The sequence below is a fragment of the Rhinatrema bivittatum genome, unplaced genomic scaffold, assembly GCF_901001135.1.
Source record: "Rhinatrema bivittatum unplaced genomic scaffold, aRhiBiv1.1, whole genome shotgun sequence".
Classification (NCBI taxonomy): Eukaryota; Metazoa; Chordata; class Amphibia; order Gymnophiona; family Rhinatrematidae; genus Rhinatrema; species Rhinatrema bivittatum.
Window position 1 is genome coordinate 37009 of NW_021820835.1, and position 125785 is coordinate 162793.

General features: G+C 51.0%; 4 protein-coding genes and 1 long non-coding RNA gene across 6 annotated transcripts; 1 reads left to right on the forward strand and 4 right to left on the reverse strand.

Moving 5' to 3' along the window:
• Positions 1–1494: 1494 nt before the first annotated feature.
• Positions 1495–16260, reverse strand: LOC115082198 (brain-specific angiogenesis inhibitor 1-associated protein 2-like). Its single transcript, XM_029586449.1, has 6 exons — positions 16040–16260; positions 14466–14541; positions 14292–14378; positions 3908–3969; positions 2277–2348; positions 1495–1759 (listed from the first exon to the last, which is right to left on the reverse strand). Exons 1-6 carry the CDS (start codon positions 16085–16087, stop codon positions 1496–1498), a joined length of 609 nt encoding a protein of 202 aa, XP_029442309.1. The 5' UTR covers positions 16088–16260; the 3' UTR covers position 1495.
• Positions 16261–22164: 5904 nt separating this feature from the next.
• On the forward strand, positions 22165–35338 carry LOC115082196 (toll-like receptor 13). The gene is made up of 3 exons (XM_029586446.1): positions 22165–22290; positions 28036–30854; positions 34479–35338. The coding sequence occupies exons 2-3, from the start codon at positions 28156–28158 to the stop codon at positions 34642–34644; spliced, it is 2865 nt and encodes a 954-aa protein (XP_029442306.1). The 5' UTR covers positions 22165–22290; positions 28036–28155; the 3' UTR covers positions 34645–35338.
• Positions 35339–47930: 12592 nt separating this feature from the next.
• Positions 47931–94185, reverse strand: LOC115082193 (cytohesin-2). Of its 2 annotated transcripts, none has more exons than XM_029586444.1 (12): positions 94104–94185; positions 73045–73192; positions 65291–65357; positions 64837–64955; positions 64121–64201; positions 59162–59274; positions 58835–58983; positions 58432–58544; positions 57314–57392; positions 55820–55891; positions 53533–53687; positions 47931–52478 (listed from the first exon to the last, which is right to left on the reverse strand). In XM_029586444.1, exons 2-12 carry the CDS (start codon positions 73080–73082, stop codon positions 52361–52363), a joined length of 1104 nt encoding a protein of 367 aa, XP_029442304.1. In that variant the 5' UTR covers positions 73083–73192; positions 94104–94185; the 3' UTR covers positions 47931–52360. The 2 variants fall into 2 exon arrangements, with proteins under 2 accessions (XP_029442304.1, XP_029442303.1); XM_029586443.1 differs by lacking the exon at positions 94104–94185 and adding an exon at positions 85541–85799 and having other exon boundaries at positions 57314–57390; positions 58433–58544.
• Positions 94186–99211: 5026 nt separating this feature from the next.
• Positions 99212–107220, reverse strand: LOC115082197 (ATP-sensitive inward rectifier potassium channel 14-like). The gene is made up of 3 exons (XM_029586448.1): positions 106877–107220; positions 101177–102042; positions 99212–100699 (listed from the first exon to the last, which is right to left on the reverse strand). Exons 2-3 carry the CDS (start codon positions 101912–101914, stop codon positions 100199–100201), a joined length of 1239 nt encoding a protein of 412 aa, XP_029442308.1. The 5' UTR covers positions 101915–102042; positions 106877–107220; the 3' UTR covers positions 99212–100198.
• A 2471-nt stretch (positions 107221–109691) lies between these two features.
• LOC115082199 lies at positions 109692–110347 on the reverse strand. The gene is made up of 2 exons (XR_003854104.1): positions 110310–110347; positions 109692–110254 (listed from the first exon to the last, which is right to left on the reverse strand). It is a non-coding gene; the product is annotated as an uncharacterized LOC115082199 (long non-coding RNA).
• Positions 110348–125785: the final 15438 nt, after the last annotated feature.

Genomic DNA, 125785 nt, shown 5'->3' on the forward strand with positions numbered 1-125785 from the left:
CAGCCCCTCACTGCCGCTCCTCTCTTATCCCTCTCTACCCCCTCCTCATGCACTCTGCAGCCCCTCACTGCCTCTCCTCTCCTATCTCTCTCTACCCCCTCCTCATGCACTCTGCAGCCCTCACTGCCTCTCCTCTCTTATCCCTCTCTACCCCCTCACTACCTCTCCTCTCATCTCTCTCTACCCCTCCTCATGCACTCTGCAGCCCCTCACTACCTCTCCTCTCTTATCCCTCTTCTACCCCCTCACTGCCTCGCCTCTCTTATCTCTCTCTACCCCCTCCTCATGCACTCTGCAGCCCCTCACTACCTCTCCTCTCTTATCCCTCTCTACCCCCCTCCTCATTGCACTCTGCAGCCCCTCACTGCCTCTCCTCTCTTATCTCTCTCTACCCCCTCCTCATGCACTCTGCAGCCCCTCACTGCCACTCCTCTCTTATCCCTCTCTTATCCTCATGCACTCTGCAGCCCCTCACTGCCTCTCCTCTCTTATCCCTCTCTACCCCCTCCTCATGCACTCTGCAGCCCCTCACTACCTCTCCTCTCTTATCTCTCTCTACCCCCTCCTCATGCACTCTGCAGCCCCTCACTGCCTCTCCTCTCTTATCCCTCTCTACCCCCTCACTACCTCTCCTCTCTTATCCCTCTCTACCCCCTCCTCATGCTCTCTGCAGCCCCTCACTGCCTCTCCTCTCTTATCCCTCTCTACCCCCTCCTCATGCACTCTGCAGCCCCTCACTGCCTCTCCTCTCTTATCCCTCTCTACCCCCTCCTCATGCACTCTGCAGCCCCTCACTGCCTCTCCTCTCTTATCCCTCTCTACCCCCTCCTCATGCACTTTGCAGCCCCTCACTGCCTCTCCTCTCTTATCCCTCTACACCCCTCCTCATGCACTCTGCAGCCCCTCACTACCTCTCCTCTCTTATCCCTCTCTACCCCCTCCTCATGCACTCTGCAGCCCCTCACTACCTCTCCTCTCTTATCCCTCTCTACCCCCTCCTCATGCACTCTGCAGCCCTCTCACTGCCTCTCCTCTCTTATCCCTCTCTACCCCCTCCTCATGCACTCTGCAGCCCCTCACTACCTCTCCTCTCTTATCTCTCTACCCCTCCTCATGCACTCTGCAGCCCCTAACTACCTCTCCTCTCTTATCCCTCTCTACCCCCCTCCTCATGCACTCTGCAGCCCCTCACTGCCTCTCCTCTCTTATCCCTCTCTACCCCCTCCTCATGCACTCTGCAGCCCCTCACTACCTCTCCTCTCTTATCCCTCTCTTATCCTCATGCACTCTGCAGCCCCTCACTGCCTCTCCTCTCTTATCCCTCTCTACCCCCTCCTCATGCACTCTGCAGCCCCTCATTACCTCTCCTCTCTTATCTCTCTCTACCCCTCCTCATGCACTCTGCAGCCCCTCACTGCCTCTCCTCTCTTATCCCTCTCTACCCCCTCCTCATGCTCTCTGCAGCCCCTCACTGCCTCTCCTCTCTTATCTCTCTCTACCCCTCCTCATGCACTCTGCAGCCCCTCACTGCCTCTCCTCTCTTATCCCTCTCTACCCCCTCCTCATGCACTCTGCATGGACAAGAGGGGGGGGGGTGCCATGTCGCCTCCACCGTTCCCACCTGCACCTCCTTGTCGCCATACTTCTGGGGGTTCTTGCTGCTCTGGACCTTTTTCCGCAGCTTCCGCAGCTCGGCCTGACACTTGTCGACGGACTCGTGCCTCGAGCGGTGCTCCGTCTGGTACTTCTTCAGGGTCGCCTTTGGCGGTCGGGGTGGTGGGGGGAGAAAGGAGGGAGGACAATGATCAAAGCTAAGCAAAACCCAGCCCTGGAGCATCCTGAAGCAGAGGGATGGCAGGCACGTCCCCGGCTTCCCCCAGCCCCATCACACCAGATCAGGGGGCCCTTAACAAGTCCCACGCGAACAGGATTTACATCTCGCCAACGGGATACTGAAGCATGGGATCCCCTTTATCTTACTACCCATTCTGTTTAATATCATTGATTTGGTTATCTTATTTTTATTTATTTTTATTTATTTATTTATTTTACGGTATTTTGCCCACCTGCTTTTAACCCATGGCACCCTTTGCAGTCCATGGGGTCCCTAGGAAGATATCCTGTGGGTAATCTAGCCCTGCTCACGAGACCGCTGCAGCGGAGAAAGGGCGCGTGCGCGCGTTCTGGGCTGCGGCGCTGTGTGGTCTCTGCAGCCCCGAAGAGAACAGCGGCGCACTTGGCCAGCAGAGACGGAAGAATGAGAGGCCATTGCTCACCGTTAGGTATTTGATGTCCAATTCCAGTTTGTGTTCCAGCTGGGCCAGGAGCTCTGAATGGAAGAGCTTCAGCTGTAAACCACCAAGGAAAAAAACAAAAGGAAGTGTGAAATATTTCACTGGGTGGAAAAGCACCTCGCTCGATCTTTCTTCTAAGCAGTCTGACCCTCTTCAGTGCCGTCTCTCGTCTAGGTTTCCCCACTATCGTTAATGTGCCAGACATTGTTCTCTTTTCTGAGCCGCTGCTGTTGCCAGCACTCCAGTTACCTTTTCTGTTTCCACCACTAGATCTCATGACCTATTATCACCCTCATCTCCAACACCCTACTCACTAATATCGTTATCCTGATAAATCACACCCAACTATCACCTCCACCAACCCCAACCGTCAACATTATCACCAATTCCAGTCCCCCCAATGTCATCATTTATAATACCCCAGCCACCATCATAAGCAGCTGGCGTACCATCATTCTCTTCAGCACCCAACCACCACCACCATCTCCAGTACTCCAACCATGATTGTCATCAACAGCCCCACAATCAGCATCATCTCCAACACTCAACCAACATCATCATAAATACCTTCACCCTGAGCATCATCTTAAGACCCCCATCACCACCCTGATCATCCACATCTTCTGCACCATCAACCTAATCTCTAATACTCTAATCATCTTCAATACACTAATCACCTCCCTCATCTTCATCTCCAGTACCCCAACCATCATAAACAACATGAATATCTTCATTCTCTCCAGCAACCAACCACCATTCCAATCAAGATCATCGTCAACACCCCAATCACCATAAACAACATGAATACCTTCATTCTCTCCAGCACCCAACCACCATTCCAATCAAGATCATCGTCAACACCCCAATCACCATAAACAACATGAATACCTTCATTCTCTCCAGCACCCAACCACCATTCCAATCAAGATCATCGTCAACACCCCAATCACCATAAACAACATGAATATCTTAATTCTCTTCAGCACCCAACCACCATTCCAATCAAGATCATCGTCAACACCCCAATCACCATAAACAACATGAATACCTTCATTCTCTTCAGCACCCAACCACCATTCCAATCAAGATCATCGTCAACACCCCAATCACCATAAACAACATGAATACCTTCATTCTCTCCAGCACCCAACCACCATTCCAATCAAGATCATCGTCAACACCCCAATCACCATAAACAACATGAATACCTTCATTCTCTCCAGCACCCAACCACCATTCCAATCAAGATCATCGTCAACACCCCAATCACCATAAACAACATGAATATCTTAATTCTCTTCAGCACCAAACCACCATTCCAATCAAGATCATCGTCAACACCCCAATCATCATAAACAACATGAAAATCTTCATTCTCTCCAGTACGGGTGGGGGGCAGATATTCAAGGGGTAACTAAATGAGAAAATGCCATGTTGTCTTATATAGTAAAAAATAAGGCTGTATCCACTCTTCCTTCATACCATCATCATGAGCAATTTTGTAAAAGAGAGCTACTACATTGAGAAAAAATAATAATCTTCCTCATCCACTCCTGATCACTACCTCTGTGCCAACCATGCCCTCCCAACTGTCACGGCATTCAGGCACTCACCACCTCTTCCAGCTGCACCTGGACCTGCCGGTGGACCTCGGCCATTTGGAACAAAGTGTCACCTGCAGCGAGACGAGAGAGGGAGGAGGCAGGACAGAAAAGGGTGGAGTGGGGTGGAGGATATGGAAGCGAGGAGGAGAGAGAGACATATGAAAGCCATTGGAGAAAAAGGGAAAAACCATCTGTCTATTGAAGCAAAGGTCTTCATGATCTTAATTCAGGTCTGACCCGGGCCCAACAGTGGGGTCTGTGCAGAGGCCCTGTCCGGCAGGGCCGGCTCCAGAACCCTGCTCCCCCCACCCATCACCGCCTCGGTAATGTGTCTGAGGCCACTGCCGCCAAGGATTAACTCTCTCCAGTAACCAAACTGGGCTGGGGGAGGGAGGGTTGTCAGGTAAATTATACAAAAGATTCAAGTTACTGTAAGGATCGGCCCCACAGAGACAGAGACTGCCAAGCTTCTCCTGGGTCCGCTATGGTTGGAAGGACGTTTCGGCCAGCATCGTCGAAGACTGGCCAGCGGCTCCACAGGCTGGGAGGGGAAGACAGAGACTTAAGGACACGGAAATTGATCGGGGTCATTTAGCCTCCTGTCCCGGCGAGGGCCCGGTGTAATAAGGTGCGTACGCACCTAAGGCATGGAAATTGTGCTAATGAGGCATTAGCCTCATTAGCACAAAATGGCACTCCATTTTTCAATGAAGGAATAAATGGACTCTGAGTCATTAAGGTTAAAACACCATCTAAGTTTTTAACTTGTACTTTCTATGGTAAAATTTCTTTTACCGGCCTATCTTCCTTCCAGCTTGTTGCAAGCTTCCAAGTTCTCTCCCCTTGTTGATTGTAATTTTTGACTTATTCCTACTTATTGTTATCTTTCGTTTACGTGGATTTGTTACTCTTGTTGTTTTTCCCTTTTGTTAATCTGTAAACCGATCCGATATGGTAATTTACTATGAAGGTCGGTATAAAAAACTGTTAAATAAATAAATAAATAAATTAGCAATCCCTCCCTCCACGCCCCCTCCCCCCATGCTGAGAGGTTGGTTAGCACTCAAAATGTAACTCTCGGTCAGTTTCTGGGGGGGTGGCTCTCGTACTGAGTATTTAGGAGCGTACATCACGGTTTGGGCATACAAACATGATGTATGTACATCAACATTGGGCTTGATTCATCAAGGTATTTTCCCATAGGCACAGAATGGGAGAACAGCTTTAGTGAATCAGACAGGTTGGTTTCTGCGCATAAACCTTTGTTTTATCTGCGTTAAGCACTTTTCTTACGCACATTCTCAGGTTAGTGCACTTTTTCTAAGCTCCCGACACGCTCGCCGACTGCAGGGAGAATTGAATGACTCTTTTTCCAGCGCCCGCGTTGAGAAACCGCGCTGAATTTCAGCTCGCCATTTTAACTCGCAGCTTATTACCTCAGGCCCAAGGTTTGCAAGAGAACCGCCACCTACTGAAAGACCCTGGCAACAAGCCTTGAGGCCTACAGATCAATCAGCAAAAGACCAACATGAAGGGGGGGGAAACGCCCACAAATCTCTGAGGGAAACTGAAGAAGCAGAGCTCGCCCTGGACCAGGCATGACACCAGGGTGGGTCTGGGAGTGTTAAACTGGGTATAAAGACAGTACAAGAAAAAGCTGTAGGAGCCCTATATGCATGTAATAAGAAAACCACTGCAGAAATTCAACCCTCCCCAGAAAAACTGCTATTCCAGCATCATTCAACCAAGTCTCCAGCATCAGGGGGTAGTGTGGAGGCAGTACAGAGGGGGAGAGAAACCCTGCACCCCTAGTTCTGCAAGCAGATCCTCCGTGTTCAAAGGAACTCCCCCAACTAATAACGGGTACAGAGCAGAACCAAGACCTTCCCCTTACTATTCACCATGCAAAGACGAATATTCACATTCTGGGGTCACCTCAATAACAGCAACACAAACTCCCTCCACTACAGACACAAAACCCTGCAAAATACACCCTCAGCACCTGCAGAGCAAACCTGCCCCACCATAACAGCACTAACTGCCACACTCACCCAGCAACACAAACTCTCTCCACTACACACACTCTGTGACCCAACACAAAACCCTGCAAAATACACCCTCAGCACCTGCACAGCAAACCTGCCCCACCATAACAGCACTAACTGCCAGCACTCACCCAGCAACACAAACTCTCTGCACTACACACACTCTGTGACCCAACACAAACCCTGCAAAATACACCCTCAGCACCCACACAGCAAACCTGCCCCACCATAACAGCACTAACTGCCAGCACTCACCCAGCAACACAAACTCTCTCCACTACCAGACACTCTGTGACCCAACACAAAACCCTGCAAAATACACCCTCAGCACCTGCAGAGCAAACCTGCCCCACCATAACAGCACTAACTGCCTGCACTCACCCAGCAACACAAACTCTCTCCACTACCAGACACTCTGTGACCCAACACAAAACCCTGCAAAATACACCCCCAGCACCTGCACAGCAAACCTGCCCCACCATAACAGCACTAACTGCCAGCACTCACCCAGCAACACAAACTCTCTCCACTACCAGACACTCTGTGACCCAACACAAAACCCTGCAAAATACACCCCCAGCACCTGCACAGCAAACCTGCCCCACCATAACAGCACTAACTGCCAGCACTCACCCAGCAACACAAACTCTCTCCACTACCAGACACTCTGTGACCCAACACAAAACCCTGCAAAATACACCCCCAGCACCTGCACAGCAAACCTGCCCCACCATAACAGCACTAACTGCCAGCACTCACCCAGCAACACAAACTCTCTCCACTACAGACACTCTGTGACCCAACACAAAACCCTGCAAAATACACCCCCAGCACCTGCACAGCAAACCTGCCCCACCATAACAGCACTAACTGCCAGCACTCACCCAGCAACACAAACTCTCTCCACTACCAGACACTCTGTGACCCAACACAAAACCCTGCAAAATACACCCCCAGCACCTGCACAGCAAACCTGCCCCACCATAACAGCACTAACTGCCTGCACTCACCCAGCAACACAAACTCTCTCCACTACACACACTCTGTGACCCAACACAAAACCCTGCAAAATACACCCTCAGCACCTGCACAGCAAACCTGCCCCACCATAACAGCACTAACTGCCAGCACTCACCCAGCAACACAAACTCTCTCCACTACAGACACTCTGTGACCCAACACAAAACCCTGCAAAATACACCCTCAGCACCCGCACAGCAAACCTGCCCCACCATAACAGCACTAACTGCCTGCACTCACCCAGCAACACAAACTCTCTCCACTACAGACACTCTGTGACCCAACACAAAACCCTGCAAAATACACCCTCAGCACCTGCACAGCAAACCTGCCCCACCATAACAGCACTAACTGCCTGCACTCACCCAGCAACACAAACTCTCTCCACTACACACACTCTGTGACCCAACACAAAACCCTGCAAAATACACCCTCAGCACCTGCACAGCAAACCTGCCCCACCATAACAGCACTAACTGCCAGCACTCACCCAGCAACACAAACTCTCTCCACTACACACACTCTGTGACCCAACACAAACCCCTGCAAAATACACCCTCAGCACCTGCAGAGCAAACCTGCCCCACCATAACAGCACTAACTGCCAGCACTCACCCAGCAACACAAACTCTCTCCACTACAGACACTCTGTGACCCAACACAAAACCCTGCAAAATACACCCTCAGCACCTGCACAGCAAACCTGCCCCACCATAACAGCACTAACTGCCAGCACTCACCCAGCAACACAAACTCTCTCCACTACCAGACACTCTGTGACCCATCACAAAACCCTGCAAAACACCCTCAGCACCTGCAGAGGAAACCTGCCCCACCATAACAGCACTAACTGCAGAACTCACCCAGCAACACAAACTCCCTCCACTACCAGACACTCTGTGACCCCACAAACCCTGCAAAATACACCCTCAGCACCCGCACAGCAAACCTGCCCCACCATAACAGCACTAACTGCCAGCACTCACCCAGCAACACAAACTCTATCCACTACAGACACTCTGTGACCTATCCACTACAGACACTCTGTGACCCAACACAAAACCCTGCAAAATACACCCTCAGCACCTGCACAGCAAACCTGCCCCACCATAACAGCACTAACTGCCTGCACTCACCCAGCAACACAAACTCTCTCCACTACACACACTCTGTGACCCAACACAAAACCCTGCAAAATACACCCTCAGCACCTGCACAGCAAACCTGCCCCACCATAACAGCACTAACTGCCAGCACTCACCCAGCAACACAAACTCTCTCCACTACAGACACTCTGTGACCCAACACAAACCCTGCAAAATACACCCTCAGCACCTGCAGAGCAAACCTGCCCCACCATAACAGCACTAACTGCCAGCACTCACCCAGCAACACAAACTCTCTCCACTACAGACACTCTGTGACCCAACACAAAACCATGCAAAATACACCCCCAGCACCTGCACAGCAAACCTGCCCCACCATAACAGCACTAACTGCCAGCACTCACCCAGCAACACAAACTCTCTCCACTACAGACACTCTGTGACCCAACACAAAACCATGCAAAATACACCCCCAGCACCTGCACAGCAAACCTGCCCCACCATAACAGCACTAACTGCTAGCACTCACCCAGCAACACAAACTCTCTCCACTACAGACACTCTGTGACCCAACACAAAACCCTGCAAAATACACCCTCAGCACCTGCACAGCAAACCTGCCCCACCATAACAGCACTAACTGCCTGCACTCACCCAGCAACACAAACTCTCTCCACTACCAGATACTCTGTGACCCAACACAAAACCCTGCAAAATACACCCTCAGCACCTGCACAGCAAACCTGGGCTCTAGAACCCCAATACACCTCCTACAGGGAAGCAGAACCAGCCGGACTGTGACAGATCCCTACACAGAACCTCCACACTAGCAGCCTCCCTCACCTCCCTCACCCACGCAGGACATGGACAGACCCTCACCCAACACAGAATAAGAATGAGAACGGTGCAGATAGAAAGTGAGCAGGAAACCCCCAGAAGCCCAACTCTGCCTGCAGTGCAGCACTGGGGAAAGAGAAGCAGAAATGCATTTCCTCCTGCGCTGAGAAAAGAGAGAGAAAATCCAGGACTTCCCAGCCAGGAAGGAGCAGGAAAAACTGCGTCTGATCCTGGGGGAAAGAGGAGAAACAGCAGCCAGAGCCACAGGATCCGTGGGGTCAGAACTGGGATCTGAGCAGGGGCAATGCGGACCAGCACCAGAACCTGGGGATGGTCCTCCGTGCTTTCCTCTCTGTACCCTGTAATCTTATTTCATTGTATTATTGGGATAAGAGGTTTTATCTCTTATTTTTTAAGCACCCAATAAATGATTTTGCCAACACATGGAAAAACTGCCAGGCCAGGGAAGTTTCCTGAATGGGAGGGGCGAGGAGAGGGAGGAAGCGATGGAAGAAGAATATAGGATACAGAGGGAGGGGGTGAGGGGGCAAGAGGCTTTAGATCTGGGAAAAGCAACAGGAAGTGCTGAGCGCTGTTGAGCAGGCGGCTGTGTGAGGAGAATACAGAGAGTCCGGGGCGGGATTGGGGCCATGAGGCGGTCTCCATGGCAGCCGAGACAGTCATGCAGCTAATTCCTGGGAGGCAGCCGCTCCGCTACCTTGCACTCTCCCACCGGGACCCCGCCAGGAGCAGGGGACGGCCGGGGTGGGAGCAAAGGAGCAGATGAAAAGGCCTGGGTCCTTATCACCCAAGAAGACAGAGCTTCCCCTGGACTGAGAATGCTTGACGGCAGTAGTGGTGGGGAGCTGGCGTGCATGTAAGGAAGTAGGCCTCACATCTTGAGAAGGGACTAGAGGGCAGCAGCCCTCCTCCTGCGGCAGCACACTCTGTTCTCTCATTCAAGTCAGGTGACACACGAGGACTTGAGTTCAAATTCTCCCCATCGCCGACGCTGAGTGTGTACGTGACCCTAGAGAAGTCACTTTATCTCCCTGTGCCTCAGCTCTAATCCCCTGCTCTGTCACTGACTCTCTGTGTGTGACCCTAGAGAAGTCACTTTATCTCCCTGTGCCTCAGCTCTAATCCCCTGCTCTGTCACTGACTCTCTGTGTGTGACCCTGGGGGAGTCACTTTATCTCCCTGTGCCTCAGCTCTAATCCCCGGCTCTGTCACTGACTCTCTGTGTGTGACCCTAGAGAAGTCACTTTATCTCCCTGTGCCTCAGCTCTAATCCCCGGCTCTGTCACTGACTCTCTGTGTGTGACCCTGGGGGGAGTCACTTTATCTCCCTGTGCCTCAGCTCTAATCCCCGGCTCTGTCACGACTCTCTGTGTGTGACCCTAGAGAAGTCACTTTATCTCCCTGTGCCTCAGCTCTAATCCCCGGCTCTGTCACTGACTCTCTGTGTGTGACCCTGGGGGAGTCACTTTATCTCCCTGTGCCTCAGCTCTAATCCCCGGCTCTGTCACTGACTCTCTGTGTGTGACCCTAGAGAAGTCACTTTATCTCCCTGTGCCTCAGCTCTAATCCCCGGCTCTGTCACTGACTCTCTGTGTGTGACCCTAGAGAAGTCACTTTATCTCCCTGTGCCTCAGCTCTAATCCTCGGCTCTGTCACTGACTCTCTGTGTGTGACCCTAGAGAAGTCACTTTATCTCCCTGTGCCTCAGCTCTAATCCCCGGCTCTGTCACTGACTCTCTGTGTGTGACCCTAGAGAAGTCACTTTATCTCCCTGTGCCTCAGCTCTAATCCCCGGCTCTGTCACTGACTCTCTGTGTGTGACCCTGGGGGAGTCACTTTATCTCCCTGTGCCTCAGCTCTAATCCCCGGCTCTGTCACTGACTCTCTGTGTGTGACCCTTGGGGGAGTCACTTTATCTCCCTGTGCCTCAGCTCTAATCCCTGGCTCTGTCACTGACTCTCTGTGTGTGACCCTGGGGGGAGTCACTTTATCTCCCTGTGCCTCAGCTCTAATCCCAGGCTCTGTCACTGACTCTCTATGTGACCCTGGGGGGAGTCACTTTATCTCCCTGTGCCTCAGCTCTAATCCCCGGCTCTGTCACTGACTCTCTGTGTGTGACCCTGGGGGGAGTCACTTTATCTCCCTGTGCCTCAGCTCTAATCCCCGGCTCTGTCACTGACTCTCTGTGTGTGTGTGACCCTAGAGAAGTCACTTTATCTCCCTGTGCCTCAGCTCTAATCCCCGGCTCTGTCACTGACTCTCTGTGTGTGACCCTTGGGGGAGTCACTTTATCTCCCTGTGCCTCAGCTCTAATCCCTGGCTCTGTCACTGACTCTCTGTGTGTGTGACCCTGGGGGAGTCACTTTATCTCCCTGTGCCTCAGCTCTAATCCCAGGCTCTGTCACTGACTCTCTATGTGACCCTGGGGGGAGTCACTTTATCTCCCTGTGCCTCAGCTCTAATCCCCGGCTCTGTCACTGACTCTCTGTGTGTGACCCTGGGGGGAGTCACTTTATCTCCCTGTGCCTCAGCTCTAATCCCCGGCTCTGTCACTGACTCTCTGTGTGTGTGTGACCCTAGAGAAGTCACTTTATCTCCCTGTGCCTCAGCTCTAATCCCCGGCTCTGTCACTGACTCTCTGTGTGTGACCCTAGAGAAGTCGCTTTATCTCCCTGTACCTCAGCTCTAATCCCCGGCTCTGTCACTGACTCTCTGTGTGACCCTGGGGGAGTCACTTTATCTCCCTGTGCCTCAGCTCTAATCCCCGGCTCTGTCACTGACTCTCTATGTATGACCCTGGGGGAGTCACTTTATCTCCCTGTGCCTCAGCTCTAATCCCTGGCTCTGTCACTGACTCTCTGTGTGACCCTGGGGGAGTCACTTTATCTCCCTGTGCCTCAGCTCTAATCCCCAGCTCTGTCACTGACTCTGTGTGTGTGACCCTGGGGGGAGTCACTTTATCTCCCTGTGCCTCAGCTCTAATCCCCGGCTCTGTCACTGACTCTCTGTGTGTGACCCTGGGGGGAGTCACTTTATCTCCCTGTGCCTCAGCTCTAATCCCCTGCTCTGTCACTGACTCTCTGTGTGTGACCCTGGGGGAGTCACTTTATCTCCCTGTGCCTCAGCTCTAATCCCCGGCTCTGTCACTGACTCTCTGTGTGTGACCCTAGAGAAGTCACTTTATCTCCCTGTGCCTCAGCTCTAATCCCCGGCTCTGTCACTGACTCTGTGTGTGAGACCTTGGGGGAGTCATTTAATATCCCTGTATCTCAGCTCTAATCCCCGGCTCTGTCCCTGACTCTCTGTGTGTGACCCTGGGAGGAGTCACTTTATCTCCCTGTGCCTCAGCTCTAATCCCCGGCTCTGTCACTGACTCTGTGTGTGTGACCCTGGGGGAGACACTTTATCTCCCTGTGCCTCAGCTCGAATCCCCGGCTCTGTCACTGACTCTCTGTGTGTGTGACCCTAGAGAAGTCACTTTATCTCCCTGTGCCTCAGCTCTAATCCCCGGCTCTGTCACTGACTCTCTGTGTGTGACCCTAGAGAAGTCGCTTTATCTCCCTGTACCTCAGCTCTAATCCCCGGCTCTGTCACTGACTCTCTGTGTGACCCTGGGGGAGTCACTTTATCTCCCTGTGCCTCAGCTCTAATCCCCGGCTCTGTCACTGACTCTGTGTAATTCACTTTATCTCCCTGTGCCTCAGCTCTAATCCCCAGCTCTTTCACTGACTCTCTGTGTGACCCTGGGGGAGTCACTTTATCTCCCTGTGCCTCAGCTCTAATCCCCGGCTCTGTCACTGACTCTCTGTGTGTGTGACCCTGGGAGAAGTCACTTTATCTCCCTGTGCCTCAGCTCTAATCCCCGGCTCTGTCACTGAATCTCTGTGTGTGACCCTGGGGGAGTCACTTTATCTCCCTGTGCCTCAGCTCTAATCCCCGGCTCTGTCACTGACTCTCTGTGTGTGACCCTGGGGGAGTCACTTTATCTCCCTGTGCCTCAGCTCTAATCCCCGGCTCTGCCACTGACTCTCTCTGTGTGACCCTAGGGGAGTCACTTTATCTCCCTGTGCCTCAGCTCTAATCCCCGGCTCTGTCACTGACTCTCTGTGTGTGTGACCCTGGGAGAAGTCACTTTATCTCCCTGTGCCTCAGCTCTAATCCCCGGCTCTGTCACTGAATCTCTGTGTGTGACCCTGGGGGAGTCACTTTATCTCCCTGTGCCTCAGCTCTAATCCCCGGCTCTGTCACTGACTCTCTGTGTGTGACCCTGGGGGAGTCACTTTATCTCCCTGTGCCTCAGCTCTAATCCCCGGCTCTGTCACTGAATCTCTGTGTGTGACCCTGGGGGAGTCACTTTATCTCCCTGTGCCTCAGCTCTAATCCCCGGCTCTGTCAGTGACTCTCTCTGTGACCCTGGGGGAGTCACTTTATCTCCCTGTGCCTCAGCTCTAATCCCCGGCTCTGCCACTGACTCTCTCTGTGTGACCCTAGGGGAGTCACTTTATCTCCCTGTGCCTCAGCTCTAATCCCCGGCTCTGTCTCTGACTCTCTAGGGCCAATACAAAACAGTGCACTCAGCCGAGCGCACTGTTTAACCTGCGGCTGGATGTGCGTTTTGGAGGCTGGAAGGGATTAGCACGTCCAACGCGCTGTGAAACTAGTAGCGCTCATCACATGCAAATGATTGCTGATGAGTCTATTAGTTATTCCCTCCACATGCAAAACCAAAAAATGTGGCCCGGACCCGCACATTTTTATGCTCAGAAACTAATGCCTGCCCATAGCAGGCGTTAGTTTCTGAGCACCCCAAAAAAAAAACTGGACAGAAAGTACTGCTTGTCTGTACATCCTCCAACTTACTATCGTGGCCAGTAGGAAGTCGGAGGAAGCAAAAGGTTAAAGTGCGGGTGATCAAGTTAGGGAAATGGACCCTCAGTTAACCAGCGTTCATTTTCCTCACCCATGGACGTCCGCTGCCAAGGAGGTGCTAGGGGCGGGCAGCTGTCCCTAGCACCTCCTTGGCAGCGCGACCCCCTCATTTACATACTGCCTCGTGCACCCCGGAGAGGTGCCCGGGCGCGCGTTAGGAAAGCTTTCGGCGCCCTTTTATTGCATCGGCCCCCTCTGGGTGTAATCCTGAGGGGGGGGTCGCTTTTCTCTCCTCAGCTCTTAAGAGCAGGAGTAGTTTTAATGCTTCCAGCTACGGGTTCAAATCCTACGAGCCCCACCAATATTCCTAGAGAGCTCAGGTAAGTCCTATGGCCTCTGATACACGCCCTAGATTCTAAGCGCCGTCCCAATTTTTGCCACGGTATCATCTTTATATATTTTTGCCTCGGAAGAGGATGCTTCTCAGGCACCTACCCAGCTCCTTGGACCCTTGGCTGTCGCTGGCCAGCTCTCCGAGCTTCACCAAGGCATCGAAATAGCCTTTTGCTGCAACGGTGACCCCTGTGTGATTAGAGAGGAGGGCGTCAGCATGATGCGGAAGCCACCATCATCAGCTCATGGCACGGGCGGGTGCCACAGGTCAATTACCTGAGAGCGCCTTCTGGTAGTGCTTTCCCATGCTGACAAAGCTCTTCAGACTGGGGTTGAACTGATCTAGGATGACCTGGAAGGAAGAAGAGAGAGGTTAACCCCGTGATCTGTCTATGGTGCTACCCCTGAGAGCGTGAAGGTTTCCTACAGAGCAAATCGACCTTGCCCGTGCAGAGCCCGCCACCTCCCAAGCCGACCACCACGACATCCCGCTCAACCGCAAGAGAGAGTTACGGGCGAGAGGACGTGCAGGTGGGGTTCTGAGTTCAAGTTGGGTCCCCAGATTCCCAGCCTCCACCAGGGTGCACACCTCAGTCGCCAGCCGCCTGCAAAGACGCCTCACGATAGCATTTCATGGAGGCACTTTAGGAAAGACGCCTGTCACAGGAGCTGTGTTCCCAATGAGCTTTCGGGGATGCAGGGATGACCTTTTCCTGTCTGGGGGTGAGCTGGTGGCTGTTGGCAGAGAGGCAGGGTCACTTTTGTAACCCAGCACGGTCAGGGGTCTGTGACCAGTGGCTGGGTTGAGTCTCAGCGGATTCTGCTCTCCTCTCTCTGCCTGTCTCTCTCCTGGCCTGAAGTCTATCATAAAGTAGCCATCAGGGCCAGATGCAGTTCTCTTGCATTTTGCATTTGTGGGGAAAATACTTAGAGCTAAGGCCCCATAATGTGATAAAAGGAAAGAATTCTCCCACCCCCCTGCAGACCAGACAGTAAGGGGTATTGTCCCCAGGGTTCTGGTGTTGGTCGGGGTTGTCCCGGTTCTGGCCCGGTGGCAGGACCCCCGCAGATCCTGCGGCTCCGGCTGCTGTTTCTCCTCTTTCCCCCAGGATCAGACGCAGGTTTTCCTGCTCCTTCCTGGCTGGGAAGTCCTGGATTTTCTCTCCCTTTTCTCAGTGCAGGAGGAAATGCATTTCTGCTTCTCTTTCCCCGGGGCTGCACTGCAGGCAGAGTTGGGCTTCTGGGGGGGTTCCCAGAGCTCAGTGCTGGGGGTCGGGGATGTTTTCGTAGGGTTTTTGTGTTACTTCAGTAATGTCTCTCCACACCCCCCCCCCTCACTCTCTCTGTCCCTTGCTTTTTTGGGGGGGGGGGGGAGGGGGAGGTGAACTGGACAAAAAGCAGTTGAGTAAAATAAAAAAAAAAAAGAGAGAAAGACAGATCTGAGGGGGGAAGAGAAGGGAGGAAGACCAGATTTCCAGTTAAAGAAGGAGCGGAAATGGAGACGGGGAAAGAGAGAGAGAGAGAGCGAGGGGAGGACCAGACTGGAAAGCAACAGGCAGGTTGGGGCCTGGAGGAGGAAGAGACAGAAAAGCAACAGAGCTCAGAAAGAAGGGAAAAGAGGAGAGTGGAGGGATGAAGGGAAGGGGGGCGAGAGATAAGGGAGGGAGAGAAAGGAGGGACACTAATAGGGAAGGGAGAAGGGCACAGAGAAAGAGAGAAATAGGGAAAGAGTTTAAGGAAGGGATAGAGAGAGCAGTGGATGGAGAGGGGAGAGGGAGAGAGGAGGAAAGGCTAGAGCTGGGGGTCGGGCAGGAGGCCTGGCGGCGCCTCCTCGGGCGGTCTCCACTTACCCTATACACGTTCTCCGTTAGCCGGGTCACCTCCTCCGACCTGGGCATCTTGACCCTGCCGGTCTTTGCAGGGGACCCCGAGGGAAGGCAGAAGGTAGCCAGGGCTGGGGGAGGGGAGGGAGAAGGGGGCCCCGAAGGCTTCTCTGGGAGGCTGGCCACAGGACCAGTGACAGAGGCAACCCAGAGAGGACTGCGGGAAGGGAGGGGAGGGGGGGGATGCACTACAGAGAAACAAAAGTTGCTGGGGTTTTTTTTTTATTATTTCTGTGTTTGGCTCGGGGTGTGAATAACTTCCAACCAATGGCAGTCGCCTCCCCCTCCCTCCCTCCTCGCCAAACGCTCTGCATCCAGGGGGCGGGGCCTCTGGCCAGCTGCAGGAGGAAAGGGCCCGTGCTGGGGGAGTCCTGGGCCCGTCCCCAGGCCCCTTTCCCTCCCCCCACTCGCAGGGCACCCCCCCGCGCCTCTTGATTCCGATTGGGCCGGCCCAGCTCTCCCCCCCCCCCCCCCCCGCTGGAACGCTTCGGGGGGGGGGGGGGTATTAAGGGGCCCCCATGGACTCAGCATCTTCCTCCCTTTAGTCCTTCGGGTCCCAGATGACCGCCTGAAGGTCAAGCCATGGCGGGTGAGGAGTGGTCCCAGGCAGGAGAGGTGCGGGGGGAGCTTTCAGCTTCTCTTCCGGGGATCTTGGCTCATCCCAGCTCCCTTTGAAGGGGGGGAAGGAACCGAACGCCATCTGCAGCCTGCACTGGGCAAGCCGGGGCTGGATTGCAGATTTTGGCAGGGCGAGGGCGGCCCAGCCTTTGAAGCCGCGCCGGCACACGGCGCTCAAGCAAGCAGAAGCAGGCGTCGCTATTTGGCACCTTCAGAATTCGGCACCCTAGGCAGTTGTCTGTGCAGCCTTTGCCAAGATCCAGGCTTATTGCAAGATTCCTGCCTGCCCTCTCACCTCTGCCAGTGAACCTCACTCCTGCCCTGCAGCACCTCCTGCTATTCCAGTACTGAGACCCTCACACACAGCTCTGCCAATGCACCTCACTCCTGCCCTGCAGCACCTCCTGCTATTCCAGCACTGAGAGCCTCACACACAGCTCTGCCAATGCACCTCACTCCTGCCCTGCAGCACCTCCTGCTATTCCAGTACTGAGACCCTCACACACAGCTCTGCCAATGCACCTCACTCCTGCCCTGCAGCACCTCCTGCTATTCCAGCACTGAGAGCCTCACACACAGCTCTGCCAATGCACCTCACTCCTGGCCTGCAGCACCCCCTGCTATTCCAATACTGAGACCCTCACACACAGCTCTGCCAATGCACCTCACTCCTGCCCTGCAGCACCTCCTGCTATTCCAGTACTGAGACCCTCACACACAGCTCTGCCAATGCACCTCACTCCTGGCCTGCAGCACCCCCTGCTATTCCAATACTGAGACCCTCACACACAGCTCTGCCAATGCACCTCACTCCTGCCCTGCACCACCTCCTGCTATTCCAGCACTGAGACCCTCACACACAGCTCTGCCAATGCTCCTCACTCCTGCCCTGCAGCACCCCCTGCTATTCCAGTACTGAGACCCTCACACACAGCTCTGCCAATGCACCTCACTCCTGTACTGTGTACAATTCTGGTCGCCACATCTCAAAAAAGATATAGTTGCGATGGAGAAGGTACAGAGAAGGGCAACCAAAATGATAAAGGGGATGGAACAGCTTCCCTATGAGGAAAGGCTGAAGAGGTTAGGGCTGTCCAGCTTGGAGAAGAGACGGCTGAGGGGGGATATCATAGAGGTCTTTAAGATCATGAGAGGTCTTGAACGAGTAGATGTGACTCAGTTATTTTCACTTTCGAATAATAGAAGGACTAGGGGGCATTCCATGAAGTTAGCAAGTAGCACATTTAAGACTAATCGGAGAAAATTCTTTTTCACTCAACGCACAATAAAGCTTTGGAATTTGTTGTCAGAGGATGTGGTTAGTGCAGTTAGTGTAGCTGGGTTCAAGAAAGGTTTGGATAAGTTCTTGGAGGAGAAGTCCATTAATGGCTATTAATCAATTTTACCAGTAGTATGGGATCTTCTTAGTGTTTGGGTAATTGCCAGGTTCTTATGGCCTGGTTTTGGCCTCTGTTGGAAACAGGATGCTGGGCTTGATGGACCCTTGGTCTGACCCAGCATGGCATGTTCTTATGTTCTTATGTTCTTATCTTCTGCTATTCCAGTACTGAGACCCTCACACACAGCTCTGCCAGTGCCCCTCACTACTGCCCCGCAGTACCCCGTGCTTTTCTATTCCAATACTGAGATTCATAGATATTGGTAGCAGTGGGCCTGACATGGGAGTACCAGGTAGCTCCATATCACCTGGGACAGGCGAAACCAGTCCTGGGAGTCTCCTGTTGCAGGCAGGGGAGATGCAGTTCAGGGCTTCTTCTACACTGGGTGCAAAAATTCCTGGCCTGAATCCATCTGTTCTTAGTGACCTGGGTGCCTTCTGATAACCCTTAAATGGCTTGTGCTAACCTAGAGGGATCCACTGCAAAAAAAAAGCAGATATGTCTTGATGGAAATCATTCTTTGGTCTTTGTCACTGCCTATGTGATCTACCTTTGTGCTTAGAGATAAAACAAAATCTCAATAAAGGTAAAACATTTGCAGAGCCCTGGGTTTTCTTGCTATAGATTTGTGATTTATGGAGTTCTACTGCCATCTGCTGGACCTTTGTGGCTCTTGCACCCAGAGCCCCCTCCACACTCTCCCCTCTCCTCTCCCCAGTCCATGCTGTCCTGGGCATGTGAACGTTGATGCATCTCCACACACTGCAGATGCTGCAGCAGGTACTGAAATTGTGCCCAAGGAGGGGGGAAGGAAGGGAAGATATCCATCCCCCACCCTTCGGATAATTGCTCCTGTGCAGAATTATTTCTTTTTTCATGCCTCTGGATTTTGTGAAACAGAAGCATGGGAGTGGACAAAATGTGTTTGTCTTGTGGTCAAAGCAAGATAGCGGCTGAGACCAGTGGGATCTAATTCCCGGTTCTGACACTGAATCTGTAACCCTGAATGGAGTCACTTTATCTCCCTGTGCCTCAGCTCTAATCCTCGGCTCTATCACTGACTCTGTGTGTGACCCTGGGGGAGTCACTTTATCTCCCTGTGCCTCAGCTCTAATCCCCTGCTCTGTCACTGACTCTCTGTGTGTGACCCTGGGGGAGTCACTTTATCTCCCTGTGCCTCAGCTCTAATCCCCTGCTCTGTCACTGACTCTCTGTGACCCTGGGGGAGTCACTTTATCTCCCTGTGCCTCAGCTCTAATCCCCGGCTCTGTCACTGACTCTCTGTGTGTGACCCTGGGGGAGTCACTTTATCTCCCTGTGCCTCAGCTCTAATCCCCTGCTCTGTCACTGACTCTCTGTGTGTGACCCTGGGGGAGTCACTTTATCTCCCTGTGCCTCAGCTCTAATCCTCGGCTCTATCACTGACTCTGTGTAGGACCCTGGGGGAGTCACTTTATCTCCCTGTGACTCAGCTCTAATCCCCAGCTCTGTCACTGACTCTCTGTGTAGGACCCTGGGGGAGTCACTTTATCTCCCTGTGACTCAGCTCTAATCCCCAGCTCTGTCACTGACTCTCTGTGTGACCCTGGGGGAGTCACTTTATCTCCCTGTGCCTCAGCTCTAATCCCCAGCTCTGTCACTGACTCTCTGTGTGTGACTCTGGGGGGAGTCACTTTATCTCCCTGTGCCTCAGCTCTAATCCTCGGCTCTATCACTGACTCTGTGTAGGACCCTGGGGGAGTCACTTTATCTCCCTGTGACTCAGCTCTAATCCCCAGCTCTGTCACTGACTCTCTGTGTGACCCTGGGGGAGTCACTTTATCTCCCTGTGCCTCAGCTCTAATCCCCAGCTCTGTCACTGACTCTCTGTGTGTGACTCTGGGGGGAGTCACTTTATCTCCCTGTGCCTCAGCTCTAATCCTCGGCTCTATCACTGACTCTGTGTGTGACCCTGGGGGAGTCACTTTATCTCCCTGTGCCTCAGCTCTAATCCCCAGCTCTGTCACTGACTCTCTGTGTGTGACTCTGGGGGGAGTCACTTTATCTCCCTGTGCCTCAGCTCTAATCCCCGGCTCTGTCACTGACTCTCTGTGTGTGATCCTGGGGGAGTCACTTTATCTCCCTGTGCCTCAGCTCTAATCCCCTGCTCTGTCACTGACTCTCTGTGACCCTGGGGGAGTCACTTTATCTCCCTGTGCCTCAGCTCTAATCCCCGGCTCTGTCACTGACTCTCTGTGTGTGACCCTGGGGGAGTCACTTTATCTCCCTGTGCCTCAGCTCTAATCCTCGGCTCAATCACTGACTCTGTGTGTGACCCTGGGGGAGTCACTTTATCTCCCTGTGCCTCAGCTCTAATCCCCAGCTCTGTCACTGACTCTCTGTGTGTGACTCTGGGGGGAGTCACTTTATCTCCCTGTGCCTCAGCTCTAATCCTCGGCTCTATCACTGACTCTGTGTGTGACCCTGGGGGAGTCACTTTATCTCCCTGTGACTCAGCTCTAATCCCCAGCTCTGTCACTGACTCTCTGTGTGTGACCCTGGGGGAGTCACTTTATCTCCCTGTACCTCAGCTCTAATCCCCGACTCTGTCACTGACTCTCTGTGACCCTGGGGGAGTCACTTTATCTCCCTGTGCCTCAGCTCTAATCCCCAGCTCTGTCACTGACTCTCTGTGTGACCCTGGGGGAGTCACTTTATCTCCCTGTGCCTCAGCTCTAATCCCCGGCTCTGTCACTGACTCTCTGTTGACCCTGGGGGAGTCACTTTATCCCCCTGTACCTCAGCTCTAATCCCCGGCTCTGTCACTGACTCTCTGTGTGACCCTGGGGGAGTCACTTTATCCCCCTGTACCTCAGCTCTAATCCCCGGCTCTGTCACTGACTCTCTGTGTGACCCTGGGGGAGTCACTTTATCTCCCTGTGCCTCAGCTCTAATCCCCGGCTCTGTCACTGACTCTCTGTTGACCCTGGGGGAGTCACTTTATCCCCCTGTACCTCAGCTCTAATCCCCGGCTCTGTCACTGACTCTCTGTGTGTCCCTGGGCGGAGTCACTTTATCTCCCTGTGCCTCAGCTCTAATCCCCAGCTCTGTCACTGAGTCTCTGTGTGGGACCCTGGGGGGAGTCACTTTATCTCCCTGTACCTCAGCTCTAATCCCCAGCTCTGTCACTGACTCTCTGTGTGTGACACTGGGGGGAGTTACTTTATCTCCCTGTGCCTCAGCTCTAATCCCCGGCTCTGTCACTGACTCTCTGTGTGTGACCCTGGGGGGAGTCACTTTATCTCCCTGTGCCTCAGCTCTAATCCCCGGCTCTGTCACTGACTCTCTGTGTGTGACCCTGGGGGAGTCACTTTATCCCCCTGTGCCTCAGCTCTAATCCCCGGCTCTGTCACTGACTCTCTGTGTGTGACCCTGGGGGAGTCACTTTATCTCCCTGTGCCTCAGCTCTAATCCCCGGCTCTGTCACTGACTCTCTGTGTGACCCTGGGGGGAGTCACTTTATCTCCCTGTGCCTCAGCTCTAATCCCCAGCTCTGTCACTGACTCTCTGTGTGTGACCCTGGGGGAGTCACTTTATCTCCCTGTGCCTCAGCTCTAATCCCCAGCTCTGTCACTGACTCTGTATGATTCCCTGGGGGGAGTCACTTTATCTCCCTGTGCCTCAGCTCTAATCCCCAGCTCTGTCACTGACTCTCTGTGTGTGTCCCTGGGGGTGTCACTTTATCTCCCTGTGCCTCAGTTCCAATCCCCGGCTCTGTCACTGATTGCCTGCATGTGACTGTGGGGTGATTTGCTTTATCTCACTCCCTCCCCCACACACAGTTCTCCAGACTTTCAGTGTACAGAGAATGACTGAGGATGAAGCCAGGGCCCTATCCCATACAATCTGGAGGTATTTGTTTGGCTACCCTAAACTTGGGGTGTTTGTCCCAGGCTTTTACCTGCTTTCGTTTCTAATCTGTGCCCAGACGTCAGTCAGGCCAGCAGCTGGGTGTGCCTGGGGCCCTGCGGTCAGTGTCTCACTTGCAACAGAGCTCGGGCTCAGGTTCCTCTCTGCCTTTAGAGGAAATGCTGTGAATGAGTTCCCCGGCAAGCTTCCCTCTGCCCTCCTGTTTGAGGAAGTCAGGAGGTGTATGAGCTTGCCAGGGCACAGACGTTCTCCTCGGAGAGCGGGGTAGAGAGAGAGCTCTGCTGGCTGAAGGTAAGAAGGCAGACCCGGGGAGGGGTGCTCAGCAGAGCACTGCCATACGGTGAGGGGGGGGGGGGGGGGGGGAGATTGCAGCTCTTTGTGTAGTTACTGCAGTAGGTGGCGATATCGCAGGTTGTGGAGTGGGTATTGAGAGTGAAGGTCCTGGCAGTGTTTATAGACACTCAAGTCCAGCTCCAGACTGGGGTAAAACATACAATTATATGTAAACCGTGTAGGCTCCCCAGGCAGACTGTATGTGTCATTGAAGCTCTGAGCAAAATCTCTACCGGGCACAAAGTCAAGCAGGACAGCTTGCTGCCGTCTCTTTAATGCAAAACTATTTGCTCCTGTTAACGGACTGAAAATATGAAAAGAGGGAATAGGGCCCGGTCTGGGCTTCCTAACACGGCCCCTGGCAGAAGCGGGCGCTGCCGCACCTATCCTGCAGCCCGCTCAGAGGCGCCCTGTTCTTCCTTTTGCGCTGATCCTCCCCCACTTTTCTTTTGCAGAGCTCGTCCGGCTCAGACAATAGTCGGAGGTCCTCCTTGTGTGCGTTTGAGATCTCTCCCTCCCCAGATTTTCTATAATACTCAAGTCTGGGGAGTGCGAAGGCCCTTCCGCAACTTTCCGTATCCTCTTTCCCGTACGGGCTTCCCGGTTGGCGTCCTAAGCCAGGGATCGCGGGTTCCAGGCCCACAGTGGAGGGAGCCAAAATGTGGGCTAGGAATAAATACTTTAACCCCAGCAGCTTGACGAAAAAAAAAAAAAAGCCTTTTTTCTTTTATTCAGAACAGGTTACCATGCAGTGAAACAGGACCAGATCTCAGAGCAGTGAAGTGGCCGAGAGGCAGTGCAAACGCAAGCCACTGTATTAGGTCATTATTCTTAAACATTGTATTATATTATTGATTAACATTGAACGTGTGAAAGAATGTCTTGGGAAAGCCCAAGATATACAGAAATATACCAAAGGTTAGAGCCTGCATTCCATCTTAGCCCCCAGTTTTTGCACATCGCACTGATTAAGGCTGCTGAAGTGCTCAAAAGTATGCCAAAAGTCAAAACGTACGTCAACGTATGTAATCCTTTCGTGGATTACAAACTGGTTAAAAGACAGGGAACAGAGAGTAGGTTGCGGTCCCGGTCCCTTACCTCTTCCCTGCTTGGGCCTACATCGCGGCGTTCCCACGAGGGAGACGCCGCCGAACGCCATGATAACCCCGCCCCTTAGGCTCTCGCGCGCGCAGAGGGGACCCTTTTAAAGGGCCTCTGGCGCGAAAGACAGAGCCAGCCCCCTCGCTGACGTCAGACGCCGAGGGGGGATTTAAACTCGGTGTCTGATCCCTGTTCTTCGCCTTGCAACGCGGTTGACTCACTTGAGTGAAGAGTTGCTGATCCTGAGCCTGCCTGCCTGATCCCGATCCTGCCTGCCTGCTTGATCTTGCCTGCCTGATCCTGCCTACCTGATCCTGACCCAGCCTGATACTGATCCTGAGCCTGTTTCGCCCTGCCTGTTCCTGCCTGCCTAGTCCGCCTTCCTGGTCCAGTCCGTGGTGAGGAACCAATCTTCGGAGTGTCTTCTGGTCTTGATCCTGGTCTGTTCTCTCGTCTACGTCTTCAGCTGCCTGCCTTGATCCTGGTCTGTTCCCTCGTCCACGTCTTCAGCTGCCTGCCCTGAACCTGGTCTGTCCTCTCGTTGCCGCCTCTAGCCGCTCTCCTAAGTCCCAGCGGCCTGGGTCCCTACGGGCTCCTCCTGGGGGGACTGTAGGCTTCCAAGGCGAAGCCACCTGTCCCAGCGGTCCGGGCCTCCACAGGACCCGCCTGGAGGGGTCATGGACTTCCAGGGTGAAGATCGTCAGCCTTCTGCAACGACACCGCCTTCCGACCTATTCCATCTGCGGAGAACTACTTCTTCCCTTCTTCGCCGGTCGGACCAAGGATCCACTTCCTGACTCACAACAGAGTAGGATTAAATGGACAATTTTCTCAGTGGAAAAGGGTAAACAGTGGAGTGCCTCAGGAACCTGTACTTAGACCAGTGCTTTTCAATATATTTATAAATGATCTGGAAAGGAATACGACGAGTGAGGTTATCAAATTTGCAGATGATACAAAATTATTCAGAGTAGTTAAATCACAGGCAGACTGTGATACATTACAGGAGGACCTTGCAAGACTGGAAGATTGGGCATCCAAATGGCAGATGAAATTTAATGTGGATAAGTGCAAGGTGATGCATATAGGGAAAAATAACCCATGCTATAGTTACACAATGTTAGGTTCCATATTAGGAGCTACCACCCAGGAAAAAGATCTGGGTGTCATAGTGGATAACACTGTTGGAAACAGGATGCTGGGCTTGATGGACCCTTAGTCTGACCCAGCATGACAATTTCTTAGGTTCTTATGTTCTAAGGGTCAGCCTTGTGTTTCACTGCTGCCTTGTAGGCTCAGTTTACAAGCAATCACATGACTTACAAGAATGCACTCTCATTAGCATACATGAGATTTATTTATTTATTTTTATTTTATTTAAATTCTTTTACTATACCGATACTCAAGACGCTGTCTTATCGTACCGGTTTACAATAGAACAGGGGAAACCAATTAACAACTATATAGAAGGTAAAAGTTACATCAAACAGGGAGCGAAAAACATGGGAGCTGGAGGACAGGAAAGATATTTTAAAACAATAACAACTGAAGAGTGGTTGTTATCGTTTATTGTTATATTGAAGAGAAAATATTGTTATATTGAAGAGATAACATTTATAATGCCAACCAATTAGGAAAGGTTATGCAAACAAACTCAATTCTTGGTGTATAGATTGGCGGCGTTGACCTATGTAACCCTTTGTGTCAGCAAAGGATCTCTAAGAGACCTGCTGCCGTTTCACTGCATGGTAAATTGTAGCGCACACAAAACAAGCCCCAAACACTAAATGTATTCCAGAACCCTCAAACCTTGTAAACACACAGCAAACCAAGTGCTTAACAACTCAGATGAGTATTCGTTTAGTATCTGAGCCATTTGATGTACCAATGCGACTTTAAGAGGACGGAGGACAGACTGTTTTTTTTTGCGTATTTTCGTTTTGGTGCAACACACTTTAAGGATTTTCAAGGATATCAAATGTGCATGTGTGTTTGGGTCAGCTTCAGTCTATTGATACCGCATTTTATTTAAAATGAACTCCTTGTGAGTCTGCAAAAAAACTAAAAAAAAAACCGTAATTATTGATTTTTGGAAATCAAGCAAATTGGACCTATTCACCCATACATGAGTTGGACTGATTGCCAGACTCATTGAGTCATAGGTCCTACAGATTGTGTTAGATTGCATATGTGGTTCATGATTCTATTGTGTATGAATTTTGACCAGTGATACCCCCCTTCGTTTAAATTGTAGCGCACGCCATAAGAGCTTATTATTTGCTATTCGGCATTCTCTTCCAGCTGCTGGTGTTAAAACATATATCTGTAGCCTAGAACAGGATTTTCTGGGCTTATCCCACACTAGTTACAAAAAATAATAATAATAATAATTCCATTACTCCACTTCCATCTCCGGGAGTCCATTCCATGCACCCACCACCCATTCCATGAAGAACTATTTTTTTGGATGCTGCTCCTGGACCTGGACCTACCCCTTCCTCATGACCTCGTGTTCTAGAACATTCTGTACTCTGAAAACCGGTGTGCTTCTTGTGCCTGATAGAGACATGGAGCCCACGGCAACTGGCTGCCATTTCCCTCACGGGCCAAGACCTGAGCGGCAGGGCCAGAGATAGCAGAAAACTCCGGGAGGGAGGGAGGGAGGAGGAGGCCAGAGATAGAGAGAGCAGGAGCAGAGACACACCCGAGCGATCAACGTCCCTTGTGGGGGGCCGCAGCCGGAGGGCTCAGCCGGGATCTTCGCAGGGAGGGAAAAGAGAGACTGGCAGAAGCTGGCTGGGGGGTGGGGGTGTCTGACTGGCAGGAGGGATAGAGACACTGGTGGTTGGGGGCGGAAGGAGGGCAGGGTGACTGGCTTGGGGAGGGGGGATGGAGGAGATGACTGCTGACTCCTGCTCTTCAAACTCAAGGGGACCCTCCCTCCCAACTCCTCAATAATCGGGGGTCCACGTCATTTTTAGGAAAATAGCTGGTTCCTGAGAAACCCTGGTCTAGGGTATACATCTGCTTAGAATAGATAAATCTTGTATAATCAGAATACAAAAGCTTTTAAACAGAGAAAAGACCATTGGTTCTTGCCTGCTCATTTTCGTTCCTGTAGTACCAACGGATCAGTCCAGACGCCTGGAGTTATTCATCCCTGCCAGCAGATGGAGACAGAGAACGTTTAACTGACTCTGCCTTATAAACCCCAGTGCCACCTGCATTTCCCCAATATAGATCTGTACTAAAGCATAAAGTAGAAAATCCAATGCCCTAAACAACGAGGGAAAAATTATTGAAAAAAACTTGGAAAACCGCTTCAAACAAATCTGTCATCATCTGTATTTATAAGACAACATCAGTCTCCTGCCTGATGCGCACTCCGCCGACCATGGCAGGAAAATGCTCTGTCACCTCGCTCTACCTATTTGGCAAGCTTTTTCTTCCACTGCCACTTTTGCCGTCCTGACTCCTTTCCTCATCTCTTTCGGCCTTCCCAGATATTCCTCCCGGTGCTCTCGCTCATCTCTTTGGCCCTTACTTTGATTCAGGCACCTGCTTTGAAAACAATCATCAGTCTCCATGTCCTCTACACAACGCTATACTGCTCATTCTGTAGCTCTCTTTAGATTAGTCCACTGTTCTTCACCTTTATCACTTCCCATCCATAGAAATGAAACATAGAAATGAGGGCAGAAGAAGACCAAACGGCCCATCCAGTCTGCCCAGCAAGCTTTCGCACTTTTTTTTTCCCCTCTCATACTTATCTGTTACTCTTGGCCCTTAGTAACCTTTTGGTTCTATTTCCCTTCCACCCCCACCATTAATGTAGAGAGCAGTGTTGGACCTGCATCTAAGTGAAATAGCTTAATTAATTAGGGGTATTAACCACCGCAATAAGCAAGCTACACCCATGCTTATCTGTTTATCCAGACTATGCAATTCAGTCCTTGTTGGTTTCTTTCACACTCGGTGTTTTTTGAAATCCAGGACTTTGAGCTTTGTGTGACTCATCTACACCTTGGCTGTTACATCACAGCATGCAGTCCCCAGTGATTGCTAGGGATCAGGTGGGTGCCTGCTGGGCTATTAGAGAGGCTTTGTATAGGTAGGTGCTGTAGCCCGCTGGAGAGTTTAGGTGCTGCAGGTAAGGGAATGAGATGGAATTACCTCCCCTGTGCTGTTACCTAGCTGTGCACTTCCCGAGTGAAGGGACAGGGTCCAGGAGTCCAGAGGCGCGTCCCGGCCTGTAAGCGCTGGTTTTGTGCCGAGCAGACACAACGGATCCCCTTCTCCCCCCCCCCAGGGAGGCTTCATAATTTCGAGGGACAGTCTGGATCAGTTGCCATCCTGCCATGGGAAATGGAATAGATGCTTTTTTTTTTTTTTTCCAATTTCACAAGATTGTCACCTTTCCCGGCGCTGGCTCTGGTTCTGGTTCGCTGCACTTGACGCCCTGGGCCAGATAAGCTCATCCTCCCGAGCTCTGCTGCTGCTTCAGGCAAGGCGCAAAAAAAAAAAACCAGACAAAACTGCAGACTAAATGTGTCTTTAGAAATCTCTTGTGCTTAACAGCATCTACGTCTTCTCTCTTTGCAGTCACCTGACCCCCCAGGAACAAGGCTCAGCAGGTTCCAGAAATTGCGCTTCCTGACATCTCTTCCCTAATCATGGATTGAATCTTGATTGGAGCTTCGGACTGAGAGGGCAGAGGACGGCATGAAGTGGTCCCACATCAGGTGCTACCTTGTCGCCCCCTGGGCTCTCCTAGTGACTCTCTGGGCCCCGCTTCTGGATGCCTATGGCTTCTCCAAGTGCCTGCTCGCTGACAAGAATCCGGATTATGCCGACTGCGCAGGACATGGGGTTGCCAACTTGACGACAGCCATCTGGAACCTCCCAAATGGGACCCGGTGGTTGAACGCGTCCCAGAACAGGGTGGCCTCTCTGGAAGCTGGGGTCTTTACCCACCTGCCAGATCTGCAGGAGCTGAAGCTCAGTAACAACTGGATCGAGAGTCTGACAGGTGGGGCATTCAGAGGCCTGGGAAACCTGAGCTTCCTGGACCTCAGCTTTAACCGCCTTTCGTCTCTGGCCCCATCTGCCTTTGTGGAGCTGAGCAGCCTACGTGTCCTGGATGTCAGCAACAACAAAATTGTCTACTTGCTGGCAGGGCCCTGGAGAACGTTTCTGTGGCTCAGGAAGATTGACCTTTCCTACAACGGCCTCTCAGATTTTGGAGTGGTGGCCCAGGCCTTCCGGGACTTGCCATCGCTCAGTGAGCTGGATCTGAGCTCCAACAGGATCTCCCACCTGTGTCCTGCAGAGCATCCAGTCTCCCTTCAGGCCCTTCAGAGCCTGAATCTGCGTGGTAATGTCCTCTCTGTGCTGGACTTGACCCATTGCTCCCTGCCTGGCCTACGGACTTTGAACCTCACCAGGAATAACATGTCAGAGGTGAATGTTACTTCCTTCCTGAGCACCCCCAGCCTGATGGACATAGCCTTTGATGAAAACTCGCTGAACATCTCCCAGCTACTTGGGAGCCCTCTCCCCAACCTCACCGCACTCCACTGGTCCAGCATGAGGCCTGCCCTGCACAAGGATGCTTCTGTGGCCTGCCAACTTTTTCAGACTTTGCCCAGGCTGACGTTGCTGGACATCAAGCACTCCAAGTTCTCCGGCTCTGGCCTGGAAGCCATTGGCAATTGCACCAACCTGACCACCCTCTACCTCTCCACTAGCCCTCTGCAAAGGTTGACACAGAATGAATTTTGGTCCTTCAGATCCCTCCAGACCCTCTTTCTGAACAAGTGCAAACTGAAGGAGGTATACAACAGTACTTGGAGCAGGCTACGGTCCCTCCAGACCTTGGTCCTGGAAAGAAACAAGCTCTCCTACCTGAAGAATGACCTTTTCCGGCCCTTGAGAAGCCTACGCTATCTTGACCTCTCAAAGAACTATCTGACCTTCTTCAACCAGGATGCATTCCGTGGCCAGAGCAACCTACGTTATCTGCTGCTCAGGGGCTGCAAGATCGTCACTCTGAATAGGGACAGTTTTACATACATCAAGCACCTCCAGCTCCTGGACATACAGGACAATAGCTTGTCCTTCATCAAGACCAACACATTTCAAAAGCTAAAGCAACTGAAGACGCTCCTGCTGTCTGGGAACAGGATCTTGACCATCCAGAAGCATGGGTTCAAGGGTCTTTCGTCCCTCCGCCACCTCGCTCTCGCCAGAAATTGCATCTATAAATTAACCAATGACACATTCAGATATTTGAAATTACTTATGTTGCTGGACTTGAGCGGGAACCAGCTGATGACTCATAACAAGTTCCAGGCTCCCACCCCTTTCCTCCACCTCCAGTCCCTGAATGAGTTGGATATGAGCTCTCAGACACAGATGAATCCCATGAGTGCCCCCAGCAGACTATTTGAGGGTCTGGAGAACCTCAGCATGCTTCGCTTGAGTGACAATCCCAGCATATTCTTCTACAATCTCTCCTTGGATCCCCTCATCAACCTCTCAGAGCTGGACATGTCCAACATCTATCCCGTGAGAAAGAGTGCGCTGCATTTCATGCCAAAGATGTTCAAGGGTCTTCGCCAGCTCAGACGTCTCAAGCTGGACAGCAGCGAGGTGAAAGATCTCCTGGAAGACACTTTTGTTCACTTGACCTCCTTGGAGAGCCTGTCCCTGAGATACAATGAACTCAGGAACATCAGCAGGAAACTGGTGGAGAACTTGACCTCCCTGGTTTATTTTGACATCTACATGAACCCTCTACTCTGCTCCTGTGAAAACTATTGGTTCCAGAACTGGTCCACCTCTAGCCTTCAGGTCCAGATCCCCTTGCTACGAGCCTACAACTGTTTTGGCCAAGGGGTGACAGACATCAACTTTACGGAACTGGACATGACCTTCTGTGCCTTTGACATAGGCATGGTCCTCTTCATCAGCACATTCCTTGTCACCTCATTAACCCTGATAGCCTCGCTGCTGGCCGCTAAGCTGAGGTGGACTTTGAGATATGGCTACTACATGTTTAGAGCCTGGTGGTGGGGGAAACCTCAGCGAGACAACAAGACCTATCAGTATGATGCCTTTGTGTCCTGCTGCTCAGGGGACGAGAGCTGGGTGGTGGAGAAGCTCCTGCCCCACCTGGAAAGGCAGAGCTCGCATAGGTACAGGCTCTGCTTCAGCCACAGGGATTTTGTACCTGGGCATTTCTACATCGACAGTGTCCAGAAGGCTATTGCCAACAGCCGCAAGACCCTGTGCGTGGTCAGCAGGATGTACCTGGAGAGCGAATGGTGCCAGATGGAGGTGGAGCTAGCCAGCTCCAGGATCTTCTACGAGCAGAACGATGTCCTCATCGTAGTCTTCCTGGAAGAAGTCCCGAACTATAGGTGAGCTTAATTGAGAGGCAGGAAGTGAAGGTGACCGTCTGACCTCTGTCTTTATGGACTTGCGTAACCCTGTGTTTGCGGGAACGATGGCTCTCTCAGGCGGCCGCAGCCCCTCGACCAGGTCTCTTGTAGGCTGTGCCTGATGTCATTGCAGTTTAGCTGACTCGGGTTGCTGCTGTCTCCTGCCCTGAGCTCTTAGGTTCACATTTTAGCTATCTCAGGGTAGGGTCTGTGTTGGTGATCAGCACAGCAGCAACCCTGCTCTCTGCGCTGCATCACAGCGCGAGTCCCTTAGGAGGAGAAGTTCTCAAAAGCTATTTTAAGGCAAACTTCCCCCTCATATTTAATCATCTCTGGGGTAGAAATAAACAATTGGCAGCTTAAAAGATGTTTTGTTTCTCTGTTTAAGGAGAACCGCACGAAGGGTGGGAAAGGTAAAGCGGAAATGCTGAACGAATGCTTTTTCGCTCAGTATTCGCTGAAGAAGGCCCTGCTGATCACTGGGAGTGAGGTAGAAAGGAGAGGGTTTGCGGCAGAACTGGAAGTGGAGAAAACCTCGGGGCTGGGCAGGCTACGGCCTGGGATGCTAACAGGAGTCAGAGAGGGCCTGGCAGCTCCCCTGCATGACTTGCTCAAGAAATCTTTGGAGCCAGGTGTGCTCCCGCTGGACCAGCGAAGGGCGGAGGAAGAGGTCCCCTCTTCCTGAAATTGGTACCCGAGAGGCGGCTGCAGAGCCTTCGGCTCGGCGGTGGGGAAATGAACGGGGGCTCTGCTGAAGGAAAGGAGAGTGAAGCCCATCTACAATCTGGGGGGGGGCTGCAGGGTCTGAGGCAGCACGAGGTATGGGGGGGGGGGGGGGAGAGCCAAGTGGCTGATGGAGAGCAATGGTTGGTGGGTAAAGGGGGGAAGGAATGTGGAGGAATGGGGGGAAAGGAAGAATTATAGGGGTGAGGGAATGGTGTGGAGATGGTGGAAGAGGAGAAAAAGGTGTGGTGGGTGGCCTGGAACATGGAGGTGAGAGAGCCGAATGATATGAGAAACTCTGGCGTGAGATGAGAAGAGAAATGAGAACGGAGGGAAGACAGTACTGGAGGTGGAGGGAAAGGACTTATGGTGGAGAGGAGGAGGAGATAGGAGAGATGAGGGATGGCTGGGAGGGGGAGAGGACAGAGGATGGAGCAGAGGGAGAGGACTAGGGATGAGGGAGAGACAGAGAGAGGATCCTGGATTTGAAGGGGGGGGGGGGGTAGGAATCCAGAGGGAGAAGGACACCGGAAAGAATGAGGAGGCCAGTGGTGTACCGAGGTGGGGGGAGGGGAATGCCCCCGGGCATAGGGCCATAGGGGGGGTGATGGCGGCAGACATGGAGGCCCATGCGGCCGCCATTGGATCTCATCCCACCGGCGGCTAAGCAGGGAACTACTCCTGTGCTGTGTGCCGGACGCACACAGCAGGAGCATCAGCGGGGGCCGTGGTGGAGCTTGTCCCACCGTGGCCTGAAGAAAAAGGTTACGTGCAAACCTGCAGCTGCTCCTCCTTCTTCCTGCCTGCGTGAAGAGGAGGCCCAGAGGTGAGAGAGAGGCTGAGGGCCTGTAGAGAGTGTGTGTGTGCGTGTATGAGTGAGTTGAGAGACTGTGCGTAGGAGTGAGGACCTGAATGTTTGGAGAGACAGCATGTGAGAGCCTCTGTGTGTGTGTGAGAGAGACAGCATGTGACAGTGAGAGCCTGTGCTTGAGCAAGACAGTATGTGGGAGTGAGAGAGAGCCTGTGTGTGTGAGAGTCAGACAGCATGTGCCAGTGAGAGACTGTGTGTATGAATGAATGAATGTATGAGAGAGAGCATGTGACAGTGAGAGCCTGTGTGTATGAATGAATGTATGAAAGAGAGCATGTGAGAGTGATAGCCTGTGTGTATGAATGATTGTATGAGAGAGAACATGTGACAGTGAGAGCCTGTGCTTGAGCAAGACAGCATGTGGGAGTGAGAGAGAGAGCCTGTGTGTGTGAGACTCAGACAGCGTGTGCCAGTGAGAGACTGTGTGTATGAATGATTGTATGAGAGAGAGCATGTGACAGTGAGAGCCTGTCCTTGAGCAAGACAGCATGTGGGAGTGAGACAGAGCCTGTGTGTGTGAGTGTGACAGTGTGTATGTATGTATGAGATAGAGCATGTGAGAGTGAGAGCTGTGGATGTGTGAGACAGCATGTGGGAATGAGAGCCTGTGTGTGTATGTGTGAGAGAGACAGCAAGTGAAAATAGAGTCTGAGTGTGTGAGAGAGAGAAAGCATGTGAGAATGAGAACTTGACTATGTGTTTGTTTGAGGGAAAAAGACAGATGGAGAGAAAAGAAATAGAAAAAAAGACCCTGTAAAAGGAATTGGAAAAAAAAAACCAAAAAAACCAAGAAAGGGAAGGTGGAAAAAAAGCCTGTGGCCAACTGATTAGAAAATTAAGATCAGACAGCAAAGGTTAAAAAAAAAATGTTTAGTGATTGGCACATGTAATCTTTGGGAATGTGCAAGAGTAGCACTTTCTCTATGCGGATCTCACAATGTACGAGATCAGCATGGAGGAACTGGAAACCCACGGGGCCTGCACAGAGGAGGCAGCAGAATGGGCTTCAGTGCCAATAGCAGCAATCAGCGCTTCCCCAATAGCCACGCGGCAGCAGTAACAGCAGCAGCAGAGGAATGAGAGAGGCTCTGAGGTTGCTGGCAAAAGAAAGAGAGGGGTTCTGCCTTTAGTGTGTGCATGTGTATGAATGGGAGTCTGCCTGGGGGTGCATGTGTGTGAATGCATGGGTGCCTGCCTGAGGGTGTGTCTGTGTATGAGAATGAATGGGTGTCTTCCTGGGGTCTGACTGTGTGAGAATAGGTGCCTCTGTGTGTGTGTGTGTGTGTAAGAATTAATTGGTGCCTGCCTGGGGGTCTTTGTATGTGTGAGAATGAATATGTGGCATGCCTAGGGGGGTGGAGAGGGAGCAGTGTGAGAAGGAATGAGCGCCTGCCCGGGCTCTATGTGTGTGTGTGTGTGTGTGAGCCTGCCTGGGGTCCATGTGTGTGTGTGTGTGAGAATGACTGGGAGCCTGCCTGGGGGTCTGTTTATGTGTGAGAATGAATATGTGGCATGCCTAGGGGGGTGGAGAGGGAGCAGTGTGAGAAGGAATGAGAGCCTGCCCGGGCTCTATGTGTGTGTGTGTGTGTGTGAGCCTGCCTGGGGTCCATGTGTGTGTGTGTGTGAGAATGACTGGGAGCCTGCCTGGGGGTCTGTTTATGTGTGAGAATGAATATGTGCATGCCTGGGGGGTGGGGAGGGAGCGGTGTGAGAATGACTGGGAGCCTGCCTGGGGGTCTGTGTGTGTGAGAGAGAGAGGGGAACAAGGACTTGATATGTGAACCTGGAACAGAAGTTGGGGGCTTCCTTCTACCGCAGGTGGAAAGCACTGCATGTGTAGTAGGAAACGCTCAAACCTCTCCTAGGATAGTTCTCCTGCTCTGCAAACAAAGTGTTTCCCTTCAGCACTTTCTCTGTGTTTCTCTGTCCTGGCATTTTCTGAACAAGATTGCATCTGCACCACTCTGTGCCCTTTCCTGCTTCACACCCCCATCCCGTCTTCCCCTCAGGCTCTCGGCCTACCACCGGCTGCGGAAACTCATGCGAAAGAACACCTACCTGAGCTGGCCCGAGGACCCCACCGGGCAGCCTCTCTTCTGGGAGAAGCTGAGGAACGTGCTGGACGTGGCGCAAAGCAACGAAGACACTGTACAGCTCTGCATCACTGGCTCCTGATGCGCCCGCAGACAGATCATTGGTCTCAAAGCGCAGGGAGGGTGTGTGTGTGTGTGTGTGTGTGTGTGACAGGGTGAGAGTGTGCGTCTGGGCTTATGAAGCTTGCACGGCCGCTGCCCGTGCCGGACCTGTGCTGAAGCCTCAGTAAAATTATTCAGCACCCACAAAGCCTGCGCGTTTGCAGTGGTCGCCTTTCCCTGTGCGGTAGCCGGACTCTCGTTCAGTTCTGTGGCCGCAGCCAAGTCCTGCGCTTGCTTAGAGAGTTTGAACGCCGCAGCTCGCTTCGTTTCTGCCACTGGAAAGCTGCGTCTCTTGAGGGGCCTCCGTCCGACATGAATTCATGGCACCGGGGTCCGCTTGCTGGTGCATCCAGATCGGAGGTGGCTGCACACCTGTTGGGGGGCCTAAAAAGCCACCATCTCCCCCCTCCCCTCTATCAGCATTGTTAAGGGTGAGGTTTCCTTCTCAATGGTTGACCTTGATGGCCCATGAGGCACCTGGCTTTGTGCCCCCTCCCTCTACTGAGTTAAATGCTGAAGCCTTTCATCTCCCTGGTCTTCCCCTTTTATCTTGCCTGGAAGATCAGAAGAGGAATGAATCTCTAATGGGCCGATACAGTAAAAATCGCGGGAGAGCTGGGCGAGCGCCCGCTCTCCTGTGCGCGCAATGCAGTAAAGTAATTTATTTAAATGAGTGTCTGCGGTAAAAAGAGGCGCTAGGGACACTAGCGCGTCCCTAGCGCCTCTTTTCGGACAGGAGCGGCGGCTGTCAGCGGGTTTGACAGCCGACGCTCAATTTTGCCGGCGTCGGTTCTCAAGCCCGCTGACAGCCACGGGTTCAGAAACCGGACGCCGGCAAAATTGAGCGTCGGGTTTTCAACCCTCGAGCCGCGGGCCTATTTCACTTTTTTTTTTTTTTTTTTTTACTCTTCGGGACCTCCGACTTACTATCGCCATGATATTAAGTCGGAGGGTGCACAGAAAAGCAGTTTTTACTGCTTTTCTGTGCACTTTCCCGGTGCCCGGAGAAATTAGCGCCTGCCTTTGGGCAGGCGCTAATTTCTGAAAGTAAAATGTGCGGCTTGGCTGCACATTTTACTTACTGAATCGTGCGGGAATAACTAATAGGGCCATCAACAGGCATTTTCATGTTGTGGGCGCTATTAGGTTTGGGGGGGGGGGGGGTTTGGATGCGCGTTTTCGACGCACTATTACCCCTTACTTAATAAGGGGTAAAGCTAGCGCGTCCAATCGCGGGTTAACAGTGCGCTCCGCCGGAGCGCACTGTACTGTATCGGCCTGATAAGTGACTACGGATATTAGGTACCAGCTGGGCAGCGGGTGGAGGGAGACAGAGTGCTGACTGATGGGGCTTTGGGTGGCATTGCATCAGAAGGGGATTCGAAAGGGCCTTGGGTTTAGGGTGGGAGGGCAGATGGACCCTCTCTGCCGCCAGGATATGGTTTCTCCATCCCTTTGATCCTGCTCCTCCTCATCCTGGTTGCCCACGGGCGTCTTTACTCCCTAAATTTGCCTGGACCCCCCCCATCCCGCTGGACTTGGATGCCATCTGCTAGATACCAGGGCAGCGCCATGATGGGCACAGCGGGCACGGGGTGGGCGTACAGGAGGCGGCGCAGGCGAGCATCCTGCGTCTGAGGGAGTTGGTGGCGCGTCAGATTATCCTGCAGCAGCGGGAGAGCATCTGGGAACTGACAGGCAAACTCTCCCACTGGGAGGAGAGCCAGAGGCAAGAAAGGGACTCTGACCAAGACCACAGGCACGATGGGGACTGGGAGGATGAGGAAGGACTTGGAGGCAAATCCTGCAGAATGGGGCTCACAGTGCCAAGACCCCGGGTAAGACTGGCCCCCAGGGGTGCTGCCTGTGTCTCTCCCGACTTCTCTCCGTCTCAGTTTACTGCACAGAAGCACTTCCCATTACAGCAGGACAGCACTGGAAGACAAAGCTCACCGTTCTGTCCCTGGCCCATGCCCGGGTGACGACAGGCCAGGCTGCACTCAGTCCCTTGCTACTTTCTCATGGCTGAGGTGTGAGGGCACAGAACCGGGCAGGAAGTTGAAGGCCCAGCCCCTCACAGAATAAGAGACTCAAGACACAGGGCCTCGGTAAACTACAAGTAGGTCGGCCACCCACACGGGGACCAGGTTTCCTGACGGGGGTTGCTGGCTGACCTTTGACAAGCTGCAATGTTAAATTTGCATGCCCCAGATTCTCTGCTGCCTGCTTCAGGGCCAGTACTACTACTCATTTCTATAGCACTGAATTTATTGAGAATCCCTGCTACGTAGAGCTTATAATCTGGGCTCTCCTGCTCCCACTCCAAGATCTTCTTGATTTATTACAGAACATATGGTGAGAGTCTCCCTGCCTCTCCCCTGCAGTCTCCCATGAGAAAATCAGCACATGCCACCCCTTGCATGGTAGGAGAAGGGAGTGGGGCCCGCTGCGGGGACCTGGGAGTGCGAGCGCCAGCTTGCGGACCCCGTGCGCCATCGCTCCCGTGACCGCGCCACTGGCTAGGAAAGCTTTGGGCTGGCGCCGTGCAGGGTCCCGCCCTCAGGAAAGTGAAATGGTGGAGGGACCCGGGAAAGGGAAGCAGGGAACCTGAGAGAGGGGGGGCGGCTGCTGGCCAAGGAATGATGGTGGGGGGGGGGGGGGGGGGTAGAGAGAGAATGAGGGAGCTGATGCTGCTAAGGAGTGGTGGGAGTGGAGACAGAAGGGGCTGGGTATGACTGGGGGGGGAGCGGGAGAGATGTTGCAGCTGCTGCCACCACCACAGGGAGAGCTGTATCAGAGTTGCTATTGGAAAGCTGATTTTTTTTTTTGGGGGGGGGATTGTAATTCTATATATCTGCTCCAATAGTAAAGTCAATTGCAAACAGCACTAATGAGCATGCTGGAAGCTAATGTGGTTTCCAGCTTAAGCTTATACTCATCAAGGATGGAAAAGTTGATAAACAGGTTCCTTACAGCTCTTGCTATTTGCAGAGTCAACGTTACAGCTTCAGATCTCCAATAGATGGGGGACGGCCCACTTCCAGTAAGGTTATTCGCTGTTTAAAGCCAAGACCATTGCTGGAGTATTGTTCACGTGGTTGTGTACACTGCACCTATAAACTCCAGGTAGCGGTTTGGAGGTAGGCGGGATGTTCCGTAATTCATGATGAATCCCAGACTCTCAGAAGCAAACTGCCACTCACGAGCCCTCCCGTTGCGGGACCCTTGGAGTTTTTGTCCATGAGACAAGTCCTCTCTGGACAGAGAAATGAATGCTCCATGCCTTCTGAGGTGCGCATGTAAAGTGGTAGCAGGGGTACGGCTGATAGGTCAAAAAGAAGGATTTTGTATTGGAAGTGACGGCTCCCCCCTAAGAAACCCAGGACGTGTCTTTAATGTAGACGAATCGGAATGTGCTCTAGACCAGTGGTTCGCAACCTTTTTTCTACTGAGACACACCTGACAGATAAAGCTTACATGCATGACACACTAAACACTTGAGCAGTATGGGGCTAAATGTTAACATATACTCTGCAGCCACAGGAACCCGGCTCCCTTTCTCCCAGGTCCCTAAACAATGGAAGCAGAGGAGATTTACCCCTACAACTCGCCACAGAAAAAGAGATTCTGATTCTGGTGCTATCTCAGTAACAGAAACACAAACTCCCTTACCACCAGGCGCATTGTAAACATACAAAAGCTGAGAAAAGAAAAAATACCACGCAGCACACGCGTAGCAAACCTGCCATCTCCTAGCAATACTAGCGCCAAGTACTCAGGCAGCAATAGTGCACCATCAGTGCATGTCCTATTGAGAATGCAACAAAGATTGATACGGATCCCTATCTACCAGGAAAACATCTCACTTCACTCACACATAGAGATCCAGCCTTCACCAAATCCCGAACAGAAGGCCACGAATCACAAATGGGGGGACAAAAACTGGAATGGAAACCTCAAAAAGTCCATTCTGCATGCAGTGCAAACCTGAAGAACTAGAAACAGAAATACATTTCCTCCTCCACTAATCAAAGTACAAAGAGAGAAGAACTGCGCCTTCCCCAGACTGACATATTATGGCTCTAGCACCCCGTCACTCCCCCTCCGTGTCTCCATCATCCGTCACTTCTCCCAGTTACTCCCTTTTATTCATCTCACACTCACCTCCTTGCCTAGCATTCCCGACCCCCCCTCTCTCCCCTGCTTGACTCTCCCTACCTCCTTCATCCCATCCCCCTCCCTGCCCAGCTATCCTGACCCTTGTTTCCCACTCCTCCCACCTCTATCTGCTCAGATTCCTCAGCTTCCTCCCCCCCCCCCGCCTCACAGGGTGCAGAGATCAGCAGGAGCAGCAGCATCCCTCCCAGACTCAGCAGGGGCAGATAAAGTTTGGGTCCCATCAGGCCCAGACTCAGCAGGAGCTGGCACTGTCTTGCTCTGATCTGGGTAAAGGAGGAAACAGCCTCTCCAGTGGGCCAGAAAGAAGAGAAGGAAGTGAGAGGAGCCTCCCATCAGGCCCAATGTAAGAGACGTCAACCAACTCCCACCCGGGCTGATAAGGAGACCGCAGCCTCCTGCTGGCCCTGCACAACCTCCCAGGACCTCGCGACACCCCTGTTGAGAACCATTTGTCTAGAGAGCAGAGCTCAGGAAGGATCATTTAGAATTTTTCCCTGTACAATAATTTGTGCAGGGCTCGGAGGCCTAGAATGGGAAGCAGATCCCCCAGCCTTCTTTGGAACTAGGAAGTACCCAGAGTAGAACTATTCTCTTTTCTGCTGAATACAGCAGAGATTTCCACTATCAAGCCCTCGTGGGCCTGCTAGACCCACCTCCTTGGAGGTCTGTTTGAATCTTTTATCTATACCTCTCTTTTTCTATGCAAAAGACCCACGAGTCCAACATTATCTGGGCCCACTGGGCCCTTCCTTGAGACTGCAGTCTCTGTAGGGAGACAAAAGAAAGATTTTAGGCTGCATATTCAAGTCTGCTGTTTGGCTTGTGATCCCATGGCTTTGCTTTTCATTGCTGGTTTGTTGATTGAAAAGGCGCTGTATAGCACCTCTGTTGGTGATAAAATCATCCCTCCTACATAGGACGCTGAAACTGCTTCCCAGGCTGCTGTTGCTCCTTTGTGTGGCAGTTCGGAAGGTTTACAATGGTCCTCTATTATAAGGTCCACTTTCTCCTTGACCTTAGTCCCCCTGACAGATTGTCACCCAAGCAGGGATCATTAGTCAAGCTATCATGCCCATCTTCTTGGAGCCTCAGGGCTTTCCTGTGCTCCCATGCTGCCTTGATGACCGATACTGGATGTTGTTTGGACAAGGTGTTTGCAGCATTACTTGACCTCAGCGAGTAGGGTAAGGAATTCATGCGTTTCTTTCATGTCTGAGAGAAGCTCTGAAACCTCCTGGAGTTTCTCCTATGTCTTATTTATTATACAAACTTGAGTTCCCCTTACCTATCCAACAATCCCAGGGCAGGTTACAATAAAAACACAATTCATCAATATAAAGAAACACCCCCCCCCCCCTCATTTCCAACCCTTTTCAATGACTCACCAACTCCTATAGCCCCCTTTCTCCCAACCAACCATTCCCCCACCATAATCAACGCCCATTCTTTATCTCTCCCTCCCCCACAGACCATACTCAGCCATCAACCCTACCCTCTCACTGCTCTGATCCTTATATAAACACTTGCTGGAATAACCATGTTTTACATTTTTGGGGGGTGAAGGCCAGATAGTTCATCTCTAACCAAGTCACCGGAGAACCCGCATTCCACAGCAGTGAGCGTAACAAGAAAATGCTGTTTTTCTGGGTCCAAATGGGGAATCAATAATGTTTTAGCCCAACTCTGATGTCTGGTACCGCTTCTGCGGGTGATAACCACTCCTCGGTTTTGACTCAGAGGGTAAACAAGTACTGTTTTGCTCTATATACAGCTACTGGATTTTTCATTAAGTAATTTGTCTGGTTAAGTGTTTCAAACCGCTTATAAAGTATTATAAAAACCTGTGCAACTCTCCCAGTGTGAATACACTCAACTTGTGAAAGTACTAAGACTCATAAAACTTATCTTGCTTGACGTTCGCTGGCTGCTGTGAATTATAAAACTGTTTTAGTCAGAGAGATCTCTTTCAAAGTTGAAACTCATGCCCGCCCTGGAGAGTTGTTGCAGCGGCTTTGCTCCTTTTAATGGCCACCTGTACTGTCGGATTCATCATGGAAGCTTGGGTTTAATTATAATTTTTTTGGTACCAACCAAATGTGCCACAGGAAATGCATGCACCATCAACGGAGCTTGCCGCGAAGACCACTGTGTGATCTCTGTGGCTCACAGGAAGATAATAACCAAGCTAAATAAAACATAGTTTTAACGCAACGGAGATATTTTCAAATGAATGCCAAGATCTCAGAGTGAACGCTCTATTAGACTGGGAGCCAATATAGTGCCTGAAAATAATAGAGGGGTGTGTCACATGATCTCCATTCCAGATTAGTGAATAAAATAGTGCAGCATTAATAGATGATAGGAAGATGGATGTGATGACACCGTGCTGCAATGGAATCATTGCTTGAGAAAGGAAGCCAGCAGCTGCTGGTCCTTGCTTAGCGGAGATGAAGCACAGTTTTTCGTATTTCTTTGTCCTTTTCAAGATGGCATACACCACCCTCTACTTTGAGATAGCAGAGCATAGTTGAACCCCATTATAGATGTGACCGTATGCTCTGCAGCCACCTTCTTTGATCCTGGTTGGGGTCTGGTCCGGGTTGCAGAATTGCTACAGTGAATATGCATGAGATGGAGCTGGGTAGGAAGAGAGTCTTGCATGCATGCCAATCTGGCTCATGCATATTCATTATGGATATCCTGACTACTCGACCAGTTACGCATTGCTCCAAACGAGGATTGGTAAATACTTCCTTTTAGCGTAACTTTCTATCCTAATTTCGGGTCATAATTCTAGACTTGGGCTAAGAGAACCACCCTGCAGATGTGACGTTCATCAGACTGCACGGCACCTGCCTGCAAGCCGTAGGATTTAATATTTGCTTCCCTTTCATAAACGGCAGTGGATGGTGGTAAGAGGGGGAAGATATGCACTGCTGCCTTGTGGCCGAGCAGCTGGTGAGTTTTTCAGGTTTCTCCACTGCTTTCATAACGTAACGCACGTATGGGCAGGGAGACCAAAACCCTCAAAAGGTGGCGATGGATCCAGCTCCGCTCGCCAAACAGGCCACACCAGGTTAGAAACAGCACACTCCAGGCCCTGTTTTCCAGTGGGGATGCGAATGACTTGTGTCATGCACCGGGGGGGGGGGAGATCCCATGTGGCCCCCGTGCTACAGCTCAGCACCGCTCCACATAGAGAACGACCGCCAATTCTCTGCTCACTCAGGAGGGTGCGGGCAGAAGAGAGCCTCAGCACCCAGAGTACAAACAACAGCCTGCTCGTCTCTTCCATGTCAGTTCATATTTATTAAGTCAAAGTACGCATGTTTATTTTAAATAATACCTTTAGAAAAAAAAACAAAACAGATAATTATAATAATGCAATCTGACGACACAATTTTGAAATCAGCACATACACACACACCTGCCGTCCTCTCCAAGCCGGGTGGGGGGAAGGGAGGGGACACTCTTCCCCACCCCCCTTTTGGCACAGGTGGTCCCATCTTCAGTGGAAACTCCTCAGCTCTTAGGAGCAAGTGGTAAGTGAAAGACTGGACCAATTTTGGACTTGGCGTTGTAATAGACAGTTTCTTCTACTCTAACAAACCTTGGCTATTGCCTTCTTTTGCTGTATTAATAAATGCTACAAAAAACCCCCCCCAAAAAAAAACTGCCTTACAAGCAAGCTTCCCAACCCCTGCTCAGGCCCCAGAAAGAGAATGCTATGTAAACAACATTTGTAAAACTTTTCAAACCAGGACACTGTTTTAGCACTTTTGTTACATATGCAACTGTTTGCCATTCAGTTGTATTGCTGTCTTTAATTTGAGCACTGGGCACCTCTTTATTAAGGACATGGTTTCTGGCAACCATGCTCAGCTCTCTGTTAAAGGGCACCTGTGCATTCTATAAAACATTTGGTCCACCAGCGCTGGTCTCTCTGCACAGGTTCCAGCCAGTTTTAAAAGGGGGCTGGTGGTGGTTCTCATTAAGAGCTTGGGACCATTCTTTCTGCTGAGAGAGGAGGGAAAAAAGGTGGGTGTAGTGCAGAGAGCTGTGAAGGGGGCAGGAGAGCTGCTGGGAAGAGTTAAAAGTCTGGTCTCGCCGTTCTTCATTATGAGCGTGCCGGGGGGGGGGGGGGGGGGGGGGGGAACGAGACTTATCTCCCCGTGCCTCAGTTTACCCAGCAGTGATTAAAACAATATTATAGTATAAAGAAAAAGTCGAGATCCCTGCTCAGAATGCAATCTTGCCGAGCTCTGCTATCGTAATGACAATGACTGGGGCTGAGTTTTATGTACCTATCCACCTTCGGGACGCCCACTGCTTCTGAGCAAAAAAGCCTCTTCAAAGGGGTGGCTGGTGGCTCTCGTGATACCCAACCAAGAAACAACTCCGGTCAACCCGGCCAGCAGCAACCTGCTTACCTGGTCCGGGTGTTCTCCATGGACCGCAGTACATACCGCCACCCAACTGAGTGCTGGCACCTGAAGGCACCGAGTTGGGGACTGCTCTAGCTCAAATGCTTGAACATGCATGGACCTTCCTGCATGAACGCTGCCCCCACCCTGCCTCACTTCAATACCAAGCTGAAGTGAACTGTCTGGGGAGGAGGGTGGGTCTGTGTGGCTGCATGTCCTGCTGTCCACAGAGAACACCCGTTACAGGTAGGCAACTCTGCTTTCGCTGTGGAGAATACAGCCACTCAAACTGGGACTCCCAAGCTGAAAGGCTATAGGTGAAGTATTGGTGTCCGTTTTAGCCATACAGTGAGTACTCGACGGAAAGGGGGGGGTGGCTCTAAATTGGCAGACTTATTTTCCAGGTCATTTGACAGAAAGGGAAAGGAGGCTCCAATTGGGTCAGAGTTCCCTAAGCAAACCAGAGCCGCTGTGCCACGGCGAGACGTGTGCAGATGTTCAGCGGCCTGCCGCTGACGAGACGAGCAGGGGAATCTTGGCAACAAAACGGATCAACGGCTGTGGAAGCGAGAGCACTAGAAGCTGACAACGTGGGCCAGTAATAACGGCACACAAGAACAGGCGGTGGGGAAACTGGGTTTCCTCGAGAGGTGGTGTTGTGACATTGACAGAGCACTCAAATGAAGTGCGATGGGACTGAAACCTTGCCAGCGGGATACGGATGCGACAGTGCTAGTGTGAAGGCATTGCAGTTGGTTTTTCAGACCAATAGCATGAACCTGATATGAATTAGAATAGAGTTTTCTCTTTCCTTTTGTTGGAAAGTGATAAGCGCGCCAGCTCTCAGGGCCATCACACACTCTTCTGAAAGCCATAGGCCCCCAGAGATGTCATTCTCCTTTCTAAAGTAAATGGAATATGGAAAACATTGATTTGACTGAAACAATAAACTACCTTCGACAGCGCAAGGCATGACGAGCCTGGTTCAAACAAGGCTCTATGCGGCTGAGGTTAAAACACTGGTAACAACAAGAAGGTGACCGAAATGGGAGTCCCGCATGGGTATGCAGGAGAACTGTGCAAGAAAGACCTGGGCGGACAGTGAATATGTTAATAATGCGTGTAATTCACATGCCCTTTGGTGAAGGGAAACAATCTCAGGAAGCTGCACCCTGAAGCGCCCCATGGTTCGACAAGCCACAGAACTAAGCTCTAGAGCTGGTTGCCAGAGAAGGAGAGATTGTTCGTGCAGTGGGGTACAAAAAAAGGTTTGGAACAAGTCCATAAACCAGTCTGAAAGTGGATGCAGGGGGGAAATCCCCTTCGCAGCCTGGGATAAGCAGCATGGAATCCATGTATCTCTTGGGATCTTGCCAGGTCCTTGCGACCTGGATTGGCCACTGTTGGGAACAGCCCTACTGCGCTGGATGCACCACTGATCTGACCCCAGCATGGCAATTTTTATGCGTGTACACATGAAGAATGCTGTTGAAAAGTTTAGCTGCTCAAGCAGCTCCACTGAGGAAAATCAAGGCCTTAAGTCTTTGCACGCTTAGAAGATTGGTTAATTTGGAGCAAAGCACATGAAGAAGCAAGGTAAAATACAGGAAAAAAAATGGCAAAGGAGGGGGCTGAAGCCTCGGCATTATTTGAAAGCACTCTGATGGACTGCAGTTGAGCTCGGCATTGACATGTGTCTGAGCCAGTTCTCTACACTTGGCTACGATTCCTTTTCCAGCACTGAACACGATACTCAGGCGTTTGGAACATAAGAACATGCCATACCGAGTCAGACCAAGGGTCCATCAAGCCCAGCATCCTGTTTCCAACAGTGGCCAATCCAGGCCACAAGAACCTGGAAAATACCCAAAAACTAAGTCTATCCCATGCTACTGATGCATGTAAAATGCCAACATCAGCGTTGCCCCTTGCATGCAATCCACTGCAGGTGAAGATTTTATCCAATCTGAAACGAAAAGCTAAAAAAAGAAATAAAGCTAATTTTCACGGCAATGTGGAGGAGAGCGCCAATGACCCAATTGCTCGCAGATAAAAACGAACTGAGGCAGGGCACGCGGCGGAGTTTGTGGGAGAAGGTTCCGCATGTGTTCCAGAATTTGAGCTAGGTGAGAGAAGTACCCGATTTGGCGCCATTGGATGATGTCACCCAGTTATGCGGCTGTATTGTGCGGCTTGTCCACAGAGAATGATTCTTGCCACAAGATTCCACAGAAATGATTCACTAAAATTGCCTCTTAGTATCTCTCTCTTATTCTGCTACATCTTTTATTGTGCAGGCAGAGCCCACCCACCCAGAAGCTATGAAGCTTCTGTGCTTGTTGCATTCATAATGGAGAAAATACTTACCTGATAAATTTTGTTTTCCTTAGTGTAGACAGATGGACTTGGGACCAGTGGGTTAAGCTCCCCTGCCAGCAGATGGAGATGGAGCAAGCTGACATCACAGTATATGCACCCTTGCAGTGACCACAGGCTGCCAGTATTCTCTTCAAAAGCAACTGTGGTTAGACTAGTAAAAAACTTGTTTAAAAACAGTCAACCATAACTGTACTCATTGAACTCAAGTAGGAACCCCAAGCTAGGGACTGGATGAACACTTACCCGTAATCCTTTGGGATCCGTATCTCCACAGGAGAACTATTGATACAATCATTTGGCAGTCGAGGGCGGGAAGCTGAGTCCATCTGTCTACACTAAGGAAAACAAAATAATAAGGTAAGTAATTTCTCCATTTCCTGGCGTGTAGACACATGGACTCAGGACCAGTGGGATGTACCAAAGCTACTCCCTAACAGGGCGGGAGGCTGCCCACAGTCCAGTCCACACCACACGTGCAAAGGTTGCGTCTTCCCAAGCTTGCACATCCAGATAATAAAACCTGAAAAGGTGTGTAAGGAGGATCACGTCGCAGCTCAGCAAATGTCGATGGGAGACAGCAACCCAACCTACGCCCATGACACTGCCTGAACTCTAGTGGAATGAGCCCTAACCTGAGTAGGCAATGGCTTTTTAGCATCCACATATGTGGCTGTGACCAGCTCCTTAATCCAGTGAGCTATCATAGCCTGCAAAGTTGGTTCACCCTACTACCTTCCACCATGAAGGACAAACAGACGATCCGACTTTCGGAAAGGTTCAGAAACTTCCAGATACTGCACGACAAGTCTCTTGCTATCCAAGGAACGCAGGAGGCGATACTCCTCCGCATCCCTTACCTTATCCAGAGATGGCAAAGAAATGGACTGATTCAAATGAAACTCCAAAACCATCTTAGGCAAAAAGAATAGAACAGTATGCAACTTCAACATTCCTAGAGTCACCCAAAGGAATGGCTACCGGCAAGAGAAGGCCTGCAACTTGAAAATGTGATACGCAGAACATATAGCCACCAGGAACACTATCTTCAGGGTCAATAACCGCAAGGAAAGGCCACACAGCAGTCGAAACGTAGGTTAAGACTCTACAAAGGAACCGGCAACCGCAAGGGAGGCCGAAGGTGCTTCACTCCCTTCAAGAAAAAGGCTACATCAGGATGGGATGATAAAGAGACACCACTTACCGTGCCTCTGAAACATGTAAGAGCCACAACCTGAACCTTCAAGGAATTCAGGGTCAATCCTTTATTCAACCCATCCTGCAAAAAATCTAGAATAAGCGGGATCTTAACCGACCGAGGAAGAACACTGTGCTCCTCGCACCAGGCCTCAAACAATCTCCAAATCCACACATATGCTAGAGAAGTGGAGAACTTCTGAGTGTGGAGTAAGGTAGCAATCACTGCCGAAGAATATCCATGCTTCAAAAGACGAGCCCTCTCAAGGGCCAAACCATAAGACAGAACACCGGCCCCTGCTGCAACAGATCCATGTGCGGCAGAAGACGAAGGGGATCCTCCACCAGGAGTCTCCGCAAATCTGCATACCACGGACACCTGGGCCAATCCGGAGCCATCAGGAATACTAGCCCCCTGTAGATTTTGATTCTGCAAATGACCCTGTCCAGCAAGGGCCACAGAGGAAAGGCATAAAGCAACTCGTCTTCCAGCCAGACCTGTACGAGAGCACTGATGCCCAGGGACCATGGACCTCTCCTGCGACTGAAGAATCAAGGAACCTTTGCATTGTGAGAAGTCGCCAGCAGGTCTAGGGACCGAAGGCCCCAGCGATCCATTATCAGCTTAAATGCCTCGGCGGACAACACCCATTCTCTGAGGTCCAGACTCTCCCTGCTGAGAAAGTCTGCTCATACATTGTCTTTTCCTGTGATGTGAGAGGCCGAGATCATCTGAAGATGCCCTTCCGTCCATTCCATAAGTTGGTCTATTTCCTGCGATACTTGCTGGCTTTTGTTTCCTCCCTGACTTTTGATATAAGCCACCGTCAATGCGTTGTCTGACATCACATGGACTGCGTTGACCCAGTAGTCTGTAGCTGAACTGCAAGCACGCCAAACTGACTGCCCTGGCTTCCAGGTGACTGATGTTCCAGACAGCCTCTTTGGTCGTCTGTTCCTGACAGTGAACTCCCCAACCCTGGAGACTTGCATCTGTTGTGAGCACCAACCAGTTCAGGGAGGACAAGGAAACTCCCTTTCTCAGACGAGCCTCCTGCAACCACCACTGGAGGCGAGAGTAGATATCCATCAGCAAGTGGAGCAGAACAGAATAGTCCTGAGACTGCGGGTTCCAATGAGACAGCAGTGAGTTCTGAAGAGGATGCATATGTGCCTCGCCCACAACACCATTTCCAGGGTTGCTGCCATCAAACCAAGCACCTGTAGACAGCTCCACGCCGTTGGGCAGATAGTGTTCACCAACTGACGCACCTGAGACATCAACTTTTGGATCTGTGTGTGTGGTAGAAAAACCTTGCCCAGCCTTGTGTCAAAGTGAACTCCCAGATACTCCAATGACTGAGAAGGCCGGAGACTGCTCTTGGCCATGTTCACCACCAAACCACGCTCCTGAAACAAAGGAATTACCTTGTTGGTCACCAGATTGCTCTCTGCCAAAGACTTGGATGGAATCAGCCAGCTGTCCAAGTATGGGTGTAACAGGATCCCATCGTTTCTCAACGCCGCCGCCACAACCACCATAACCATGGAAAATGTTCTGGGGGCAGTGGCCAGACCAAAGGGCAGCGCCAAAAACTGATAATGGCAACCCAACACCGCAAAGTGTAGAAAACGGTGCTCCAAACAGATGGGAATATGAAGGTAAGCCTTGGACAGATCCAGGGAGGTCAGAAACTCCAATTATACGGCCATTATCACAGATTGTAAGGTTTCCATGCAAAAATGAGTCACCCACAGATGACTATTGACACTCTTGAAGTCCAGGATGGGATGAAACAAACCTTCCTTCTTGGGCATAACAAAATAAATGGAATAGTGCCACGTATTTTCCTGAGACGTAGGCACAGGAACCACAGCCCTCAGCCGGAAGAGCCTCAGAAGTGTAGACTCCACTGCCTGCTTCTTCTGTGGGGAGTGGCAAGGGGACACCATGAACACGTCCCGAGGAATGCTGTGAAATTCCAGTGCATAGCCTTCCTGTATCACTTCCAAGACCCATTGATCCGATGTGATCTCGACCCACCTCTGATAAAAAAAAAAAAAAAAATTAAATTAAATTAAAAATAAAAAAAAAAGAGAGAGATAGGGGGATGCCTATCTCCTCCTTCCGAAGGTGGGTCAGAAAACTTTCATTGGGAAGCTCGGGACGGTCCGCCACCCGAGCCTGTTCCTCTCTTGGATTGTCGGGGGACGAAAGGACTGAGGACCTACCAAAAAGCTGAGTCCTCTGAAAGGTCGGGCTGCTGTAGGGATGAAAATGCTTGGAACCCCTGAGATGACCCCTCATAGAAAAGGGGCGCTGCAATTGCTTATTATCCTCTGGTAAACAGGGAACTGGAGATTCGCCCCACTTATTGGCCAGCTTTTCCAACTTGCTCCGAAACAAGAGTGAGCCTTACAAAAATGCCCTTTAAAGATTAGCCTTGGACGCTGAGTCAGCTGACCAATTCTGCAACCATAGCTGACGTCTGGCTGCTACTACTGAAGCCACTCCTCTGGCCGAGGTACGGACCAAATCACAGCCTGCGTCTGTCAAAAAGGCAGCAGCGGGTCCCATAATTGCTCTGGAATTCACCCCCAAACATCCACCTCCTGAGAGAGAAGCAGACAAGAACGTACCACAAGAGCGCAAAAGGAAGCAATCTGCAAGGTCATCGCCACTGCGTCAAAGGCCTGCTTATGGATATATTCAATCCGCCTATCATGCACATCCTTTAAGGCAGCTTCTCCCTCCATGGGGATAGTCGTCCGTTTAGATATGGCGCAGACAAACGAGTCCACTTTGGGAAAATGCAAACGCCCTCTCTCAGCTGGATCCAGAGGGTATAGGCGTCCCATTCAAGATCAATCATTTCTTCAATGGCGTCCATAACAGGAAAAAAGCAAGAGGCTTTTTTGCAAGGAGACCAAAATGGGATTCTTCCTCAGCTTTGACATAGAATCCACCCCAGGCACTCCCAACATCTTCAATGTTTGGGAAATCAGGGTCAGTAGTTCACCTCTATGAAAGAGCCGTAACATGGTGAAATACGGCTCCAAACCAGGAGGAATTTCCCCATCTTCTAAGGAATCAGGATCCGCCTCATCATCTGTGCCATCCAGATCCCTACCAGGAATACCTGTGGCGAACTGAGATATTCCATGGTGCTTAGCCGTAGGATTGGAAGAGGGAAGGGCCACCGGCTGAGGGTCCGACCTGACTGGAGTGGGTAAAGTGGAGGGCTGCGCCTGAACAAAGGCTTGTAAACCTTGGGGGAAAAAAAAAAAAACTCCACCCAAACAAAAGCAGCCAGATCCAGCCCAAGCCCAGAAGGTACTGGAGTGGGCCCAACTGACCTGCCCCCTCCTGAGGAGGAGCCAATCAAGGGAGTACCAAGATCTGGCGCACTTCCAGCCAAAACCGTAACCAGCCCATCATCAGAATGAGAGGATCCAGGTTTAGCAAAAAACCGAGGAAGACAACTCTATCTGAGCATCCAAAGAGTGCTGACACATGTCGGAAGACAGGTCAGGCTGAGAAGCCCTATTATGCCAGGCAACACAAAGAGAAAGGCGCTTAGGCTTTGTTTACCGGCGCCATGAGCGGCGGTAACTGTGCATTCAAATGGCCTGCGCTTAAAAAAGTTGCCCGCCCAAATTATGGGCGCCCCCAGCAATAAATGTGGCAAGGCGCACGCACTATTAGTGCGCCCCGCTGGAGCGTCTCACCATGCTCAAAAAGGTTATGCGTGCAAAAGTCGCGCCTAACACGGTGCGCACACCGACGTCCTGTAGAGGGCAGTAAAGCATGCACCAGAGCGCGCAAAAACGCCGTGGCGTACCACATGGTGCGCAGAAAAAAAAAGCCTACCGTGGGGGGCCTAGCCCACCTGGGCCGCTCAACCCGCCAGGCTGCCCAGTTCCCCTAACCCCATGGAGACCGAAGAAAGTTAGGGGGTTTTTTTTGGCCTGTCTCTGTAGGTAAAACTTCTTCTCTTTTCTTTTTTTTTTAAAAACCTACCTGAGCTCAGCGCTTACCGGCTGAGCACAGAGACGATCTCCGGCTGCGGGGGTGAGGCCATCTGCCGTCACCTCTGCGTTCGGCCTTCTGCACCCGCTGCCTTCTCAGCTGCACAAGCAGCTAAGTCCACGCTGGGAACCGGCTACCGGACCAAGGCCCACCTCTGGAGGGATCTCGGAAATCACCTCAGGAATTCTCAACTGGGGGAGGGACCTTTAGGTATCACCACAGGAGAGCGGGGCTTTCGATTCGCAATATAAAATTCTTTCAGAATCACAGCAATCCCCACAGGGAGATGCAAGGCCACCATATGCTGGAGACGAGGAATACTGGCAGGTTGATGTCACTGCAGGGTTATGTATACTGTGATGTCAGCTTGCTCAGTCTCCATCTGCTGGCAGGGGAGCATAACCCACTGGGTCCTGGGTCCATCTGTTTACACGCTAGGAAATGGTGCGTTAAGTGTCAGATTTGGACCGCTGGCTGCTCTGCCACTTTCCTACATACAACTAAGTTTCCTGTCCTGCAGAAAGGATATTTCACGGTATAGAAAAGAGCTATGCAAGGGTGGGGGGGTCTCCCTATGAATGTCTCTGTGGCTTCACTCCCCCTTCCCGGTAATAGGAGCAGCTGATGTGTGGCTCACAGAGGGTGTAGGGAAGGGAATGTGGAAATAAACCTGCCGGGTAATGCCTCTGCATGCGTGCTTGCTTGGGAACTCCCAGCCGATGGCCCGGGCTCAGCTTTTTCTTACGCTCCTTCTCGGACTGCCAGGCCCATGTTTTGCTTTTCTCCACTTGGCAGAAAACATTGAGACCATTTTTTTCCTCTTCCTCCAGGTAAGCCGAGGCAGGCAGGAGCCTCGACGAATGTCCTTGCCCTGGACTCTTGGGACAAGGTAAGCAAGCAGGTTCGCCTCTCCAGACAGTGCATCGCTGTCCAGAATGAACCACGGCTTGGGGTGTATGGGGGGGGGTAGTATTTCTCTAGGACGAAATTGCACAAAAACCTTAAAAAAAAAAAATAATAATAATAGTAATTCTAAAAATACCCCCTTTCACAAACTGAACAGATATTGAAACTGAACGTGGAGCTGGAGCCCAGCAAACAGGAGCTGAAGCCAATGGGTCAGGCCAAGAGGTGTCCAGCAGAATGGGGAAGACACTGTGTTGGTAGTGAGCGAGTGTGGGTCAGTAAGGCTCGGGGGGTAGATACAGTTACTAAACAGTAGCCTGATAAATATATATATTTATCTCTAGGAATCTACCAGGTCTGTGCAGAGCAGGAGAAAGGCCATGCTCTCTCTCCAAGGCCTGCTGGTCACATGGCCTCCTTTGACTGGTAGGCTCTGTTCAGGGATCACTGGGGGGGGGGGGGTAAAAGGTGTCTGAGGAGCCCGATGAGGTGAGGCTGGTGCCCCCTACCTCTCCACACACAAACTCCCCATGGAAGTTCGGTCCCGGTTTCCTGTGCCTGGTGCCCACTGGCACAGTGAACGCTCACGCCTGCTCCTGCTGCTGCTGCTGCTGCTGCTGCTGCTCCAGCTTCTTCTTCACAGATATCCTCTTCTTTCGAGCGGCCAGCATCTCGTAGAAGGGGTCCACGCTCACAGCTGCCCTGCAGTGGGGGGGGGGGGGGGGGGGGGGGGAGAGAGAAAATCAGAGCCAAACTGTGCCCGATGGACTTATGGAGCCAACCCTTCCTCAGGCTGGGGTCAGGGGATGCAGTGTGTAAAGGAGATGGGCCTCTTCCTCTGGCCATAGGACACTCAGTCCTTTAAAACCCACTTATATAAGCTCTCCTTAATAACCACAGGCCTTAAAAATGTTTCTGATCGGCTAAATAGGTCGTTCTTTTTCAAAATATTTGTGAAGCCGCCCATTGCCGGGACGGCTAGTTTCGCCGACTTAGCTTATTTTAAGCGTTGCTGCTAAATTTCTCTAGGCGGACCGTTTAAAATAAGCTAAGCCGGCGAAACTAGTACACTAACGGCCGGATTTTTAAAGGGTTACGCGCATAAGTTATGCGCGTAACCCTTTTAAAACCCCCCCTACGCGCCGCCGAGCCTATTTTGCATAGGCTCGGCGGCGCGCGCAACCCCCGGGACGCGCGTAAGTCCCGGGGCTTCGCAAGGGGGCGTGTCGGGGGCATGCCGGGTGGGCGGTGTGATATTCGGGGGCGTGGTTGAGGCCTCTGGACCAGCCCCCGGGTCGGGTGATGGTGCACCAGCGTAACTTTGCCAACAAAGGTAGGGGGAAGGGTTAGATAGGGCCGGGGGGTGGGGGGGTGGGGAGACGGGCAGCGCACGCAGTGCTCGGCGCACGCAAGTTGCACAAACGTGCACTCCCTTGCACGCGCCGACCCCGGATTTTATAAGATACGCACGGCTACACGCGTATCTTATAAAATCCGGCGTGCGTAGATTTAGAAAATCTACCCCTATGATTGTATTCACAATAAAACAGAAACCCTAGCACTAAGCTCACACAGAAAATTAAAAGCAAAAATCGGTATACACTAATATTGCGGTACTTCCTTTTGCTTGTTACCCAGAAGGATACCGGACATTAGACTTGTATTTTTTCCCCCGTGCTTTGCTTGTTTACGTGTAAGGGAGGCGTGCCTCTTCGGCCTAGGGGCAGGGTTACAGCACCTCTGTAATCCTCCTTACGTGATGGACTTGATCCATTCGTCTTTCTCCTCTTGCGTGGGTGCTGAGATGCGATACACGTTGTGGTTCCCTTCCACCACACGTCCATCTGCCTCTGTCTTGCAGGCTTTGATTAGCTGCCCCTTGTTATTGGGGATGTACAGCTCAAAGCAGTTCTGAAAGAAAGGAAAATTGGTTCTTACCTGCTCATTTTTGCTCCTGTAATACAGCAGATCATTTCCAGACCAGTGGGTTGTGCATCCCTACCAGCAGATGGAGGCGGAGAACAAAAACTTTGGACGAGTCGGGGGGAGGAGGCCTCTTGGGAGGGGGCCACTCAGTTAGGTTAGGCCTCCGTTCAGCCGGGCCCTCCTGCCTCTGCCTTGGAAGTCGAGGCTTCTGACTTCTTCGTGGTGCCGGGGGGGGGGGAATCCCCCTTTCCCCTATGGAGCTGGTTTGCGCACCTCCGGACAACGCTGTACAGCCCGAGCCCCCACAGGGGGTGGGGGAGCAGCCTATGGACTTCTCTCCGGAATTAAAAGGGTAGCAGAGCGGTCAGCGGACCCGTCCAGCAGGGGATCCAAACGTTCTCCTCAGGATCCCCTGGGGCTCCATCAGGCGCGGGGTGACCCGGCCTCTGGGGAGGTGGCTCCCAGACACGCAGGGGAGGGATCAGATCGGTTTGGTTTTTCAGTCGAAGGGGGGGAACTCAGATCAGTGGGGCTCGATGCTCTGCTGTGTCCATGGCTCACGGGATCTCTTCTCTGTCTTCCCCCCACCATGGCCTCTCATAGGCCGCGTTCTCAGGTGGATAGAGTCGCATCGCAGGTCCGTGATGCTTGTGGCTCCAGAGTGGCCCAGGCGTCGCTGGTTCGCGGATCTGGTACGACTGGCAGAGGACGGCCCTCTGTGTCTGGCTCATCTTCTGCGTCAGGGGCCTAAATTCTCGGATCAGGTCGATCACTTCTGTCTTGCGGCTTGGCTTTTGCGAGGCGGGGGTTACGTCTGAAAGGGTATTCTGAGTCGGTAATTTCCACTCTTCTTCAAGCTAGGAGCCACGCTACATCGATGGCGTATGCCAGGGTTTGGCAGGTGTTTGAAGGTTGGTGCTTGCAGAGGAACCTGAGCCCTGTGGCTGTGGGGGTGTCCCACATTTGGGATTTTCCTGCAGCAGGAACTTTGAGTTCAGGTAGCTGCTTTGGGAGCCCTCCAAGATGTTGCTCAGGGTCAGAAACTGACGATGCATTCGGACATCATCAGGTTTCTTAGAGGAGCGAAGCATTTGTGTCCGCCAGTGCGCAAAGTATGCCCGGCGTGGAGCTTAAATTTGGTACTCCTCTGAGTATTCGGGAAGTTAACTGCAACACAGAGGGAGCGCAAATTCAATCTGCCCCCTGCTGCGGCAGGCGGCCATCTTGGATTTCGGTTCCATGCGGCAAACCGCAGGAGAGCTCCGATGAAAACGGCACCCACCGAAAAGGAGCCGCACCCGCCAGTGGAAGAAAGCGCCTGCGGACCAAGGCACCGGGGGCCCGCAGCTGCCTGCCCCTAAAGTGTCACTCACACTGCGGGACGTCAGAAAGAACCAGCGCGCGCCCTGAAAGAGCAGAGGGAGCCCCCCCTCCCTTCAGAAAGCGATTGTGTCTGATGTCGCACCCGCCCGGAGCCCCGGGCTGCCGACCCTCACGCCCCAGACACTGACCGGTCTCCTTCTTGGGCTGCAGTACCCACTGTCCCGGCCAGGCCCCGACCAAGTCCAGAAGCCTACCTGAGGAACTTCTTAGGTTCTGATGAAATCACTTTTCTTTTTTTAAATAAAAACTTTAGCCAACCTTAGCAGGACCAGAGGAAACTGGTAACAGCTTCGGAGGCCGAGGGAACAGAAGCCTCTGGTTATCAGGCCTTCCGGCTCCACTGGAGGGATGGCCCGCAACGGTGCCTAACTCTTCAGGGAGAAAAATCACAGCTCAGCTAATCTAAACTAACTACACTTTTTTTTGCTTGTTTTTTTAACTAAACCCTAGACTGCAGGTTTGCATCTCTGCCATCTGCTGGCGTCAGATACTGAGGGACTGCAGGTGGCACTCTCTCTCTTATGTAGCGGTGTCCAAAGTTTTTGTTCTCTGACTCCCATCTGCTGGTAGGGATACACAACCCACTGGTCTGGACTGATCTGAGTATGTACAGGAAATAGAAATAGCCTTGTATTTACTTGCACATAGCTGAACAGAGCAGGGAACAGGAGAGGGCCCACTCCCCCCCGCCCAGTAACTCTCTTCCTGGAAGAGAGCTGCAGCAGGATTCTCACCGGCTTCCTGGGGTCCTCTACTTCCCGAATACTCAGATTCTCCAGGGGGATGATCCCTCGGGGCTCCTTGTCCTGCAGAGAGAGATTGACAAAGGAGGAAAAAAAAGTTACGATTAAACAAAGGATTTTGGCTTGAAAAAAATGGGACTGCAGCTTTTCCGCCTTCACCCCCACCCCAACCTGAAGCCAAAGGCCTCATCCCTATCTAAGCCACAGACTCCCCCAATCGTCGGTCTTCCACCGGCACAAGTAGATAATGTGGGGGCAATGGACGGACAGGACCACCAACCAAGCAACTCGGAAGCTCAGGAGAGAGACAGGCAGAGAGCATACAATGCACCCTGCTGGATCGGGTCCATCAAGCCCAGCATCCATCCCTTTCCTATTGATCCCTCCCAAAAGTAAAACGATGGTGAACCCCCCCCACTTGCTTGGCTAATAATTGCTTATGGACCTGAGCTCTAGAAACTTGTCCAAACTGTTTGTAAACCCAGCTAGACTACTAGCCATGGCCACATCCTCCAGCAGCAAGTTCCACCGCTTAACTGTGCATCCACTGACCAAATACTCTTTCAAATTTGTTTTTAAATCGGTTACCAGGACTAAGGGGCACGCCATGAAACTATTTGAAAGGGTAAATAACTGTTCCTTGTTCACCTGTTCCAGCCCACTCCTGATCTTATAAACCTCTCTCATGTCCCCTCTCAGCCGTCTCTTTTCCCGGCTGCAGAGCCCTCCCCTGCGCAGCCTCTCATCATAGGAGAGATGCTCCATCCCCTTTATCATCTGTCACCCTCCTCTGCACCTTTTCTAGTGCCGCTCTGTCTTCCTTGAGATGGGGGCGGCCAGAACTGCACACAATACTCAAAGTGCAGTCACACCATGGCTCAATACAAAGGCTTTATGATATCCTCTGTTTTATTCTCCGTTCCTTTTCCGATCATTGTTTTTCGACCTCTGCCCAGGATTTCAACATATTGTCCCCAAGGAGCTCAAGGTCCTTTTCCTGGGTAGTAATTGCCAATACAGAGCCCAGCACTGTGTCCGTGTAAACCGGGACTATTTTTCCCTGCGTGCATCACTTTGCACTTGTCCACATTAAAATTTCATCTGCCATTCAGATGCCCAGTCTGAAAGGTCCTTCTGTAACTCCTCAACCTCTTAAGCAGTCACCGGGCCAGAATAGGACACTGCCTCCTATCCCATGCCTTTTAAAGTCTCTCATAGGGAACTTTGTCAAATGCTTTCTGAAAATCCAGATACACTGTATTGATCAACTGGGCCTTATCCATAGACTTAATTACACCTTCAGAGACGTCTAAGAGATTAGCAAGGCATGGCTTCCCGCTGCTAAATCCATGCTGGCTCTTCCCCATTAAGCCAGATTTATCCGTTTGCTCCGTAATTCTGTTCTTAACAAGAGCTGGGGGATTAGATCCGAGGCTGAAGGGCCAGAAAAATAAAGTGTGATAAAACCTCGTTCCAGAAACTCACCGTCGTGTATTCAAAATAATAGAGGCAGTTGTCAGTCAGGATAAACCAGCGTCTCTTCCAGGTCTTCACGCGTCCGCCTGCAGGGAGAGGAGACGGGAACCGAAGGGTCAAGCAAGGGAGGTCAAGAAACACCCTTCCCCACCAGAAGGCAGCAGTGGGACAGGGCCATCTGTGTGTCCAGGGGAGATTCAGTCCCACAGATTACTGCAGGGAGGAAAGCTGCCTCAGAGGTTTTTGGTGAGGAAGAGGGAAGGTTTTCAGGATGGACAGCAGCAGACTGGACATCAGGGGCCCTACACAAAACCTGCTCGCATTCAGTTCAATTTCTTTTATCGTTAAAACGTACCCCGCCCCCACCATTACATGAGAAAAACTCCTGAACATTTAGGCTGGCCCATCATGGCCCATCTACCGTCGACTGCCATTGTCTCACTGGCCCGGCAGTGGGATTAACTAGGCCAAGCCCCATGGAAGTTCTTGAGGAGAGTTTGGGAAGAGGAAGAGTGTGTGGGGGGGGGGGGGGGGGGAAGAGTTTGAAAGTCCAGGCACTACCTACCTCCTTGGGGAGTTTATTGTGAGCAGACAGGAGAGCGGGTGTCGTCAGCAGTGAAGCACAGGAGGGGGATTAGGGAGAGAGAGGAACAGGGGAGAATTGGAGACAGAGGAGTGTGGGGAGACAGGGGACGGAGAGAGAAAGAAAAGAAGGAAAACAGAGTTACATTAAGGTAAGCTGGAAAAACAAGGCACATATATAAACTTTGTGGCAGGGTGTGGTGGGGCAGGGGTAGTTGTAATCTCCTGAAGTCCTCACTTTTACACAATGTGTTGCAATCCCCCGCCCCTCCACTCACAGCAAAGGGGTCCCTGCTGACCTCTTAACAGCTCTCTCGCCACCTAAGATCATTACTGCATTCAATACCTCCCTCACCAGCCCACGCCTTGGGGCATCTACTGCGGAGCTCCCCCTTCCCTTGTCAGGTATTGGGGAGGGGGGCGGCTGCAGACTTCAGGCTCTTCCAATGTAGGGAAGGTTTTAGGATCCCCTTCCTATTCAGGCGAGATCAGAAAATGCACTGTGGCTGGAGAGTTTGGATGGAGGGGGAGGGCGGCAGTCCTCACCTAGTTTGAGCAGCCAGCCCTCGCGGTCAGGGTTAAAGAAGGTGTGGGTCAGGTCATTGCCGTCGTCCTCGGGGATCTTGAAGGGTTCGTTCCGGATACTGTCATACAGGTTCTAGGAGCAAGGCAGGAGACGGTGAGTGTTGCCAAGCCCTGCCTTCCCCAATCGCTCTCCTGTGTCCTGCCACTTCCCTACGGTCATTGCAACACCACGCCCCCCCCACCCCCAGCCCTGCTGACATACACAGACAGGACCCCTTTCCTTTCTCCCCCCTACACGTGCCCTCATCAAAGTCCCTTGCACAAGCACACGTTATGTAAACTCAGCCTCTCCCGACCCAAGGGCGCCAGGGAACTAGAACGATGCTAGTGGAAGAAAGACGACGTCCGTCCGTCCTCTCTCACCCGCAGCAGCTCCTCCGGCAGGTCCCCTCCGTCGTTAATGCCGCGGTTCATGGAGATGAAGCGCTCCACCCCGGGCTTGTCCCGTACATTGGGGTTGTGCAGGCTGGTGTTCAGCATGATGACGGCAAAGGACAGAACGTAGCAGGTGTCTGCCAGAGACAAAAAAAAAAAAAGAGGGGCCCAGCCCCCCCAATGGGGATGGAGGGCATGCGTCAGGACTGAGTGCGCTGCACCTTCCCCCCATGCTGTGTTATCTCACGCAATTTAAGACTACGATTTAACAGCAGAGAGAATGTTCCCCTCCGACCTTCAAATGCCCTTCCGTACCTGTAGACTGAAACACTCCTGGGTTGCACAGGCAGTATCTCTGTGCAAAGGCCTCCATCATCCGGTCAATTTTTTGGGCCTCCCCAGGCAGCCGGAAGCTCCACAAGAACTGTCTGCAGCGGAGAGGAGGAAAACAACAGAACGCAAGTGTGAGGGAGGAGAGGGACCGTACAGCATGGAAGAGACAGAGAGCGGCAGCCATGTGCCCCCGTTAAAAGCAAAGGCTCTATTCACAAAACCATAGCCTTCCACCTGCACAGCCTACCTCAACCTGCCCTTTTATCATCAACTAATCCATTGTAAATCCATGCTAAAGAGGAGGGACAGCTGTGTGTAAGCAAGGAGAATTATAGAGAAGTGAAAGGAAAGTTTGTTTTTTACCTGCTAATTTTCATGTGGTACCATGGATCAGTCCAGACTCCCGGGTTCTGCCTCCCCTCCAGCAGGTGGCAACAAAGAAAGTTTTACAGACACTGTAACATAACCTGGGGCGTCACCTGCAGTCCCTCAGTATTTACCTGTACCCAAGCCAAGATGGGAAATAATACCAAAACTCAACTTAATCTACACACCATCCCCCGTCAAATGAGCAGGAGGAGAAAAAACACCAAATCTGAACAAGCCTTACAACCAACGGAACGAGCATGTACAGCCATCACCTGCGCCAGAAATCCAATTGAAAATACTTCCGAATATATGTCATTAGCACAGATCAAGTGGACTCTCCAAACCCTGGGCGGGACTCTGGACTGATCCGTGGTACTACAGAAACGAACATTAGCAGGTAAGAACCAATTTTCCTTTCCCTGTACAAACCCAGAACAGTCCAGACTCCTGGGATGTACCAAAGCTTCCCTAAACCGGGTGGGACTGCAAGAGTCCCGCTCGAAGTACTCTTTCCCCAAAACTGCTAGACTCTGGTGCCTGGACATCCAGGCGATAATGCCGGGAGAAAGTGTGCAAAGATTCCCAAATAGCTGCCCTACAAATCTCTTGTGGCGACACTAACTGACATTCGGCCCAAGATGCTGCTTGTGACCGTGTCGCGTGAGCTCTCAGACCCGAACGGCCCATACAAATGTATGCCGAAGCTATGGCCTCTTTCAGCATAGTGCTATGGTCGCTTTTGAAGCTTTCTGCCCCTTCTTCAATACCCTTCTTCAATACCCTTATTCAATAAACATACACATGGTTACTGTGACTCCAACATCACTCTAAGCTACAACAGCAAGAGGAAATGTGGAAAAAAAGGATTCGCACTCACAAAGTGGGGAGTAGCTGGCTTGTTACGGCGGTTACTACCCCAAACCAAATAAGCCTGATACTTCACTTTCAATACATATCCAGCATAGCTCTCTGCTTCAACGGCAGGGGAGAAGAAAAACTGATACTTCACGCATAGCTCTCTGCTTCAACGGCAGGGGAGAAGAAAAACTGATACTTCACGCATATCCAGCATAGCTCTCTGCTTCAACGGCAGGGGAGAAGAAAAAAGGATTCGCACTCACAAAGCGGGGAGTAGCTGGCTTGTTACGGCGGTTACTACCCCAAACCAAATAAGCCTGATACTTCACTTTCAATGCATATCCTGCTTCAACCGCAGGGGAGAAGAAAAACTGATACTTCACGCATATCCAGCATAGCTCTCTACTTCAACGGCAGGGGAGAAGAAAAACTGATACTACACGCATATCCAGCATAGCTCCCTGCTTCAACGGCAGGGGAGAAGAAAAACAACCAATAAGGGCTGAATAACACAGTCTGGGTAAAACAAATAAACATGGGTGTAGCTTGCTTATTGCGGCGGTTACTACCCCTACTACCCCTAACTAATCAAGCTTGATATTTCACTTGGTTGCAGCTCCATCACTGCTCTCTACATTAATGGTGGGGGTGGAAGGGAAATAGAACCAAAGAGCTAAGAGAAACAGATAAGTATGAGAAAAAAATGTGAAGCTTGCTGGGCAGACTGGATGGGCCGTTTGGTCTTCTTCTGCCGTCATTTCTATGTTTCTATGTTTCTATGTTTCTTCACACCTCTCCAAAGAAAGAAAAGATGATCGGAAACTCAAACTGTTGGTGACTTCTAGATACCGTAACAGTGCCCACCTCACATCCAGACACCTTAACTCCTTATTCAATGCAACCGTCCTATCCAAATTCGGGAAGACTGGCAATTCCACTGTCGGGTTCAAGTGAAGAGAGGAAACAAACTTTGGAAGGAAAGAAGGCACCGTATGCAAAGACACCAGAATCCGAAAACCCGAGGAAAGGTTCTCTACATGACAGGGCCTGTAGCTCAGAACTCGGCCTAGCCGAACAAATTGCTACCAGAAAAATGACTTTTAACGTAAGGTCCTTCAACGTCACTCTGCGCAGCAGTTCGAACAGTGCCCCACACAAAGCTTTAAGAACCAAGTTTAGGCGCCATGGAGGACAAGCTTTCTGCGTCAGGGAACGCAAAATGTTTGACCCCTCGTAAAAAACGTACCACATCTGGTTGTGCAGCCAGAGACAAACCGTGCCTCTTGCCCCTAAGGCACCCCAAAGCAGCCACCTGGACTCTTAATGAGTTGAAAGCCAAACCCTTCGCCAATCCTTGCTGCAAAAAGGACAAAATGTGAGCCACCGAAATCCGAAAGGGATCTACACTATGCTCCCTCCACCAAATCTCAAACACCTTCCACACCTGCCCATTAAGCTAGGGAGGTGGACTTCTTTCTTGCTTGTAACAGAGTGGTAACAATGTCCTCCGGATAACCCTTCTCTCTTATGCGCCTCCTTCTCAAAAGCCAAGCCGCAAGAAAGAAGCAAGCCGCCAGATCCAAAAATATAGAACCCTGGTGGAGCAGATTGGGAAGGTGAGCCAGATGGAGCGGGCTGTCCACTGTGAGATTCACTAGATCTGCGAACCACGGCCGGTGAGACCATTCTGATGCCACCAGAATCACCTGTCCCGGATGACGTTCTATCCTTCGCAAGACTTTGCCCACCAACAGCCACGGCAGAAACACATTCAGGAGAATTCCTTGTGGCCACGGGAGGACCAAGGCATCGACCTCTTCTGCTCCTTGCTCTCTCCTTTGGCTGAAGAATATCAGAGCCTTGGCTTTGCTGCACTTTGCCATGAGGTCCATGCACGGTACTCCCCACCTGCGATGAATCAGGAGCATGGCCTCCTCTGACAACTCCCACTCCCCGGGATCCAACTGTTGGCGACTGAGGAAACCCGCCTGGACATTGTCTAGCCCTGCTATGTGGGAAGTTGCCAGCATCTCCAGGTGGAGCTCTGCCCAGTGGACTAACTCCTGTGCCACTGCTTGACTCTTGGTACCATCCTGTTGGCTGATGTAAGCCACCGTCGTCACACTGTCTGATAATACTCTCACTGGCTTGCCCTGAACAAGAGGAAAGAAGAAGGACTGTAACGCCAGACACTGCTCTTGTCTCCAGACGGTTGATGGACCAAGACGTCTCCACCGGAGACCAGAGTCCCTGCACCACTTGAGCCTGACACACAGCCCCCCCAACCGAAGAGGCAGACGTCGATTGTGACCAGTATCCAATTCGGAACCTCCAAGGGCATCCCACGGTTCAAACTGTCCCGACTCAGCCACCAATCCAGACTCGCCCTGGCATGCTCCGCAAGAGGCAGTGGTAGATGAAATTGCTCCGACTGAAGAGGCCGCATATGAGCAAAGGCCCAAGGGACCAGTTCCAAAGTGGAAGCCGTAGACCCAAGAACCTGCAGATAATCCCAGACTCTGGGACTCGGATTGCTTAGCAATCTTCCAATCTGTCCCTAGATCTTGACAAGCCGCTCCTCGGTGAGAGAAACTTTCCCAAGCCTGGTGTCAAATTGTGCCCCCAGGAACTCGAAAACTTGAGATGGCACCAGCTGGATCTTGGGGAAATTCACAACCCAGCCAAGGGACTGTAAGCGCTGCAGAACTACTGCCACTGACTGATGACAGAGGTCCTCAGACTTCGCTCAAATCAACTAGTCGTCCAAATACAGGTGGACCAGGACACCCTCCTGCCGAAGAACTGCAGCTACCACCACCATCACCTTTGTAAAGATCCTCGGTGCTGTTTCCATTCTGAACAGCAGGGCGCAAAACTGAAAATGATTTCAGAAGATCATAAACCTGAGAAACCTTTGATGGTCCAGACGAATTGGAATGTGAAGATAGGCCTCGGTCAAATCTAAAGAAGCCAAAAACTCCCCCTTGCACACTGCAGCAATCACTGACCTTAGCATTTCCATCCGAAAACAGGGTACGTTCACCTTCTTTAAATCCAGAATTGGACAAAAGGTGCCGTCCTTCTTTGGGACCACAAAATGAATGGAATACCTTCCTAAACCTCTTTCCTCAACTGGCACTATGGCCCTCCAACAGACATAGGCAACTGATGGATTCTACTCGTAAAACTTTATATTTGCTGCTTCAGGCTCCCACTGTCCACTTGAGGCACGGGGGAGAGGGAACTAGTCCCACCAGGTATCTCCCCCTTCAGCAGATAAAGGCACCGGGCATACCCAGGGGTATCCAACCCCTCCCACACGGGAGCTCCTCCACCTGAAGGGATGGCCCCACCAGGACCTACTGACCTTCAGGGAGAGCTAACAAGCCACCTCTATTTTTTTTTTAATTCTCTTTAGACAGCAGGATTTGCACCACCTTCCATCTGCTGGAGACAGAAATACTGAGGGACTGCAGGTGGCACACCAGGTTATGTACAGTGTCAGTAAAACTCTGTCTCCATCTGCTGGAGGGGAGGCAAAACCCAGGAGTCTGGACTGATCTGGGTACTTATGGGGAATGGAATATTTCATGAACAAGGGTCTGGCCACCCTTTCTGTTGGGACAGACTGCCCAATTCCTTCCTTCCTCTCCGCTTTGTTTATGTCACCACAGAGCAAAGAAACGCTCCCCCAACCCCATGCACACTACTCACCGCAGGGCCTGCACCAGGTTGAGGTCCGTGAATTCGTGCAGGTCTACAAAGGCGTGCAGGACAGAGATGTTAAAGTCCTCCCTGGGAGAGGAGATAGGACTCGTTTACAACAGGATCATTTTGCAGCAAAAGGCGGGAAGGGGGAAGGGCAGCACGATACGACCTGAGAAAAAGCACCAAGGGATGTCTCGCTCCCACCGGGCTGGCCACGGAGCACGCTGCAGCCGGACTGGGTAAATGTTTGACACGAGACAACTGGGGTAGGAGAGGTGGCGGCGGCAGCAGCTGTCCAAGAAGGGCGCAACGCACTGTCGGATGAATCCAGCTACACTGGGAGCATCTCCTTCCCCCACGAGCTGGTCTTTGCCGCTTGCTCTCTTTTCCTCCCACCTCCCTCCAAAATGTAAAATGCAGCCCGTGTCCGCCTATTCCTTTGTTCTGGCTCTTATTGTGCTCCTGCTCCTTTGTGGAGAAACAGGCACCATAGTATTAGAGTTACTTATTAATATCAACCTTGCTGTCTCTACACTGAATGCTGGGAGTAAACCAGCCTAGAGAGGAGGACAGTGTGATGCTGTGCAAGTGTCTGAAGCACTAGAACTGCCAAAACACACAGAATTTTAACTACAGTGCCAGATTTTGCCACTAGCAGAATCAGGGAGACCAGGACAGGAGCATCTCAGCTGGGTGCAGGGTTCTTCTTTTCCCCTCATTACCTCTCTCCCAGATAGTCCCCAATGGCGGTCTTGTTCAGCCCCTCGCCCTTGTAGAGGAAGCGAGCAATCTCCTCTGGCGTGAACCTCACCAGCTCATTCTCCACCAGGAAGAGAATCCCCTGCCAGAACAAGAACAAAAGCGATCAGCTGTTGGGTGGGTGGGGGGAGGGGCATGATGAGAAAGAAACGCCGCTCACATGTGGATCGTGCGCAGAAACCCCCCCCCCCCCCCCCAAAAAAAAACAAAAAACCAAGCAGCAGCGCAAAACCCATTCGAAAATCAGAGAGCACATGCAGAGCTAGCAGAGGCAATGTGTGAAAGGACACTCCGGGCTTCTCCTGCCCACGCAGGGGAGGAAGTGATGGGCCCTGCTTCGCTGGCTGGACAAACACGTCAGCACGGGCACAGGCCCTTACAAAACCCAGAGAGAGATTTAGGGAGAACTCGGCCTACCTTCTTTGGGTCCATATTGAATTTCTTCCTCCCCATGCCAATTTTCCGGTTTCTCTGCAAGGTTTTGCTATAGGTGAGGGAAAAGAAACAAAAAGGTGAGAAAACATTAAGCCGCACCACCCACCCCAACATCACAACTGGAGAAATTACTTACCTGATAATTTTGTTTTCCTTAGTGTAGACAGATGGACTCGGGACCAATGGGAAATGCTCCCCTGCCAGCAGATGGAGACGGAGTCAGGTTTCAAAGTTGACGTCACCCTACATACATCCCTGCAGTGATCTCAGCCCTTCAGTATTCTCTTCAAACGCCACCGTGGGCATACTATTGAAAAAAAAATGGATAACCGTAACTGTACTCAACCAACCAAACACTGAACCCCAGTAAGATTACAGATGCCCTGATCTAGGGACTGGATGAAGGCTTACCCGTCATCTCTTGGAATCGATATTCATTTCACGGGCAATTCCTTGGCATTGTTCTTGGGCAGCCGTGGGAGGGATGCTAAGTCCATCTGTCTACACTAAGGAAAATGAAATTATCAGGTAAGTAATTTCTCCATTTCCTAGTGTGTAGCCAGATGGACTCAGGACCAATGGGATGTACAAAAGCTGCTCCCTATCGTGGTGGGAGGCTGCCCATGGTCCGGTTAACACCGCCCTTGCAAAGGCTGCGTTCTCCCGGGCCTGAACATCCAGGTGATAGAACCTGGAGAAGGTGTGCGAGGAGGATCACGTCGCCGCCCGGCAGATAGCGACAGGAGACAGCAGTCCAACTTCCGCCCATGAGACCGCCTAGTGGAATGAGCTTTAACCTGAAAAGGTAATGGCTTTCCTGCCTCCACACAGGCTCCCATGATCACCTCCTTAATCCAGCGAGCTATGGTAGCCCACGAAGCTGGTTCACCCTGCTTCCTTCCACCGTGGAGGACAAACAGGCGATCTTGTCTTTCGGACCACTTCTGAAACTTCCAGATATCGCACCAAAAGTCTACTGACATTCAAATGGTGTCCTTGTGCTTATCTAGGGATGGCAAAGAAATGGACAGATTCAAATGAAACTCCGAGACTACCTTGGGTAAGAAGGATGGAACGGTACAAAGCTGCAACGCTCCTGGAGTCATCCTGAGGAACGGTTCCCGACACGACAATGCCTGCAGTTCAGAGAAGAGACGTGCCGAGCATAGAGCCACCAGGAACACCGTTTTCAAGGTTAATAAATGCAAGGAAAGACTGCACATTGGCCGAAAGGAGGACCCTGCCAAAAATTTTAATACTAGATTAAGCTCCCATAAGGGAACCGGCCACCTTAAGGGTGGCCAGAGGTGCTTCACTCCTTTCAGAAAACAGGCCACGTTCGGCAGAGCAGACAGGCGGGTTCCGTTCACCTCGCCCCTGAAACAAGAGACAGCTGCTACCTGGACCTTCAGGGAGTTAAGAGTCAAACCTTTATTCAAGCCGTCCTGCAAAAATCCCAGAATTAGTGGGATTTTGACTGCCTGAGGGGGGACACTGCGTTCCTCGCACCAGGCCTCAAATACTCTTCAGACCTGCACACAAGCTAGGGACGTAGAGAACTTCCACGGTGGAGCAAGGTGGCAATTACTGCTGCCGAATATCCTCGCTTCATCAGGCGAGCCCTTTCAAGGGCCAGACTGTAAGACAGAATAGAGTTGAATCCTTGTGAAGGACCGGCCCCTGCTGTAGCAGGTCTCTGTGCGGTGGGAGGCACGGGGGGGGGGTCTCCACCAGGAGTCTCCGTATGTCCACATACCATGGACACCTGGGCCAATCTGGAGCTACTAGTAGGAATAATCTCCTGTGGTGCTCGATGCTGTGAATGACCCTGCCCAGCAGGGGCCACGGAGAGAAGCCGAATAGCAATTTTTCTTCTGGCCAGGTCTGAATGACAGCATAGATCCCTATAGACCACTGATCTCTTCTGCAACTGAATAATCGGGGAACCTTCGCATTGCGAGATGCAGCCAGCAGGTCAATGGATGGGAGACCCCAGCGATCTACTATCAGCTGAAAGGCTTTGACTGATAATGCCCACTCTCCTGGATCCAGACTCTCCCTGCTTAGAAAGTCTGCTCTGATATTGTCTTTTCCTGCGATGTGGGAGACTGAGATCATCTGTAGATGTATTTCCACCCATTCCATAAGGAGATCTATCTCCTGCGACACTTGCTGACTCTTGGTTCACCTGGCCATTGATGTAGGCTACCATTGTTGCATTGTCCGACATTACACAGACCACTTGACCCTGGAGTTTGTGGGTGAATTGTAGACATGCCAATCTGACTGCCCAGGCTTCCAGGTGGTTGATGTTCCACAGGGCCTCTTCCCCGGTCCAATGTCCCTGAGCCATCACTTTCTGACAGTGAGCTCCATTGCCCTGGAGGCTCGCGTCTGTTGCGAGGACCAGCCAGTTCAGAGAGGACAGGGGTACACCCCTGCTCAGATGAGCTTCCTGCAGCCACCACTGGAGCCGAGAGCATACTCCCATCGGTAAGTGGAGGCAAATCGAATAGTCTTGAGACTGCGGGTTCCAAAATGACAGTAGAGAGCGTTGAAGTGGTTGCATGTGTGCCCTCGCCGCCATCAAACCGAGAACCTGGAGATAGCTCCACACAGTCGGGCGTATTGTGCTGATCAACTGACACACTTGGGACATCCACTTCCTTATCCGCGTGGTCGGAAGGAAGATCTTGCCCTGCTTGCTGTCGAACCGGACTCCCAGATAGTCCAAGGACTGGGAGGGCTTGAGATTGCTTTTGTCCAGGTTTACAACCCAACTGAGTTCCTGAAGCAAGAAAGTCACTCTGTTGGTCACCCGGAGATTCTCTTCCACAGACTTGGCCTGGATCAACCAGACGTCCAAGTACGGGTGCACCAGGATTCCCTTTTTTCTCAATGCTGTCGCTATGACCACCATAATCTTGGAGAATGTTCTGGGGGCGGTGGCTAGGCCAAAGGGCAGTGCCTGGAACTGATAATGGCGACCCAGTACCGCAAAGCGTAGGAAACATTGGTGTTCTTGACGATTGGAATATGTAGGTAGGCCTCGGATAGGTCCAGGGAGGTTAAGAACTCTCCCGATTGTATGGCCATTATCACGGAGTGTAGGGTTTCCATGTGGAAATGATTCACTCGTAGATGTCTGTTGACGCTCTTGAGGTCCAGGATGGAGCGAAAAGAACCTTCCTTCTTGAGTACAATGAAATAGATGGAATAATGCCCCATATTTTCCTGGGGCGCAGTTACTGGGATTATAGCCCTCATCCTGAGGAGCCTTAAAAGAGTAGTTTCCACTGCCTGCTTCTTATGCTGGGAGTGGCAAGGAGACATCATTAATATGTCCTGAGGAGTGCTGTGAAATTCCAGCGCATATCTTTCTCATATGACCTCCAGTACCTATTTGTCCGAAGTGATCGACCCACCTCTGATAGAAGAGGGACAGTCGACTTCCTATCTCCTCGTTCCGACAGTGGGTTTGCAAAATTTCATTGGGAGGTTTGGGACAAACCTGAACCTGCCCCTCTCTTGGGCTGTCGATTACAAAAGGACTGAGACTACCCAAAGGGCCACCTCTGAAATGTCGAGTTTCTGTAGGGGCGAAAGCATTGGGAGCCTCTAGATCGACCCCTCATAGGCGAGGAGCACTGTAACTGCTTTCTCTTATCTTCTGGTAGCCGGGGAACTGGAGATTCACCCCATTTACCAGCCAGCTTTTCCGAGTCGCTTCTGAAAAGGAGTGATCCTTTAAAGATTTGCCATGGAGGTTGCATCTGCTAACCAATTCCGCAGCCATAGCTGTCTTCTGGCCACTACTACTGAGGCCATTCCTCTGGCCGAAATACGGACTAGATCCGAGCTCACGTCAGCTAAAAAGGCGACAGCGGGTTCCATAACCGCTCTGGAATTCACCCGAGTCATCCACCTCCTGAGAGAGGAGTAGGCACAAACGAGCTATCAGGGCATAACAAGAAGCAATCTGTAAGGTCATCGCTACTGCATCAAAGGCCTGTTTAAGGACGGATTCCATCTGTCTATCGTGCTCATCCTTTAAGGTCGCTCCTCCCTCCACTGGGATAGTTGTTCGCTTAGAAACGGCACAGAACATGGCATCCACTTAAGGGAAACGCAAACGTTCTCTCACTGCTGGATTGAGTGGGTATAGAGCTCCTAACGCCCGTCCCCCTTTAAAACTTGCTTCTGGGGCATCTCATTCCAGATCAATCAACTCCTGGATGGCTTCCAATACTGGAAAGTAGCAAGAGACTTTCCGTAGGGAAATCAGAATGGGATTCTTCTTTGGTTCTGTCATAGAGTCCACCCCAGGAACTCCCAGCATCTTCAGGGTCTGGGAAACCAGGGCCAGCAATTCTTCGCTATGGATAAACCGTAACATGGTCCGATACGGTTCTAAACCAAGAGGAATTTCCCCATCTTTCAAGGAATCTGTATCCTCCTCTTTGTCGTGCCATCCAGGTCCCTGCCAGGGATACCTTTGGTGAGGAGAGGCATGCCTCGCCTCTGCCGATAAGACTGGGAGAGGGAGGACTTACCGGCTGAGGTTCTGTCCGGACAGGGGCAAGTGAGGTAGCAGACTGCGTCTGTACGAAGGTTTGAAGGCCTTGAAAGAATTCCAACCAAGAGAAGGCAGCCGGGTCCATGCCTAACCCAGGAATAACTGGGGTAGGTGCTGCTGAATTTCCTTCTCCCATGGATGATCCAGTCACAAGGGTACTCAGATCCCAGGCCAACTCTCCCTGGACTTCCTCACAGTTTTGACATAAGTTAGAATCCAGGTCAGACTGTGACGCCCTAATATGACAAGCAGCGCAGAGAGAAAGGTGCTTATGTTTCTTGGCTGCCGGAGCCATTGATGGCGGTAACTGTGTGCTGTCGGCTCGCGCTTAAAATGTTATGCGCACAGATTTCAGGCACCTAGGTGGGACGTGGCGAGGCGCACGCACAGCACGTGCGCCTGGCTTTACCTGTAATCAGCGCTTAGTAGGTTGTGCGCGTATGTACGCACGCGATGTTATGCACATTGCGCATACCGACGTTCTATGGAGGGCAATACGGCACACACAAAGAAGTATGCAAGATGGCGCCACCGCGACCTACCATTTATTTATTTATTTATTTCACATTTTTCTATACCGAGCTTCATGGTTGAATACCATATCAGATCGGTTTACATCGAACGAGGGATAGAAACTTGTAACAAAAAACGGAACAATAAGTTATAATCAGAAAGAGAGCAAGAAAGTTACATTGAACAAGGACTATAAACTTGGAGGCTTTACAGCTTGGAAGTAAATAGAGTAAAAAAGGCCCGAGTAGGGCCATAACTTAAAATCAAAAGTCATAAGATAGTTTAATTGCGGAGGTATTGGATAAGAGGCATCTCACAAAGAAGGCATGGTTCCATGGCTCGTGAGTAGGATGGTAGATTATTGTGTGTCTGAAGGATCCAAGAAGGCTAGTCGGAACAGCCAAGTCTTAAGTTTTTTTTTAAAAGTTAGTAGGCATGATTCCAACCTGAGTTCTACAGGAAGGCTATTCCAAATGTTTGGACCTGCTAGAGAAAAGGCTCGGACCCTGGTCGAAACTAGGCGAATGGTTTTGGTTGGAGGGGGTTGTAACTCTCCTTTGTGGATTTCTCTAATCGGTCTGTTGGATGTATGGAGTTTGAGGGGAAATTCAAGGTCAAGATGAAAATAGTTATGGATGGACTTGTGGATCAGGGTGAGAGATTTGTGAAGGACTCTGTAGTAGACTGGTAACCAGTGAAGGTTTCGGAGAATTGGTGTAATATGATCTCTTCGGTTGGTACTGGTTAAAATTCTGGCAGCAGCATTCTGTATCATTTGAAGAGGTTTGGTGGTTGAGCTGGGTAGGCCAGTGAGAAGAGCGCTGCAATAATCTATTTTTGAAAATATTAGGGATTGCAGAACAGTTCTAAAGTCGTGGAGATATAGGAGAGGTTTGAGTCTTCTCAACACCTGTAGTCTGTGGAAACAATCTTTGGTAGTCGAATTGATCATAGTCTTTAGATTAAGGCGGTTGTCTAGAATTACTCCCAGATCTCTTACTTGAGTATGGGTGAGTTGGAGACTGTGATGGGTTTGTGGAGGATGGATGTCTGGGTTGGAAGAGATAAATAGTAATTCAGTCTTAGCGGAGTTGAGGACCAAATTTAGATTATTGAGGAGATTGTTTATAGATTGAAGGCAAGTTTTCCAAAGTGAGAGAGCTTAGTAATGGATTCTGTAATGGGGAGCAGAATCTGAACATCGTCAGCATAGATGTAATGGATGAGATTGAGACTTGTTAACAGATGACAAAGGGGGAGGAGGTAAATATTGAAAAGGGTGGGAGAAAGGGAGGATCCTTGAGGCACGCCAAGAGAAGAATTTGTCGATGGTGATTCTTTGTTGTTGATCCTGACCCTGAAGCTTCTGTTATCAAGGAAGGACTTGAACCAGCTGAAGACTGAGCCAGTTATGCCAATATCAGATAAACGATATTTATATTTATATTTTTATATTTATATTTTTATATTTATATTTTTATATTTATGTTTATATTTATAAACGATATTTATGGTCTGCACACCATGGGGTGTGCAGACCAAGCCTAAAGCAGGACCTAGCCCACTGGGGGGGGGGGGGGCACTCAACCCATTCAGAAGCCCACTTCTCCTTACCCCAACGGGATCAGGAATAACTCCTTGCACGCTGAGCAAGGAGACTGGATGAAGTCTTACCGAAACCCCTCCAATGTCTCTGAATCAGGAGATAAATCTCTCTCTCTTTTTTTTTTAAACTTACCTAGGCTTAGCGCTTACCGGCTGAGTACAGAGACTGTGTCCAGCTGCGGGGAGGAGAGGGCTTTGGCTGTCGCCGCTGTGCTCAGCTTCCTGCACCCGCTACCTTTCAGCTGCTTAAGCAGCAAAGTCCAGGCTGGGAACCGGCTATGGGACCAAGGCACACCTCTGAGGGATCTCGGAAATCGCCTCAGGAATTCTCAACTAGGGGAGGGACCTTTTAGGTATCACTGCAGGAGAGCGGGGCTCAATCTTATTCTCCAATTTAAATGTAGAATTTCTCCTTCCAAAAAGTACAGCAATCCCCACAGGGAGAGGTACATCCACCATCTGCTGAAGATGGAGAAATACTGAAGGGCTGAGGTAACTAAATGGGGTGTATCTAGGGTGACTTCAGCTTTGAAATCTGACTCCGTCTCCATCTGCAGGCAGGGGAGCACAACCCATTGGTCCTGAGTCCATCTGGCTACACGCTAGGAAATTCCTGGCATTTTCAGCAACCTTCTCCACCCTTCCCATTTCAGCCCTCTGTGCTGTAGCGTCAAATCCTCTCTTCTTTCTCCTGCTAAATGGAATACCAGCATCCTACTCCTCCCTTTTTGTTTTTTTTTTATGCCAGGCCTTTTCAACACCCACTGCTCCCCAGGGTCTCCTCGGATTCCCCCTTGCTGCCTTTGCTCATCTCCGCCAGGTGATCTCCAATCACAGAAGGTGGTGTACATCAGCCCCATCAAAGGAGTGGCCCCAGACAGCAAAGCTCAGGAGCTCAGCGGAGATTTATATACTGGTGCCCTGCCCTCCATTTTTTTTTTGCTGTGACACAGCCAGGTTTAGCCTGAAGGAAGATTGGAGACAGAGTGCCTAAGGGGAAAAAGCACTTCCTTCCCTCCCCATTGGAAAAAGGCACCCTCACCTGCCCTCATTGGCCTCCAGCCCCTCCACCTCGCTCATGGCATCGCTCAGCTCATCCCGCAGCCTCTGAATCTCCACCAGCAGCTCTTGCTTCCTGCGCCGAATGTTCTCCAGCTCGATGCGCTCCTCTGGGGTGAGGTCCGGGGGCACTGAGACATGGCAGGGGGGAAAGGAAGAGTTGGAAAAGGGGAGCCGGGAAAAGTACAGCCACCTGGTCAGACTACCTGGGAAACCCATCCAACTAGTGGCGCACTTCCTCACGTTCCACAGTCAGGTGCACAGATTAAGAAGTCAATATTTCCCCTATGTGAGGTTACCCCATAATTAAAACTCTTCCTCGCCATCTCCTTTCTGGGACCTCAGAGTGGCCTAGCCATTCCCAGAATTACACAGTCTGTGTGACAGAAGATGTACACTGCCAAAAGGAAAATGGGTTCCTACCTGCTAATGTTCGTTCCTTTAATACCACAGATCAGTCCAGACTCCTGGGTTTTTGCCTCCCCGCCAGCAGATGGAGACATAGGAAGTTTCACGGACACTGTACATAACCCAGGTGTCACCTGCAATCCCTCAGTATGACCTGTACCCAAGCCGAGATGACTATAACATTAAGAACCTTAAATACAAACTCTCCCAGAAAGCATGAGGAAGAGAGGTTGCAACAAAATTAAAAACTCGCTCCCCCCAAAAATTAGCGCAAGTAAACAGCATTGAAAACCTCCAACAACTCTACATTATACATTAAATACCAGTACGAGTGGACTCCTCCAGTGGGTAATGGGTAGGGCTCTGAACTGATCTGTGGTACTACAGGAACTAAAATTAGCAGGTAAGAACCAATTTTCCTTTCCAATACAGACTCCTGGGATGCACCTAAGCTCCCCTTAACAGACTGGGACTTGGAGAGTCCCACTCGCAGAACACTCACCCAAGCACATGGAAGCCGGAGCCCCAACATCCAAATGAAAATGTCTGGTGAAAGTGTGCAGCGACTTCCAAGTCACTGCCTCCAAATCTCCTGCAGACACACCTGTTGTGATTTGGCTTTAGAGATTGCCTGAGGACGCATCAAGTCAGCTCTTAAGCTCTCAGGCACAGGATGACCCTTAGTTATATCAGTCAATCCAAACGGCTCCTTAAGCCACCAAGCAAATGTAGCCCTAGAAGACTTACACCCCTTCTTTGGATCCCTCCACAGAACAAAAAGATGATCCGATCTACGAAAATCATTAGTGATTTACAGATACCTCTTCAAAGCACGCACTACATCCAAGAGCCTAAGTTCTCTCGCTTGACATGTGGAGGAATCAAAATCCAGAAAGGCCGGGAGATCCACTGTCTGACTACGATGGAACGCCGAATCCATCTTTGGCAGAAAGGAAGGCACAGTGCGTAACAATACCACCTAATCCGAAATCAGCAGAACGAGATCTCGACACGACAAAGTCTGGAGCTCTGAAAATCTCCTATCTGAACAAATAGCCATCAATAAATAAACACCTTGAGAGTCAAGACTTTAAAGTTGTCCTCCTTAGAAGTTCAAATAGAGCCGCACATATCCCTCTCTGCACCAGATTAAGATGCTACGATGGACAAAACTTTTGCCCTGAAGGTCGCAAATTCTTAGCCCCTCAAAAAAACCATATGACATCTGGATGTGTGGACAGAACATATCCCTGCATCTTAACCCAGAGAAAACCCAAGGCCAGTCCCTGGACTCTCAGAGAGTTAAAAGGCCAGACCCTTGATGAAACTCTCCTGAAGAATAGCCAAAATATGAGATACCATAGCCCGAATAGGCTGCACTCCGTTCACTACACCCCAGGCCTCGAAGACCAAACTCTCACATACACCAAGGATGTGGAAGGCCACCTGGCCCACAAAGACATGGAAGGTTGCCTGGCCTGCAATAAGGGAGTAAAAACTGCTTTGGAATACCCCTTCCGCCTCAGCAGGCTCCTCTCAAAAGCCCGGCCGCAAGACAGAAGTGAGCCGCCTGATCTGAAGTTACAGGGCCCTGGCGGAGAAGATTCGGCAGATGGCCGAACCTCAACGGGCCCTATTGACCATATCTGCGATCCATCGTTAATGTGGTCATCACCAGAATGATGTAAGCCTGGATGCATCTCTATCTGCCGCAACACCTTTCTCACCAGTGGCCATGGAGGAAAGACACAAAGAAGACTGCCTTGAGGCCATGGTAGAACAAAAGCATCAATTCCTTCTGCCCCGTGTTCTCTGCCTTGGCGTTTCACTTGGTCGCCATTAAGTCCATATGGGGATACCTCATGTCTTATGGATGAGACTCGTAACTGCCTCCGACAGCTCCCACTCCCCGGGGGTCTAATTTTGACTGAGAAAAATCCACCCAAACATTGTCCACTCCAGTCATGTGAGACGCTGCTATTCTCTCAAAGTGCTGTTGTGCCCAGATAATCAACTCTTGGGCCTCCTGAGCCACCACCCGACTCTTGGTTCTTCCCTGCCAGGAGTAGCCTAGTGGTTAAAGCAGCGGGCTATAAGCCAGGACACCAGGGTTCTAGTCCCACTGTCGCTCCGTGTGACCTTGGGCAAGTGATTTTACCCTCCATTGCCAGCCCTCTGGGGATAGGAAAATATCTACAGTACCTGAATGTAATCTGCTTTGAAGTGCTGAAAAAAAAGTGTGAAAAGTGGAATATTAAAAAAAAAAAAAAAAAAAAGTCTAATAGGCCCCCGTAACCAAGGCAGAAAGACCAAGAAACCTCTTTCTTTGACCATTAGCCCTACTCCAACTGTTTTTGGGTACTTGCCAGGTTCTTATGGCCTGGATTGGCCACTGTTGGAAACAGGATGCTGGGCTTGATGGACCCTTGGTCTGACCCAGTATGGCATGTTCTTATGTTCTTATCCCAATATACTATTCCCCAACCGGAAATGCTAGCAGTAGTGGTATCACCCTTTCTGGAACCTCTAATTCCACACCAGGCTCCAGATTGGTCCGAATAAGGAACCACAAAAAACTCTCTCTGCCTTCCCCCTCGAGCAGAAGGGGGGAGATGGAACTCCTCTAATAACAGATTCCAGCGGGACAGAAGAGCCCTCTGAAAAGGCCAAATATGCAATGTTGATGCCATTGAACCTAGGACCTGTACCTAGGATCTGAAAATAGTTCCAGACCTTAGGTATTGAAAGTTTGACCCTGGAACTTCAGCAACCTCTCTTCCGTGAGAACACTCTTCCCTCCAATGTGCTGATACTCTAGTGCCTGAGAGGGAATGAGATGGCTCTTCGTTGGATTCACCCCCAACCAAAAGACTTCAAGAGCAACCAACTGCCAACAGAGGACTTCTGATTTCACACGAATGAACCAGCCGTCCAGATATGGATGCACCAACACCCCCTTCCTTTCGTAAGACTGCTGCCATCACTACCATGGTACTTGCCAGGTTCTCCTAAACCCTAGAATCTCCAGGTACCCTGCAGAGATTTCCGCAGGGTTCTCAGGCTCCAGGGGAAAAGGACCACCAGATATCTCTACTCCCACACTATCTGGGTATGAGCTTAAGAAGGGACACCAACCCCCTAACTCACCCGCCTCAACCAGGATGGATGGCCCCTCCAGGACCTAACAATCTCCTGGGAGGACTCTCTTCTTCTTCCTTTTTCTTTTAAATCTACTCTAGACTGAAGGTTTTACACCTTTACATCTGCTGGAGACAGAGGAATACTGAGGGACTGCAGGCGATACACTGGGTTATGTACAGTGTCAGTGAAGCTTTCTCTGTCTCCATCTGCTGGCAGGAATGCAAAACCCAGGAGTCTGAATTGAACTGGGTATGTACAGGAATATCAGCTTTTTGGCATTACAGAGGTGGAGATAATTTATTTGTAATGATGAGACCGAGTAAGCAAAAGGACCTTTGACTCTTAGACTGCACATAAAGAGATATCTTTAGATCACGTGCTTGGCAATATTGTACCATAAATTCACACACAGAGAGACCATAGGGTGTGTAAACTTCCCATGCACACAGATTTTGTCCCACCACAGGAGGGCGGGAACAATAATTACAAGACTGGAGACAAGCAGATATGGTTCCTCTTCACAAAAAGAGAAGGCTGGGAATTACGGCTGGTTAGTCTGACTTCTGTGGTTAGTGAATGAATGGAATCGCTGCTAAAAAAAAAAAAAAAAGAGGACAGTGAATTACAAGATCTGAGGCAGCATGGTTTTACCAGAGGTAGGTCTTAACAGACAAATCTGATTAATTTCTGTGACTGGGTGACCAAAGAATTGGATTGGGGAGAGGGCTAGATGTAGTGTACTTGGATTTCAGCAAAAATTCCGACACAGTAACGCATAGGCAACTTATAAAGAAGTTGGACCAAGTTCCTGGAGGAGACGTCAATAAACTATTATTAACCAAGCAGACCTAAGAAATAGCCACTACGTCTCACTGCGCGATATTAGCATGGGAACTATTTTCTGAATAAGATCTTACCAGGTACTTGTGACCTAGATTGGCCACTGTTGGGTACTGGGCTCGATGGGCCCTTGGTCTGATCCAGTATGGCAAATTCTTAGGTTCTGAAACTGGGCACTCTTGGCATGGGCCCTACAGTGACCGACTGGGTTAGAAACCGGTTGACCGGAAGGCGACAAGAGATAGTAGAAAATGGAGTTCCCCATTACTAGCCGTGTGCCACAGGGATTAGTCCTGGGACTGATTCTTTTCAACATTTTTGTAAGCGACATTCCAGAGAGACTATCAGGAAAGGTTTGTCTTTTTGCAGATAATACCAAATTCTGCACCAGGGTAGACACCCAGGAAAGTATGGAAAATATGAGGAGGGATGTAGCGAAATTTGAGGAATGGTCCAGAGACTAGTAGCTAAGATTTAAAGCTAAGAAATGCAGAACCATGCATTTGGGCTGCAAAAAAAAAAAAAAAACCCCCCAAAAAAAACCAAAGGAGAGGTACAGTATAGGGATAAAATCTTAAGGCGTGTGGAAAAAGCAATGACAAAAGCCAGGAAGATGCTTGGGTGCACAGGGAAATGAATGGTTAGCAGAAAAAAAAAAGGAGGTAATATTGCTCTTACATAATTAGACTTCACTTGGAATACTGTGTACAGTTCTAGAGTATAAACAGGATGGAGCCGGTCCAGAGGGGGGCTACTAAAATGATCAGTGGTCTTCATTATAAAACATGGGGAGAAACTTAAAGATGTAATCATGCATACCCTAGAGCAGAGCTTTCCAAACTTTTCATGTTGGTGACACACTTTTTAGACAAACATAATTTCACGACACGGTAATTCAGTCTACTAGTAAACCAGAGGTTAAAGGTTAAACGAACGAAACATATTTTGACAATTTATGTATGTTTCCTTAAATATATACATAAATAAAATGTTTCACGACACAACCTATCTCATGAAAACCTTAAATTTATATTAAAAATATATATTCCAAGATTCATGTTATTGTTATAATTTATGAGAAACAATAATAAAACAAATTGTCGGTCTCCCACACACTCATCTCTCTCCTCCCCCCAGCACATGTCTGGCCCCCACACACTCATATCTCTCCCCCTCAAGCACATGTCTGTCCCCCCAGCACGTTTGCCCCCCACTCACTCATCTCTCTCCCCCCAGCACATGTCTGGCCCCCACACTCATGTACCTCGTCTTTTTGATTGTTGCCAGTTAAGTGCTTCACTCCCTTCCATGATCACCAGACACTGCTGCTTGCAGTCAGCACTCCTCATGGCCAGGCCTCATCGGCAGCAGCAGCCAATGCAAGGATGGCTGGGCTCGTTCCACCCACCAAGCCCCCCAAAAAAATGCGATTGACAGCAAAAATCACCCAATAATAAGCAACCCATAAACCGAAAAAAAAAAGTGAATCTCTAGAAAAAAAAAAGCCCAAACTCACATCAGAGTTGACCGGGCATGCGCGACACACCTGCACACTGCAGGCAACACACTAACGTGTCCCGACACACAGTTTGGAAAGCTCTGCCCTAGAGAAAAGGTGGGATAGGGAGATATAACGGAGAAGCCATGAATGCTATCAATAGAAAGGAGGCTCTGCAACGAGGGGTCATGGGATGAGGATGAAAGGGGGTATTCTTTTACAGAGAGGGGGGTGGATGCATGGAACGGGCCTCTCAGCGGAGATGGTGGAGACAAGGACAGCATCCAAATTCAAGAAAGCAGAAAGCCTTGGAAGGCTGAAGTGGTCTCACAAAATCTGTGACTTTTCGGTCTCTCTTGTATTATGTCAGTTTCCAGCTGCCTTTTTTAAGGAGATGTTTGAATTAGGTATGTTTTGTTGTACATCACCCAGGGTTTTGGAATGGGTGGTTTATAAATGAAAATAAATACAAATATAGGAAAAAGCACAAAGGGATTGTCGAGATGGGTAGATTGGACAGGCCGTATGAGCATCTGCCGTCGTGCTTCTAAATGCAGACTTTCTAGTTTTCTCCGGCTCCTGAAGGCAGAGATTACACAGCTGTCCTAGCAGGAGCCACCGTGACAGGGGCCCCTTGTCACTAGCGATGCAACGCGACTCGGGGCCATGGGGAAAACTCGCTCCCTCTTCTTCATACAAGCATAAAATGCAACACACACACACACACACACACAACCCCGCCACACCCCCACGCTGCCCTTGCGGGTGCAGGAATATGAATCTGGGCTTGTGGGATGGGGTAGGGGTACCTACAAATTCATCATCCTTGCCACATCCTGCAAAAAAGTGAGCCAATCACAAAGGACCCGTCAATTTCTGAAGTCTGTTGTCACATTAGCCTCATGAGCACTGTAGCTTACACAAAAGCATGGCCTTGATGGGGCATCAGTACGACTCGGTCTCATGAAAACTAGTCACTTGGTTCCTTCCCAGCCCTGTGCAGAGCACAAAGGAAAGGAAATATTTATCCTGCCTGGCAGGATTGGGAGTGCTAACGTCAGGGGAGAGGTGGCCCTATCAGATGGGATTTTTTTTTTTTTAAACAAGGAGCACCCAATGACTTGATTTAACTCATGGCAGCTGGGGGGCTTCCTGCCCTCGAGCCCAGGCTCACTGGGCTATGGCAACGGCCATCTGTACTTTGTGGGAGCCAAGTCAGTCTGTTCTGTATATCAGAAGGGGAGAAGCAGTGAACTGGTTTTGCTGAAATTCTCCACGCTGCATCTCTACTAAAAAGGTTGCCAGGGAATTCTGAGTTCAGTTCAGGTTGGCCTGCAAGGGCAGTGCATCGGGTGAGTATCTATGCTTCATCAGGAAAGGCATGAAGGCCCTTCTATCTGGTTAAGTGGGCTCTTACACGGGCCTTCGACATAGCCTAAAAACATAAGAACATTATTTATTATTATTTTTGGTTTTTTATATACCGATCTTCTTGCATTGGATGCAAATCAAACCGGTTTACAGTGAAACAATAAACTTGCCTAAGAGCATTACATGGAACGAAGAACATAGTACAAATAAGAGAGCTTGTGAGCATTACATAGAACGAAGAATATGGGTCAGACCAAGGGTCCATCAAGCACAGCATCCTGTTTCCAACAGTGGCCACTCCAGGCTACAAGAACCTGGCAAGTACCCAAAAACTAACAGGCCGATACAGTACAGTGAGCTCCGGCGGAGCGCACTGTTAACCTGCGTTTGGACGCGCTAGCTTTACCCCTTATTCAGTAAGGGGTAATAGCGCATCGAAAACGCGCATCCAACCCCCCCCCCCCCCCCCCGAAGCTAATAGCGCCCGCAACATGCAAATGCATGTTGCGGGCGCTATTAGTTATTCCCGCACGATTCACTAAGTGAAAAGTGCAGCCAAGCCGCACATTTTACTTTCAGAAATTAGCAACTACACAAAGGTAGGCATTAATTTCTGCCGGCACCGGGAAAGTGCACAGAAAAGCAGTAAAAACTGCTTTTCTGTGCGCTTTTCTGTACACCCTCCGACTTAATATCATGGCGATATTAAGTCGGAGGTCACAAAGTAAAAAATAATTTAAAAAAATTTTTTTTTAAATCGGCCGTGGCTCAAAAACCGGACGCTCAATTTTGCCGGCGTCCGGTTTCCGAACCTGTGGCTGTCAGCGGGTTTAAGAACCAACGCCGGCAAAATTGAGCGTCGGCTGTCAAACTCGCTGACAGTCGCCGCTCCTGTCAAAATAAGGCGCTAGGGACGCGCTAGTGTCCCTAGCGCCTCTTTTTACTGCAGGCCCTCATTTAAATACTGAATCGCGTGCACAGGAGAGTGGCCTGTGCGCTCGCCCGCGACTTTTACTGAATCGGCCCGTAAGTCTATTCCATGCTACTGTTGCTAGTAATAGCAGTGGCTATTTAAGTCAACTTAATTATTAGCAGGTAATGGACTTCTCCTCCAAGAACTTATCCAATCCTTTTTTAAACACAGCTACACTAACTGCACTAACCACATCCTCTGCTGACAACAGTTCACATAACTTTTGTTTTATTTCTGTATTATTTACTGTATATTATAACTAGTTGCTTTATTGTGATGTTGCCTCTTATTTGATGCTGCTACCACACTAAGCAACTCAGAAGAGCACTCAAGTTTGGGTTTTGGATCCAGTTTAGAGACCAAAGGAAGCCAAAAAGCACTCAGATGTTATGCAAAGCAAGAATTTCTATTGTCCAGCCCCCAAAATACAGCCTGGTTCATTTCCACCTCACAGAACCACCCAACAGCAAAACCAAAGAACGATCAACAACTTCCAGAGGAACCTGGAAAGGAGAGCAGCAGCCTAAGTCTCACACATGAAGACCGCTGGCAGCCAAACGCCACATATTCATGGTACTGTCCTTCATCTCACACCTTTGCTACACCTCTTCTTCCCCTCTTCTCAATATAATAATGGCAGTGCCCCCCTTCTCTCCATGTAATAATCGCATTATCCCCCACTTCCTCCCCAATCCCTCATGTAATAATGGTACTGCCTCTCTACTTCTCCCCATCCCTCATGTAATAATGGTACTGCCTCTCTACTTCTCCCCATCCCTCATGTAATAATGTACTGCCTCTCTACTTCTCCCCATCCCTCATGTAATAATGGTACTGCCTCTCTACTTCTCCCCATCCCTCATGTAATAAGGTACTGACTCTCTACTTCTCCCCATCCCTCATGTAATAATGGTACTGCCTCTACTTCTCCCCATCCCTCATGTAATAATGGTACTGCCTCTCTACTTCTCCCCATCCCTCATGTAATAATGTACTGCCTCTCTACTTCTCCCCATCCCTCATGTAATAATGGTACTGCCTCTCTACTTCTCCCCATCCCTCATGTAATAAGGTACTGCCTCTCTACTTCTCCCCATCCCTCATGTAATAATGGTACTGCCTCTCTACTTCTCCCCATCCCTCATGTAATAATGGTACTGCCTCTCTACTTCTCCCCATCCCTCATGTAATAATGGTACTGCCTCTCTACTTCTCCCCATCCCTCATGTAATAATGTATTGCCTCTCTACTTCTCCCCATCCCTCATGTAATAATGGTACTGCCTCTCTACTTCTCCCCATCCCTCATGTAATAATGGTACTGCCTCTCTACTTCTCCCCATCCCTCATGTAATAATGGTACTGCCTCTCTACTTCTCCCCATCCCTCATGTAATACTGGTACTGCCTCTCTACTTCTCCCCATCCCTCATGTAATACTGGTACTGCCTCTCTACTTCCCCCCATCCCTCATGTAATACTGGTACTGCCTCTCTACTTCTCCCCATCCCTCATGTAATACTGGTACTGCCTCTCTACTTCTCCCCATCCCTCATGTAATAATGGTACTGCCTCTCTACTTCTCCCCATCCCTCATGTAATAATGTACTGCCTCTCTACTTCCCCATCCCTCATGTAATGATGGTACTGCCTCTCTACTTCTCCCCATCCCTCATGTAATGATGGTACTGCCTCTCTACTTCTCCCCATCCCTCATGTAATGATGGTACTGCCTCTCTACTTCTCCCCATCCCTCATGTAATAAGGTACTGCCTCTCTACTTCTCCCCATCCCTCATGTAATAAGGTACTGCCTCTCTACTTCTCCCCATCCCTCATGTAATAAGGTACTGCCTCTCTACTTCTCCCCATCCCTCATGTAATAATGGTACTGCCTCTCTACTTCTCCCCATCCCTCATGTAATAATGGTACTGCCTCTCTACTTCTCCCCATCCCTCATGTAATACTGGTACTGCCTCTCTACTTCCCCCCATCCCTCATGTAATACTGGTACTGCCTCTCTACTTCCCCATCCCTCATGTAATGATGGTACTGCCTCTCTTCTTTCCCATCCCTCATGTAATGATGGTACTGCCTCTCTTCTTCTCCCCATCCCTCATGTAATGATGGTACTGCCTCTCTTCTTCTCCCCATCCCTCATGTAATGATGGTACTGCCTCTCTGCTTCCCCATTCCTCACTGGGAGCCAGTGAAGGTGTTGTAGAACCGGGGTGATGTGGTCGCGCTTGTGGGTGTTGGTTAAGATCCGGGCAGCAGCGTTTTGGAGAAGTTGGAGTGGTTGCAGCGTGTTTTTGGGTAGTCCAAGGAGAAGCGCATTGCAGTAGTCAATTTTGGATAGAATGAAGGCTTGTAGAATAGTGCGGAAGTCATTGAGGTGTAATAGGGGTTTCAGTTTTTTAAGTAGATTAAGCTTGAAATAACAGGCTTTGATTGTATTATTGATTAATTTTTTGAGGGTGAAATGGTTGTCAATGGTAATGCCGAGGCTGCGTACCTGTTGGTTATAGGCTGTGGAGGATAGGGGGGTGTTTGATAGAAGGGGTGGGGTAATGTTTTGAGGAGCAATGTGGAGAAGCTCTGTTTTGGCTGTGTTAAGAGCAAGGGAATTGTTTGTCAGGAGAGTGTTAATGAGAGGTAAGGTGGATTTCCAAGTTTCAGTGGCTTTGAGGAGTGTGTTGTGCATAGGTATGAGAATTTGCACATCATCTGCATAGATGAAGTGTGGAAGGCCGAGGTTGGATAGTAGGTTACATAGGGGAAGGAAATAGATGTTGAACAAGGTGGAGGAGAGGGAGGAGCCTTGTGGAACACCTTGGGATAGAGGGATAGGTTTGGATGTGTGGTTGCCTATTTGAACGCTGTATTGTCGGTCCTGTAGGTAAGATTGGAACCATTGGAGGGCTGTATGAGTGATGCCAATGTCAGTAAGGCGTTTTATTAGTATTTTGTGGTTGACCGTATCAGATGCGGAGGAAATGTCAAGGAGGATCAGGATGTGTGAAAGACCTTTGTCGAGGCTTTTAAGGATGTAGTCAGACAGTGAGACAAGTAGGGTCTCGGTACTGTGATGTCTACGGAATCCATATTGTGATTGCGATAGTATGTTGTTTTCGTCAAGGAAATTGGTTAGTTGACGATTGACTGACTTTTCTAATATTTTTGTTAGAAGAGGAAGGTTTGAGATAGGACGGTAGTTGGCAGGGTCTGAGGGATCAAGTGTGGGTTTGATGGTACTGCCTCTCTTCTTCTCCCATCCCTCACGTAATGATGGTACTGCCGCTCTTCTTCTCCCATTCCTCACGTAATGATGGTACTGCCGCTCTTCTTCTCCCATCCCTCACGTAATGATGGTACTGCCGCTCGTCTTCTCCCATCCCTCACGTAATGATGGTACTGCCGCTCGTCTTCTCCCATTCCTCACGAAATGATGGTACTGCCGCTCGTCTTCTCCCATTCCTCACGAAATGATGGTACTGCCGCTCTTCTTCTCCCATCCCTCACGTAATGATGGTACTGCCGCTCTTCTTCTCCCATCCCTCACGTAATGATGGTACTGCCGCTCTTCTTCCCATTCCTCACGTAATGATGGTACTGCCGCTCTTCTTCTCCCATTCCTCACGAAATGATGGTACTGCCGCTCTTCTCCCATTCCTCACGAAATGATGGTACTGCCGCTCTTCTTCCCCCACCCCTCATGTAATAATGCAGGGGTGGCAACTCCAGTCTTCCAGAGCCACAAACAGACCAGGTTTTCAGGATATCCAAAATGAACATGCGTGAGATAGATCTGCATGCACTACCTCCATTGTATGCAAACCTCTCTCACACATATTCATTGTGGATAGCCTGAAAACCAGTCTATTGTGGCTCTTGAGGACCAGCCCTATAATAATGGTAATGTACCTCTTCTACCTCCATCCCCTATATAATAATGATACTGCCCCCACCCCATGTAATGTAATGTAATAAAATACTGGCCCCACTTCCTCCCCCATATAATGATACTGCCCACTTTCTCCCCATGATAATTCTACCCTCCTACTTCCTCCTTCACCTTCTCTCTACCGCCCCCCAATATTTATGGTACAGCCCCGCCCACCTGCACCCTCTCTTTCCCCCTTCCACCTGAATTTATGGTACAGCCCTCTCTCTCCTCCTGTCCCGCCCCCGCCTTGAATTCATGGTATTGCCCCCCCCCCTTCCCTCTCCCACTCCCTGCTCCCTCTTACCATACATGGTATCCTCCATGGCCACGAGCCCGGGGTGCGGTTCCAGAATCTGCTCTGCCTCGCGCAAACACCGTTGCAGCCCCCCCAAGACCGGAACGAGCTAGTGGAGGGGGAACTCCCCCCTATCCTCCCTCCGCCAATCAGCGTGGGCGGGCCGGCGCGAGCGCAGCTCTCCCCGCGGCGTCAGGGCCCGCGCGCGCCCTCGCGTCCCGTCGGCTTGCTTTCCCTGGCCGGCCGCACCGCAGCCAATCGGGAGCCTGGACGGGCGGGGTCTCTGAAGCGGGTCACGCTCTGCGTCACCTATGTGGAGGCGGCCGCGGACGAAAGGGGGCGTGGCGTTGGAGATGACTCCTGGGGATGGAATGTTGGGAGACAATGGGACTGAGGGGAGCCAATGGTGGAGAGGCAGCGTATGGTGAAAGCCAATGGCGGAGGGAGGGAGGTGGGTCCGACGGCGGAGAGTTTCATCTTCCCTAGGGCGTCTGGAGTCTGGACGTCGTCTGGGAGACGGGCCCAAAGTGGGAAGTGTTCTTTTCCCTGGGATTTGCACGCTGCTGCTCGCTTTCTTTCAAGTGATTACGGTGTCCTTTGCCCTGGAGAGCTAACAGGAGCCAGCAGTGCGCAGGGCCTTCATGCAAAAGAACTGAGTTTACAGGGGAGTTGGACAATATGGGGAAAGGCCGCCTCTACATACAGAGTGCAAGGGCTGAAAATAGCGGGAGAATCACGCAAAACACAGTGTAGGGACTAAAAATACCAGAGAGAGATTCCGGCAAAATGCAGAGAGCGCCGGGACTGAAAATACCAGAGGGAGATTACGGCAAAACGCAGAGAGCGCGGGGGCTGGAAATACCAGAGGGAGATTCCGGCAAAACGCAGAGAGCGTGGGGACTAAAAATACCAGCGGGAGATTCCGGTTAAACGCAGAGAGCGCCGGGGCTCGAAATACCAGAGGGAGATTCCTCCAAAACGCAGAGAGCGGGAGAGCTGAAAATACCAGAGGGAGATTCCTGCAAAACTCAGAGAGCGCGGGAGCTGAAAATACCAGAGGGAGATTCCTCCAAAACGCAGAGAGCGCGAGAGCTGAAAATACCAGAGGGAGATTCCGGCAAAACGCAGAGAGCGCGGGAGCTGAAAATACCAGAGGGAGATTCCGGCAAAACGCAGAGAGCGCGGGGACTCGAAATACCAGAGGGAGATTCCTCCAAAACGCAGAGAGCGCGAGAGCTGGAAATACCAGAGGGAGATTCCGGCAAAACGCAGAGAGCGCGGAGGCTGGAAATACCGGAGGGAGATGCCGGCAAAACGCAGAGAGCACGGGAGCTGGAAATCCCGGAGGGAGACTCCGGCAAAACGCAGAGAGCGCGGAGCCTGGAAATACCGGAGGGAGATTCCTGCAAAACGTAGAGAGCGCGGAGGCTGGAAACACCGGAGGGAGATTCCGGCAAAACTCAGAGAGTGCGGGAGCTGGAAATGCCGGCGGGAGACTCCGGCAAAACGCAGAGAGCGCGGAGGTGGAAACGCCGGAGGGAGATTCCGGCAAAACGCAGAGAGGGCGGAGGCTGGAAACGCCGGCGGGAGATTCCGGCAAAACGCAGAGAGCGCGGGGGCTGGAAATGCCGGAGGGAGACTCCGGCAAAACTCAGAGAGTGCGGGAGCTGGAAACGCCGGAGGGAGACTCCGGCAAAACGCAGAGAGCGCGGAGGTGGAAACGCCGGAGGGAGATTCCGGCAAAACGCAGAGAGCGCGGAGGTGGAAACGCCGGAGGGAGATTCCGGAAAAACGCAGAGAGCGCGGGGGCTGGAAACGCCAGAGGGAGACTCCGGCAAAACGCAGAGAGCGCGGGGGCTGGAAATGCCGGAGGGAGACTGGTGAAATTCAGAGATGCTGGTTTCTCAGTAAATATCACTTGTGTCTATCATCTCAGGCTCTCTGGATGAGCAGGGTCTTAATGAAGCTTTGCACAGATTTGCTTGACTCTTTTCCAAGTTGGATTGGGTTTTGTAGTCTCAGTCACTAAAGCTGTCCCTGTGGATGTGGCTAGCATAGGTCATTTGCTGATGTTTCTCGAGCAATGGGCCACCACATGTCAGTGTCTCCTCTCAGTGGTTAGATAGGCAGTGGGGAGCATGTGCTGAGAACCCAGGCAGAGGCTGTTCTTGGCTATCATTTACTTTTGCCATTTTTCCACTAAAAGACATGTACATCCCTGAGATTATAGGAGCTCAACATTACCTAGTGTTTTGGAGCATGTGTAGGCGGTCTCTGCTGGAATAGCAGGGGGTGCTGCAGGGCAGGAGTGAGGTGCATTGGCAGAGCTGTGTGTGGGGGTCTCAGTACTGGAGTAGCAGGAGGTGCTGCAGGGCAGGAGTGAGGTGCACTGGTAGAGCTGTGTGTGAGGGTCTCAGTACTGGAATAGCAGGGGGTGCTGCAGGGCAGGAGTGAGGTGCATTGGCAGAGCTGTGTGTGGGGGTCTCAGTACTGGAGTAGCAGGAGGTGCTGCAGGGCAGGAGTGAGGTGCACTGGTAGAGCTGTGTGTTTGGGCAGATCTCAGTACTGGAATAGGAGGTGCTGCAGGGCAGGAGTGAGGTGCATTGGCAGAGCTGTGTGTGGGGGTCTCAGTACTGGAATAGCAGGAGGTGCTGCAGGGCAGGAGTGAGGTGCATTGGCAGAGCTGTGTGTGGGGGTCTCAGTACTGGAATAGCAGGAGGTGCTGCAGGGCAGGAGTGAGGTGCATTGGCAGAGCTGTGTGTGGGGGTCTCAGTACTGGAATAGCAGGAGGTGCTGCAGGGCAGGAGTGAGGTGCATTGGCAGAGCTGTGTGTGGGGGTCTCAGTACTGGAATAGCAGGAGGTGCTGCAGGGCAGGAGTGAGGTGCATTGGCAGAGCTGTGTGTGGGGGTCTCAGTACTGGAATAGCAGGAGGTGCTGCAGGGCAGGAGTGAGGTGCATTGGCAGAGCTGTGTGTGGGGGTCTCAGTACTGGAATAGCAGGAGGTGCTGCAGGGCAGGAGTGAGGTGCATTGGCAGAGCTGTGTGTGGGGGTCTCAGTACTGGAATAGCAGGAGGTGCTGCAGGGCAGGAGTGAGGTGCATTGGCAGAGCTGTGTGTGAGGGTCTCAGTACTGGAATAGCAGGAGGTGCTGCAGGGCAGGAGTGAGGTGCATTGGCAGAGCTGTGTGTGAGGGTCTCAGTACTGGAATAGCAGGAGGTGCTGCAGGGCAGGAGTGAGGTGCACTGGTAGAGCTGTGTGTGAGGATCTCAGTACTGGAGTAGCAGGAGGTGCTGCAGGGCAGGAGTGAGGTGCACTGGTAGAGCTGTGTGTGAGGGTCTCAGTACTGGAGTAGCAGGAGGTGCTGCAGGGCAGGAGTGAGGTGCATTGGCAGAGCTGTGTGTGAGGGTCTCAGTACTGGAATAGCAGGAGGTGCCGCAGGGCAGGAGTGAGGTGCATTGGCAGAGCTGTGTGTGAGGGTCTCAGTACTGGAATAGCAGGAGGTGCTGCAGAGCAGGAGTGAGGTGCACTGGTAGAGCTGTGTGTTTGGGCAGATCTCAGTTCTGGAATAGCAGGAGGTGCTGCAGGGCAGGAGTGAGGTGCATTGGCAGAGGTGAGTCTGAGGGTCTCAGTACTGGAATAGCAGGGTAATTCTCATTTATTTATAAAACAACAACATACTTAGATTATTTACAAGAACACATATAAAGCAGTCTGAAATCATCATTACATGGCATGTGTTCCTTTAAGATCTAGGTAATGCTCTCCAGATTCGGGGGCTGTACCGCTCTTTTTCTCTGTCCCTGATTTCCCAGACTGAGGACACCACTTCTTTAACCAGGGTGTGAATTTTCCTTAATACCTAATGCACACCGAGCCAGCCCTATTTTGCCCTTTATAACTGTGGTGATCAGCCACCAGAGTGTGAGCTCATTGATGCCATGGATCCTATCCGGATACCCAGTACATGAGGGGATACCTAAATGTTTTATGGCCTCTGCCCACCCTGCATTACTGAAAGGGCAGCTCACAACCAGGTGCCCACTGATTGCTTCTGTGTGGCACAGGTAGAATTAACCCTCAGCCTCATGTTAGCACGGACGCTGCGTCGCCATAGGAAGTCCCACACAGGCGGTGGTATCCTTAGGGAGAATTTCATTGTAATACTCTCAAGGGCACTGTGGCAAGGCAAGGTCATCGTAGATAACACAGCTCTCTCCTGAACAGGGAGGTCACTTCATCTGCTAAGATATGCCGGGCTGCTATGTATCTTATGAGAGCTTGAACGTGGGGCGGGCGGTGGCCTTGTCCTCTTGATGGGCGCTATCCTATAGCCTTCTGCTCATGGCGTGACCCATCTAGATAGGATGCGCTGCCACGGACAGAGCCCAAAACGCAGACAGTGTTTCAAGCTGAATAAAACGTACATAATGGCACAAACAGCACAGGGTTTATCATGTTTAAGCCCCCCTCGGTTTTTTTGCAAGCAGACGAGGCTCGTCTGCACCCTTTGGATATTGCACCCCCAAAATACACAATTTCCAGTACAATGCTAAAGCCCTATTTTCGTATGTAGCTGATCTCACAAAAACATCATCCCCCACCAATCCCCGATGAGGATTCCAAAGTCAAATGTGACGAACTCGCCCACGTCTTCAATGATAAATTTGCTAAATCCTTCTACGCTTCCCCTCATCCTCCCCCCACACGTACTCCCTCCCTAAAAACCCAAACGCTATCTTCGACTCTCTTGACCTCACCTCCTCATCTGAAATTGAAACCATCCTAGAGAAACGAAACCCTTCTTCTCACCCTTCCGACACAATTCCCACTAAATACCTCGTATCAATCCCGAACACAATTGCCAAACCCCTCGCCAAGATAATCAACTGCTCACTCTCTCTAGGTAAAGTCCTGGACTCCCTGAAACAGGCCATAGTCAAACCAACCCTAAAAAAACCTAACCTCGAGCCATCTGATCCATCTAACTATCGGCCCATCTCTAACCGCCCTTTCCTCACAAAAGTCATGGAAAAAATCGTCAGCACCCAACTCTCAGACCACTTAGAAAACCACAGTATTCTTTTCCCCTCCCAATTTGGTTTCCGTAAGTTCTTCAGTACGGAAACCCTCCTAATCTCCCTCACAGACACCCTTCTCAAAGGACTCGACCATGGCCAATCCTACATTCTCACCTTGCTTGACATATCGTCCGCCTTCGATACCATAAGCCATGACATCCTAATTAACCGACTCATAGAAATCGGCATTACAGGAACAGCCCTGCACTGGTTTAAATCCTACCTCGAGAACCGACACTATAAAGTCAGAATTGGTAACACGGAATCCACCCCCATCCATCTAACTCAAGGTGCCCCCAAGGCTCTTCCCTATTTTCCACCCTATTCAACATATACCTACTGCCCCTTTGACAGCTCCTCTCTGATCTTGGCCTCCCTCACTTCATTTATGCTGACGATGTTCAAATCCTCATCTGCATACAAGAATCACTATCCAAGTCCCTTAAGACCTGGGAAAAATGCCTCACCTCAATAAACCACCTCCTCACAAACCTGCACCTTGCCCTAAACTCATCAAAAACTGAGCTCCTCCTCATCTCTCCCCACCACAATTTAATGCCTTCCCCCGACATCAACCACCTCCACTCCTCTACCTCCTTCCCCCAACATGTACGAGACCTTGGCGTCACCATTGACAACCAACTGAACCTGAAAAACGTCATCAGCTCAACCACAAAAGAATATTTCTTTAAACTCTATGTCCTCAAAAAACTTAAACCACTCCTCCACTTTAATGATTTCCGCACAGTTTTGCAGACCACAATTTCTCTAAATTTGACTATTGTAACTCCTTACGCCTAGGCCTTCCCACCGCAACCATTAAACCTCTCCAGATGCTGCAAAATGCCTCCGCCAGAATTCAAACTAACACACGCAAATCTGACCATATTAATCCCATCCTCAAAGATCTCCACTGGCTCCCAATCTCATTCCGAATTCTCTTCAAGAACCTCTCAATTATACACAAAACCCTACACAACTGCAATAGACACTGGTTAGACGACTCCCTTCGCTTCCACACTTCCAACCGACCCACTAGATTAGCTTACCAAGGAACCCTATACACACCCTCCCCCAAGGCCACCCACCTCTCCTCCACAAAAGCTCGGGCGCTATCGATTGCAGGTCCCACCCTTTGGAACTCCATGCCGCCCGACCTCCGTCTAGAACTATGCACCCAGAAATTCAAGAAAAAAGCTAAAGACCTGGCTCTTTAAACAGGCCTTTCCTGAATAGCCTCTATCTCTTTAACGCTCTTTCAACACTACCCTACTTTCAAACAGATCCCTCCCCCCCCCCTTGCCTCTTCTGTCTCCTTGAAACCTTCACTAGCATACTTGATCCTTGTATTGTACAATACAGACTTTTTGCCTTATAACAACCTCCCCTTCCATTCTATTTTGCTCTCACCATTATCATAACTACCCCTCCCCCCCAAATCGGATCCTCTCCCCTTCTACCATTGTATATCTGTAGTGCTGTAAAATATGGTATTTTGCATATAGTATTTAGTATGGAGTATGTGGTATATTGTATATAGAACTACCGTTACCCCCTTATCATACCTTTATGTTATGCTTTTTCCAAGTTACCACTCCCTACATTCCTTGTATTAAGTTAAGTTCCCTGTAAACAGATATTACGTTTAGAGGAGAGTATTCAGTCTTTTAAGAAGCAACTAAAAACATGGCTGTACACTCAAGCTTTCACCACGACAGTATGATTCCAATAGACTCTCCCTGGGAACTAAAATATGGCTACGAGATTTTTATTTTATTAACCCTATTGTTAGTTTGATATTGAATGATTTGTATGTATTTTATTATTTTTTAACTGATTACTGTATAATTTTATGTTATTATTTATAGGGTTTTATTTTTAGCTGAGTTTATTTTATTTTTACGATATTTTATTTGTTTTTAGGACATGTCGTTAAAGACAGTCTGTTGTTTTATTGTAAACAGACGAAGTGTACACAATATGTTTGGTATATAAAAATGTTTAAATAAATAAATAAATAAATGATGTTCCTACGAATACCGGTGTATAAAAGCTTCTAAATAAATAAAAATAAATAAAAGCAGTTTGTAGAACAGGCCTGCAGCCCGACCCCAAGGTTCTGAGGCAGTGGAAATGTGAAACTTAAATCCAGAAACAAAGGTGAAAGAAGAGTCTTAGTAATGCGGACTTTAGTTCACTTTGGAGTTTGAACCTTTTCTGACTTTTCTATGTTGATTCTTGGTTTTCTTCTATTCTATTGGCTTCCTTTACTTTTCTGGTAATGTGCAATCCCTGCTTGCCATTTTAATGAATATTATCCTGGGTAGTTGTTCACAATAATAGTACTCCTTGAAAAGACTTGCCCAGTATACCTAGTATTATATGAGAAACATAGTACTTTCATACTGGTCTCTCTTTGTTCTTATCTTTACATGTTATACCACTATTATGTAATTACTTGACTCTGAAAGATAACATATGTGATCTTGCTATTATGAAGTAGGTCCTTCTTATAACGCAGGTATCTGTATAGCTCCATTATAGAGCTAATAGCTACCTAGTGAAAATTAGTTAGGATGTTATTATTTGTCAATTCATGAGTGCATGACGAGTCTCATTTACTTTAAGGGGGAATCTAGAGGGATAACACATACACAAGGTTAGTTGTTAGCTTACATATTTAGCTCATTTGCTATAGTCACTTTTCATCTACCGTCTCCCACCGGGCGGGCGCTCTCAGACCTGGAGTTTGGAACAAAGCACATGCTGTCACCTTAATGTTACCTGCAGACGTCTTCCCTCCAGGGATCCCTTGCATGGCCTTATGGGATCTATAATGAAGACATGTGACAGGACACCGAATGGACCGTCTTGCCTGACTCCTGACTGGACCTTAAAGCCTTCTCCCAGCCACCCATTCACGATAGGGACACCATGCGCAGAGTGATCAAGACAGGACACCCATTTAACAGAGGTCCCAGGAATACCACAATGTCTCAGAGCTGAGACCCCCTGCTCTGGCTGGGGGTCCCAGCTGAGTTTCTTGCCTCTCATCAGGGGCTTCCTCCTGGGGGTCATTCAGCGTGAGGGGGGCTGAGGACAGACAGTGCCCATCCACGTGGCCGTGCACTCAGCACTGGTGTAGCCAGTCTGTTCACATCTCCCACCCTTTACATATTTGCAGGTTGAGCGGAAATGCTCTGTAGAGCCCCATTTAAGACATTTTTTTAAATCTGCCTCTCTCCCTTCTGGTCATGAAGCTGTTAGGCAGGGGCTGCATGCAGCCATCAGCCAGTGGGAGGCGAAACCACTGCTCTCCAGCCTGCAGGGCAGAACCCCCGAGTCCAGCACAGGCCATGGCTCTCCCAGCACCGTGCAGTATCTCCACAGCCAGGTGCGCACCTCGCTGGGCTCGATGGCCTCAGTTTTAAAGTGCACCTTCACCGTTCTCACAGCGCTCGGGAAATGCTTCCACTCTGGGGGTGTCCCTTCACCTTTTCATACCGGTTCCAGGAGGCCAGTAAGTGATTCCCAGCTCTGAATGCCACATCGACCCGGGAGCTTCCTGGGGTATGGATTGAAGCCTTCACACGCTGGAGGGGGACTTTAAGCTTTTCTGTAATAAAACTTTCCCGACACAATCTCAGCCCAGAGGAGCAGCAGTGAGTCCCACGGTGAAATCTCACCAACTATCTTGCTCTGTTTTGCTGTTTTCCAGGCTGATTCTGTTGCTTAAACAGGTCAGAAAATAAAAGTTTACTTGCTGTTTGCTGCCCTGGGTTTTGTCCTTCCGCTTCCTCCTGAATATTTGCTCTGGTTACCAGCACCGTCTCTTGTCTTTGGCTTCCTGCTTTTCTATCTTTCAAGGTGTTTTCTCCAGTTCCAGGCACAATTTCTGGACTTTAACTTACATTTTTCAAGGTATTTTCACCATTTTCATGCAAACTTTCTTCCAGCTGCATGCACTCAGCTGCAGCCATGCCTGTGACCTCTGTGCACTGAGCTGCCATTCCTCACACCACCAGAGCAGTAGGGGTGCTGCAGGGCAGGAGTGAGGTGCATTGGCAGAGCTGTGTGTGAGGGTCTCAGTACTGGAATAGCAGAGGATGCTGCAGGGCAGGAGTAAGGTGCAGTGGCAGAGCTGTGGGTGAGGGTCTCAGTACTGGAATAGCAGGGGGTGCCGCAGGGCAGGAGCGAGGTGCATTGGCAGAGCTGTGTGTGAGGGTCTCAGTACTGGAATAGCAGAGGATGCTGCAGGGCAGGAGTGAGGTGCATTGGCAGAGCTGTGTGTGAGGGTCTCAGTACTGGAATAGCAGAGGATACTGCAGGGCAGGAGTAAGGTGCATTGGCAGAGCTGTGTGTGAGGGTCTCAGTACTGGAATAGCAGAGGATGCTGCAGGGCAGGAGTAAGGTGCATTGGCAGAGCTGTGTGTGAGGGTCTCAGTACTGGAATAGCAGAGGATGCTGCAGGGCAGGAGTGAGGTGCATTGGCAGAGCTGTGTGTGTGAGGGTCTCATTACTGGAATAGCAGAGGATGCTGCAGGGCAGGAGTAAGGTGCATTGGCAGAACTGTGTGTGAGGGTCTCAGTACTGGAATAGCAGGAGGTGCTGCAGGGCAGGAGTGAGGTGCATTGGCAGAGTTGTGTGTGAGGGTCTCAGTCCTGGAATAGCAGGGGGTGCTGCAGGGCAGGAGTGAGGTGCATTGGCAGAGCTGTGTGTGAGGGTCTCAGGATTGAATAGCAGGGGGTGCTGCAGGGCAGGAGTGAGGTGCATTGGCAGAGCTGTGTGTGAGGGTCTCAGTACTGGAATAGCAGGAGGTGCTGCAGGGCAGGAGTGAGGTGCATTGGCAGAGCTGTGTGTGAGGGTCTCAGGATTGAATAGCAGGGGGTGCTGCAGGGCAGGAGTGAGGTGCATTGGCAGAGCTGTGTGTGAGGGTCTCAGTACTGGAATAGCAGGGGGTGCTGCAGGGCAGGAGTGAGGTGCATTGGCAGAGCTGTGTGTGAGGGTCTCAGTACTGGAATAGCAGGAGGTGCTGCAGGGCAGGAGTGAGGTGCATTGGCAGAGCTGTGTGTGAGGGTCTCAGTACTGGAATAGCAGGGGGTGCTGCAGGGCAGGAGTGAGGTGCATTGGCAGAGCTGTGTGTGAGGGTCTCAGTACTGGAATAGCAGGGGGTGCTGCAGGGCAGGAGTGAGGAGCATTGGCAGAGCTATGTGTGAGGGACTCAGTACTGGAATAGCAGGGGGTGCTGCAGGGCAGGAGTGAGATGCATTGGCAGAGCTGTGTGTGAGGGTCTCAGTACTGGAATAGCAGGAGGTGCTGCAGGGCAGGAGTGAGGTGCATTGGCAGAGCTGTGTGTGAGGGTCTCAATACTGGAATAGCAGGGGGTGCTGCAGGGCAGGAGTGAGGTGCATTGGCAGAGCTGTGTGTGAGGGTCTCAGTACTGGAATAGCAGGGGGTGCTGCAGGGCAGGAGTGAGGAGCATTGGCAGAGCTATGTGTGAGGGACTCAGTACTGGAATAGCAGGAGGTGCTGCAGGGCAGGAGTGAGGTGCATTGGCAGAGCTGTGTGTGAGGGACTCAGTACTGGAATAGCAGGGGGTGCTGCAGGGCAGGAGTGAGGTGCATTGGCAGAGCTGTGTGTGAGGGTCTCAGTACTGGAATAGCAGGAGGTCCTGCAGGGCAGGAGTGAGGAGCATTGGCAGAGCTATGTGTGAGGGACTCAGTACTGGAATAGCAGGGGGTGCTGCAGGGCAGGAGTGAGATGCATTGGCAGAGCTGTGTGTGTGTGGTGGGGGTTGTCTCAGTGCTAGAAGAGCAGGGGGGTGTTTTTCTATTAATTGTCATTAAGTTTCTGCATGACCTTTTCCTCCTTGGTTTGCAGGGTGGGGGGGGTTATTGTACAGTCTGTACCCGGCGAAGGTGGTGAAGCTATTCACCTTTCAGCACCCACTTGGGATGAGAAATGCAAGGGGTAAGCATGACGTCCAGGGCCCTGTCAGGAAACACCTCTCCTCTGGGCCTGGAGTGTCTCACATGCTCTCGCTTGGCCTCGCTTCTTCCTATTTATAGACCTGATCTGCACTCTTGCCATGATAAACATCTTGGCGGCCCTCGCTGAGTGACCACTTCTGACCAGTGGTGGCGGAGGGCGGCATGCTGAGCCGCCGGACCACGTCCCGGCATCTCAGCGCCCTGGCTGTGCTGCTGAAGTGGCTGCCGACGTGTTTTTCACACCCTGAGCGCCCCGTGTCACGATGACCTGGGCGCCCTTCTGAAGGCTGGGTTTCCAAAGCGTCCCTTGGGCTCTTCCCTCTCTCGGCTGTCGTCTAAACGGGCCCTGCGCGGGCCTCCAGACCTTGGCATTTGGCCTGTCCTCTTCACCTGCCGGACACTGGCCCCAAGTAGAATGTCGTTCCCCCCCCCCCGATCTCCTCGCCCGGTACATCGCCTTCTCCCTCCGACTTCCTGGATCGCTCGGGCCTTCCAGGCTGGTTCATTCTGTACCGGACCTGGGTGCTCCCTCGCCCACCGCCGTCCTTAATGTCTTCACCAGGACGCCTTGGCCCTTTTTACTCCGGAAGATTCTTGTCTTCCCCAACTCTTACGATGGCTCTTCAATCTTCACGCCACACAACCGTGGCTCAGCCAGCGGGCCCGGCGACCCTGAACGTACTTTGCGCAGTCAATTTAATTAGATGACAGTGCAGCCGTGGAGTTTGATCGTGTCTCACTTTGCTTCCTACCTCCTTGTAAAGATTCCCCTTGTGGCCCTTGGAGGTTGATGAGAAGTTTTTTTGCTTGGGACATAGGTTCACAGGCTCTGTGGACAGGTGGATTTGTGGTACTCTGTTGGGGGGGGAGGGGCCCACACTCAGCCATTCATGCATGCAGCCGGCACCTGAGAAGTCTGACCGATGACCCTAGCCCACCCCTCTCCCGGACAGCAGCGTTCGGGCTCCGAGGCTGTAACGCTGCTCTGCAAACTGGTGCAATGCTTTGAGGTGAAGTGGTTCTTAGAGGAACAAGTGCACGATGGCGGCAGCAAAAGGGTTCGCTCAGCCTGCCCATGCCTGCTGTCACAGGTCTTCCCTCATCTGTGCTCTTCTCCTTCCCCGAGGTCCCTCTCTGTCCATCCCATGCAGGTTTGAATTCTCACTGTTCTGGCTCCCAGAACCTCAGCTGGATGTCTGGTCCAGGTGTCCACCATCTCTGTCAGTGAAAGGGGTTTCACACCTTCCCTTTTTGCTTTCCTGCCCTCAGTTTCTTACAGTGATCCCTTGTGCTTGAGCTTCTTCTACGGAATATGCTTCCTGCTGGTCCCTTCCTGTGCCCTGCTAGATACACAAATGTTTGCATGGTATCTCAGAGAGGTCATCTTTAGCCCCCTCACTCTCTCTATGTATGGCTTATGATGCAGGCCGTGCACTATTTTGTGTATATAAGATGCTGCGGGACTCACCTTATCTCCCTGTGCCTCAGCTCTAATCCCCAGCTCTGTCACTGACTCTGTGTGTGACCCTGGGGGAGTCACTTTATCTCCCTGTGACTCAGCTCTAATCCCCGGCTCTGTCACTGACTCTCTGTGTGTGACCCTGGGGGGAGTCGCTTTATCTCCCTGTGCCTCAGCTCTAATCCCCGGCTCTGTCACTGAGTCTCTACGTGTGACCCTGGGGAGAGTTACTTTATCTCCCTGTGCCTCAGCTCTAATCCCTGGCTCTGTCACTGACTCTCTGTGTGTGACCCTGGGGGAGTCACTTTATCTCCCTGTGCCTCAGCTCTAATCCCTGGCTCTGTCACTGACTCTCTGTGTGTGACCCTGGGGGAGTCACTTTATCTCCCTGTGCCTCAGCTCTAATCCCCGGCTCTGTCACTGACTCTCTATGTGACCCTGGGGGTGAAGTCACTTTATCTCCCTGTGCCTCAGCTCCAATCCCCGGCTCTGTCACTGACTCTCTGTGTGTGACCCTGGGGGTGAAGTCACTTTATCTCCCTGTGCCTCAGCTCTAATCCCCGGCTCTGTCACTGACTCTCTGTGTGTGACCCCGAGGGAGTCACTTTATCTCCCTGTGCCTCAGCTCCAATCCCCGGCTCTGTCACTGACTCTCTGTGTGTGACCCTGGGGGTGAAGTCACTTTATCTCCCTGTGCCTCAGCTCTAATCCCTGCCTCTGTCACTGACTCTCTGTATGTGACCCTGGGGGGAGTCACTTTATCTCCCTATGCCTCGGCTCTAATCTTCAGCTCTTCCCTTGATTCAAATCTGGTTTTGCATGCTTATTCACCTTCAGTAGCAAGAGACAGGCCAGAGTCAAGGCACGGGGAGGACTTGAGTGCATACTTTGGATTAGTAGGTATAACTTCGGTGCGTGTAGGTTGGCGTCCCTATTGTCCCTAGTGCCTCCTTATTAGCACTATCCCTCATTTAAAAATAGAATCACGCGCCCAGGAGAGGTGGCTGAGCGGGCGCTCAACACGGAGCGCCCGCTCTCCTGCAGTTCTTACTGTATCGGCCTGCTTGTGTGTCAGGGGATGCGGGTTGAGGTGCAGGAGGGAAGAGTTGGATTTCAAGACCAAAAAAGGACTTTACAACCACACAGTGACCTAAAGATTTAATTTTATGTTTTTATTAAATCACATTTGCATGAAGCGGATGAATCTTTCAAGTTTTAGCTTCATCAAAAAAAAAAAAAGGAAAGGCTCCAAAGTCTAGTTAATGAATAATCAATTGTAAAATACTGCCTCTTTCTCCAAGATGCAAGGGTTGTTTTCATCTTTGGCAAAGCTTTAAAACCGATTGAAAAATAATCACCCCAGATCAGGTTTTCCTGTTATTACTGATTTCCCCCCTCCCTCCCCCGGGCCAAGATGGCACACCACGGAAGCCCCCTTAACTGGGAGGGTTCAGCTGGCTGGCGTGAGGCCTCCTTCCTCTTCCTTACTTGGCTTTCCTCGTTCCTCAGGAGAGTAAGAAGAGGAAAGCCAAGTAAGGAAGAGGAAAGAGCCTCCGGGCTCTTCTCATGCCCTCTCTCCCTTGCTTAGATCACCTGTTTCCATTCCCACACGGCAGGAGAGGGCTTCCTATACCTTCAAGCCAACGTGTCTCTCTCTCTCTTTCTTCCCTTCTCCCTCCCTCCCCCCCGCCCCCAGCTTTAAGATATTCCACGAAAAGTTGCTGACCCAGGGGGAGGGTGTTCCTGCCCCCTCCTCATTAACCAGATGTGTTCACTGTGGAGCTCCTTTGTGTAGGGGACCTTCACGGCAGCAGCTGCACCGAGGACTGGCCTGCTGATGAGATCTTCCCGTTTTGTGCAAGCAAGACACCTTTTTCATTGGGGAGGCCAGGAATGGGGGGGGGGGGGGGCGCGGTTAACTCCTCCATGGATTTAATTTATTCCTTGTTTTAAAAGAGGAGAGAAGCTGGGGGTGTGGGGTGGGAAACACTAGACAGGTGGTTGCTTTTTCTGAGGGGCAGTGTGCAATCTAGTCGTCTGCTTTCTGTAAGTTCCCAGAGGTGTGGATGAGGCAAGGGGTAGGTCCATAGTTATGACGCCAAGCCAGTGGCCAAGTCACATGCTGGTGTCTCCTGTCACATCAGGAGCTTCGCCCATAAGTGGTCAGCGGCTCCTCCTCCACCTGGCAGCAGCTGAGGGTCACCTCGTTCTCGTAGCAGAAGGAGCTGGGAGCCTCCAGGGGGTACTTGTGTGCCAAGAGCTCCTTGGCGCTGCAGGCAGGCGTGCTTGGCACTTCATAGGTGCGGTGGAAGTGTCGGTAGTCCACCTCATAGTGGCTGTGCTTCTTGAAGAGTACGGGTTCAAAGCGGTGGCCCCAGAGGATCTCGCTGGGCAAATAGGAGCTCCGGCACTGAGTGGTCATGGCCGTGGCCTCCACCATCCCTTCCAGGATCACCACCAGCTCAAAGTCTGCCACCTCCAGCTCAGCACGGCTGAGCTCGTACAAGGGGCTCTCCTCATCGATCTCATGAACGATGGTGATGGGGGACACCAGGAAGATCCGGTCTGTGCCACTGTCGAACCCTACATTGATGTCTGTGTGATCCAGGGGGATATACTCCCCCTCCGGAGTGACCCGTGGCTGAAAGAGAAGGACACAGTCAATAAGAAGAGGCCACTGGCCTCACTCATTGCTTTCAGCTTGGAAATCAAACTAGTTCTGGTATGACTTTTCAAGGGTTGAAATGTTCTTTAGCTAGGGTGATCGCCTGATTCTGGGTTTATAAGCAACAGTTGAGCTAATCTGGGTTTCCCAGTTCATTTCAGATGAAAGAGAAAGTCCCAGAAGGTTCTGAAGCCACCCTTGAGACAAATAGGCCAGCTGCTGCTACCAAATTTGACCCATGTTTTCTCTGTACGTTGCATACATCCGAACAGTATGCATCTTGAGGTTACACAGTACATGCTTCTGTGCCCACAGCCACTAGACCACGATTACCTGAGCTTCTTGGAGAGTTGCACACATGGGGAAAGGAGGGTGAGGAGCACTGGGTGATCTTGCTGGTGAATTGGAAGGAGGGAGCCTAGAGTTGGGCAAGAGCTAGGAATGGATCCTTACCTGCAACAGCTGTGCCCGGACGTGCGCCTCCACCAGGTGGCTCCTCCTCAGGTTCCCCACCCGCCACATGAGGCAGAGTTTCCCATCCCGCATGGTGACCACGGCACTCTCACTGAAGACCAATGTTTCATTGCGCTTCTTGGGCTTGGCTATCTTGGCCATGATGGCGCCGATGATGAAAGCGTCAATGATGCAGCCCACGATGCACTGGAGCACCACGGCCAGCACAGCCAGTGGGCATTCCTCCGTCACACCCCGGAAGCCATAACCAATGGAGGTCTGAGTCTCTAGCGAGAAGAGGAAGGCCGCCATGAAACTGGTGACCTGGAAGAAGCAAGGGGAGGGCAAGGTGTTATCCGAGGCCCCCTCTGGGGCAGGGGCCAGATCCCCATGCAAGGAGGCGATGAGCCAGAAGGAAAAGCCGAAGACTAACCAGGAGACCACAAAGGAGAGGGAGAACAGCAGGAACATCCACCGCCAACGGATATCCACACAGGTGGTGAAGAGGTCGGTCAAGTACCGTTGACTCTTCTCGCTCAGGTTGACGAAATGCACGTTGCAGTGGCCATCTTTCTGGACGAAGCGGCTGCGCTGGTGGCCCAACTTGATGTGGCTCGTGCTGTTGCGGTAGGCAGGCAGCGGCAGCCCCTGACGCAGCCCAGGGTCCTCCTCCTCCCTCAAGGGGTCAGGGTTCTCGGCACTGCTGCTGGGATGACGAATGGCGTGTGGCACGCCCATTGGGATGGCAGTCGAACTGCCCAGCCTGGCAGTGAGGTGGGGAGAGGGCCAGATGGTTGCAGGGTTAAGACCTTGCTGGCAGATTACTTGCTGTAAGTTGTCATTGGTTTCTCTTGGCCCTCAGGATCCTAAACCGGGTGAGAGGTTATTAAAGTATGCCAGATCAGCATGAACATAAAATGACACCTCACTATAACACCCCTGTAATCTGACCACGTGTACAACCACAATTTATAGAATTGTACCTCACTATTGGACTTCAGAACCTCCCCGGGGAAATAGTGACATTAATATAGTCATGCCTCAGTAGGACACCTCATCGCTCGCTCTTACTTAACTCCCTTACGCTCACAAGAGCTGCTTAAGTTTCCATATTAAGCAGATGTGAAGCTTACTGTCAGGACTGGAATTCCATAACAATGTCATACTTAATCTGGGGTCAGAGAAGCTTTGGATGCCACTGACCCACTGCACAGGACTTGGGGTTGTGCTGGCAGACCCCGGCTAGGTTGGGAGTTAACCTTTGCCGCCCCCAGATCCGCCGGGATAGGAAGAGTCGCCCTACGCCGGTTCGGGGGAAAGGCCCCCCCCCCGTGCCAGCAGAGCCCGCCGGGTTGGGGGAGGAGCCTCAGCCTGCTGATCGATTGGGGAGCACGCGGGGGGGCATGCCGAGAGAGCCGGATGACCCGATCTCGTGAGGCATGGCTGGATCATGCGCTAGCACTTCTCCCTGGAGTCGCTTTTCTCCATTAGTTCCAGCTGGGCTCTGCGTTTGGGGGTGGGAAGGGAAGGGGAAGCCTTTAGAGATCGGAGTCATCCCAGGAGGACTGTAGTGTATCCATTTTTTACCACTGGATATATAAACTCCTTCTGTAGGGTCTCCTTCCTCTAACATTGAGCAGGAGGCAGCAGATTATGGACTTGGGCTGTTATTGTTATTCGGAGGGGGTCACCAGGTACCTAAATGGACACGGTGGACAAAAACCTGCATTCACACCAAGGACCATTGGAAATATGTCAGGAGACTAAATGGCCAATAGGTTGGTTTTTTTTTTACTGGTAAAAAAGGGGGGGGGGGGAAGAGGATGCGGTCATGTGATTAACGTGAAAAGGGAGGACGTATGATCAGGACACCTCCAAAGTGCTTTGGAAATACAGGATCGAAATCCTCAGACCATCCGTGCCCCCCCAGTGACTCAGGTACAGAAGGGAGGTCACGACAGACAAATCCATCTACAGGCTGTTTTGGGAGTATCCCCGATCCCCTCCCCCCAGCTTTACCATATAGAGTTGTGTATTCCAGTCTCTGTGCTGGAATAGCAGGGGGTGCTGCAGGGCAGGAATGAGGTGCATTAGCAGAGCTGCGTATGCCAGTCTCAGTGCTGGAATAGCAGAGGGTGCTGCAGGGCAGGAATGAGGTGCATTGGCAGCGTGTGTATGAGGGTCTCAGTATTGGAATATCTTGAGGTGCTGCAGGGCAGGAGTGAGGTGCACTGGCAAAGCTGTGGGTGAGGGTCTCAGTACTGGAATAGCAGGAGGTGCTGCAGGGCAGGAGTGAGGAGCATTGGCAGAGCTGTGTGTGAGGGTCTCAGTACTGGAATAGCAGGAGGTGCTGCAAGGCAGGAGTGAGGTGCATTGGCAGAGCTGTGTGTGAGAGTCTCCGTACTGGAATAGCAAGGGGTGCTGCGGGGCAGGAGTGAGGTGCATTGGCAGAGCTGTGTGTGAGGGTCTCTGTACTGGAATAGCAGGGGGTGCTGCAGGGTAGGAGTGAGGTGCATTGGTAGAGCTGTGTGTATGAGGGTCTCAGTACTGGAATAGAGGGGGGTGCTGCAGGGCAGGAGTGAGGTGCATTGGTAGAGCTGTGTGTGAGGGTCTCCGTACTGGAATAGCAGGGGCTGCAGGGCAGGAGGGAGTTGCATTGGCAGAGCTGTGTGTGAGGGTCTCAGTACTGAAATAGCAGGGGGTGCTGCAGGGCAGGAGTGAGGTGCACTGGCAGAGCTGTGTGTGAGGGTCTCAGTACTGGAATAGCAGGGGGTGCTGCAGGGCAGGAGTGAGGTGCACTGGCAGAGCTGTGTGTGAGGATCTCAGTAATGGAATAGCAGGAGGTGCTGCAAGGCAGGAGTGAGGTGCACTGGCAGAGATATGGGTGAGGGTCTCAGTACTGGAATAGCAGGAGGTGCTGCAAGGCAGGAGTGAGGTGCATTGGCAGAGCTGTGGGTGAGGATCTCAGTACTGGGATAGCAGGAGGTGCTGCAAGGCAGGAGTGAGGTGCATTGGCAGAGCTGTGTGTGAGGGTCTCAGTACTGGAATAGCAGGAGGTGCTGCAAGGCAGGAGTGAGGTGCATTGGCAGAGATGTGGGTGAGGGTCTCAGTACTGGAATAGCAGGGTGCTGCAAGGCAGGAGTGAGGTGCATTGGCAGAGCTGTGTGTGAGGGTCTCAGTACTGGAATAGCAGGGGCTGCAGGGCAGGAGGGAGGTGCATTGGCAGAGCTGTGTGTGAGGGTCTCAGTACTGGAATAGCAGGGGGTGCTGCAGGGCAGGAGTGAGGAGCATTGGCAGAGCTGTGTGTGAGGGTCTCAGTACTGGGATAGCAGGGGGTGCTGCAGGGCAGGAGTGAGGTGCATTGGCAGAGCTGTGTGTGAGGGTCTCAGTACTGGGATAGCAGGGGGTGCTGCAGGGCAGGAGTGAGGTGCATTGGCAGAGCTGTGTGTGAGGGTCTCAGTACTGGGATAGCAGGGGGTGCTGCAGGGCAGGAGTGAGGTGCATTGGCAGAGCTGTGTGTGAGGGTCTCAGTACTGGGATAGCAGGGGGTGCTGCAGGGCAGGAGTGAGGTGCATTGGCAGAGCTGTGTGTGAGGGTCTCAGTACTGGGATAGCAGGGGGTGCTGCAGGGCAGGAGTGAGGTGCATTGGCAGAGCTGTGTGTGAGGGTCTCAGTACTGGGATAGCAGGGGGTGCTGCAGGGCAGGAGTGAGGTGCATTGGCAGAGCTGTGTGTGAGGGTCTCAGTACTGGGATAGCAGGGGGTGCTGCAGGGCAGGAGTGAGGTGCATTGGCAGAGCTGTGTGTGAGGGTCTCAGTACTGGGATAGCAGGGGGTGCTGCAGGGCAGGAGTGAGGTGCATTGGCAGAGCTGTGTGTGGGGGTCTCAGTACTGGAATAGCAGGAGGTGCTGCAGGGCAGGAGCGAGGAGCATTGGCAGAGCTGTGTGTGTGAGGGTCTCAGTACTGGAATAGCAGGAGGTGCTGCAGGGCAGGAGTGAGGTGCATTGGCAGAGCTGTGTGTGAGGGTCTCAGTACTGGAATAGCAGGAGGTGCTGCAGGGCAGGAGTGAGGTGCATTGGCAGAGCTGTGTGTGAGGGTCTCAGTACTGGAATAGCAGGAGGTGCTGCAGGGCAGGAGTGAGGTGCATTGGCAGAGCTGTGTGTGAGGGTCTCAGTACTGGAATAGCAGGAGGTGCTGCAGGGCAGGAGTGAGGTGCATTGGCAGAGCTGTGTGTGAGGGTCTCAGTACTGGAATAGCAGGAGGTGCTGCAGGGCAGGAGTGAGGTGCACTGGCAGAGCTGTGTGTGGGGGTCTCAGTACTGGAATAGCAGGAGGTGCTGCAGGGCAGGAGTGAGGTGCACTGGCAGAGCTGTGTGTGAGGGTCTCAGTACTGGAATAGCAGGAGGTGCTGCAGGGCAGGAGTGAGGTGCACTGGCAGAGCTGTGTGTGGGGGTCTCAGTACTGGAATAGCAGGAGGTGCTGCAGGGCAGGAGTGAGGTTCACTGGCAGAGCTGTGTGTGAGGGTCTCAGTACTGGAATAGCAGGAGGTGCTGCAGGGCAGGAGTGAGGTGCATTGGCAGAGCTGTGTGTGAGGGTCTCAGTACTGGAATAGCAGGGGGTGCTGCAGGGCAGGAGTGAGGTGCATTGGCAGAGCTGTGTGTGAGGGTCTCAGTACTGGAATAGCAGGAGGTGCTGCAGGGCAGGAGTGAGGTGCACTGGCAGAGCTGTGTGTGGGGGTCTCAGTACTGGAATAGCAGGAGGTGCTGCAGGGCAGGAGTGAGGTGCATTGGCAGAGCTGTGTGTGAGGGTCTCAGTACTGGAATAGCAGGGGGTGCTGCAGGGCAGGAGTGAGGTGCATTGGCAGAGCTGTGTGTGGTGTCTCAGTACTGGAATAGCAGGAGGTGCTGCAGGGCAGGAGTGAGGTGCACTGGCAGAGCTGTGTGTGAGGGTCTCAGTACTGGAATAGCAGGGGGTGCTGCAGGGCAGGAGTGAGGTGCATTGGCAGAGCTGTGTGTGAGGGTCTCAGTACTGGAATAGCAGGAGGTGCTGCAGGGCAGGAGTGAGGTGCATTGGTAGAGCTGTGTGTGAGGGTCTCAGTATTGGAATAGCAGGAGGTGCTGCAGGGCAGGAGTGAGTTGCATTGGCAGAGCTGTGTGTGTGAGGGTCTCAGTACTGGAATAGCAGGAGGTGCTGCAGGGCAGGAATGAGGTGCACCGGCAGAGCTGTGTGTGAGGGTCTCAGTACTGGGATAGCAGGAGTGAGGTGAACTGGCAGAGCTGTGGCCAGGATAGTTAGAAACACCCTCCGTTATAATAATAAGACTATAAATTTGATGGGAGTGGGCTCCCTCTCACCCTCTCTCTGCCACCCTGCTGCCTTTTGTCTGTTGGTTGAAGTCTTGCCTGTCTATCTTCTGATCCTGCCAGCCGCCTCCTTTCTTGTGCCAGGGTCTCACCTGGCAGACGACTGCCAGTAGGGGAAGGGGTGCGCACGGTTAATAAAAGCTTCAAGAGCTCCTTTCCCAGGCGGGGGGGGGGGGGGGTGTCTCTTAAAGAAATGGGGAATCCGACAGCGGATCAGGACCTAGTCTCATCGAGTTTGCACCCCTCCCCCCCCCATTAAGCTCTGCTTTCCCCCTTCCACCAGTTGCTGTGCTGAGCCGGACCCAGAAGCAGGGGGTCCTGACCCATCTCTTTCTCTTACCTGACTGTGGAGGGGCTTTCCCTCTCTTCTCTTCCTCCCTCCTCCGTTTTTATCTTTTGCTTTGCATGGGCCGGGCTGTCTCTCCTCCAGATGCCCGCTCGGGTCCGGTCCCAGTACCGGCTTCTTTCAACACTTTGTCTGTCCTCTGGCCTCTCTCTCTCTTTTGAAGACAAGTTCTAGCCTGGCAGAGTCTCCTGGAGAATCTCCTGCGGCCGAAAGCATGAGGTGCTCCCTTTCTGTTTTCACCAATGCTGAGAATCTGCTTTCAGTCTGTCTCGGGCACTGCTTCCTCCCATGCCAGAGGGGACAGAGAGCGACCTCCAAGCCCCCTTACCCTGAGGCGACTCGAATACCTTTCCCAGCCAATGGGCGTCCAGCCACAGCCCATCCCCTCTCAGCTGACAGTGAGATATGGGCCCCCCCCACCCAGGGTGGGTACCGTCCTGGCTGCACCTGGTGGCAGGGTCCCACCAGGCTCAGGGAGATCCTGGCTTGGACTTGGGGTGCATTATTCCTGGGGGGGGGGGATCAGAGCAGCACCAGAACTGGAGATTCGGCCTTTCTGGACTTTGGCCTGCTTCTCTCCTTTTTTTTTTTTTTTTGCTATTCTCTCCATCCTTTGGGCGACCCACGGACAAACTGTCCAGAGGGGCCTGTGGTCTTGAGAGAGCAGGAAATGGGGAGAAGAGGATAAGATAGAGGGGGGGGGGGGTGATATCCATTCAGAAAAAAATATTACATTGAGGGGGGGGGGGGGGGGGGGGGGGGGATATGCCCTCTTCTCCTTTGCTAAAGCAAATCCTTAAATCTGTTCCTTGTTTCTGCAGAGGCCACCTGACCTGCCACCCTGCAACATGCACTGCTGGTGGCATCCAGGAGTCTTGGAAGGGGGGAACCCCTCCCCCCTGCGTTAACATCGAGTGCCAGATCGTACCACGAGCAGCAGCCGCCCGGCAGGACTGATCCACCCCAGCCCCAGTGAAGATGCAGGGCACAGAGATCGATGTTATTTATTTATTTATTTAAGGTTTTTATATACCGGCATTCATGAAGCCATCACATCATGCTGGTTTACAAATAATCAGGGGGTGCAATCAATACATCAAAAACAGAAATAACGTGTCGAAGAAAGCAGTTACAATTAACAAGGACTATTGAACTGGGATCAGAGGAAATAAAGAGAGTTTAGCAGAGACTGAATTATATACAAGGAGAAGAGGTACAGCTGCTGTGTTGGATATGTTGGAGAGGTGCATTCATTTAAGTCCGGGAAAGCTTGCATAAACAGCCAAGTCTTGAGTCTTTTTCTAAAGCTAGATGGCATGTACGGTGTCCCAGTTCTTGCTTGGCCACCTTCCCCCCTGCCAGCTGCCTCCTAACCCCGCCAGCCGCCTCCCGCGCAGCAGGGCAAAGCCGCTGGAGACGGGCAGCCGGCCCCTCTCCCGACGGCGTGGCCGGTGCTGTCGGCGTACGCAGCACCGTACGAAAAGCAGCCGCTCGCCATCCGCCTAGGAAGAGAGAGCTGTGGTGTCCCGGCGGGGGGGTTGACTTTATAGCCTGCAACCCCCAGTGCAACTCTGCTCCTCTCCAGGCTCTAGGGTGGGGGAAACTGAGCCCAGAGGATTTCAACTCTCTCTCCCCCCACCACTTGCTCAGGAGGACCACAGTACTGTCCAGCACTGCAACTAGAGAGAGACATGCGCACACGCCCACACTAAGGTCACCAACGCCAGCCCCTGTTTCCAGACGGGCATTTTTATTTTTGAAAAAAAAAATCAAAATACAGGACCTCCCATACAGCAAGGGACCGTTAGCATCCTGGAGCTAGATGTGCAAACAATCATCCACTGCCACAAGAAGACAGGCCTTTAAAGCCATCTCAAAGTCCAGTTTATTTCTGCTCTACAATGTTACAATCTCACGCTTAGGCTGACATGTTTTGCTGCCCGGCTTCCCGCTGAGCGTCCTGACCTTTAATTCTGCTGTCCGTACATCCCCGTCTCCCGTGAGCCAGGTCCGCCACATCTGTAAATAACTTTATTAATGCTCTTAGGGGACAGGCCGGGGAGTGGGGATGGGCGCAGGAAGCTGTTTGGGATTAGTGAGTGTCCCCTTCTTGTGTTAAAAAAAAAAACAAAACCCCAAACGTGTCTTTCAATAACAAAAACCCCCTCGCCATGGGTTCCGCCCCCTACTCCACGCCAGGGACCAATTTGGAAGACCCAGGAATTAGGACGGAATAACCGATGCACTCCGCATCCCGCCTTTTCGCTCAGCAACTTTGCAGCGCAGGCCCATGGCCAGTAACCAGGGGGGTGCGTTTTGGGTCCAGCACGTCGCCGTCTGGGGGTGGGGTAGATCTCTAGTAAATGTTTCATGTATTTATAATACATCTGCACTTAACTCCATCCTCTAAATGTTCTAGTGAGATCCAGTGGACTCGATCTGTGGATTCCCGGCACCCGAGTATCCATCGACCTGTGCCCTGCTTTTCCCCCCCCCGCATCGTCTGTACACCAGTAATGCTGCTTTTTTTTTTTTTTTTTTTTACTTTCTATTAAAAATCATTTCCAACACTATTCATTCTGATCTGTATTACAATGCCAATACATTTGTCTTCCAAACAGGACCTTGGCACACCTTACAGCTGGCACCCCCGCAGAAACGGCTGTGCAGTTGTCCTTTCACAGCTGGATTCCTGCCTCCCCCCTGGCCGATGACATCACAGTGCCACTGACTTCACGAGATGCCCTGGGTTTCCGTGATGTCATCAGCAAACAAAGGTTGGTTTCTGCCTTTTTTTTTTTCCAAGGATGGGGGGGGGGGGGGAGAAACATAGCTGGCCCTGCCTGCTGTGTATCCAGTTCCCCCAACCTAAAACTGGATTTCAGAAGCTCGGGATGCCATCACTCTCTCTCCTCCCCCCCCCCCCCCATTGTTCAGGAGCAGTAAAATATAAAACTAGTATATCTCCCAGTGCCGCACCAACCTCCATCCTGGCTTGTAAGAGGGCTCCACGCTCTCTGCATATAACATTATCGGGATTCTCTGTGGCGAGGCTCTTCCCACCCACCTTGCTTCCATGCAGGCTGGGGTTGCTCATGGGAAGGGCCTATGCCTGATTTATATGGTTGAGGTATTGGAATGTCTCCTTCCTACTCCCCTGCCTCATCCCCCCCCAGGGTATATATATTGAAGTTCTGTAATCTGGTCTAGAACCCGGACTCTCCATAGTTTTGGAAGACCTTCTCCAGGCTGCCTCCGGCCTATCTCTCTCCTTTCAGAGGTGTGGCCTCCGTAGATATTTTAGACGAGGTCTCACCAATGCCCCATAGAGAGGCTTACCCTAGCGCCTGCCCCAGGCAACGCTCTTAAAAACTTTTTAAAAAATATTCGAAGCAAGAAACCTGTGAGGGAGTCGGGCAGTTAAGACCATAAGAAATTGCCATGCTGGGTCAGACCAAGGATCCATCAAGCCCAAGCATCCTGTTGCTAACAGAGGCCAAACCAGGCCACAAGAACCTGGCAATTACCCAAACACTAAGAAGATCCCATGCTACTGATGCCAGTAATAGCAGAGGCTGTTCCCTAAGTAAACTTGATTAATAGCAGGTAATGGACTTCTCCTCCAAGAACTTATCCAATCCTTTTTTAAACACAGCTACACTAACTGCACTAACCACATCCTCTGGCAACAAATTCCAGAGCTTAATTGTGCGTTGAGTGAAAAAGAACTTTCTCCGATTAGTTTTAAATGTGCCACATGCTAACTTCATGGCGTGCGCACTAGTCTTTCTATTATCCAAAAGAGTAAATAACCGATTCACAGTATTCAAGGTGCAGTCTCACCATGGAGCGATACAGAGGCATTATGACATTTTCCGTTTTATTAACCACTAGTGGATAGAAACGTGTGAGTTTATTTACGCAAGTTGCAAAGTAATTGTTTTGAGTGAGCGAGGGCTTGGAGTTTATATCTATAGATGTAACGTACGATGTACTACTGCATGATTGGCACGTCATATCCTGCATTACGGACTGCTATTCATATCCCATTCCGAAGTGACTGGCGGGGTGTTGCGTTAGAGGGCGGTATGGAACGAACCAGCGAACATAGGACAGTGAGAAGCGGTTAGTTTTTCCAAGGACATGATAGAGAATGACGGAGCCAAGTTTCAGCCTTGTAGGTACTTGGCCAGTGGGAGAATTAGTGATGAGTGAGTGAGTCAGTGAGGGCTTTGGCATTTATATATATAGATTCCCTTCCTAATAATTCCTAACATTCTGTTTGCTTTTTTGACTGCTGCAGCACACTGAGCCGACGATTTCAATGTAATATCCACTATGATGCCTAGATCTTTTTCCTGGGTGGTAGCTCCTAATATGGAACCTAACATCGTGTAACTACAGCAAGGGTTATTTTTCCCTAAATGCAACACCTTGCACTTGTCCACATTAAATTTCATCTGCCATTTGGATGCCCAATCTTCCAGTCTCGCAAGGTCCTCCTGTAATTTATCACAATCCACTTGTGATTTAACTACTCTGAATAATTTTGTATCATCTCCAAACTTGATAACCTAACTTGTCGAATTCCTTTCCAGATCATTTATAAATATATTGAAAAGCACCGGTCCAAGTAGAGATCCCTGAGGCACTCCACTCCCTTCCACTGAGAAAATTGTCCATTTAATCCTACTCCCTGTTTCCTGTCTTTTAACCAGTTTATAATCCATGAAAGGACATCGCCTCCTATCCCCTGACGTTTTTGTAGAAGCCTCTCATGAGGGACTTTGTCAAACGCCTTTTGAAAATCCAAGTACACTATGGGGCGGATTTTCAGACTCCGCGAATAGGCCTACTTTTGTTTGCGCTCCAGGCGCAAACAAAAGTACGCTGGATTTTAGTAGATACGCGCAGAGCTGCGCGTATCTGTGCGTATCCCCGTAACCTCTATAATGTACTCCCTGTGCTGATTATCATGTTTTTCCCTTTTTCGATATTCCCTATATTCCACTCGTTATGCTTGTTCAACTACAGTTCTACTCTAGTACAATTTTGTTAATTATGTTCTTATTGTTTGCTGTACAAGGTTTAGTTAAATTATGTTCTTATTGTTTGATGTAATTTCCAACTGTTGGTTCATTGTAAACCGAACCGATATGTACTTGTACATGATCTTCGGTATAGAAAAGTATTTAAATAAAATAAATAAATAATTAATGGATTTAAAGAAAAAAACAGATTAAATTCTGACGTTACAGATTCAATTAAACAGCCATAACGGAATATTATTGTAGTTGGTATAGTCAATTGATTGAATATTCCAAAACCTTGAGTCTGAAGGGGCAAGGTATATAAGTTTGGGTGATGCACTCATACAGTAACGGGGACTGCCTGCAGCACCCCATTATCCTTCTCTTAGGCACCCTAAATTCCACGTTCAGAGGTGCTGTTTCATTATATAGAAAGTTTATAAAACAATGTATAAATGTGTATGCTACCATGCACCAAGATGTGGGCACAGACTGCACGCCTGTGCATGAGAACATAGGATGTGCTGCACCGGGCCAGATCAGTGGTCAGTGGAGCCCAGCGCGTCCTTTCCCCCCCCACCTTCCAAGTTTCCTTGGAAGTAGCCGGCAGATCTTAAGGAGGCGATCCCTTTCCCATCGATCACTCCCAGAAGTAGAAGGATGGGGAACCCTTCCGTGCCTGCTTGGCTAATAAGTGCTCATGGGCCTGAGCTTCAGCAATGTGTTCACATCTTTTTGTAAAGCCAGCACTACTACTAGCCATGGCCACATGCTCTGGCAACAAATTCCACAGCTTAACTGTGCATCAACTGACAAAATATTCTCTCAGATTTGTTTTAAGTTTGCTACCTGGATTAGGAGATGCTATGTGAAGCTTATTTACCCGTTCCAGCCTGCTTGTGATTTTATACACCTCGATCATATCCCCTCCCAGCCTCTTAACTCTCACTGCTGTCCTCTTGTCCCTAATATAAAATTCTCTCTTAAGCTCAGCCATTCTGCTGTCATCACTGCCTGATGATGTCATGACTGCTCTGTGATGTCACAGTTCTGCATGGCTGGGGACTGATTGCCCAGAGCCATGAAAGTCGTCAGACAGGGGGGGGTGCGCCTGCCTCCTCCCACGCCTGGTATTTCTGTTGGCACATGATAGGGGTTGGGGGTGTGACTGCCCTCGCTCTCTGTGGCACAGGAGCTTACAAATGACACCCATCATCCACTCTGGGGACATCCATGTCCCCTATTAAGAAGTGCATCCCAATTAAAATGGCAGTAAGGCCTTACACGTTCCTTTTCTATTTGAAAAGAAATATTTCTGCCTACCAGCTCCTGACTCCCACTCCCATACACCCTCCACACAGCTACAAAAACAAAAAATCCCATTCTCACATTCAAACCTGCCGACGAAAGCGTGACCTGCAGATCCCTGCCCTCCAGAAAATCCGAAGCAAAGCATTGTACACCAATGCATCGTACCTGGGGAGAATAGGGCAGGAGCAGCCCTAGCAACGGGCCATTGAGAAGGGGAGCAACCCCCAGGTCACCGTAAGGCCGAGACAGTAAAAAATGCGGGAGAGCAGGCACTCCTGTCTTGAGCGCCCGGCTCTCCGGCCACCTCTCCGCTAAAACAGAGCGTCCAGTTTTGCTAACCTGCTGACCAGCGGGCAGATATTTTTTCTACCTTTCCGTACACTTTAGCTGGTTGCTCAGAAAATTAACGCCTGCCCTTGGCTAGCGGTATCCCGGGGACTAACTAATAACGCCATTAGTTTTCGGGGGGGGGGGGGGGGGGGTTGTCCGTGCGTTTTCGACATGCTAAACCCCCTTACTGAGTAAGGGATAATAGACGCGCATTGAAAACGCACAGCCAATCGCATGCTAACGGGTTGCGCTCGCCCGAGCGTGCCTTTACTGTAACGGCCTGCGTGCAGGGTGGTTATGGGGACGTTACGGCAGGGGAGGGAGGAGGCAGGTAACCGTGTGAAGCTTCACGCATCTATGAACCCCTCCCCCCTTTTGCCCCTCCCCGGGCTGTCAGCCTTCAGTGCGTCGGGTCCTGTTTGGAAGTGAGACAGTAAACTAACATGCAAGGCAAAAAAACAAAAAAAAAAAAGACAGGAGACGCTGTCCTCTTCCACAGAGAGCGCTTCGCGTCGTCTTCGGATCTGCAGGGAAACGAGAGAGAGAGAGAGAAGAGAGGGGCAACATGAGGTGGGGGAGGGGAGACGCTACCTCTCTCACCCCTCTCCTTCCTGAAGAGTAAGGGGGGGGAGCACAGACTTCCCCTGCAGCAGCCCACAGCCCCACACAGACCCGAACAACCCCCTCCTCACAACATTGAGATCATTAAATCTTCCATCTTGCCCTCGGGGGTGGGGCCAAAGCTGGCATGGTTTTTGGAGGCTTTCATCCTCCACGCTTTGGTCAGGTTTTCACATCCCCAGTGGGGGGGGTTGGCAGGGCATATTAAATCCTCTCCCCCACCTCCAAGTTTGCCCATGTTCTCAATCTTGGCCAAAAAAGACCACCATCCTCCCATTCATTGGCTCAGACCTTAGGTCCCAATCTTAGCCAAGAAGGCGACCCGAGGGGGGCAGATCTTGTTAGGAGACCAGAGGGTGGAGGGACAGAACTCACCTCTAAGCCATCAGCCGGGAAAACCAAATCGTAGCCAGGGCCAGGGCCAGGGCCAGTGAGAGACCCGTAGCCCTCTGCGCACCTGAAATAGATTAGGCAGGGAATTAGAGGAACCCAGGAAGAAGAGCGGCACAGGGGGGGTCACCCGGATCCCTGGGGCACACTTCATGCCAGTCCTGGTGGCGGCCTGGGCCAACATCCCAGTGCAGTGGGAGATATAATCCCAGTTTCTCATGTGGGAAATTGGTACTACAGGCCCCAGAATGCATCAGGAGGGAGGCGGGGCACAAGACCAGGACGGGCCTGGGGAATTAGATGAACCCAGGAAGAAGAGTGGCACAGGTGGGGGTCACCCGGATCCCTGGGGCACACTTCATGCCAGTCCTGGTGGCGGCCTGGGCCTGGGCCAACATCCCAGTGCAGTGGGAGATATAATCCCAGTTTCTCATGTGGGAAATTGGTACTACAGGCCCCAGAATGCATCAGGAGGGAGGCGGGGCACAAGACCAGGACGGGCCTGGGGAATTAGATGAACCCAGGAAGAAGAGTGGCACAGGGGGGGTCACCCGGATCCCTGTGGCACACTTCATGCCAGTCCTGGTGGCGGCCTGTGCCAACATCCCAGTGCAGTGGGAGATATAATCCCAGTTTCTCATGTGGGAAATTGGTACTACAGGCCCCAGAATGCATCAGGAGGGAGGCGGGGCACAAGACCAGGACGGGCCTGGGGTGTGGGGGGTTTTTTCCCCTCTCTCTCTCTTGCTCTCCAGGGACCAGGGTCACTTGGCTGGCTGAACTCTCGCTCTCTCTCCTTCGTTTTTTTTTTTTCCTCTCTCTCTCTCTTGCTCTCCAGGGACCAGGGTCACTTGGCTGGCTGAACTCTCTCACTTTTTTTCCCATGCTGTGAAACGTCTGCAATGCTCTGAGCTTGGAAAGCCAGAACCAGCCATCCCCTGCCCCTCTCCCCTCTGGCTACTCCCACCTGCATCTCTCAGACACAGGGGGTCACCCTACTCCTAGGGGGGAAAACTACTGAACGTCTCTTACCTGCATTCATGGGCCCCTGCGTCGTTTCTGGAAAGAAAGGAAGGAGAAGTCAATTGGCAAAAAGGTCCCAAGTCGAAAGCACCCCCCCTTGAGCCAAGGTGAGGAGAAGGCTCTTTCTTGCCTGGGACCAGTGGATCCGGGCCTGGCTTTACTCCGCTGCATCCTTTTCTTAGGAAGGGGCATCAGAACTACACGGCCCAGCATGCAATGGGGGGAGGAGGGCAGATTAAAAAAACAAGATGAGCCGAGTTGACTTGGATTTTTTTGAGGAGGAGACCCTCTTATGCAAGCAGGGCCGGGCTCTCCCAGCAGGCGAACGAGGAGGTCACCAAAGCTGGCGGCTGTTGAAGCGGCAAAAGCCCCAGGTGCTGCCTAAGCACTGAAGTCAGGAGAGAAGCAAGTGGAGGCTGGGTAGATGTTGCGGGGGGGGGGGGGGGGGGGGGGGTACGCTGGGCACCGTAAGAAGGGAGCAAAGAGGGGAGAAGAAGGCGAGAGATGCTGAACACTGAGGACAGGGAAGAGGGATGCAGGATTTGGCAGATGGGGAGTGGAGTGAGGGGGGGGGGGGGGAAATGTTGTGCCAGAGCTGCCCCCGATTCATCAGGCGAGTAAGGGGGGGGGAGGGTGTGAGGTTGAAGGTCCACCTAGGGTGCCCCGTGTACAAACGGAGTTGAGGATGGCGACGACCGTGGCTAGGACGGTATCGGGGGAGGGGGGGGGGGGTGCTCCCTTGCCCCGCCCTCTCTCTTTGCTGCAGCCGCATCTTCCCTTTTGGAGCCGTGAAGTGTCACTCACCTGAAATAAATGCGGTCCAGAGTTCTCGCTAAAAGAGAGAGAGAGAGAGAGACTATGGTGAGTGCCCTCCCAGCGCCAGCTGCAGGTGTGTCATGGGACAGTATTAGAGTCCCTCCCCCCTCGGTCCGTATTCCCTCCTCTCTCACAGTCTCCCTTCCAATCCCCGTCTCTCTCATTCAGGGAAACTTTCCCAGCCTGGCAACTTTGTCCTCTACAGTGAGACACACTTTACCCTGCCTCAGTAGGAGTCCCTCAGGGCTCATCCCTATCTCCTACCTTATTTAACATATACCTGTTACCCTTATGCCAACTTCTCACTGACCTCAATCTCAAACACTTCCTCTACGCTGACGATATCCAGGTCCTGATCCCCATCAAGGAGTCTCTCGCGAAAACACTGTCTCACTGGGAAACGTGCCTCCAAAATATCAAACACACTTCTCACAAGCCTCAACCTGGTACTAAATTCATCCAAAACGGAACTACTATCATCACACCAGAGAACAGCTCCTCACCCCCACTCATCCAGCCATACCAAAAACTACACAGTGAGAGACCTAGGAGTTCTAATTGACAATCACCTGAACCTGAAAGCTACCATCAACAAAACCACCAAGACTGCTTTTATAAACTCCAAGTGCTGAAAAGAATAAGACCTCTGTTCCACACATGACTTTAGAACATCTACAATCAATCATCTTCGCAAAGCTGGACTATTGTAACACCATCTTGCTTGGTCTCCCCTCATCACACACCAAACCACTGCAAATGGTTCAAAATGCCTCTGCCCGTATACTCACAACACCAGGAGAAGAGACCATATAACCCCTATCCTAATGGGCCTCCACTGGCTACCCATCCACTTCAGAATAATCTACAAGGCCATTCTCACCATATAAAAACATCCATCAACTAGCCCCAATTGACCTTCATTTCCCCCTCCGATTACACACTCAACAAGACCGACAAGAGATGCTTACAAAGGATCACTTCAAGTACCCCCAGCCAAAACTACCAGACACATTACGCTAAGAATCGGGCCTTCTCCACAGCCGGTCCTACCTTATGGAACTCCATCCCCCCAGATCTTAGAATGGAACCCACTCTCAACCTTCAAGAAAAGACTCAAGACCTGGCTGTTCTGCAGGCTTTCCTAACTCCAATATTATTTAACTCCTAACAATAAATAAATACACATCACCAGCAACATCATTATTATTCCTCTTACAATGTAATTATATGTAATTATCTGGTCCTTCCTTTTCCTTCTTACTCCAAGTTCTAATTTTCCTTGTTACATGTAACTGCTTTTTCCGCACCTTTGTTCAAGTTTAAGTTTATTTTACACTCCTGTTTCATGTGAACCAGCATGATGGGACTATTGTCTTGAATGTTGGTATATAAAAAACTTAAATAAATAAATAAATAAAAAAACATGGGCAGGGTGAACTGGCCCGCTCCCTCGTCTGGCGCTCTGTCCGGCTCTTCCCCTGTGAAGAGTCCCACGCCCGGCTGCGCCCCGCGGACCGTGACTCACCTGCGTGGACTGGATCACACGGGTAACGTTGCAGCATTTCTGCAGGGCCAGGCCCTTCTCGTCCACACTCCTCACACATTCGTAGTTATTCTGGCCTGTAATCCACGTTCCGTTCTTGTATTCACTGATAGCAATATTCCTACCCTGTAAAGCAAAGACCTGCATTGCTTATCTCAGGCCAATAGAGATAAGTGCACTCAGCCACGTGCCACTGTTTAACCCGGGTTGGACCAGCATCCACAACCCCTTATATAATAAGGGGATTAGCGCATCCATACCCCCCCCACCCCCGAACCTAATAGCGCTCATCATATGCAAATGCATCTTGATGAGGCTGTTAGTCATTTGCCTCAGCTACCAAAAAAAATGCGCACCCAATCCGCACATGTTATGCTCAGATAGTAATGCAGGCCCTTGGGCAGGCGTTTAATTTCTGAGCAGCCCAAAAATAGTGTAGAGAAAAGCAGAAGACACAGCTTTTCTGTACATCCTCCGAATTGATATTGTGGCGATATTAAGTTGGAGGAACCAAAGATTAAAATAAATAAATACATACATTTAGTGCTGGCGGGTCAGGTTAGGGAAACGAAGGCTCGATTTTACGAGTGTCCGTTTTCCTAACCCGCTGACAGTGGGCCACTCGGGGCGCACAATAGTCACTAGTGCCTCCTTTTACTGGGACCAGGAAAAGCTGCTGTGCACACATTCAAAAGAGCTGGCGCCAAAAATGGACGGGCTTTTTTAGCGCGTTCGCACTGTATTGGCCTGTCTGTGATGTGCACTTTACACAGAAGAATCATTTGGATTCACAGAGCTCTTCTCATGCAAACAAGCTCCCCTACAAAGGACACAGATTTCATTTGACAAATAGGCATGAAGCCAACACTGGGGTGCATGTCTGGAAGCGCATCATATGACAACTCCCAAAGACGAAGGGAGGAGTGAATGGGACTAGATCAAGGATGCAACTTTTACCTGGTTATGGCTGGGTGGAAATGAGACACGAGAGAAAATGAATTCTTTCCCCCCATGTCACACACACAGTCCGTGTCAGAGCGGGGATTAGAGCTGAGGCACAGGGAGATAAAGTGACTCCCCCCAGGGTCACACACAGAGAGTCGTGACAGAGCAGGGATTAGAGCTGAGGCACAGGGAGATAAAGTGACTCCCCCCGGGGTCACACAGAGAGTCAGTGACAGAGCCGGGGATTAGAGCTGAGGCACAGGGAGATAAAGTGACTCCCCCCAGGGTCACACACAGAGAGTCAGTGACAGAGCCGGGGATTAGAGCTGAGACACAGGGAGATAAAGTGACTCCTCCCAGGGTCACACACAGAGAGTCAGTGACAGAGCCGGGGATTAGAGCTGAGGCACAGGGAGATAAAGTGACTCCCCCCAAGGTAACACACAGAGAGTCAGTGACAGAGCTGGGATTAGAGCTGAGGCACAGGGAGATAAAGTGACTCCCCCCAGGGTAACACACAGAGAGTCAGTGACAGAGCCGGGGATTAGAGCTGAGGCACAGGGAGATAAATGACTCCCCCCCCAGGGTCACACAGAGAGTCAGTGACAGAGCCGGGGATTAGAGCTGAGGCACAGGGAGATAAAGTGACTCCCCCAGGGTACACACAGAGAGTCAGTGACAGAGCTGGGGATTAGAGCTGAGGCACAGGGAGATAAAGTGACTCCCCCCAGGGTCACACACAGAGAGTCAGTGACAGAGCTGGGGATTAGAGCTGAGGCACAGGGAGATAAAGTGACTCCCCCAGGGTCACACACAGAGAGTCAGTGACAGAGCTGGGGATTAGAGCTGAGGCACAGGGAGATAAAGTGACCCCCCCAGGGTCACACACAGAGAGTCAGTGACAGAGCCGGGGATTAGAGCTGAGGCACAGGGAGATAAAGTACTCCCCCCAGGGTCAACACACAGAGTCAGTGACAGAGCTGGGGATTAGAGCTGAGGCACAGGGAGATAAAGTGACTTCCCCCAGGGTCACACAGAGAGTCAGTGACAGAGCCGGGGATTAGAGCTGAGGCACAGGGAGATAAAGTGACTCCGCCCAGGGTCACACACAGAGAGTCAGTGACAGAGCTGGGGATCAGAGCTGAGGCACAGGGAGATAAAGTGACTCCCCCCAGGGTAACACACAGAGAGTCAGTGACAGAGCCGGGGATTAGAGCTGAGGCACAGGGAGATAAAGTGACTCCCCCAGGGTCTCATACACAGAGTCAGTGACAGAGCCTGGGGATTAGAGCTGAGGCACAGGGAGATAAAGTGACTCCCCCAGGGTCACACACAGAGAGTCAGTGACAGAGCCGGGGATTAGAGCTGAGGCACAGGGAGATAAAGTGACTCCCCCAGGGTCTCATACACAGAGTCAGTGACAGAGCCTGGGATTAGAGCTGAGGCACAGGGAGATAAAATGACTCCACCCCCAGGGTCACACAGAGAGTCAGTGACAGAGCCGGGGATTAGAGCTGAGGCACAGGGAGATAAAGTGACTCCCCCCAAGGTAACACACAGAGAGTCAGTGACAGAGCCGGGGATTAGAGCTGAAGCACAGGGAGATAAAGTGACTCCCCCCAAGGTAACACACAGAGAGTCAGTGACAGAGCTGGGGATTAGAGCTGAGGCACAGGGAGATAAAGTGACTCCCCCCAGGGTCACACACAGAGAGTCAGTGACAGAGCTGGGGATTAGAGCTGAGGCACAGGGAGATAAAGTGACTCCCCCCAGGGTCACACACAGTCAGTGACAGAGCGGGGATTAGAGCTGAGGCACAGGGAGATAAAGTGACTCCCCCCAGGGTCACACACAGAGAGTCAGTGACAGAGCTGGGGATTAGAGCTGAGGCACAGGGAGATAAAGTGACTCCCCCCAGGGTCACACACAGAGAGTCAGTGACAGAGCTGGGGATTAGAGCTGAGGCACAGGGAGATAAAGTGACTCCCCCAGGGTCACACACAGAGAGTCAGTGACAGAGCTGGGGATTAGAGCTGAGGCACAGGGAGATAAAGTGACCCCCCAGGGTCACACACAGAGAATCAGTGACAGAGGCAGGGATTAGAGCTGAGGCACAGGGAGATAAAGTGACTCCCCCCAGGGTCACACACAGAGAGTCAGTGACAGAGCCGGGGATTAGAGCTGAGGCACAGGGAGATAAAGTAACTCCCCCCAGGGTCACACACACAGAGTCAGTGACAGAGCTGGGGATTAGAGCTGAGGCACAGGGAGATAAAGTGACTCCGCCCAGGGTCACACACAGAGAGTCAGTGACAGAGCTGGGATCAGAGCTGAGGCACAGGGAGACAAAGTGACTGCTGGAAGTGGTGGGTGCAGCCTCTGCCACGGCACTCTGTTTACATCCACGTGGTGTGGAAGACTGCGTTTAATGCATGTTGCAAACGTTTTGAGTAAAACCTGTCCTGGACCAGAGCGCTGATGGAAGCCCACAGCACCCCTTATGTGACATGTGAGGATTCTCCTGGCCCTGTTCCCAGGTAGCTTGGAGTATTTATTCAGCTTTTTAAACTGTCCGTCCAAAAAAAAAAACTCAAGGCGATTAGCAGCAGTTTAAAATATAAACATAAAAATTGAAGCAGAACAACCACAGAGGATAAAAATGAACAGAACATATACCACTGTGTCACCAGCTGGAAACATCTAATAACAGAGAGAGAAGCGGTAAAGCCAGTTCCTTAGGTCAGAATTAGGAAAAAAAGCAACATTAAATTGTATAAAATCTAATTGTCCATCTAACCAGAAGCAGTGTGAAATAACCTGGCTTTACAAAGTTTCTTTGGCCAGTTTTGGATCCTGTGGGAGGGACCCAGACAAGAGAAACCTTGCTATCAGGGCCTCCTCCACAGAACTCCCCTAATAATGGGTGCGGAACAGAACGAGGATGCTTCCCCTTACTACTCTCCATGCCTTAGAACCCCAATACACCTCCTACAGGGAAACAGAATCCCTGCAACAGATCCCTGCATAGAGACTCTACACTAGCAGCCTCCCTCACCCACGCAGGACACGGACAGACCCTCACCCAACACAGAATAAGAAAGAGAAAGGTGCAGGCAGAAACTGAGCTGGAAACCCCCAGAAGCCCAACTCTGCCTGTAGTGCAGCACTGGAGAAAGAGAAGCAGAAATGCATTTCCTCCTGCACTGAGAAAGAGGAGAGAAAATCCAGGACTTCCCAGCCAGGAAGGAGCAGGGAAAGCTCTGCATAATCCTTGAGGAAAGAGGAGAAACTGTGGGTAAAGCAGCCACCAGGCCTGATCAGGGATCAGCACCAAAACCTGAGACACGTCCCTGATGCTGAACTTGACTGTACCTTCACCTGAATTATTATTATTTTGTCATTTTTGGAAACACGTGACCCGAATCTTACCTTGTATTTCCAAGAGATGTCATAGGCTTGCTCCCGCTCGCTGTCGTTGACTTCTAGGTAGACATCAGAATTGCACAGATACTTTCTCTCCTCTCTCTTCACATTTGCCGCTGTAGAGAGACAGAACTACGGAGTTAAACCTGCCAGTTCAGTTTTGCTGTTTCTTCGTGACAGGGCTGGTGCAAGGCAATTAAGCGCCCTAGGCACCTTCTGCCTTGTGTGCCCTGTCCCCCCACCCCGGTCATGCTGCCACCCCCGGTCTCGGCCCTGACTCCTCCCTCGTTCTCAGTTTTCTGGGCTGACAGCAGGTTGGGCGCTGCTCGCTGCCCGTCGAATCTCCACTCCTCTTTGCCTCCACATGACTCGTGCCCACTAATGGTCGGCACCTTAGGCCCAGACCTAGTGCTTCCACCGGCCCTGCTCAGCAACGTTGCAGAGCACTTGGCAAATCTCGTTTACTTTGTGGGGGGGGGGGGGGGGCCTTGGGCTGACGTGGTTTGCAGACACAGTGGTCACTCACTCTTACATTCTCCATTTCCAATCCCACCTATCACTTGGCTCTCACCCTCTGAGCTCATAACTGGGAAAAACATAACTCAGCATTGAAGGGTCCAAAACTGAGTGAGGGGGGGGGGGGGGGGAAACAGCATGGACCCTGCTAACCCCTCCCTCCCACCTCCATGGACCTCCAGTGTGGTATTGCAGTGCCACGCGCTACATCAGATCCCATTCCTATGCGAGATTGCGTGGGGCACTCCCTTGCTTCCACGCACGCTCCAGGCAGTGATCTTGGAGAAGTTTAAATGTGAAGGCCGCAAAACTGTTTTGGAGCGTTATCCTGTGAACAACAAGGGAAGGGGGATGGACCAGAGATGTTTCTCCTTTAGCACCCCACCCTCGAATTTCTGGCACCTTGGCTTCCAGCAGGTATTGCTGAATCAAGAGGGAGCTCAGGCCCATGCGGTGGCCAGAACGGTAGGAAGAGACCTCCAAGGGGTCATTTTGGGGGAGGGAAGAGTTAGGGCCAACTGCTCCAGGGAACTGGAAGAAGAGTTTGTGTCGTTGGGTAAAAGGTTCGTCTTGGCCTGTTTGCTTCTTAACCTTTCAAGCCCAATGGGTATTCCGCCCTGCTGGAGTCATTTTATTTTTGCTACTCTGGCTGAAGATGTTGCGGAAGTTGGGCCGTGTGGATTCAGAGTTCCCACCAGACACAGGCCTAGTTTGATGGCTACAGGCCAAACCCTTGAGTGAACTCATATTTGCCGTTTTGCACTGTGAAATGCTTAAGAACGGGCAAGAGTCTCTTTATTTTAGTTATTCCAGTAGGTGTAGGAGGAGAAAGCAATTAACTTATACCAAAGCCTGAGAGAGAGTGAAGGCCACAAAGCTGCACCTGAACTTGGTAAGAACTCAGAGGGGGGGGGGACCATCGCTGCTTTTCCAAGCATTTAGTGTAGAAGGAGAAATAACAGCTAGAAAAAGAACATTTCTAGATGGGATAGCAGAGGCTGATCCTTTGGAAACATGCAAGCATTTTAGGTATCTATGTAGCAATTGTTTTATCTACCATTACGTCTATCTGATCTGATTTTATTTCTTCTATCCTCCTATTGCTCAATAGACTTTCTTTCTTACCTGGAGCCGTGAGGTACTGAATCCAAGTTTGTGTGAGACTCTCTGTGTACGGAATAAGGTCTTAGGTTCAAGCCCCCAGGTATAATCCCAGAAATTGTGTGTGTGTTTATATTGGGTAAGTCCCTCAGGTAGCCCCAGTGTAAACCTCAGTGAGATTAGCCCCCCCCCAGGTCAGAGCCCCTGGGCAGGATACCAGTGTGCACGGTCTGAACCCGGAACAAAATGGACAACGAGGATGCTGGATTCCAGGTGAAAGGTTTATATGAGCCTTTAATTTGTGCCTGTGTATTCCTTGATCTTGTAGCGTGAAGGGCTGATTTGTTTATTTTGGGACCATCTAGTTTGCGTTAAGAATTTTTTCTTGTAATCTGTAGAAAACAGGATAGAGCATAAGAAAACCTATTGAGTACAGAATATTCGGTGGTGTATTTAACTTTAGCATTACGTGGCAACAGAAGGTGCCATTTGTTAAGAATCAAAATGACAGCAAGGTAGAATTAAAAGCAGAAACAAAGAGAAAGTTTCGGAGATTGCAGCAGTATATGGAAGAACCCGTGGGGGTCCTAATGTTGCAGCAGACTTAAATTCTTTTGATGATGTGAAAATAAGATTTGAGTATATCCATACCACAATGTCCAAAAATAATAAACAGAGCACAGCAAGGATCTTAACAAATACCAAGAGATCACATTACGCCAGTCTTAAAATCATTACACTGGCTACCACTCGAATACAGAATTAAACATAAAACCCCATGTATGATTCATAAGATCATACATGGAGACAAAACAGATTGACTGAATACAACCATCAAATTGCATATACCCCAACGAGAACTAAGGTCATCCAATAAAGGATTATTATATCGGTACCTACTGTTAAATCGGCACATTTGAGCGAAGTGAGAGAAAGGGCCGAAACTTTGGAATAATTTGCCTTTGGAACGTAGAAGGCAGGATAACCTGAAGAGATTCAAGAAAGACTTGAAAACATGGTGCTTTCAGCAAGCATACGGAATTAATGCTCAGGATGATATACAAGTCTGCAGTCCATTAGATGATTTTATTTATTTTCTTAACTACACTAATTTTATTTTAATTTTATGTATGAGTAGATTTTAGCTATCTTATTTTTATTGAAGTTTTTATTGTATTTATTCTGTCTTTCCAACTGTTTTTTTTTTTATAGTTTGCATTATGTACCCTTTGTGTGACTATGCCCCCTTGTATACAAACCCAGCAATTACGTCATTCCCCACCTAGTTATTTTATTTAACATTTTTATACCGAAGTTCATGTAGCAAAGTTACATATCACTTCGGTTTACATTATAACAATAAACAAGCATGTAAGAATGCGGTTATGTATGTTTTTATGTTATGTAGTTATGTTTTTCTTATAGTTTTGCTCTTGTTTAACATTTCTCATGTTAAGAATTTTCCCTTCCGGTTTCACCGTCTCTCTAGCCTGACTTCTGTGTGGCCCCCGTCACTTGTAATTTCAAGCATTTTGTTGTAATGCAAAACCGGTAAGATGTCCACACGAATGCGCGTATATAAAAAGTTTTAAACAAATAAAGATAGAGCCCTGTGTTCTGAGGAACGGTATATAAGCATTGCATAAATAAAAATAAATAAAAATGGCTACTGTCCGATATTACAAACGCTTGGTCACAATGTCTCAGTACTTTGACAGAGAGACTGAAGCAAGAAACCTGTAATAGATTATCTTCTGCCCAGTTGGCAGAAGATAGGACAATGAGATGGGGAGCGTGAGGCTGATTTACTTGAGAAGCTAAAAATTGCTAGCCCCCAGAATAAGACTTTAAGGG

Bases quoted from the DNA above. Each gene is read 5' to 3' on its own strand.
- LOC115082196 (XM_029586446.1), top strand. From the start codon at position 28,156: ATGAAGTGGTCCCACATCAGGTGCTACCTTGTCGCCCCCTGGGCTCTC. The intron at 30,855-34,478 runs GTGAGCTTAATT...TCTTCCCCTCAG, and splicing joins GAAGAAGTCCCGAACTATAG to GCTCTCGGCCTACCACCGGC.
- LOC115082193 (XM_029586443.1), bottom strand. The intron at 55,892-57,313 runs GTGAGTTTCTGG...CTCTCTCTGCAG, and splicing joins ATTATTTTGAATACACGACG to GACAAGGAGCCCCGAGGGAT. The intron at 53,688-55,819 runs GTGAGAATCCTG...CCTTTCTTTCAG, and splicing joins TAGAGGACCCCAGGAAGCCG to AACTGCTTTGAGCTGTACAT.
- LOC115082197 (XM_029586448.1), bottom strand. From the start codon at position 101,914: ATGGGCGTGCCACACGCCATTCGTCATCCCAGCAGCAGTGCCGAGAAC. The intron at 100,700-101,176 runs GTAAGGATCCAT...CTTCTCTTTCAG, and splicing joins TCCGGGCACAGCTGTTGCAG to CCACGGGTCACTCCGGAGGG.
- LOC115082198 (XM_029586449.1), bottom strand. From the start codon at position 16,087: ATGCCCAGGTCGGAGGAGGTGACCCGGCTAACGGAGAACGTGTATAGG. The intron at 3,970-14,291 runs GTAGGTGCCTGA...GTCTCGCTGCAG, and splicing joins CCAAGGGTCCAAGGAGCTGG to GTGACACTTTGTTCCAAATG. The intron at 1,760-2,276 runs GTGAGCAATGGC...CGACCGCCAAAG, and splicing joins TGGACATCAAATACCTAACG to GCGACCCTGAAGAAGTACCA.